The sequence below is a fragment of the Neolamprologus multifasciatus genome, chromosome 6 (assembly GCF_963576455.1).
Source record: "Neolamprologus multifasciatus chromosome 6, fNeoMul1.2, whole genome shotgun sequence".
NCBI classification, from domain to species: Eukaryota; Metazoa; Chordata; class Actinopteri; order Cichliformes; family Cichlidae; genus Neolamprologus; species Neolamprologus multifasciatus.
Window position 1 is genome coordinate 32,179,069 of NC_140444.1, and position 144,179 is coordinate 32,323,247.

Below are 144,179 nucleotides of genomic sequence, written 5' to 3' on the forward strand. Positions count from 1 at the left end.
CAGTAGTTTTCCACTAATTCTATTGTTCTGTCCTCCCCAGACTCGTAACTGTGGCTAAGGCAGCTCTTACTCCTCATTTTATGACAGGCAGACACTCACTGTTAATAGATTCCTCACCCTATACAGTTACAAAGTTTATAGCTAAACCAACTCATTTGGCACTTCAGAGGACGGGTTCAGCAACTTAGGCTACGTCCACACGTGCATGGGTATTTTTGAAAACGGAGATTTTCCGTTTCAGTTTTAAAAAATAATCCCGTCCACACGTAAAGGCAGAAATGAAGGAAAACGCTGCTAGGAACATGCCAAAGCAACAGGTGGCGCTATATTCCTAACCCTGTAGAAATGTTGGCCAATCAGAAGTCTAGAAGCCTCGGTGGGAAATAGTAAACAAGGATGGGGCATAGAAGCAGAACCGAGTCGTATGTGTGGAGGGACAGTAACTGTGTGTGTATATGTAAGCATTTAAACACTGCAGAGTACAATTAACAGTAACAGTGTTGTAGAAATTCATTTCACCAAAACAATAACGTGGCGCACAGTGTGACGTCAAAAAAGGCGCACACCTTTGACGCTGCGTTTTCTCCGTTTTTCTCGTCCACACGTAAATGCAAAAACCGAGTTTTCAAAAATATCCACCCTGGCCGGAGTTTTTAAAAATCTCAGTTTTCAGTGACCGAAAACGCCGTTTACGTGTGGACGAAAGGTGCAAACGCATAGAAAAATCTGCGTTTTCAAAAATACCTGGTTACGTGTGGACGTAGCCTTAATTTCATTCTTGAGAACTTTAAGGCCACATGAAATGCTTTGAGAATAAATGTCCACAATTGTCCTTTAAACAGGGGTTGACAACATCATCCTAACAAAATACACTCTAACAAATCATTTCCTGTTCTTCTGATCTCCAGCCACTCTCTATTATCTAAGCAAACCTAAACACATTCTATTCTAATCGCTGGTTTATTCTACTCACAATGGATGAATAAAATTTGCAGAAGAGCACCACTGCACACAAAATCCACTGTAAGCTAACATACAGCTAGCATCTAAACTCTCTGAGTTTAAGCCTAGTGCTCGCCTCACTTTGGCTGTCCAGGGGTGAATTCAACTAAACCCTCCTGTTATGTTGTTGAACAACGTTCCTGGGTCAGTATGACCTGGGGCATGTTTACTCATCCAAAAGTGTCAGAAACACTGGCATTGATTATTTTACAGTTTTCTTGTATAATTTTGATTTTTTTTCATTTTCTGTAGTGATGCAGATGACATGTGACATCTCTTTTGTTCTGGGTCAATCTGTCCCACAACATAACACAAGGGTTAAGGCAAAAAAAAAAAAAAGTAGTTTACACCAAGATTACCTGGTTCTTTGGCTTACACACAAATGCCTGTAAACTCGGTGAGACTTTCCAGTTAGCCTCAGCTATGGGCTACCTCTTTACTGATTAGCTAATAGCATAATAATAACGCCTATGTTAAATTCCTCATTTCAGCACAGTTGTTGCATTTACTTACAAAAGCTCCCCTTTCCTTGATTGCAGAAGAGCTCTGTAGGTGATAAACGTTCACCCGTACCTTTTCACTGTTTGGACATTGTCTCCTTTTTTCTCATCCATCCAGTAATGAAAACGAGACTTAAAATAATCCTTTACCTTTGGGTATTCATTTTTCAGAGACACATGCAAAAATATTTTTGAATTCCTCCAGTCTCCAACAGCTTTCAGCCCCACTGTGGGTTTTATAATGTGTACTTCTGTTTCTTCATTTGCATTTAGTTCATGTTGTTATCCAAAACGTCAATGTTTTATAAATGATGATAAATAATTAAAAGAAAACAATCACCTCTGAGAATAGAGGAAAATCCTCAAAGTAAATCTATTTGAATTATTCTATTAAGATGATATAGATGAGTCACGATGTCAACACATACCATATAGGTGGGTGCGACACGTGGATTTTGGGGAGTGCTCCCATATCGTTCACGTGGATCTCTCTACACCATCACACGCATACGCACACAGACTTTAAAAAGTCATGCTTCACAGAAACAGCGTATCCTGTGGGACTTTGAACGAGTCCTGAGATACTTGAATCAAAGTCTCAGCAGTAACGCACATGCAGAATATGAAACATCTGTCTCGCCCACTGCCTGATTAAGAAGTCTGCTGCGGTGATGCTTCCAACAGACTGATAAACCGATATGTATCTGGCACATTTCCACAAAATTTAGGACACTGTGTAAAATGTGAATTCAATGATTTCTAATAACTTAAAGCCTGCAGGCATCCCTCTGTGTAATCAGATTTCATTATAAAGACATCTACAGAAAACGGTACTGAATATTAGTGATATTGCATTTAAAAAAAAAAAAACAGGAATCACTGCATGAATTTAAGAACACTTCCAAAAATTAACTCTACCATGCCAAGAAATACCAAGAAGATCCAGCCTGCTGCAGACAGACTTCTGACCTTCATTTCAGGAGAAATGAACAGTTAAGAAACAGACAAGCATACATACACTATGATCATTTCAACAACAAGATATATGAAGGAAGCCACGTAAAACACGTTGGAGGCTCTGCCATGGTTTCGGCTGCATTTCAGCCAGTGCCATTGGATATCTTGTCTAAACTGATGGAATTGTGCACGCAGAAAAATACCATCAGATTTGAATCTACCATGCAATACCATCTGGAAAGCATCTGATTGGCTACACACTCATTTTTTAGCATGACAATGATCCCAAGCACATTGTCAAAGCAATACAAGTGAACATGGATAGAAAAATACGCAATAGAACATTATCAATCATGCACAGGTCTCAACAGAATCTCAACATCTCAGCGTTTTTGAAGCAGTGTGGGACCATCTTGACAGATCAGCACAAAAGGCAGCCAACATCCAAAGAAGAATGTCTTTCCAGAAGCCTGGAGAACTACTCCTGAAGATTTCTCAAGGAAAGCTTTCTTACCTCCCTAAGGTAAGAAAGCTTACCTTAGGGAGTTCATGCTATGTTGAAGAATAAAGATGGTCATACCAAATATTGACTTTCAAACTCATTAGAATTATATTAACTATTTTTAACCTTAAATATTGTATATGAGTATGTTTGCATGTTTCAATGCATTGCTGCACTTATTTTCCATTTTCCTAGCAAAATGCAGGTGTTGGAGCAACATATAGTGCAGTTCAGACGACAGAAAAAACTTGGCCAGTGCCAAAGCACATTCCTACAGAGTGTGGTGAAAAGAAGAGGTGATGCAACGTAGTGGTAAACACGCTCTTGTCCCAGGGATTTAAAAAAATCATGTCATTGCTATCAAGCTCAGAATGAAAACATGTTTTTTCTCCGTATCAACATTAATATTTTGTCATAGTACTTTTCACAGAAAATATTGTGTTTACATGATTTGCAAAGACAGCACAGTGGTGCAGTAGTGCAAAAGGTTTGTCTGCCTTTTGTGTTGTGTCACATTAAATTGGATAAGCAGTTAAGATAATGGATGAACGGAGAGTTTAATTCTCGCTTTCTGGCCTTTTTCTTTTGCAAGCTTCCCAAAATAATGAACATTTAAGTAATTTAAGTAACATTTTGAATCACTCTGATTCTGAAAACACTGAAAACACCTTGAGCCTAGCCCCCTGAATAGGTTACAAAATTTCAATAAGATGCACAAATAACAGTTAATCTAATACTCTTTAGTAAAGGGTTCTGCAAGAGAATATATTCTGTCACTTGACTCTGCTCTGCTCTAGCATTTTGTGCGTTTGTATGGTTTAGAAAGATGTGTCTTTCTCATGAGTAACTGTGTGTGAACTAAATGTTCCCCATGGAATAAAGTTCATCTTGTTATCTGAAAGTGTGAATAAGGTGTTCTTCAAATAGTTTTCATCTCTATATTGTCATTGGATCTGAGACAGGCCCGAAGCTTTCAGCTGAAAGCTAGAAGTTTCCTGCAAACAGACAGAAAAGCAAAACCTGATTTGGAAAGTCCTGAAATGAAGGACAGAAGTCTTTCTGCAGCAGTAGCAATATAGCCGTGCTTATTGTAAGGACAGACAAAATCAGGCTTTAAAACTGAAAACTTATTTAAACTGTGTAAAGATTTAGTAGATTTAGGTGTATTTATTAGGGGTTTTTTTGCCATACGCTACATTGTTTTCTTTTACTCTTGTCAGAGAAAGATGACGTTATACAGGGCAAATGCTTTACCCCCCCAACCCCCTCTCCCCCAATCACTTGGGTTGAAAGAGATGAGTAAACACACTGATTTATTTCCAGATCACTTTAACCTGGCACCACTCCTGGTCGCATGTAGATAAAAAAGCCAAGGCTGACTGGATACTGAATCTCTTTATTATTCCTCTGGGAAACACACTAACAACAGCTGAGAGGTGTCAGGCAACATTTAAAGGTTTGTGTACATCACCCTTTACTCACATTTTCTCTTCATATGCAAGATGGAGACTCCTGTGATTCATGAATGCATTACAAGGTCAAATTAGAAGAAGAGCAGGTGAAGGAATGTGAGCCTTTATCAAGGCTATGTTCTACTTAATACCAGTATTTTGCTTTTTTGGTATGTTTTTGCTTTAAATTTTACACTTTGCTAATGTTTCATTAAAAATCTTCTTCCATTTTCTTTTCTCCCCCTCATGCATTCACCTCTCCTCATTCTTTATCACTCTCTTTTCAGTAGGATGATGTGGCGTATACGTCGGCGCTCCAGGACAATCTGTCTGTCCTTGGCCTTCGTCACCATTTTCATTCACCTCCTCCTGGCTCTTGTTTCATTTTCCATTTACCACCAGCCTTGTGACACCCCACTGCCACCCAGGACACACATTCCAAGAGACCTGGCACACACCAACTACACCTCTGTGGTGATCAGAGGTCCAGCTGAGCTACCAACTGATAATATACAAAGAGATTATTCCCATAAAGATGGAAAGAGGATGGTTAAGAGTCACGTACGACCACTTTCTGACAAAGGAGGCAAAAATGCCTCAATTGAGTCAGACTTGCTAAAGCTGGAGGTGTTGTTTGGTCACCCACTTTACAACATGCCCAGCCCTCCTGTCCCTGAAGAGGACTGGCTGCTGAGGGTGAAACCAAAAGTCAAGGCGAGTGAGAGGAGCTCCCAGAGGTGGTCAGTATGATGCAGTTAATATGCAAAGACCGTATGCTTGTGACTACGTGCTTCCTTTGACAGCATCACTCCTCAACACCACAATCAAAAAGTACTTTAGCTATCTAAAACCACTTTCCTTCACCAATCTTTGCTTTGGATATTTTGCTTTAGCACCTTTCAGTTCATATTCAGCTCAGTTTTTACTTTGTTACTGAAACGTCTCATACAGTTAAATTCATAATTTGCTGGATAAAGATGCAGTTTTTGTAGTTCTTGGTCTGTAGACCATCCCAGCGGAGTTTAAGTCAAACTAATACATGATTGAAGGGCAGAATTTCAGCTGTGTTTCCTTCCTTGAGTTACATGGGAATAATTCTGTCACCATGCAGGTCTTTTGGTCACAATGAACTAACCAAGGGATTCTTTTCTTTTTAAGAATGTGCCGGATTGTTTACTGACCCCTTAATTCTTTGATAGATGTATCTATTGTTTCAGCATAATGATAGCCTCCCTCACTTACACTCCTCCTTGGGCCTCATATTTGAACTAACTCCAAAAAGCTATGAATTGAATCAACCTCAGATGTTAATTCTACTCCATTTGTCATGAAATAATAAGAGAACAGGCCTCACCTGGCCATATATTGCTTTTCAGTCAATCGTATGCATAAAAATGGCCTTTGTATAAAAATCTGTCTGTAATTCTTAAAGAGTTCATGCACAGTTTAAAAAAAACAAAAGATAGAAAAAAAGAATTAAAGCAGAGAGTGTGCAGTTCAGTCAAATACTAAGTGTTTAATTGAAAATCCACTGGGGTGTATGGAGGCCGAAGTACAAAAAATGTATCTAAAAATTATGAGCCTAACTGTAAGTGCAACACTGTAAACTGTACAAACTGTTTCCACAGTAACTACAAGACATTAGATGAAGCAAGAAAAAGCTATAACCTAATCACAGTATTTCTAATTTCACAGTATTCCACAGTAACTCTGGTTTTATTGCACCTCTTTGTATATTCCTCTGAAAACATGGTCGGTCAAGATTTTCACCAGATGGGTGAGACTGCAGGGAGCACACACAGTATCTCGTTGCTGCTGACAGTGTTGCTCCATGTATTCAGCTACTGTGGCCCATGTTGATGTAGCCTAATCAAAACTAAACATATGGGCTACAGTTTTCACAGGCACAACAAGAAATGTGAAGATGCCGTGCTGGCTTTGTGAAACACACTGAATATGCTGCGGTTGCTGCTGATCAAAGCGCTCCCAGCTGGCTCCTTTTACATTTGGCCTCGCTTCTGCGTGCTCTGTTGACGTCTTTAAGCGTTCATTGCAACTATAGTAAAGCAACCAACGTGTCTAACAGCAGTTAATCTTCAAGTAATTCCTCTCCCCTTCGGTTGTCTTGTCCTGTGCATCTGTCTAACAGTGAGCAGACACACCCACACACACAGACAGTGAAACAGCGAGCAGAGGAGAGCAGTGACACAGCAGAGGCTCTCAGCTAGATTAAAACTAAAACCTTAAAAAGTGCTCATCAGTTAGGTAAATAACACTGACTGAATGCTCCGTGCTCCACTTGTCCCTCCACTTGTAATGTCGTGTGGGAGGTCGCTCTCTCAGCCTCTTTGTGAACAGTGGTATGGATTGCAGTTCTCTAGTCATGAATGGTCATGACTGGATGAATGTGTGTCTAATTTTAAAATGCTTGGTTAAAGTAGAAGAGTGCTTTGTAGGTGCATTTCATTCACCAAATGCAATCATTATTCAGGGTGAGTGCGAGCCAGGACGGCTATGAGGATGTTCACTGGAACAGCAGCAGTAGCAGCCACCCTCCATGGCTGCGCTTTCACCTGGGCATCTCCCGCTGGCAGCTCTACCCCCATTATGACCCCAACATGGAGCCCCTGACGCAGCAGCTCGCCACGCATCGCATCGTCAGCACAGGTGTGATATTCAGATTCCGAGTTTTATGTTTTTCTTTCGGGCGATCTAGTAAACGCCTCTTTATAATGCTTTCCTTTTGCTGTTATTCAACAGTATCAATGTATGGTTACAGCAGAGCCTGATGCTACTACTCCAACCACATGCTAATGATGATGCACCACAGCTGAGGTGTCAGACAACCATGGGTTGGGTGTTTTCAGAGTAGTAAACAGAAGCATATGAGTCAGTTTTTAGTTGAGATGTGTTAAAGACTGCAGCCTGCTTATGAAATGACTTGAAAAGAAGTAGCTCCAGGACAACCAACATTAAAATTACGCTCAACCTGTAAAGGTTTGTGGGCTACAGGGAAGGTAAGAGCAGAATAAAGAGCAGGCTTGCTGTGAGTGTGTGACACCTGAGGTTTAGGGCCTCAGCTTTCAATTTTAGATTCACTGTGAAGTTTCAGTGAAATGAAAGCCACTGTTAGGGACCTTGGGGGCTCGGCAGAGGATGAGAAGGAATACTTGAACTACTGACCATGTAGCAAACTTAAAAATACACGTTTCTTTATGTTTGAACTTCTACACTGATAATAAAGTTTGGGTGGGAGGGGACTATTTGGATGGTCCACAAACACGACTTACTTGTCAAAAAGTGTAACAGTATATACTATCAGTCATTATGTGCAGTGCCGTGAAAGTGTTTGCCCCTTCCTGATTTCCTGGGTTTTTGCACATTTGAGTGTTAGACAAAGATAACCTGAGTAAATATAAAACGCAGATGATCCTCTGGACTTTGGGAAAATAGTCTGTGGACTGAAGAGATAAAAGATTAACCTTTTAGAAGGTTTGGGCCTCGTAGCATCTCCTGTAAAAGTAACACAGCAATTCATGAAAAGAACATCATACCAACAGTCAGCATGGTGGTGGTGGTAGTGTGATGGTTTGTGGCTGCTTTGCTCCCTCAAAACAAGGACTATTTGCTGTAATAGATCTCAGAAAGCAGAAAATCCTGATAGAGAATGCCCGACTGTCAGTTCATGCCCTGATCTGAAACACACCAGCACGTCTACTTCTGAATGGTTAAAAAACAAAATGAAGGTTTTGGAGTGGCTCAGTCAAAGTCCAGACTCAAATCTGGCGGAGATGCTTTGACCTTAGGGGCTATGCATGCTTGAAAACCATCCAGTTTGGCTGAATCACAACAATTCTGCAAAGAAGAGTCAGAATTCCTACACAGTGATGTGAAAGACTCATTGTCAATGATCAGAAACACTTAATTGCTGTTCTTTCTGCCAGTGGTGGCACAGTCAGTTTTTGGGTTTAGGGGCAATTAGTTTTTCCCACAGGGCAAGCAAAGGGTTTGGAAAGCTTTTGTCCCTTAATAAATTAAACCATCATTTGAAAATTGCATTTTCTATTTATTTGGTTTGTCTCTGCATAATATTAAACATTTTTTTTGATGATCTGAAAAGCGTGACGATGTGCAAAAAACTAAGAAAGGGAAAATACTTTTTCACAGCACCATCTGTCCATTGGTGCCATGAAGTTGGGATAAAATGTCATATCAAAATATATTCTATAGCTTCCTGTTATGATAGGTGACAGTGGTGTCAGTGATGGTTTCAAATATTAATATTTTTCTTGAAAAATGGTCTTGCTGTAAATAGATCCCTGCGTAACCTTATTCACCAGTCAGGCCTTGATGACTCCTTTTACCAAAATAAACTGAAGGACACTTAACAAGAAGAAACTCACAAATAGCAGTGAACTGAATCACACGTACAGTACATGGCAAAATATATTGTAATACTAACACGTTAACATATTCAACGGTCCTCAAAGACAGTGAAGTGCAGTCTTGACCATCTCCAAGAAAACTACTACTCAGAGCTGCTCCAGTACATTCAGCAGCAATATCTCTCTAACATTTCCTAACATTACCCACCCAAAGCTAGAGGTCATACCAAACAGATATAGCGCAGGTAGAAAAACTCTGAGTGTTAACGTAAGATGTGTTTCACTGATTGGATTCAGCAATTAATTTGTAGTAGGAACAAAATGTTATTTCAGCTTTGAAAGACAATTTAGCCTTGGTTGAAATAGCAAGGCCATAAACACAGGCTGAGATGGGTTTTTTGTTACCTTGTGTGGCATGGCATGTCAATGAAACTTCAAACAACCTTGTTAAAAGAAACTGTTGTTGAAAAGCACAAGGCCGCACGCTCTATGTGTGTAAATAATTGTAGGAATCCAGAAGAGATTCACAGAGATTCACTAAAACTACAGTTGTTTGTATCGCAGCACAGTTGCAAGCATAACTGTGAAAAGTACATTTGTAAATTCAGTTCAGGATCACTTAAATTTAGATTTTTCAAAGTTCTTAGGATTGCTTTATAAAGTTTTTCCAGAGTAGCCTTCCAGAAAAAATGCAAGTAAAGGACAGATGTTCCTGTTAAAATGTTACTGCATTAACTGTGGAAAAATGAGAATACGATTTTATCCATCTATCCATCCATCCATCCATGCATTTTCTTCCATTTATCCAGTTTAGGGTTGTGGGTGATGGAGCCTCTCCCAGTTGTTACACGGTGAGAGTCAGGTGACTTCCTGGACAAGTTGCCTGTCTGTTTCTATAAAATGCAGTCTTGTGAAAAACTAAGAATGATTCAGTAGCTTGTAGAACCAATAACTTAAAGCAGCAATAACTTGAATAACTGAATTTAGTCAGTCAGGTGAAGGCCTGCACACTGACTGGGTCATAGCAGCACCTCTTTTTCAGTCACTCTGTTCTAGATTTGCTGCTGTGCTTGGGATCAAGATCTTGTTGCGTGACCCAGTTTTAGTTGTCAGAAACACAAATTTGACCCTAAAATAATTGTTATATATTGTTAGTTCATGATCAACACAATGATCTGGTGCTCCGAACTGTAACATTTAACCTGCTAACTGAGGCTTGTAGAGTCTGAGATGTAGCTCTTGGGTTTTTTTGCAGTTTTTCTGAGCATTACAGGGTCTCACCTGACCTGGGTTGAATTTTCTGGGACGTCCATTCCTGAGACGATTGTGTTAACACACACCTGAAAACTTCTGCTTTAACAGAGGCGGTCGCATTAATGCTGTGCATTTAATTATCAGTGCCTGGCTGCTACTTACCCTCTTAACTGTGGAAGCAGTAAGAGTGTGCTTAGGTTTTTACAGCACTGCATAGACACATGACCTTATAATGCTGTTTGTGGTAGATGTACATTGTCTTTGTGAAGTGTCAATATGTGTGAGAAACACGTTGTGTGGACATTTGTGTGTTTATCCTCAGATTGATAGAAATGTGCTATTTGCATGATGACACACATTTGCTCTTTTTCCAAAGTCTTTCTAGGAAATAAAGTCTCAGCTATCACAATTTATGTGTGTGTGTGTGTGTGTCTGTGCGCGTGCATGTGTGTATGTGCTTTTTCCTGAACAATGGCCAGTGTATTGTCACAGCGTAGCGTATTATTTGTCTGTATTTGTGTGTTTGTGAGTGTGTATGCACTTTGTTGCTATGGTAACACCCTCTGTATTGTATTACAGTGCAGAAATCTGGGGGTACTCAGTTGAAGCTGGTGATGTCATTTCCCAACTATGGACAAGCCATGTTCAAGCCCATGAAGTAAGCTGCTAATGGCAAACCCCTACACAGTCATCATAGCTCTCAGTGTGTATAAGACTCCTTTATGGCCTCTTGAAACAAGAACAATAAGTGGAGATGGGAAACATGGATGTCTAAGTCGTCAGACAGCTGTATTGTTTGAGTGAATAGTAGAAAAAAGGTGTCTTAACTCCTACTGTCTGTGTGCGCTTGTTCAAATCTAGTGAGTCAATAAATAGACTCTTTCTGATGTGCATTTTTATCTTTGCTGACAGGCAGGAGAGAGATGAAGAAACCAACTACAACCTGTACTATTTCTCTGACTTTGAGCGGCACAATGCAGAAATTGCAGCTTTTCATCTGGATAGGTATCAAGTCAAATTTCTCTTATCCGAAAGGGCACAGCAACACACTGTTACAGAGAGCACCACAAGGGAAACGGTGGACAAAATAGCCACATAAAAAAATGGAAGTTATGTAACACTATTATAGTTTCTTATCTCTTCTCTTCTCAGCCTTTTTTTGGGGGTCTTTTATCTTTGCACTTAATCCTGTCCTCATCTCACACTTTGTTTCACACTCTCTGCAGGATTTTGGGTTACAGGAGAATCCCCCCTGTGGCTGGGAGGCTGGTGAATGTGGTCAAGGAGATCAAAGACGTCACTACTGACCGCAAGCTGGCACGAACCTTTTTTGCCTCCCCTGGTAACACTCCAGTACACCCTTTATTAATTCAGCAGGCTTTAAACACCCTCATATGTCAACCTATTATAAATTCATTTCATTTTTCATATTTTTGCATCACCAAAAACATTTTTCTGTCATTTTTTCCTGTTCATTTGCTTGCTTTTCTCCTTCTCTGTGCACCTCTGGCTCCCCCTAGTGGGAAATGAGTGCTTCTACGGCCAGTGCTCCTACTACTGCTCAACAGAGCACGCTGTGTGCGGCCGCCCCAGGGACCTAGAGGGCTCCTTGGCTGTCATGCTACCAGATCTCTCCCTGGCAAGGCGCAGGACCTGGAGATCTCCGTGGAGACGTTCCTACAGCCGAAGCAAGCTGGCAAAGTTAGTGGACGCCCTGGGCTGTCCAGCCATACAGAAAACAAATGTGCTCAGTGATAAAGGAAAGCTTACACCCTGCACTATATTAGTACAACGTTATTAATATAGTGTTTACAAAAGTTTTAGCAGTGGCATAAATTTGATACACTTTGCCACCTAATTTGTTTTGTTTCTATGGTTTAGCAAATAGCAAACATAAGCATGTCATAACTCTAACTGTCATAACTGGCAAATAAATCAAAGATATGCAAAGAGTCAGCATTAAAGTGTCGACACTTGTGCTTCATGACTACTGCAGTTCCCCGTGGCAGGCTGGATATTAGCTCGTGAACCAAATCCTGTTTCCTTGGTGATTTTATTCCTGCCTGATCCGTGCACAGCAAAATCTCCAGTGTTAAATTAACACTAGTACTATACTAACACAGAGCAGTGCTGATTTTCTAACACTGGAAAATAACTCAAAATGTTAGAAATATTCCAGTGTTAGAAAATCAGTACTGCTCGGTGTTAGTCATTGTAAATCTTCAGAACTGACTAGGTTACTTTTAAAAATATAACACTGTCAAAAGTGTTCATTTAACACTCAACAGTGCTATATTTAACACTCAGATGAGTGGACACATTTAGACACTCTCTAGTGTTAATTTAACAGGAGAGATTTTGCTGTGTGCATGAAGCTGGTGACGGTTTGTTGGCTGATTGCTGACTATTTGCATTCATTTGGTTTATTCGCCAATCAAAGTCGTTGAAAAATACGAGAAGCCCATGAGTAACTATTTGTATTCGTTTTGTAAAATTCACAATACAAATCATAGCGTGTTTTTAGCACCTCCTGGCCAACACGCACAACTGCACACTGATCTGGCTTCTTTGCCAGCTGCTCTTCATACTCATCTTCCCACCCTCTGGTCCCACCGCACCGCACCACTGCATAAATAAGAGAGGCAAAATCAGAGGCTGTGAAACAGCTGTGCCAGCCAGCCTCTCCTGGCACTGCCCCCTGAAACCTCTGCTCCACCTCTCCCCCTGCAGCTGAGCTACAATCATACCCCATTACTGCAATGTTTACCAAGTGCTGCAGGATTTAGTATCCCAGCATCTTCTAAACTCCCACCCCATGTAGCCTGCTGTTCTTGTCATACTGTCTCCTGAAACAGAACTGCTAACCTGTAGGTTTACTTACCTAAAGTATAAGTTCCTTTCAAATATCTAACTGCTGTTTAGTCTTACGTATCCTGTAAAAACAGAATAGAAATCCTACATTTAGAAACTACCTGCAGTTCCCAGATAGCTGTCCTCATATTTCCTACACTTGACACTTCTGTATAAGTAGGCTGTGAACTTAATGTTCATTTCTTTAACAGAAACTCATAAAACTTTGATTAATTACGCTGTACATCATGGGATGTAGTTAACATGATTTAGTTTTCTGCTGGAGGTGATCATTCAATCCATTTGAATAATGAGCTATGGCTCATTTGAATGCTAATAAAAAGCTGGATGTTCCTGCTCTATTTTATCTTACAAAGAATGTGGTTTTCAGGTGGGAGACAGAACCCGAGTACTGCTCCACGGTGAAAAAGACGCCGCCATACGACAAAGGCACACGACTGGTGGACTTCATAGACATGGTCATACTGGACTTCTTGATGAGTATGTTTTTGTCTGTCGCATTGTCCAGATTGGATTTTTAAAGGATGAATTTCTGTTACAGATGACCCAGCAAACAAGGGAACCTTCAGGGAATGTTCCCTAAAGGTTCCCTGAGCAGGCAATTTGACATCTAATAGGAGAGGAAAAAAAACTTCTTGCCATGTGGTGGAAAAGTGAAGTCATCAGTAATATTTAAAATACGCTATATTCCACCTGTGATTTTATTTTCCCAAGTATAATAAAAATATCTATTAGAGATTGGGGTTTAGGCCTATTTTCTGAGTATGAAAAGATGCTGTTTATAACATTGATTATAATACATTAAATATAACTTTTATAAGACACTTAATAAACGCTCTGCCACCTAAAAACATCCAAAAAAAGTCACACATTGTTTCTTGCTGCTACATTATTCCGAAAAGCAGCGAGGTTAAAGGTCACCACGAACAGTTTAAACTCGGCGTGCTTGACTTTCTCAATCAGACCCAACTCTGCAGACCAGCGTAAGCGTCTGGGCGTCACCGTGGCAACGAGCCTTCGTAGTAACAACTTCACAGGTAAGACTCGCCGAAGTATTTGTTAGTTCTTAGTTTAATATTTGGTTTATTAAAAGTAGTTTTTTGAGCTTCGGAGCAAACGCCCGCTGCTTTCTAGTTGTGTAACCGCTGAGCTTCACTGTTAGTCCGTTAAACTTGGGTAAGGACTACGTCTTTAGTTTACTAAAGTATCTGTTAACTTTTTATAACAAGTTTAGCAACTTGCTAGCTTATTTGAGGCTCGTCTCCTTATGCTTATTTAAAAGGATAAAATGTCATTTTCAACTGCACGAGCTGACTAAGGCAGCGAAATATTTACTGTATCCAAGAGTCTCTTTGTGTGTTGTTTATTTGTGTTGGATGTACTTGCACTAGACAGTGGTTTTATTCGATTTAAATTTGAGAGACTTCCTCAATTTTATCAGAAAGTCCGACTTTTTAAACGTATTGTAGTGTCATCTCAATCATTCCCCTGCTATTGTGTACAGCATTCTTTTTTATTTAATCAATGAAAAGCTTTGAATGAACATCTGTGTGAATGTGGAACTGGTTTAACTAGCAAGACTTATAAGTACTAGTACTTCAAAGCTATTCACTACCTTAAATTGTGTTTGCTGCTTACAATCGGCATACAATTTCATATGCAGTACATCTGTCTACAGTTTTAAAGCTTAGTTAAAAATGCAGGGTTTATATATTGTGCCAGTATGGTTTGTGATTCAGGCTAAATTTACCTATTTGTCCCCCTCCCCAGAAATTCCAGAATAAGTCCAATTGCATGATTAACACCGGTTTGTGATACGAGATCTGCTGATGGTATTCCCTGGAGATCAGCATGTTTGCTGCCACCTCACAGGAAAGATCCCGTGATGGATCGTCTCAGAGCCGTGGTAAAGATGTTGCTAGGCCTGGTCACAAGGCGAAGAAAAAGACTCACTCTCCTAAAGTGACTTTACCACCTCTGTGCCCGGAGCCGTTTCATATCTTATCAGCTTCTGCAGCCAAGCCCCTGTTCAGTTGTTCCTCTCTCCTCAAAAATGTCCACTCCGATGGACATTTGTCATTGGCAGACTTGCCTCATATTATTGCTAAAGTAGGACCTGGGATAGCCATAGGCGACACAAAATGGAAAGAAGGACCTCAATTAATGGCTTCAACTCTAGGGACAGAAATCCCTGTTAGAATTACTCAGTCGACAACAGAAAGGTACATAATAATACTTACAGATAATTAGACTTTGGCTTTTGTGATACTTTTCAATACAGTATTTGTTGGGTGTAAGTGTCATTCCAGATAGCATTTATGTTAAAGATAGTTATAATTTATAGCATCAACAAATAAAATAGTTGTCACACTTCCTGTAAATGAGAGAAACTCCTAAATTAATTTCTTGTGTTTTATTTTTTCAGTATTCAGGAAAAAGGTGAATCAAAAACAGCCACAGCTTGCAAGTATAAAAAGATAGCAACCTTGAAACATGGGAGGGCTACCAAACCAAGTATATCTCCCCTCACTGGCGCAGAAGTTGTTCAAATTTTGTTTCAGAAAAGAGACCTGGGAGAATATGAGTTTTATTACCTCAAAACAGTAGATGGGGATGCTTACAGGTAAAGATGAGAAAGGATATTTAACACTTGAGTTGAGTTTCATGGTTTGGTAAATCTTCCCTTGTCAAACCATGAATTCACTGACGCATGTCCTCTTTGTTTTTAGACCCTATGACCTGCGAGTTGTCCATTCCAGTGAAGCTGGTCCTGAGCACTATGTCTTCACCCCTAAAACTGTCCTGCATGTTACCCAGACGGGTATTGGTGGAACTGTCAGTCTGACAGAGTGGTATAGACAGTATGTGCTGTGGACAGATTTGCAGAAAATTGCATTTTTCAGGGACTTTAGACTGCAGAAAGCTTTTTTCTGGTAATAAATGTTAATTTTATACATTTTGCATAACTCAGTGTATAAACTATTTCCTTTTGTCTTTACATTTATTATTTCCTTTGAATTGTATGTTTTTTTTCCCCAGGTGGCATCAAAACACGCGCAAGAGAATGTTTCAGCGCCGGAGAAGAAATCTGGAGGACATGCTGCTCATAGCTGTACCTCAGTTCAGAAATGCCCTGCATCTATTAAAAGGGTGAGTTAAAGCCAGCCACAGTCTAAAGTTTTCAACTTTGAGACAGGTTCAGATTTTCAACAATAAAATATCTTTGACAGAGTAATTGAAGAACTAAAAGAGACACACTGGATGCCTCTGGATGTCTGTGAATGCCACACATTGACGGAATTCAAGAACATACTGATAAGCAAGAATCAGGAGTGTCTGCAGATATTGGAGAAGTTATCACAGTATCACACTCTCATCCTAAATATGGTACTACACCACAGTCAACTTTTATGGTTTCATCATAAGAGACAACAAAGCCTTTTTTTAAATCAAATGATTTCTAAGGACAATTTTATATCCTCAGGTGAAAGAAGACAGCTATAAGAAACACCAGGAGCTGCAGCTACACTTAAAACTCGCTAACGATCCAAAGAGCTTCCACAAACCCATATATTTGCTCATGGCTCATCAGCGCAAGCTGAAGAAAGAGTTGGCCCAGTCTGAAAGCACCTTGAAGAAATTGGGAAATTTTGCAGCTCTTGTGCATCAGATGATTGTGCAGAGTCTCGTGACAGTCATACTAGAAGATGCTATTTCATTTCTCGATCTTTTAAAGGTTGAAAATGAACTCTTATTAACTGTTTGTGGTTGGAAAAAATGTTGATTTTAGCTGTACAAGTCTTTATTCTTCTCTTTCACCCAGTATTTGTATTGTTTACTGTTCTCAAACAATAACCAGAAGAATTACTGATATAAACCTACAATAACTGTGGAGCACCACTGCTGCATGAAGTAACAGATGATGTGTTAGATGAAGTAAAATGACAATGAAGTTATATTTAATGAAATTAACTTTATGTGTATTTTCATTTGTTAGAGGAAGGAACTGCCAAAGCGCTGTCTCTTCCACACCGAGCTGCGTTTCAGTGCTGATAATCGGCTGACGGTGGAGCCGCCAGTGCATCTGTTCAAAGAAGCAGTGAGCCAAGCACTTCTCACTGTAGGCGACTCTATTATTCAGGTAATTTACACGTTTCAGCAGATGCAAACACAGGAGCAGTTTCATTTCTGCAAGGCAATCATCATGTACAGAGGGGAAATAATTATTGGATGCTCTGCTGAATATGTAAGTTTGGTCACTTTCAAAGAAATGAACAGTTTCTAATTTTTATGGTTGTTTCATTTTAATGGAGAGAGACAGAATATTAACACAAAATCCAGACAAAAAGCATTACAGAAAAGTTATAAATTGATTTGCATGTCACTGAATAAAATAAACATTCGATCCTCAAGTAAAACGCAACTTAGTACTTGGTGAAGAAGAACAGCGATAACACGTTTCTTCTACTTGGTCACCCGGAGGGCTTTTGGCCCATTCCTCATTTCAGAAACTCTTTAAATCCTCTAGGTTTTTAAACCTGCTTGGTAACTCAAATATTCAGCTCCTCCAACAGATTTTCTACAAAATTGGGTCTGGAGACTAGCAAGGCCCCTCCATCATCTTAATGTACTTTTTGCTAGCCACTTCAGTGTTGCCTTGGTGGTATGTTTTCGAGTCATTGTTATGCTGAAATGACCCATCTTCAGTGTTTTGACTGCGGAAAAGAGGTTCTCAATCAAGATCTTACAGTACATAGCCCAATACGTTCTCCCCTCAATGTGGTGAAGTCATCTTGCTCCAAAGCAAGCAGCTCTTTGGCCTTGCCCATTGTGGTAGGGAAGGTGGATTTGTCATAACTAATGGACTGATTAGATTCGAGATGCAGACTCGGAGGAATTAAAGTGAGACAACAACAGAATGTGACAACAGAAGGATTTCCAGTTACTGATTCCTAAGCTCTGGTACAGACAGGTATGCAGAATATTTCTCCACAGGAATTCTGTCTCTCGCAGTAACTCACTCTGAAATTACGCAGAGAAGAACAAGCAGGTGAGCCAACTTCTCTGTTTCCAGTCTAATGAGCAGGCGACAAATGAAGGCTGCTAATCAATACTGATCACACGATTACCAACATGGGAATTAATCAACTAAGTTCAAAACAGTTCTCAGGGGAGAATCTTGCCACTGAAACACAAGGTGTGGTTAGTCATTCACACAGACACACACATGCACTCACACACAGAGAAAGGAGAGATAGAAATTGCAGAGAGGAGCAAGACGAAATGAATGAGCCAGCACAGGAGGACTGGAGGACCATGACAGGAATGTAAGTGGCGTGCTTTGATTGATTGGTTGTAATCTTTGTGCCATGAGGGCTGTGTTTTAAGGCAGAAAATAGTTATTTAGCTCAATAACATACCGATTACTTTAACATTTATAGAATTTGTTTTTTTTCTGGATTTTTTGAGGTTGATATAATGTCTCTCTCCATTAAAATAAAACTACCATAAAAATCACATACTGTTCATTTCTTTATGAATAAGCAAACTTCAATGTCAGCAGGGGGTCAAATAATTGTTTCTCTCGCTCTATGTTCTGTGAATAAACCTGCTTTAAATTTGGCCTTTGAGACTGTCTGCTTGTGTTTACTTCACATCAAACAATTATGCATAGTATAATCACATCAGTGTTTTCTTTATGTTTAGTCAAGCAGCAGCCATGAGTTTGTCTCACATCAGCTTTCATTACTTGTAGAAATGTGATGACTGCGGGTTTTTCCTAGAGGTCAGCAAAGATGTGTTAATCTCTGCTCAGGATTTAGATGATGACTTCAGCTGTATTAACCCTTCTGTAAATACAGGTATGACCTTTTGTATTGGAGTGTTACGGCTCCTGTTTCCTTTATATGAGCTCCTTCTGATATAAACCCTCAGTACTGATGTGAAAGTGTGCCTGGGCCTGGTCTAAATGTGTCACAGAATTTTTTTTTCTTTTTTTCGTTCCCAGTGGACAAAAACACTGATGGGAGCACTAGTCAGATTCTGAGAGACATGTCAGCTTGCTGGCAGACACAGCCTAAAGTTGCTTTTCCAGTGGTGCAAGGCAACATGGTGCATGGCTGCTACTCTCCTCTCTCCAAAAGCCAGCTAGAGTGGCACATCAGCATCAATGACATCACAAAAGAAGTTGAGAAGGAGCAGTCTAAGATCATGCAGGCAAGACTGTCACTTTCAAGTCCCGTAATAGCTGTATTAAAGGCATTAATCAAACAATCAAATTTATACAGGTGTTTTGTTTTTCTCTGGACAGGAAGCCGAACTAGAGATCCAACAGCTGTATGAGAGCTACGCATGGATGGTGCAGATCCATTTGTTTATTTCTCAGTGGAGTCGAGCCTCTTTGGAATCCATGAGGGGTCGGCCTGCGTCAGTGTACGAGGAGAACATTAGGAAGGTGCGCAACTGGGCTGAAAGAATCAGTGTAGCTGACTCGTCATTTTCTTCCTCCAATCAGCTGTTCGTCATCCACTGCACCCACACAAAGGAAGCTCTAGGTATGTCTTTATCGAATGAAATGGAAACTGTATTTTGAGTGTAGCTTGAAGATTCAAATACTTTCATATACAAAGACCTTTCTTTGGTCAATTCAGCATAGCTTCAAGAAGGAGGAACTAATTGTTCAGTGACTTTTTAAAATCGTGAAGTGCTTTAATGTCCTGGCCCTCGGTAGATAAATTCATTACTTACGGTTTGTTCTTCATGATAAATGCCCTCCTCGTCTCTCCCTGTGTTTCTCCAGGGCAACGGCTGAGGTTCATCGAAGAGGAGGTGCAAGAGCAACTAGTTGAGCAGATAAGGAAGGAGTCAGAGAGCCTCATATCATATTTGGAGGGAGCTACTGCTGAACTCAAGACAGCACCTCAAGACTTGCGTGACTTCTCAAAATATGCTCTTAGGGTACAGAAACTTTTTAAAATTACTTATTTGCAAAAAAGTGTAGAATGTGATAAAATATAGGAGGAACAGATAGATAGTCTTGTAAGGGAGGAGAAAAAAAAAGTCCTCGGTAAAGACTTTAGGCTACTTTTTTGTGATGTACCCAAAGAAGGAGGGTGGTCAGAACATTCACATCCTCTGGAGGCACCTCTTGTCTTCTCTCTTGACTTCAGCTAAATTATTTACATCAAAGACTGCTTTGTCAGGGTGAATGTGTTCTGAATTTAGATGCCTTTATCCAGGTGATGCTTACTGCATTAACATGTACATGCTGTTGTTTGAAGGCGCAGTAGTGAAGAACCCTAGTCTCTATCTATCTATCTATCTATCTATCTATCTATCTATCTATCTATCTATCTATCTATCTATCTATCTATCTATCTATCTATCTATCTATCTATCTATCTATCTATCTATCTATCTATCTATCTATCTGTGTGTATGTATGTATGTAGTTAAATTCTAAGCAATCTAAGCAAAATTTTAAATCAACATTTTTCCTTTGACAGGTGAGGGAATTTGTGAAGGTCTTGCCTGACAAACGGAAACATTTGGAGTACATTCAGTCTCTTCAAAACACGATTTGCATGAACTATAGGAATATGACAGAGGCGGAGCTGACTGTGGAAGAAAAGGTCTGAAAGCAAATGCAAAGAAATGGCAAATACGCTATAAATAACCACAATATTAATATTAATATATTAATATCAAAGCTTTACATGGGATGTGAGTGTGCTCAGGTAACGCCTCGTGCTTCTGTTTGTGTTTTATATTTAGATGCTCAACTTGTGGAATTGCTTTATTCCCCTGCTGAAGGAAGCAGGCGACCTTGTTTGCCGCCATAATCCTTCAATGGCTAAAGCACTGGACATGATGTTCTCATTTCTGTTCTGTGACCTTAAAAATATCGTCTCTGACTCTACATCTGAACCCTTCCTTGATCCTGGCCAAAATGCCAAAGAGATGATGTCCAAACTGAACTACATGTGCATGCATGTAAACACTCTCAGTGCAAAGCTGGAACTGCTTAGTAGGAGCAGTCAAGAGATGGGAGGTGAGTTGATGCTGTATTTTGAATATTTGAAGTGTTGAAAGTTTTGGTTTGGTGAAGATTAAACAAACAAGTGCTTACAAAAAGCATGTTTATTCTCTCTATTCTGCTTCCTATTAGAACATACAATAGATCTCACCGTATTGACCACAGATGTTCAGAAGGTCATAGCCCGCAAAGACTTGTGGGAACTGATAGCAGTCTATACTACATGGCTGGAAGAATGGAAGCTAATGGTTTTTAGTGAGGTAACATGAAATCAACCTTTTTCTCTGTTAAACATATTCAGAGTCAAGAACCGCCTCTCATGTTAATGAGATGACATATTTATTTCTTTGGACAAAAAAATTGCAATGGGGTATGTCAATCACAGGTTACCCCATGATACAGTCATGTAAGGCTATGCTAAATGTACATAATGGCTAAAATCATTTTTGATGCTTCTGTACTGGTTAATCCACCAGTATGTGCAAGCCCATTAATCAAAATGATACTTTTACTGCTAAAATATAATTAATGTTATATGTCAATTTTTTAATCTGCTGTTTTACAAAAAAACTGTAAAAAATAGTAAATCAAATTATTATTTTTGATCAAGCTGCCAAATTACGCTTATTTGCTAGCATTCCTGAACAGAAGAATTAGTGGTTGAATTTTATGCTTGATTAATTTCTTAATTAATTAAAACATTCCAGTGTGGTGCCACATTTCTAAAAGATTTGTTTTTCTGTTTTTATAATAGGTCATTAAATAAAGCATTGTACTTATATAAATTATATCTACTGTTATTTAAACTGTATAGATGTATAAATACTGTTTTGTTATTATAGCAAACCCTGCGGTATAAATATTGCCAACAGACAACTAACACATGCATTTTTCTGTCAGGTTGTGGTCTCTGAAGCCCAGGATAACATTACAGAGTGGAAGGAGCAGGCTCAATCTTTAACAACCACCATACCTGCCAGTGATGCAGTGCTGCAGGAGATTTTAGGATCTCTGGAAAACATAAGCCATCAGCTTTTAGTCCTGGCCAAGCTACAGAGCCCCACACTGAAAGGAAAACACTGGAGAGCCATTTTAGAAGGTCAGAGAGTGTGCCTATGCTATAGCACTTCCATACTTCTGAAATCACAGTAAATGTAATAGAACTGAAATATATGTTCTCTTGTGCAGACCTGGGCCTAAAATATAAATCAGAGAAGAATGTGACTGTTGCTGATCTCATGTCTCAACAACTTGAAAGTCATCAGAATCTGATTGACAAGGTAGAACACGAGAGAGGTTTTAACTAGAGCAGCTTCGGCAGTTCTGCTAAAGGGAAATAACAGGCAAACAGTCTGCTGAAATAGTTGCTTTTGAAAACACGCAATACGAATCTGACATAAGACGCTGCGTTTTTATTTTGTCAGATATGCAGATGTGCACACAGGGAGTGTGACATGAAGCAAACTTTCCAAAAGCTTTGTCACAGATGGGAAGGCAAACTCTTTCAGTTGGATGTATTTGCTCCCCTTTGTGTGGAAACACGGTGCAAACACACTGGGAAGACCACAGAAGGCGCCCTTCTCAATGTGCTAACTGACAGGAAACACCCCAGTGATCCTAGATTTACTATAGGTGAGGCTCAAGTCACTGTAAGCACCATTTTTGAATTACGTTCTAGCTGCCCTGCTTGGAGGAAATGTGTATTTGGTATATTCAGCTTACATGTTGCTTACATTTGCTTTGTGTTTCCTCACACAGATCTGGGAGTACACTTTGCTGAGATTGAGACCAGTTTGATGATGCTGTCCACAATGTTAAAGTCCCCATACAGTGTTGAGTTCAGGCTGCCACTGGAGGACTGGATTCAAACACTACAAGAACTTGGTAAAGCGGCAACTAATTTTATCTTTAAAAATTGAAAGACTAAGAGAGTAAAGAATTTATCTTAATGTCCATAAAAAGTTCAAACAGACTTGTAAGAATTATTTTCCTTTCAAATATTTGTAGAGAAGCTGCTTGCTTTACTTGAAAGATATCAGCAAATGTGGGCCTTCTTAACCAACGTGCTTGGTGGGACATTTTTCCGTACTCAAAGAATGGACCTGGTAGGTTCTTGTGCCTTAAACCTGTCATGAATGACAGTTGATGAAGTAAGTGTGTTTGATTAATGATGTTTTTTTTTTTTATCTTTGTTTTTTTTATAGCTGAAGCATTTTCAACCAGTTGATGAGACATTCGAGGAAATGATGGCCTCTATATCAAACAAACCCCGTGTGTTGAACTTAGTTTCCACTGAAACAAATGACAGATTTTGTGGTGATAGCCTTTGCCAGGTTCTTCTTAATGGTTTGTCTGCAATGGAAGTCATTTCAAAACAAATGTCAGATCTTCTTGATGACCTCTGTGAAGAGTGTCCCAGATTCTGGTTTTTGAGTGAAGGGGAAGTGATGCAGATACTCTCTTTGGACCCAACACCTTTTGAATTTCAACCCTTTGTCCAAAAAAGCTTTAAAGGGGTTCATTTGCTTGAAGTTGACTGTGAAATACAAAGAGATGGTGATTCTATATCTGAGTGCCAAAGGCAGATGAAAGTGCTGGGTATTTTTGGCAGCTTCCAAGAACACGTTGCCTTTCAGTCTCCTTTAGAACCAAATGCAGACGCTTTGAAGTGGTTTTGTAACTTTGAGAAAGAATTAAAGTTGACCATGGTACAGCTTCTGACACAGTGTGCTGCTGTGAGAAAACAGCTCGAACCATCCAGTCAAAATTTAGCAAGTGACACAAAAGCTAGAGACAACCAGCTCCCCAGTGCGGTAGCTGTGCTGGGCCTGCTTTCTGAATATCCTCTTGAGTGCCTTCTGGTGGTGGAGAAGGCAATGTGGTGCAGTGTTGTTCTACAAGCTTTCCAAGAATCGAGCTCAGTGAAGTTCAGCACCATAAAGGCACATATCGCCGCAAAGCTGAAAGACCTTAGCCATTATATAAGAGACGGAGTCACAGGATCTAAAACTGGAACTCAAGTTTCCAAGTACACAATGATGTGTCTGCGAGCTTTACTGCAGCTTACAATGAATCATGCAGAGCAACTACATCGACTGATGGATGTTCCGTGTGCGCGGGAGTCATCTTTTGAATGGCTGAGTTGTATGAAATATTATATTAACTCAGAAGAGAATAATGATCCAACATGTTTTGTGGATATTTTGGGCCATCAACTCCAGTACAGCTTTGAATACTCTGGCCCAGGAGAGTGGGAGATGGTGCATACCCCTTGCACAGACCGGGCAATACTAGGGATTCTTATTGCTCTGACAACCTACAGATGTTGTTCTGTGGGTGGCCCTTCCATGTCTGGAAAGAAAAATACTGTGATCCAGTTAGGAAAAGCGCTGGGGCGACAGGTTGTCCTTAAACAGTGTTATCCAAGCATGATGCCTCGTGTTATTCAGCGGATGTTGGTTGGGGCCCTTCAGGCAGGGGCATGGCTTGTGTTGAACTCTGTGGACTTGCTAACACACAGTGATCTGTCGATACTAGGACAGCATCTAGTTGACATACACCAGTCCTTCAACATGTTAAGAAGAAATAAAAAGGAGAGGCTAAATTGTGAGACAGAGATAAAAATTTCTGATGGGGTTGCGGGGTTCACAAATGCTGCTGAGTCAGAATGTCACATGACACTTGCAGGAAAACACATTTCTGCCAGCCTCAGCTATGGATGTGTTGCCATCTCATCAAAAAAAAATATATCTAGAGTTCCTGAAAGTCTGCGATTTGCTACAAGATCTGTTGCATTAACACGTCCAGATTACAGAATAATTGCAGAAGTAATGCTAACTTCCATTGGTTTTTCAGACGCCATGTCGTTAAGTCAACGTCTGGTGTCCCTCATTAGCCTGGCTCAAGAGTCCCATTGTCTACCTGATCTTTTCTCTGACAATGACAGCTGCTTTCTTGTTATCCTGCAAAAGATCATCTCAGCTTCTGAAAGACATTTGCAGCAGGTTGTAAGGAAACGAGAAAATTCAAAGGAGTCCAAAGATTCGCTCGACATTGATCTTATGTCGTCACAAAATGAGCCTATCAAACCTTTTGAGGAGGACGGAAGGAAAACTGAAAAGCCTCCAAAGTCACACCGTTGTTATTTGACGGTTGTACAAAGTTTAATGGAAGAGGAAGCGATTGTCAGAGCCATTCATTCTGTACTGCCGCCTGAGAAGAAAGCCACCTCACAGTTCTACATCCTTTTCAAAGACGCTTTTCCTATAGCATGCCAGTTTCCGCTTGTCCAACAATTTATTGAAGAAGCTGAAAAGAACCAACTTGAAGATGCACTTAGAGAAGAAATACAACAAAAACACTTCTGTTGTGACACAGACATCATTTGCAATGCTCTTACACTCTACCAGACCATGAAATTGTCTCAGGCAGTTTTGCTTATAGGGCCCCCCGGGAGCGGAAAGAGCACCTGTTACACTGCTCTGACTGGAGCACTGAATAGCCTGGCTGCTAAGACAGTGGAGTTGGTTTTTGACAAGGAAAATATGATTGATGCAGGCTCTCCACAGGCAGATCAAAAGATATCTCTTTCAAACTGGAGCTTTGTTGAAACTTTAGTCTTATTTCCTAACGCTATGTCCCATGATGAGATATTTGGCTGCTTCTGTGAAAAGAGAGGATGGATAGATGGAGCTTTGGCAAAGGTGCTGCGAGATGCAGGACGGCGTGAGCATGCAAGCTTTAAACTCTGTAACAATGAGAAGAAAACTGATGAGACAGTAGTAGTGAAGTGGCTGGTGATGGATGGGGAGCCTGTGGGGCAGCACGGCTGGTTAGATTACCTGACCACACTGTGCAGTTCTCAGGATGCCTTTCTGGGTCTGTCGTCAGGTGAGACATTGTTGTCTCAGTCGAAACTAAAGCTGCTTATGGAAGTCACTGACCTATGCAATGCAAGCCCCTCTGCAGTGACCCGCTGCAGCCTTGTTTATGTCACAGGAGATGATCTGTGGAAGTCTGTGTGGAAGAGTGAAATTGATGCTCTCTCCTTTAAATACAAACTAGATCACAGAATTGTGAAAATGTGGAATCACTTGGCTGAAGATCTTTTCTCTAACACCCTTCATATGCTTGGGCAAAGGAGTTTAACCTCTGCAATCCACACTGAAAGAAAATCTTGCAAAGCCCCCACATACGGACTGCAAGAAGTCATGTCATTTGTCAGGATCCTGCATGCCCTCCTACAACATTTTGGAAAGGAAGTAGAAAAACCTGAGTCAGTGGCACATATAGACACAACAGGTAAAATAACTTGTAACAAATGTAAAACCCTGTAAGCATGGCATAATTATGTTACCCTTACAAAGATGTCATGTCTTTCCCCTCTACCAGATATGCCTTTAGCAGCCACAGGTGCCCAAAGTAAGCAGGAGCAGCTCAGCAGAAACATTTTTCTCCTGGCTTATATCTGGGGATTTGGTGGTCGCCTTCATTCTCGGTAAGATTTTTTTTTATTAAACTTTTTTACTTGGTCACACATTATATATTTACACATATTGAATTCTACTACCGCCTGTCGATATTACTCTCTGTAACCAGTGTTCTTCATATATTTCTGTTTTTATTTAGCCACTGGCCACAGTTTGATTTATTAGCCCGCCAAGTGCTCCTAACTTGCAGATACAAAATTGTGGTCCCTGATGAAGTCAGTGTGTATGAACACTTCTTTAGTATCGACACTAAGATGTGCCCCAAGAATACGCTGTCGACAAGCTCTGTCATTCCAATGGTTTGTACTTAACATTGTACCTACTATACTTAGAATACATACAGTATTTGTCGCTGCTTCTGAATATTTACAGGTGTCTCAAATGTTTTTCATAGTACAGGAAATACACATATCTCCTGAACCTCATGCTCGAGGCAAAGCAGCCAGTTTTGGTTTCTGGAGAGCCTGGCTCTGGAAAAACCACACTGTGCCAAACTGTGCTGACTTTTAACAAGCCACACATTAACCTACCAGCCAGTCCACTTCTGAGCTCCAGAGACTTGCACATTATACTGAAAAGCATCAGATGCCAGAAGAACTGTAAACAGACTACTGGCTTCATGGCAAACCAGCCACGCTTGTTTTTGTTTGTTGATGATTTACATGAAGCCCCCTGTGGTGAGTAACAAAATTTATAACAGAATTTATGTGATTCAGTTTGAACCAGATTTAGTGCAGTGTTGAATCCTTATGTTGTCATTATGCCTGTCATTTTTGTTCATAGACGTCTTTGGAACGTCTGCAATGGCTCTAGAGACACTAAGACAGAGTATTTCAAAAGGAGAGATTCTAACATTTGACACCTGCAGCTCCAACTTGTTACAGTCGGGAACTATCAGCTACCTGGCTGCATGCTGTATATCTGGATTGGATCATTCCCACAGCGGTGTTATATCCCCACGGCTCTCACGCCTGTTTTCTATCTTTGTGCTTGATGGCGTATCCCCAGACATTTTAATGTCTATCTATTCTCCCTGGCTAAAAATCTGGCTCAGTGAAATGCCACTTAATAGGCACATTGGTGAGGATATGTCATCTTCCATTGTCACTGCTACTAATGAGCTGTATCATGCAGTAAGTGACAGATTTCAGCCCTCTGTGCAGAGGCCTCATTTCATATTTTCCCATCGTGATCTTCAGAAGGTGTTTCAGGGGATGTACCTATGGAGGTCTGTAATCTCAAACAAGGAGAACAAGGAGGTTTCACAACCAGGCTTTCCTCCAGCATCGGTTCTCAACATAGTACAGGTGTGGATGCATGAGTGCATGCGTACTTTCAGTGACAGGTTGTGCTCAGAGGATGATAGAAAAACTGTTGTGTCACTCATAGCCAAGACAGCAGCAACACACTATGGAATGAAACTGGCTAATGAAATCGATGGGGACAGTCAGCCAGCAGGTGAAAATACAGACCCTGTAGGTCTGCCTAAAGATCTAAACCAGCAAAGCCAATTGCACAGCGCATTAACTAAGCCTGAAAACATCCTTCAGCAACCACAGATTCTTCAGTATTTGGAAAACACGATGGCACAACTTGCGTTTGGTCCTGATCTCTCTGAGGCCCTTAAGTTGATAAAACAGCAACAATATTTTAAATTTAGCCCTTCTTATCAGGAGCAAGACCTTGATACGCTAGTGCAAAAGCTGTGTGTACTCACGGACGGAAAAGAAGAAGGTGAAGGACCTGACTGCAGCATCACAACCAAATACATTTTACACAGACAGAGGGTGAGTCAGTTGTTACACATTATCAGGGCTTTGCTGCTACCTCGAGGTCATGGAGTGCTGATTGGCTCAGATAGGGGCACAGGCCGCAAAACCACTGTCCGTTTAGCTGCCCACCTTACAGGCTATGAGTTATTGGAGATACATGCTGGTAATCAAAATAATCTTCATGAAATCCTGAAAGAAGCTGGGAATAAGACTAGGTCGGATGGAATCAGTGTCATCATACTGGTCCATGAGGAAATCAGCCAGTCTGTCAGAGAAGAATTACTGGTACCGATGGCTCACGGTGCCTGTCCAGCCCTCTTCACCGACGAAGAGCTGAGGGACCTTGTTTCCAGAATGACTGCAGCAAAATACTCACGAAGATATCTTATGGACAACTGGATGTTTGAGAAGTAAGAGGAAAAAGTAGCTGATCTAATGCTCATCATGTTAAGAGATAGATTATCACCACATAACTCTCCCAAAACAGACCTAAATACGTTTGGTATAGTCAGTGTCAATTTAAATGTACTTAAATACAGTATGTAAAGTGATGGTATATGTTTATGTAACATTCAGTTATACTGTAGATTTGGAAAATAACATTTATAAGAAGGGATATATTGGAAAAAATATTTTGCAGTCAGTTTTAAAGCCAGTGTGTGAAAACATTTAAACCAGATGTACTGTTTTTCTTTTTTAACAAAGGCGTTTGAGTCAAGTCCACAGAAATATCCACATATTCCTGCTAATGCCATACAGCATGTCAGAAAGCACTGACATACCTTTCAAAAATGAAGCCCAAAGCTGGGTTGTAAGTATTTTTATTGAAACCTATGCATTTATTTCATACCAAAAAAACAACTCAAATACTAAACTACTTTTGAAAGTCTGCAGTGTGGCCAAAAGAGCTAACAACTTTACAAATTGGCTCAGGGTTTATTCCTAATTTAATTTGCACATTATTTGTTGTACAGGGACAAATGGCCAAGGCCCTCAGGCACAGCTGTTGTGTTGAGGTGTACCAGCCGTGGTCTCACCAGTCTTTGGTGGAAGTTGCTGTTCAGTGCCTCAAAACAAACCCTTGTAAAAGTGAGACACAACATCAGGATTAATCTAAACCCCTTCTTTTTTGTTTTTCTCTCGACTGTAGCGAGACATTACCTTTGTCCTTTTCTTTTTATTAAGTGGTTCGAGAAAGCTCAGAGGCCAGCCTGTCTGTGGCTATGGCAGGGATCCATCGGTCTGCATTCCAGTATGCTTCTGTCCTTCTAAGAAATCAGCCTTTCAGTCCTCTGACTTATATGGAATTCATTGCCCACTTTGGTTACCTCTGCAGCCTCCTGCACAAGCAGTGCCAGGACAAAGCCAACAGGTTTCCCTCTTTTCCTTCCTTTATCTCCATTGTTTGATATCCTGCTGCACATACAGTATAACAACACATTTGTGAAAATATTTCTGTGAGCACTTTTTTTCCTGTTAAAGCCAAATTATAGTTGGTACAAAAAGCACAAATTTATAGCACAACTGTACCACAGACTACATCCTCTACAAAATGTCACACAGCTACATTAATCACAGTAACCAAAACCAGCAGGCTAACATCCTATTATGTTTTAAACAGAAATGACCATGTTAGTCCACAATAATATTTATATATATATATATTTTTAGAATTGCTGCTGCTGTGTCTCGTTTGGATGCAGTGAACAACATATCCATGCAGCGTAAAGAGCACGTAATAAGTGTGCAGAAGATGGTTTCTGAAACAGACCAGGTAAAGTGGAGAACTTTAGCATGTACTGTTTTAGTTGTTAGTCTGCCTGTCTACTACACAAGATTATTCACATTGAAAAGTTATTTAAAAGATATGTGTGTTCATCACACTTCAAATGCTTATGTAGAACATACTACACATCAGGGAAAAATGTCGTTTTAAAGAACACGTTATGCTAAAGTAGCCTCAGCTAATATTTCAGTTTAAATAAGCAGCATTCGGTTTATAGCACGTCTGCAGCAAAAAATGATTTGTTTAACTACATACATGCCACGCCTCTCTCCTTTCTGTCCTGCAGCGTGAGAAAGAGCTCCTTCAAGCTGTAGAAGATCATAAGAAACTGTTTGAGGAAGCCTGTGAGAAGTGCGCTGCAGAGGAAAACCAACTGTGTTACCTGAAAGAGCAGATTAATCAGGCTCAAAAACAGGTCAATAAGTAGCTCTAAATCCTTGAAATAACTGAAAGCATTTCTTCGCCCATTATAAAATACTTTTTTATTCATTTGAGGTAGTTTGACAGAAAAAAATGGGAACATTTAATAGTATTGTTACACAAAAATGAGCTTTAGGTTCACATGTAATTTTTTCCCCCAGATAAAACCTGCATTCTTGTCAGGCCTTCAGATTCTTAAGTGTTTGGATCCATCGGATGTGGAGGAGGTGCGCCACTACAGAGACCCACCTGTGGGAGTTGTGCAAGTCATGGATGCTATTTGTTTGCTGTTTAGTCATCCACCGGGCTGGGAAAGTGCTAAACAACTTCTTTCCCAAGCAGACTTTTTCCAGGTGGGAAAAAAATGTCTTGCTGCAAATTTGTTACAGATTCCATTGATTGCAGTGGTCAGTAAATTAAATAGCGTGTCATAAGTGGGTAAAGATAAATCTGAAGTTGTGCCATCATTTATCAGTTTGTGTAGTTATGTTCCAGTTTTTTTGTCAATGTAGCTTTGAGGTTTTAATCTTAGTGTCTTACTAACGTCTCCTTGTGCAGGAACTGGAATATTTTGACCGCTACAACCTGACGAATGAACAGCTGCAAAAGCTTGGGCAGATAGTTCACAGTCCCCAGTTTGTTCCTGAGGCTGTGCGAGAGGTCAGTAAGGCCTGCGAATCCCTCTGTCAATGGGTCCAGGCTGTGTATGAGTACTGCTGTGTTCAGCAGCAAGTGTTCCTAAAGCAGCAGTTGGAGGTTCAGGCTGCAGAGACGAGAAGTCGGTTGAATCGAGCCGAGCAGCGCAAGCAGGAGGTATACAGCTCACTGGAGGCCACTGAGCTTAATCTGCAGTGTGTTCAAAATGACCTAATGGAACAACTGATGCTGCTACACGAAGCTGAAAGTGCAGAGCAAGAAGCTTCTGCATGTGCTGGGCAGAGTGAGACGTATGGTGAAGTTTGGAGAGCTGTTGCTCAGGTAATTCGCAAACATTGTGCATCACTTTTAACATATCACATTTAACATACTTATTTTTGTGTGTTTCTTTATTGTAAATGATTTTTTTCTCCGTTTTCTGCCCAGGACACAGAGGTACGTAATCAAAACGTGCCAGGAGACGCCCTCCTCTTGGCTGCGACCGTCTCGTATTTAGGCCCTTTTGGACCTGATACACGCACAGAACTGCTGCGCAAGTGGCAGACTTTGTGCCAGACAGGAAGCATCGACATAAACCCCAACGACCCCAGAACCTCTCTGTTTACACTGTTAGACACTGTACCTGGTTCCTTATCTCTTGGTTTTCCCATCCCTGTAACTGAGAGATTGCAGTTGCCTTTGGGTCAGGCATTAGGGATGAATGAGTGGCAAACGGAAGACACTCTCTCTGCCAGGCTGGTGGTTAAGCTGTTGCTGTGTGGATACAGAAGTACCTACATCCAGCAATGGCCTCTACTAGTAGACAGCCAGCAACATCTGGAGATGAATTTTCCAAATAGTCTCATCCCAGGTATGTGCCTACATTTTCAAAATGATTAATTACACATGTAGCATTTACTTGGACCAGCCACAACATGAAACCATTAAAACCAACTATTATTTTGTAGGTTCCCCTTTGTCAGTTAAAACAGGACTGATTCATGTAGGCATGAACACCACAAAACCTCTGAAGTTGTGCTGTGCTATTATCGGTTAGCTTCTTTGCAGAAGACCATTAGATTGTGTAACGTGTGACCTCCATGAATTGCACTTGCTGTTCTAACAAATCCCACAGATGTTTGATCAGATTGGATGAGTCAAGACCTTGAACACTTTTGGGACATTCATCAAAGTTGAAGTTGTTGATGTGTAGCATTTTGTATGTGTATGCTGAAAGAGGCAATAGGAAAGACTGTCGCCATGAAAGGGTGTACATGGTGTAAACAGTGTTTATGTAGGTAGAATGTGCAAAAGTAGTATCTGCATGAATGCAATCTCTGTACAGTGCTCTTCCAGCACTGCACAGAGAAGGCAGAGACTCTACTGGCCTGCTACCTTCTTTTAGTTCAATATGCTGCCATCTCATCCCCAGATGGTAAATGGTATTCATCAGACCAGCCCTTCTGCTCTTGTTCTATTGTTTAGTTCCAACAATCATGTGTCTAGTGTAGATGCTTGTCTACAAGGATCAACATGGATACATTGATATGAAATAGCAAACAGGAAGTTGTGTGTAGAGTGAACATCCCACAAGACTTTTCTGGAGACTTTTATCTAGCCATCACAGTTTGTTTGTTACAATGTAACATGTGCATGTTTTTATACTTATGACACATCAGTTTTAAGAATTGACTGTTTACTTTCTGCCTAATATGCACCCTTCATAGGTGACACAAGATAAGCAAAGTTACTCACTTCACCTGTTAGTGGTTTGATTGCTGTGGCTGATTGTTTTATCCACCGCATGCTTCTTACCCTTTTTATTTCTATACAAAGACTGTTTTTTATGATTTTTAAATCACACAACTCCATGTAAGACTGAATTGTATTGGACCAGTGTATGATAAATATCTACTCAACAGGAAAGAACACAAAACTTGAGGAAGAAATAGATTTTGGGATGGTCATTTGTGGAGATGACGTGGAACTGGTGCACAAGCTGGACCAGGCTGCTGAGAGAGGTGACATAAGAAAAATACGAGTAAAGGTTGATAGTCTGTTTTTTTCACCATAATAATCATTTTTAATCTTTTGTTTTGTAGGTTTGAGAGTACTGGTTACTCATGTGGAGCGTGCAATCCCCAATCCTCAATTCCTGGCCAAGTTGTCACGTCCTGCTGGATGTTACTTTCCAGGATTAAATCAACCTATTCAGATGGTCCATCCTGAGTTTTGCCTCTTCCTCAGCACATGTCTGCCGACTAGACTACTTAACAGTGGTTAGTTTGATTAGTGGCGACAATTTAACTTTACACCAGATTTCATTCCTGATTTTATCTGTAGAGCAAGTAAAATAAATGACATTTGTCTTGGTTAACACCAAATGTTAATGTAGAGACTAGGTAAACTAGATCCTCTTCTGGAAATTCTCTGGAAAACATTTAGTTAGTAGTTGTCTTGTTCTTGTTCTGTAGGGATCCATCCATCTATCTTGGCTCAGGTACGTGTGGTTGACCTTTCTCTGAGCTCAGAAGACATCCCAGAGCTGATGCTGACACAGCTGCCGCAGCCTGAGTGTAAAGAGCTGCTGATTCAACACTTTCAATTCCAGAATTACAAACAGGAGCTGCGGGAGAAACTGGCCACAGAGGAGGTGACTAGGCCAGCCTTTTGCATCATACGGATGTCAAGTGACTTACCTTGTGTTAAACAAAACGGCACTAAATGTAAAGTAGTTTAAAACCCAATCCATCATGGTCATATAAGGAGCTTGCTTATGCTGTAGTTCTTCTGAAAATTGTGCATTTTATATCATGTCATGTTCATGATATAAGCTGAACACATTCATGCAGAATACTTAGTCCTGACTTTTATTGTCCATTTTATCAATGGTATTGTACTTTGTACCAGTTGTGTCCTGAATTTTTTAGGGTTGGTTGTATGTTTTTTCAGTCAAACTGCAGTGTCAGCTTTAAGTCTTACCTAAAAGTTTTATGTTAAATTTTAATAGTTATTTCTGATTCTCATCTTAGGATGCTCTAATGGGTTACATCCTGCAGTCTAACACTGTCCTGCTGCAAGACCCGGATTTTCTTCCCCGTGTAAAAGTTTGTCAAGAAGTGACAAAGAAGCTACAGGATGAGATGAAGCAGCTGAGGGAGCAGCTGGAGCACCATGAGTCCCTACTGACAGTGCCTCGCCACTTCGTGAGGCTGGGTGCCGCTCTCTACCAGACCCTGCAGGCTGTGTCCAGTCTTTCCCCTGCCTATTATTTCTCCCTACATGGCTTCATCACTGTGATGCAAGAAGCTTTCACTGGGAAGGACAGGATAATAGGGAAAGTTCCAGGGAGCATAATACAAGAGTTGATGAACACGATGGTAGTCAAAGTGCTAGTACAATACAGGCCTCGTCTTTTCAAGACCCATGCTGCTGTTCTGAAGCTGCTTGTGTCTTTGGCCCTGCTCCAGCACAACCAGCTGTGCTCTGAGGGTGAGAGGTTGGCCTTCCTCATAGGCCTTGGAGACACACAGCATCCTGGGACTGATTCATCATCCTCCATCGCTGATCTTCCCAGCTGGATTTCCCCACTTATCCACTCAGAGCTACTTCGCTTGGAAAAGATTCCTTCATTCAGAGGCCTAATTGCCTCACTCTGTGCTTCCCCGAAGCAATGGCAGGAGTACCTTCACTTTCCTTCCTCTACAGTGTTAGGGCCCGTTCCCTGTCGTTCTCACTGCCATCTCTCTTTGCTGCAGCGGGCTCTCCTCTGGAAGACCATGATCCCCGACTGCCTGGAGGGACTAGCAGATGCCATAAATGCCTGTCAACTCTGCCTGCCTCAAAAGAAAACAGAGACTGAAGCCCCTCTCATCGGGAACCCAGAGGCATTCTCACTATATTTGGTCAAACATAAGGAGCCCATCATTCTTACATTGCCCAATCCAAATAGAGATATGCAGATAAGCATCGAGCCTCTTTGTTTAATAAACCAGTTGGCCAAATGTGTACTAGGAAAAAAAGAGGTGACAGCACAGTTTTTTCTGCCATTATAGAGTTACTCCTGTAATACAGTGCTTGATGCATTTCTTCCTATGCTTTAGGTTCAGGTGAAAGTCCTTTCCTTTTGGGCTCTCTGTGACAGAAATCTCTTCCTTTCAATGCTGGACAAAGCTGCTAATGACGGCCACTGGTTGGTGTTTAACAACAGTCATCTGTTAGAACAACTGGATGATGACGTAGTGGCTAAACTCAGTCATTTAATCTCCTCAGTCAAAGGTAGGGGGTCAATCAAAATCAGTTTAAATTTATTTATAGAACTTGTCCAGTCTTTATGTTTGTGGATTCTTCTGCCTACTTATGTGCCTCATCCTATTATACAGAGAAGCCTTGTCTGATTCACCCCAGCTTCCGATTGTGGTTTATAACTCAAGAAAACACATCACACCTCATACCAGGTAGATCTATTATGTTGCTGCTTTTTCAAATATTCATTTCCATCTGTTCTATTTTACTCTAAATGTGACCCTAATTTATGAAATGAAGATCTTGTTGTACTGAAGCATACTTCTGTATAACTGTCGTCTTGACAGTGAACAACTGTTAAAAGTAGCATCACTGTTGGTCCATTCAGCTTGAAGATTCAAATGTAACTCTGTACTTTAGTACACTTCCAACCTTTTACAGTGTAAGGAGAGCTATTTTTCACAGGTATATGTGAAAGATTCCTAAAGTGAAGCTTTTGCATAGACCATGTTATGGTTTGTTTTTAGTGACAGAGTGTTTTATGTAGGTCAGCAGTGACCAAAGGTGCACTTACACATTTTGTTTCTCCTATGCTCCTGTGAGTAATATTGGCTGGCGTGCTGGAAATGTGTGTTATAAATGTGCTTTCAGAAAAACAGCTACTCCAGTTTTGCTCTTGTTGTAATAATCATAATGATTGAAATGACTGTCTTTATTTTTAAACAGCGTCAGTGCGAATGTGTGCTCTGCATCTGGTCTGTGACTCTTCCTGGGATGTGAAGGAGGAGCTGAGCTGTTCTTTGCGACAAGTGGCATCCGTCAGTCAGCCACAGTCGGGTGTCATGGCTGACAACAAGTCACTCCTCCGCTGCGCTATCTTTCACTCTGTCTTGGTGCAGCGACAGACCTACAAGTATTTAGGCCAGGGAAGAATCTATCACTGGTAAGGAAGTAAATATGCATTGTATAAATTGTTTATGATGGAGAGGTAGAGGTGTTGTATGATGTTTAAAGATTTATAATCTAAATAAATGTATACATTTTTTTCTTGCTTTTTTGAAGGAGTCAGGAGGACCTTCATGCTTTAGTGGATGCATATATTCATGCTGCCCATCTGTGCCATGACAAGACTAAGGTTTTGCAATATTTAGCAGGTGAAGCAATATGAAAATATAAAACACCCTAATTCAGTTACTGCTCGATTAATTAACTTTTGCTTTCCGTTCGTAGTCAGTCTAGTGTATGGTGGCCATGTGACAGACTCTGCAGATTTGGAGGTGTTGGAGGACATTGCCAAGACCTGCTTCACTACAGCTTCACGTCACTTGAACAGCGGACCGCACATCCTTTCGAAACTTGTCAGAAGTTCTGGTCACTCTGGTAACTGAACAGTTTTCTACCAATTTAACTAACATTCACTGTTGACGAGAAATGGTTCAATTTTTTCTTTAAAGCTCTCAGAGCACTGGTGCATCAATACTGCACCAAAATGAAACTGAATTCCAGACTTAGAGCTGGTGTGTGTGTGTGTTTTTGTGTGTGTGTGAGAATGCTTTTCTGTTGGCTGCTCTGTGTAAAATAGATTTGGGATGTTTTATGCCCTCAGATTTGTCTGGACAGCTGCAGGTTGTGGAGCAGGGTCTCTGGGAATCAGCAAACATCAGCGAGCCCGTGGTGCTGGGCTTTAATGCCGACATAACGACTGAGATAATCAAGATCAACAGCTACAACATGACCATGTTACTGCGCACCTCGCAAACTCCCCTTCGATCAGTAAGGCGTTTTAGCACCAAAGAAAAGCGTCTTGCTACGCTGCCAGCGTTCAATGATGCCAGAGTCAGACTGGAGGGTCTAAAGCGCTACCTCACAAGCAAGAATGAAAGTGCAGTAACAAATACAGGAGCTCTTCCTCGCGGGCCTGTGCGTGACTTCCTCCAGGCTGAGTGGGATGATCTCATTGACTCGGTGTCCTTGCTCCTCTCACAGCTGCAGCAGCCTGTTCAGTATTCGCTGACCTTCGCTTCCCTCCTCAAGCTCACTGACTTGTCTGGCTTGGAGAGGAGGGCAGAGTTGCTCAGTGCATATCTGTGGCACCATGATGCTTCAGATCCACCTGGTGCTTATCGACTATCTGCTTTTAAAAACGCCAGAGGCCTGCTGGTGGCAGTGATGAGAGAGGCTGCTCAAGTAAATCGTAAATATATCACTGATATAATTCTACAGTTCCAGGTAAAGCATTCAAATAAAATTATAGTAAACACTTATTTCCTTACCACTAAACATGTTAGTAAGGATAATAAGCTCTGATTTTCTTGTCCACACAGGTTCTGTCTTACAGCACATACCCCGTCTCACTTCCTGTGGATGCTGTGTATTTGTGTGGCCTGGAACTTAAAGGGGCATCATGGGATACACAACTGCAAGTCCTACAGGACACTGTCTCTCCTCAGTCTTGCTCAGTACCACTTCTTTGTGTTAAAGCTCAAGTCAGGAGCACGAACAGTTCCCATGATACAGCCCCCCGTAAAAGTTCATATTTAATGGATAACAGGAATGTTCACTGTGCAGCCGTCGTTCCCTTAACTACCCCTCAGGTACCAATCTACCTCTGCCCACTCTATCTGGACGAAGGGTTGGAGAGTGGAAGCTCAGGACTGGCTGATGTTAACATTATCACAAAAGTCCCCCTTCATACCAAGCTAGATCCTCTTCTGTGTAGTTTGAGAAGGGTGAGACTAGTGAGTAGACTCTGACTGTACTCAGCTGCCTTATCTGCTGTGATTGTTAAATGAACTGATGCAAAGATTGTAGTATACAGTACGTCATGAGGATTGATGCTCCTGTGATTTTATGTGAACCTTCAAATAAATTTATAAATCCACTTTCATGCCTCTTCATTCTTGTTCTGAAAAAAAGAAAGAATTTAACAAACTTCTATAAAGTGATTATTTCAGCTCCACACTGTCTTCTCTTCTTTTGGATGACATTCCCTAAAATAGTTGAAAGTACTTTTCTGAATAAAATGTGACTCAATCTGTAGGTGGCAGACTCACAAAAGTACACACAGTAGCCGTAAGCATAAAGATGTTTATGCCAGAATATTTATATTTATGCAGCATGTAAAATGTTTCAGGTTTGGTTACCGATTACTAAGCAAATCCTTTGTTTTACTTTGTCTCTTTAGGTAACATGGACAGGCACCACTATGAAACATTTGAGAAATTTGGCAATAATACTTTTCTGCTACACCTTGACAACGGGAGGGCGTGAGTATTTCTGTTCTGTATGTGTTGCTCATATACTGGGCAGAGGTGCTGGTCAGACTGTAACTTTGACATAGCTGACTCTGGATCTATCCTCTTTTGCAGATTTGGGCGTCACTCCAAAGATGAGCCTTCGATCTTAACTCCCTTAAAACAGTGCTGCAGGTACAAACCAGACCATCACCTACATGTAGTGAATTACTTACACATCAGGTAAATATTCAGTTCAGTTTTATCTACATAGCACCAAATCACGCCCGCATTCACCTCATGGTGCTTTATATTGTAAGGATAAAGACTCTAGATTTACAATCAAGACGACCCCTTATGAGCAAGCATTGGCAACAGTGGGGAGGAAAAACTCCCTTTTAACAGGAAGAAACCTCCAGCAGAACCAGGCTCAGGGATGGGCAGCCAGTTGTCGTGGATGGTTGGGGTTGAATGGAGGGAGACAGAACAAAGTTCCTTGGCTTAGTTCAGAAAGTGTGAGAGAACAATCACATTACACCTTAACCATCAGATGCTGTTCCTCTTTCTCTTTCTTCATCCTATTCTCTTACCCAGTCATTTGGCAATTTTGAAGCATCCCAAAGTAACTTCCTTTTTCCATTTATCTTCTTTTTTAAAAACTTTGCTGTCTCTCCAGAATCCGTCGCTCCACTTGGCTACGCCTGCGTCTCCTGACTTTGCCTCAGTATCGATTAAGCGATGTTATGAGAGCGTCACTTTCTCGTGATCCCCTTCACAAGGTGGCCCCACTTCTGGCAGAGCCCCACCTTACGGCTTTAGATCGACGTTTGAAAACTATCCTAGGAACTGTAAGTCGCTGTCAAAAGGAGCAGAAAAGAAATGACAACGGTGAAGACATCTTCTATGAGGACACGGCCTCTCTGAAAGACGTGGCCACTCCCTCTGGTTAGAGCAGTCTCACTTACCTGTCACATTATATCTGTTTATTTTCATACTTCTGCAACATGATGCAGGAGTTATAAAATATCATTTATAGGAGCTATATAATTTTAAAACTCACTTTGATTAATAACTGTCAGACACATGATGATAAACCATTAACACAATGTAATGCAGTAGTATTGTCATAAATAGGATAACATTTTTCGGGGGCTAGCTAGTCAGTTCCCTGCAATATTATGTGTCCTTCTGCTCTGTGGGCCTGCCTGGTACTGGCTCTTTTTGTATGTGTGTTTTCAACACTTTTGGTACAAAGCACCTAATGAAAAGACTTTCGTGTATTTGGTTTAGTGCAGCTATAGCATTAAATACACCAAACATTGACTCTGAGTGAATCTGAGCTTTAATTCAAGTTTTCGTCTACATTTAATGTTTTTTCTGTTTTTCTGGTTCTTAACTTGAAGGATCCTTGGTTTGTGTTAATAAAATGATTGCTAATAATTCCACTTGAAACTGTTCAAGCTTTATATAAAGAACTCACATGCACTGGCTGAAGATTCAGTGATGATTTAGTTTAGTTTTTTGAAAGGGAACTAACACGTTTCCTGGAATTCAGCAGACAAAGTCAAAACAGAAGAACTTAAAGAAAGTTCAGCTTATCAGATTGCATCCAAATGCAGACAAAATACACAACAGAAGAATGTAAAGGTCATTTCATGAAGTAAAAAGTCACGTGGGGCTGTGAAGAGTAGAGGGGAATGACCGGAAAACATAGCAGACATAAACAGCAAACAGAAGCCAGGACAGAATAATTGAAATACTTTTTTCTCTCTCAAGATTCAAGATTCTTTATTTGTCACGTGCATGGTTATACAGGTATAACACCCAGTGAAATGTGACCTGATACGCTCCTCGACTGTGCATAGAAAAAAAAGAGAGACAGGCAGAACTTTATATACAGTGAATGAGTATATACAAGGAGGACATTATATGCAGCAATTGGGTGAGTTATGTACATTATATAAATAGAAATAAAATAAGATAAAACAATCTGGAAATTTACAGCTTGTGTACATTGCGTTAGGAGGGTGTTAAAGTGTCTTGTGCTATAGCGAGGCCAGAAGGATTCAGGATGATGAGAATGAGGTAATGAGTCCTGTCTCGGTCACTTAAGGATGATTCAACACACGAATGGCCTGAGGATAAAAACTCCTCTTGAGCCTCTCTGTTCTTGTTCGGATGGTGCGGAACCTTCTGCTTGATTTCAGAAGCTGGAACAGTTCGTTGCTGCTCACTCTCTTCTACTCTTCTACTTCCACACATAAATGTCCCCATAGCACGAAAAATGTTTGCATTAAAACTTTGACTTCATTTTGTGAGCTAACTATATTTAAGTAATTTGTTCCTTTTTAACACGGACGTTTGTTTCTCGTCAGTCAAACAAACTGTGGCAGGATTTTCCCTCAGGTGTGAGGATACGTCACGGATGGTTAGGCAGCTGGCTGTCCTCCTTCTCCTTTCCTTTCAGGGCTCCAATCAATAATTTACCTTGCTCAGCCGTATCGATGTCAGCTACTCCCTTACCTCTTCTCTTACCCTTGCTCACTTGCTCTTTCCAGAAAAACTGCTGATGACATAAGGGTAAAAGAGCTCATTAACGAATGACTGAAAAAAGGGAGAGGGAACTGTCAGATAGGTGTTATTGGTCTTTGGGAAAACAGCAGAAGCAGTGGGAGGATAGGTGAAGGTGACTTTCACCGCCTTAAGACGCTGATATACACGGGACAGAGAGAGAGAGGCCTGAGTAAACTTCTGGGAATACAGACTTTTTACAGAAGTTTAGTTTTTTTCTGACCAGCTTTTTCTCATTTTATCATTAAACCTGAAATCGATCAATATGTCTGGAGTCAGTAGTGATCAGCTGCACAAATCAACTTTAACTGTCTATTCGGTGAGTTTACATCATGTTTCTTTTGTTTTTGTTCATTGTGTTGAAACCTGGGGACCGGTATAGTATTCATTATTTAAAGAAGGATTTTGTATATTTAAACTAGGCCGGGGCACACTTGGAGGTGAGTATAAAAATACATTTTAGCGTTACGCTTCAAGTCACTGCTGAGTTCACCTGGTGTGTTGCTCAGTTTGTATTTCGTGTGTTTCTGCAGAACTTGATGGAGCACTTCAACCCAGGCCTTCAGAAGCTCGTTGCTCTTGGAAACAGCTACATCAAGGCCTTTCACGGTGAGCGAGGTTGTGAATGACTGAAAGGAGCAGTTACACTGTGGAGAATGTGGATTTTGTTGTTAGCACTAGTGTAGATGTTGGATCAGGATTGTACAGAGATGATTGAAGTAAAGTCTGCCCATGGAGACCCTAAGAAGGAGGCCATAAGCTGCAATTAAAATCCAAAAAATGTCACAGGATTGTAAATGTCTATCAAGGACCTACTCATTTGTAGAAATTATTTGGTTAGGAAAAGAAATAAAGAGATGTGAATATGAAAATATGATTTGATAAAAATAATCTCTATTTGATTGCTGACATTAAGCAGAATTTAAACATTTTTTCTCCAGAGATGAGAGGTTTTTTTTGTGTGCATCACCTTTTATTTGCTTGTCTGAGTTGTCCGACTTTTCCATTGTACATTTTTCCAATCTTAATCACGTGTGTCACATTGTTAGTGCAAGCAGCATGCATCATTTATGCATCTCTGTGCCTGATAAAACAATTCAGGCTATCAGCCACAGGGCAGTGGGGTAAAACTATACCAAGTGGCACGAGGCTATTCTTAGACCAGAATCACATATCAAATAACACTGCCAGTCTTTTAAAAGTAATGAATAAAAGCAGAACTGTTCGACACAATAAGAAGCAGTTTAAGTGGTTGTGATGTTACTGTAGAGTTTATAGATTTGTCAGTTTGATTTGTCTAAATGTGAAAAGCTACATTTGTCTCTCGATGTCTGTATGTTGCAGCCTTAGGCGTTTGCAGTGAGGCCTATTTCAGCGCTGTGGCTAAGATGGGCGACCAGGCACTTCACACACTTTCATCTCGCTCCCTTGGTACGAGTGTGTGTATTTGTGACTCATTACTAAACAGGTTTCACCCTTGATTTATTGCTTTCATTAGAGAAGCATCGTTATCAGAGTGCTCTACTGAGACACTGCACTTGCACAAACACAGTCTAGATTTTAAACCACACAAAGTAAATTTAAATTGTGCTCTTCTTCTTTTCATACATATACATATACGTGTGTGTGTGTGTGTGTGTGTGTGTGTGTATTTACATATTTTCTTTTGCTAGTGTGTGTGCACTATATTTTATGGAAGCGTTCCCTTTGTCATTAGAGATGTGTGTTATCATTCTTCAGTGGTAATTAGCTTTATGCTACTATTAAGACAGTGTTGGCTAGCATACATGTGGTTTTAGTAAGTTGGCTAACTGTGAAGGTCAGGGAACCACAGCGTGACCAGGAGCCCTATTGAGTGGCAGCCACTGAATTATAGATGAGGGCAGTCTTTCAGCTCCACTCAGTTTATTAGCTCAACCGCAATCCATGACAATAGACAAGGCGCCCACAGTATATAGGCATGGCTAACTTTCCACCATTGTAGCTGCCGGACTCATTCATGGCTCAAGTAGTTTTACACTGTGTTAAAGTTTTAGATCAAATTACTGACATTCCCAATAAGATTTCGCTTTCTTCAAATATTTTTCCGTACAGAATTGTTTTTTTTTTTTCTTTGAACAGGGGATGTCCTGATCCAGATTTCAGAAACACAGAGGAGGCTCACTGCAGAAATGGAGGGAGTGGTTGGTACATTTCCTCAGTAAATGCTGATCCCTGCAGTGTTTAAAATACTACATAACACATTTCTACTTCTGTGAATTTAATTTTGTTTGTTTGAAAGTTTTTACCAAACTGAAAATCCCTGAAATAATGCTTGGTGGGTTTTAAGCTATATTTGACAGTATAATAACCGCTATACATTATTTGTCAAATGATGAGTAAAAACAGCTACAATTAGTATTTTACTTCAATGTAACTTCCCCAGTTTGTCCTCAGATCTTTGAATTTGTGAGTTCAGCATCTATCGGATGCTGGTAAAAGCAGATTTCACTTCTTACAAACTTCTTCATCAAAGTTAGCTACATAAAGCCTCGAGGACACTAGTTTGTCCCTGTATGTTATTTTTCTTTTGACACTAAAACCCCTGTGCCTAATTGTGGTGTGAATAATCAAAGCATGGCCTCTGATTACAAAGTTAGCCTGAGGAAGGAGCACATTTGCATTTAGATTTAGTCAAACAGCACAATGAACCTGATAATTAAAGCCTGTGTTTAAACAAGAGGACAGATGGTTCATCACTGTTCCAGTTGATTTCTTTCTTTCTGCTGCAGTTTCGATGGTTCCAGATAGAAGTGTTGCAAGCAATGGAGAAGAATATCAAGTTGGACGAGGAGTATATTGATGTGAGTGTAATGCATTGGAAAAGCTTACGTTTTTCTGCCTGTGAAATTAAGAAAACCTACTGGACTATTTTAGGTTTTTGGGTTTATGGTAAATAAACCAAACTTTAACAATCCTACAGTGCGACTATAATAGTTTCAAAATACTATTGCAATCATTCATTTATTTTTTATTTTATAATTAACAAAGTACATTTTAAGCTTCCAAGCTTTGTTTCGAGTCAGATCAGCTTGAAATCATCAATAATTAGTAGTTACCCTAAAACTGTCTTAAAGTTGGAACGGGTTAAAAACACAGATGAATAAAGTTTTAAACAAACCCTGTAATCTGTGACAGGAACAGGCCATATTCTTCTCAAGATTTACTTTTAACAAATTTCCTATGTGTGGGACTAATAAGGTTCTCTTATCTTATCTTTAAAAATCACTCCACGTAATTTTTTTTTGAGTGAAAATGGAGCTTCTGGTTCTTTTGTCAGCAATTTCGTCTTTGGACTTAATTAGAATAAGAAACAGAGGGGTGCTGCATCGCCAGCAGCACAAGCAGGTGAGAGAACAAAGATGGAGAGCGGTTGACCAGCACTAGGATAAACATGACCTGCTAAGCCTCTTACAATTTTAGTATAGTTTGCAAATATACTTTCTTTGTGCTGCAGGGCAGTCGCAGAGTGTATGAGCTGGAAGTAAGAAACCAAGCGGAGGCTTTGGAGAAGCAGCTCAGACGGGGAACCTACAGAGACTCTCTGGTAGTTACACAAACATACATAGAAAAATATTATGTGTTGACATTATGCACATTCATATTAATGCACACACACACACACACACACACACACACACACACACACACACACACACACACACACACACACACACACACACACACAGTGAGTGTATCATTGTAGGTGCATGCTCTCATGTTCATTGTTCCCTGTGCGTGCGGTTTTAGGAGAACAGTGAATACATGCTGTACCTGCGGCAGAGCCATCAGGAGATCTTAAAGGAGGAGGAGAGGAGGTATCGCTTCTTGGCAGAGAAACACTGTGGCCTCACTCAGTCACTGCTGTTCCTAATTAACAAGGTATTCATACACACTGGCCATCCTACACAGTAGAGTTGATTAACCCTGAGCAGCATCTGTGTGAGATTGAGGTAAAATGGTATTATTTTACTTTTGTCATAATTTATTCAGTACTAGTGCGCTCTTTGAGCTACAAGTGCACTTGTTGCTAAATGTAATGGTATAACTGGTCAGATCTGTTGATTCAAATGCAATGAAATCAGAAAAATTGAGTTTAGGCAGGAAAAATAAATGTTGTAAATCTGTCCTGGGAGATTACGCTGTCGGTGTGAAAAGCTCCATTAATAGGTGGGTCCCAAAAAAAATGTTTAACATATGAAATATTTTCACAAATTTTACATGTTCAGTATGTAAAGGCCATAAATCTTTTATTTTTAGGTGACATGATGATGGGTCAGTTTAGTCACCAGTAACCTTGTAACCTGCTGAAAGGCTAACTATTTCACATTACATAATTTTTAAAGAAATACTCACTACAATCTGCTCTGCAAAACAAGGAACAAAAAACATGTTAGATATAATACAGAAATGCAAAATTTTGCTTAATTTATATTTTCTTTAACATTCATCAGAAAAAAGCTGATGAATGTATTATTATGTAATACAAGTTTCCTTTGAAAGAAAACTTTTGCAGCCTTCAATATAGCCGGTACACTGAATAATAACTAGTTTTTGTAACATTATGAATATATAATTACTGTCCTGACTGATAAGCTGCATTTCCCACTTCATGGTAGTAGATAGAGCTTAGTATTCTGTGTATGAGCTACATCAGCTGCAATCCATCATGTTGTGAAGGGAAGGCCGACTGCAGCCATCAGCCATGAGCTTGGAGTGCTTTTGCCACCAAGACACTGAACTGCCCAGCCTTTTTATCCCAGTCATGTGGGACCTTGCCAATATCTTGTTCATCTGATGAAACTCACTTCTCAGTGTCATGTGTCTTATTTACTGAAGCAATATGTCTTAGTCATGTTGCTGAATGATCAAATTGAGATGGAATGAGGCGCTCACCTCTCATGTGTTTTCAGACTGGTGCATCTCTCCAGCAGAAGGCAGACGGATGGAAGGAGAAAGTGAACGACACCAGAGTCTCCAGATCTCGAACACCCACCCATTCAGACCAAGAGGCACAGGTACCAGCACTTTATCAGGTTTACTCATTTTTTTTTTAGCCAGTAGGAACATTACACATGAGTACGGCATGCACTATAAAACAAGGTACAGTGGCTGTGGTTTCTCAGCGAAATACTGCACACTCTGCTGCGTTCGAATTTGTGGAAACATAGGAACAGAAACCAAGTCTCACCATCTTATTTTGCCTATAGTTCAATAAATAAACCAAAGTCTATTTAAAATAATTTATTTTAAATTCACTTAATAAGTGGCATCTGTTATGTTTAATAGCATCCCCAGTCTAGTTCAGCAGCTGTATTTGTATTCTCATGTGTCTGTTCACTGCTAATAATGTACTATTTGTGCTGTAAAGGTTGCTTAATCCATCATCTACAGCTGAAGTGCTTCACGGCGAGTGTAAGCACATATTTGCTTGGTTTATTTGTACAACATGGTGTTTAGTTTTTCCAGCATTAGTCTCTGTGGTTCTTTAGAAATCTTGACACTAAATCGAGCACCAGCACCAGATTGTTTATTTATAATCGTAATATTCCTGCTGAAAGCAAACCTTGCTCTGCCAGACTTCAAATAAAAAAATCCGATCAGTGGGATCTGTATTCTGTGTCTGCTCAGCTGCGAGGTTCAGTGAGCTCCCTGCTGCAGACGGTAGCCAGAGATGAGGATATGTCCTGGGCCAGGCGGGAGCAGCAGGCACTGGGCAGAGTCCCTTCTAGAGGTGGGAGGTGTGCTGTTCTAATTATAAGAGCTGTATATTAATATGTGATTATTTGATAACTTTTGATGCCAGAGAAGATTAGAAGTATTCATTTTTGCATGTTTATATGCATTCATTCATGCATGCCTAAAATATTCCTATTAATATTCTTTTAATCTTTTTCCCTCTCTGTTTCTCCTTCATCTTTCCTCTCCCTCCAGCACCGTCTCCCCTCCCCAGCCGCTCTCGCTCCAGTTCAGTGGGGGAATCTTTAGGCCTGGGAGGAGGGAGAGTCATGAGAGCGCTCGTTTCTCATCCCTCCTCATCCAACCCAAAGCTCCTGCCTTTCAACAGGGGCGAGACTGTCATCGTCCTGGTCCAGGAGCCACGCAACGGGTGGCTGTACGGGCGCACTGACAGCAGCCTGCGGTGGGAAATAAACATTTACGTGCATGCACCGTTTTTGAAATGCTCCATCTTTACAGTGTTCAGTTATCATCTGCACCCAATCTTAAAATTGATGGCCTTATAAAAAGTCTACCTTTTACCACTTTGAGCTCCTAGATCAAGTCACAAATTTGTTTTGCTCATGATACTATTTCAAAAAAAATACAAGTATTACTGTAAAACTAAATAATAGTAACTCAAAAGACCAGGAACCAGTAAAACAAACAGAAACTCCGATGTGATTGTGGCACATCACATCCGTCTCTCATGAAATCTCCCTCAGGGTTCCTCAGATTATCAACTTTGGGTTAGTTCGCATCGTCGTGCAATGCTAAGCCCGAACCATCTAAAAATCAGTGTTAGGATTATGAGGGAAAAGATTATTATGTGGGAAAAGGTTGAGAACCTGTGATTTAAAGGATTGCTCTTGTGTTTGGTTGACAGACTACACGAGCGCTGAAAAAAACAAGACTGAGAATTACAGAGTCTGTTGCTGGAATTAGTTTTTTGCTTTATGTAAAGACAGGAAGACACATGATGTTTAATTGTCTGTCTTATCTCCTCCAGTCAGGGCTGGTTCCCTGCTGCGTACGTGGCCCCTATTGAGGATTTCTCCAATAATTTAGCAACAAGGTAGGCGACAGATACTAATCTCAAATCTGTATGCCAAAATGTTCTTTCTCTGGCATGACACTGGACACCAAGAAAAAAGGATATTGAGGCAAACCACAGGATCGAATCTGTATGATATGTGAATATTTAGGTTGCTGCTCTGGGAGAAGATGTTATTATTTTGTTATCCAAATATTCCAGATATTTGTCCCACTATGAATCACTTAAAAGATTCTGCTACTTTTGCCCCAACAGTGGCAGTTCTCTAAGAAGTCACAGTATGAACAATCTGAATGACAGTGACACCTACACCGACCAGTCAGAGAGCAAGAGTTTCGGAGACGTCCCACCCCCGGCCACACCCAATCGTAGAGCCTCCGTGGACTTCAGGCCTATCTCTCCACTCCCTGAGAAGAAGGGAGAAGAGGCGTTGGAGACGAAGCCGAGTCAAACAAGGAGCTACAATGAACATCCACTTCCTCCCCCACCGCCTCCCCCTCCACCAATTCAGAGTGCAAGGAGGAGTTCAGGAGATTTTCGGCCCATCTCTCCCCTACCTGACAGAAAGGGTGGATCAGCATCTGACGTCCAGGTGCTACATGTTTAACTTTAATGAAAATTGTCTCTTTAACACAGAAAAATATGTGACACTTCAGTGCTAAGTGTGGATTTGTATTCATTTATTTATTTATTTGTATTTTTTGTAGGCATTATCACCACATGGACCCCCTGAAAACCCACTGTTTCCCAGGTAATTAGACATGAATTATGTATGCATTTATGGATTATTGTTATGTACTGTTCTGGAAAAAAAATGCCAGTGCAGCACTGCTTTGCCAATATACCATGATCCAATATATTTGAATCCTATGAATTGTCTTCCCAGAAAACTAGATTACACTTGAGAATCTGCAAGGAACATCTTTTTGAATCCCAATTCCCACTGCAAACAATAAACCCCGATCAAAGTTTACTTGAAACAAAGACCTCCACAGAGTGCTTATTGCACACTGTCAAAATGTACCAACCTCAGGTGTGATGTTAGTGTCTAAACCCAGAGTGTGTGCACCTCTGTCCGAGTGGTTTATTGGTATTGGCAGAAAGCAGTTGAGTGCATGTGGTGTTGTATATCATTTTCCATCATCCTCTCATTTCAGAGGCACAAACCCATTCGCCACGGTAAAGCTTCGTCCCACGACGACCAATGACAGATCTGCTCCTCAGATCCATTAATCCATCGGCACTCGTGCATGCAGGGTTTGTTACTGATGCTGTGAGATCAGGTTGTGGAGGCAGGACATACATTTTTGTTAGTGAATGACGTGACATGTCTGAAATGTGAATGCTCTGAGCGAAATGGCCAGAAGGTTTGTACCGTTTTAAGATAACGTATCTCCCATACCAAAGAAGATACTGTAATACACATCGATTAATCAAATATTAAAACCATTAAGTTGATCATAGCATTAATTCAGACAGGCCACAAAGACAAGCTGAGCTGAGCAGTCTCAGCCCACATTAGCTCATTGACATCTCTTTCATAATTTTATATAAGGAACACTGATTAACCTTTGAGTGACTAATTTTTAGTTGTAAAAACTTCCTACTATGAACTTATCAATCCACAGTTATGGTAAATTGTAAGATTTTATATATCAGGACAGAGTAAAACTAATCTGGACCTTTCTAGGTTTTAAAACTAGCTAAATACAGCCCAGTTGAACTACAAAACATGACATATTACACTGTGTCATAATTTCTTTAACAAAAATTAAGCAAAGCTACAGAAAAATTTGAAAAAATAAGCACACAGGTACTTTAATTAAGAGAGTATGTAGCAGCTAGTCGCTGTTGGTCAGATTGACTTGATTAACTAATCATCAGCTGGTGTGACCACCACTATATAAGCAGAACACGATGCCACAAACCTCTTAGGAGGGGATGCCCCAGGAAATTTACCCCAAAGTCAGACTTTGCAGAGCTCACACAATTAACAAAAAGCACAGAGCTACATCTACAAGCCTCAGTTAGCATGCTAAATTGTAAAGTTCTTGACAGTACAATCAGAAAAACACTGGACAGATATGGCTTATATAGAAGGGTTGCCAGAAGAAAGCCTCTTCTCTCTAAAAATAAAATATTGCAGCAGAGCTTAGATATGCAAAGTTACATCTGCACAAGACTCAAGACTTTGGGAACAACGAGTGGAGGTGGTTGACCATAATGCACAGCAGCAGGTTTGGAGAAAACCAAACAGCATATCGACACAAAACCCTCCTACCAACGGCACAGTGGCGACGGAGTGATGCTTTGGGCTTGTTTTGCAGCCACAGGACCTGGAAACCTTACAGTCAACCTTGAACTCCTCAGTCAAAGCACAGACCTTAACCCAAAATTCTGCGATCGGACCTTCAGAGAACTATGCATAAATGAAAGCTCACAAATCTCAATAAACTCAGGCAGCGTTACAAAGAAGAGTGGATCAAAGTTCCTCCACAACAATGTTGGCTGATAATGTCGCACAATTACTTCACGATATTGCTGCTAAAGGTGGTTCTATGGAATCATGTGATGTGCTTTGTTTTCAGACATTGCTTCAGTATTTTGGTTTAGTTTTTGTCACATAAATAATAGAAAGGTGTAATATGTCATGTTTTGTTACACACGACGAACTGTATTTATCTTATGTTAAAACCTACAAAGGACCAGAAAAGTTTTGCTGCAGGCTTGCAAGCCACTTTGCAACCCGCCTCCACCCCATGGCCTTCTTTCTGTCTGTATCTCTTGTTATTAATGTTCACTCTGTTCTGTACCAGGATCCTGTTGCTCCATAGTGATGTGACGCCAAATATAAATTGCTACAATGTCCAAATCAGCCATCCTCCCCTGACTGAGCTAAACTAAAATGGTTATTTTAACAAAACTTTGTACAGCAATTTGAGTTTGTATGTTAATATTTGTTTGAGTCTGTTGGTAAAAATATTCAGAGAATATTTAAACATTTTTGGAAGTATGCTTGTTGCCAGAAATTTGAAGAACACACTGATGCTGTGCTGTTTTCTACAGCTACAGCAGCTGTTTGCTTAGCATCTTATTCATGTGTCAGCACCACGTTTTCAGTCTCTTTAGTATGAAACCTGGCTGTTGGCAAAATATTTATATGTGTGTGTGAGCAAGCAACCTGAGAAAGAAGGCATGTTTCCCAAAATGTTAAGCTGAAGCTCTCTCCACCATCCCAGTGATTGACCTGTTTTGCGATGTTCAGTGTGTTGCATTTGTGTGAGTTCAATGTTGTGTGTTCACTGCGAGTAACAATAAGTAAAGAGACACCTCACGTCAAGTTTTCTTTTTTATTATCATTTCATACTGAGATCTTTTCTCTCTTCACAGCTCTCCTTATATGATTTTATTTACTACATGATCTGATCAGAGGCAGGGGGTGGTGGAGGAGGACGAGGTGGAGAAGGAGGAGGTGGTTGAGGTGAGGGAGGTGAATGAAGGTGGATAAAGAGGTGGAGTGGGAGGAAAGTGCACTGACATGTGAACATCTAGAAATAAAACCAGTCAAGACACAATGCAGGAAGGAAATTAAGATTTAAGGAGTCTTGAGAACATCTACACCATCTACAACACTAGTACCACCTTTTTTGACCACAGACTATCCTCGCGAAATCATTAAGAATGCTTCTGAAATCCATACAGCATGTGTGGTTAAATATATATATATATCTATCTATATATATAAAAAGAAAAATGAAAAGTGAAACTGGTGCCTGTTATGCCTGTATGTTCCTCCTCAGGTGGACTCCCTGTTGGCCTGTTTTTGGTAGTGTTTTGCAGAGAGCAGGCCTGGTTTGACTCCGTGTGAGGGGTCCAGAGCGAGGAAAGGGAGGAAGAGTTTGAAGGTCGCAGTTACAAAATGTGGATGCAGGGACAAAAAGGAGCAGGAAGAACAAGAGGGGAGTTCAGCTTTCCCCTACTCATGCACTAAGGCTTCAAACTCTGAAAAGAAAGAGAGCAAAACAAAAAATGTAAATGCGCACAAATGAGTGAAACATTGTCAGCATATTCAGTTAAACACCAACAAGAAACTGATCCAAGTATTTCATGGTGTCTGGAACCTTGAACTGCGTTTTTCCTCTGGACCAAAGCTTCTATATCATAAAACAAATCTTTCACCTTTAATACATCAACAGGCCACACTGTTGCTCCAGTTTTCTGCAAAGCAAGTTATCCAACATTTCTCACTCACCCACTCATTCTTGCACTTTTTTTTATGCCCAATTCCTTTCTATTTAACATTCACACGCCAATGTACACATCAGGAGGTTCACTATCTGGTCCAGCCACACTTTGGTATATTTTATGGGATTCCTTATACACCAAGCACAAGCATTCATTCCACCTGTCATCCCTTGAAGTCACTGAATGGTGTTACCATAGCTAACATTTCAGATATTGTGTTTTTATGATTATGTTAAAAAAAACAACCAAAGATTAATTGGCAGATTTAGTTTATGACATGTTTATTCCAGTAAACAAATTAGATATTTAAAAGTTGGTGTTAGCTTGCACAGGTGACATTACATGTTTTTCTGAGCGTGTCTTTTCTTGCAAACTTGCAAATTTGCAAATTTGCTTCAGTCATATTCAGTTTTTCACTGGATGTGAACAATAAGAATCAAGTATTAGAAACATTTTGGTAAAATCTGAAAAATCCCACCCAACATACAGCATTTGTGGAAGTGCAGAAAACTTATTTTAGCCTACTTGCTAACTCTCCTCCCACCCCGTCCTCATCCTACTCTCATCGCCTCTTTGTATCTTTTTGAAGAATAAACTGAAAACATTTTGACACCTTTAACTTACCATCAATGCCGATCTTGCCATCTCCATCTTTGTCTGCAGCTGTGAGAAATGCTTTAGTCTCAGCGTCAGTCAGATCTCTGCCATCCTTGGAAAAGCCCTTCAGTACAAACCTGAGAAAAGTGCAGGTTGATGCAGAAAGTGGGTCACTGTAGGGCAGCTTTAAGGAACATGTGACATCAGCGTTATATAGCAGAGCTGTATCTTTCATCATGTCTGCTTTTAGTGTGTTTTTGCATCTGTTTGAGTTTCTTACTTTAGCTCTTCTTCTTCTATAAATCCGCTACCATCCACATCCAGAACCTGAAAGACCTTCTTGACATTTTCAGCCGACATGGCCTTCATTCCCACCATTTCAAAGAACTTTTTAGGGTCAAATGTTTCTGCTACAAAAGACAAGGCAAAGATAAAAGATTTTATCACATCAACTCCATGTGCACAGATTTTTTTTAAATAGATTTTTTATGGGTCAGCAAAAACTTTAAGGCTAACTTTTGGCACTTCGCAGCGCTGCTGAGAATAACACAGAGCCTCTACAACAGTTACTGACCTGCGAAGGCATCAAGAGCTTTCTTGATCTCCTCAGGTTTTAGCAGATCTGTCATAACCATTTTGTTTCCTGGAGATAGAGACAGAGAGGACATGAAAGGCGCAAAGTTTGGTATTGCATTTCAAAGAGGTGAGTGAGCAGCAGCTCTGCAGCTGAGCTGATGTGATACGAAAGCTGAAAGTAAAATCTAACTCGTTATGTGCACATGTGTTTGGAAATGTATTTTTAGTTAGACAGATGCTGCATTTTACAGAACAGTAAATTAAGAGAAGATGATCCATGCCAACAAACCCAAGGAGAATTTCAACCCTGACTGGCCTGGTAGGAATATCTTTAAGGCATTCGAGAGATGGCCTCTGTGGAACTTGGCACAACGAGAGGTTAATTGAAGGACATACGTTAGAATTTAAGACAGAGACATAAATACAGTCGCCCATGGAGAGAGACAAGCTTTGTACACTGAAATAAGCACCCAGAATTGCTCTGGATTCTCCGTTATCTTAAAAGTATCACTCTGTCGGAGAGATTTAAGCACTTCTGAGGAGAGACTTTCCTGCAGTTTTTCTCTTTGACTACAATTTTGACAAATAGAACGTGTGAAACAGCGAAGCTGAGTTTGTCAAACAGTACTTTGACATCAGTTAAAGGACATGGTATATTTTACAGTTAAAGTAGTCATTGCATGATAAACTCTGATGGAATTTATGGTGTGAAAAGAGCCTTTTTTAATTCAGAATTAGGCATTAAATTGTATGTTATTAATTGAAATGTCTTCTGTTCTCTGTGTCATGTGTCACAGAGTCACAGTGCAACTAGTTACCCTCAGTTGATGCAGATGTTTTCCACACTTTAATCCAGCAGTGTCAAACATAAGGCCCAGGGACCAGAAGTGGCCTGCCAGTGACTCCAATCTCTGTCTTCTAATTACATGACAGTCGATAATTTTAAAACATTTAGTTCTTACATTTTAAGCCCAGCAGCTTATCATGAAATTGCACTTATTTATATTTAGTTAAAATTATTTATACTGACTAAAAGGGGAGTTTAAGATCCAATATGTGGCCCACAATGTGAAATGATTTTGATTCCTTGCTTTAACATATAAAGAAAATTCCATTCGTTTGTAAAATAACTTTATTAAACCTATGAAACCTGTCCAGTCATTGTGAAATACACACCGCTTTATAGCTGAATAACACAACGTGTGCTGTAGAGCTGCGTGTGCTCAGTACAAATGTGTAACCTGTTGTGTTTCATGTCTCATCCGCTTGCTCGGTTCTATTTTGTGATCAGTGTCCTCTTAGTTGCAGTACATGGCTTTAGCCTGTAGGTGTCACACCTGAGCTGATCCCAGAGTCCTGTCATTTCAGAGCTCTGGGATCAAGTGCTGAGTTGTCAAGATAGATGTTTGATGAGTGGGTTTTGTGTCTTTAAGAGATGTGAGCTCCTGAGTATGTAAGAGTATATGTCTCACAGTCAGGATACGTGTGCTGAGAGACTTGCAAAGCCCCACCGGGGTCATGTCAGTAGTCCCTGTGCAGATTGCACTATCCTGACCCCTGGAAAATCCCAGGCCTTCCTGTCCAAAGGACAGAATGATAAAAGTAAAAATTCATTGTCATCCTCTTGCTTTCCGTCCAATCAGCTTCTCAACTGTCACCACACCTGTTATGTGTCTGTTTTTGGCAGCAAAAATTAGTGAGCATCTGTTTGTGGTTTGTGAAATGTCTGGAGATGTGCAGATTTTTTTCCTGTCAATAAGATGATGCAAATAGAAAGCGTTGATGAAATGAAGCCATCTCAGGGATAACATTTTTTTGCTTTTGGGAACGTGCTACAGTTGTTTTTAGTCATACGGTTCCAGTTAGTTGTTGTTCTGGATCTTGTCAGATTTTGTGTTTTGTATTTTGTAAAACACAAAACTAAACATTCAGATGACATAACCGACGTTCTTTCAGCCCATTGTAAAATTCACAGGTTTTGTCCCACTGTTCATGAACTTTGCAACAAGTGTTCACGAGCATGTGCGCTTTCTTTTTCCATGACTGTGCCCTCAAACGTAATGTCACTTGTAATGCAGACAAACTGGGCCTCAGTCGCATAAATCTGTGTTTAAACCACATGTATGGACTGTTTCACATTCAAATCCGACACAAAGAGACAAACGAAGAAGGCCTGGCTATCTTTTAAAGTTTAAACACACATTTTTCATCAATAATAATAGTTGTAGTAGTTGTGATAATCATAATAATTTCATTTCAGATATTATGTGTATGTCTCTAAAAGAACAAGAACAAAAATGCTCAAAATAACATGAAGGATAACATATATGTATAATATATTGGATAACATAACAAAAAAGTACACATACACGGCAGAGCCTGAGGTAACTGGGTTTCCTTATGGGGTGGGTAATTGTGTGTGCCCACTTACTTCAGTGCGCAGAGTGACAACGTTTCTGCTCACATATTATGAATGACACTCTGTGACTTTATTTAACTTGCAGTGAAGGATGTGCCTGCTGTGATGGATATGCGGGGTTATATTTTAGTATCATAACATAACAGACCTTCACTGAGGATTGAAAGCCACTCTTGCCTGCGAGTGTGCTATAAATAAGTCGTGTTTCTTTAGAAAAGTAGATACAGTTCTAAACAGCAACTTAACTTTTTTATTTTAATTTTTTTCTAGTGGCGTTAATGATTTGAAAAGCAGATCAGCATAATACCCTAAAGCACATATAAATATCTACCAGTTAAAGTTCTGAGTCATGGCACAATCAAGTATTGTTCAGTGAAGCGCGTCTTATTTAAGTCCTCTTTTCAAAATACCAACAACACCTAAAATCATCTACAGCAGACATTAGCTACTGCAGCACAGCTGCTGTGCCACTGACACCTGTTCTTGGTGAAACCTGAGCAAGGAAGCACCCACGAGACCGACACGTGCTGCTAACATTACCTTTTATTTAAAACAAGCTACTGCAGAGGAGCGAAAACCAAACATCCCCATATTTAACAATTTGTGAATTGATTTCAAAAAGATATATTTACATAGCTTGCTATTCTTCTTTGGCACTCTAATACTGTATCAATAATATTCATGCCAGTGTTTTATCGACTGGACATTTTAACTTCATCAAGTTGTGTTTCATAGGCCTCGCAAATCCTGAATCAATGGTGCTCCTGATTGATTTTCTTAGTCAAATTTCTAGCAGAGCGTTCACCCCCAGGCTTACACAAACACACCCCTGATGCACATCCTGCAGCTGCAAACAGTTTATCCCCATGTGTCATCCATATCTTGGTAATTTACAACTATTTCACTTAGCTGAAGTCTCTCTGCTTGTCACAGATAATCCCCGAAAAAAAATTGCAGTTAAATCTTCAGCTTCCAGTGTCCTATGTGTGGCCTCTTGCACCTGTAAATGTTGTGTGTGTGTTTATTTATTTTCTGTCTTACCTGAATAAAGGGGTGGATGATTGCAGCTGAGAAATAAGGCAAAACAAAAGGTGATGGAGAGGAATTGGAGCAGAGAGAAGACAGAAGGACAGGAGATGGAGGTAAGATGAGCAAGATGAAGGGGGGGACGACACAATATGACTTTTATAGCTGCTTCCAAACACATACACACTTACATGTCCACCTCTCATTATACTCTATTTTCAGAGGGGAGGAGGGAGGGGGGGGGGGGGGGGGGTCAAGATATGACGCAAGCACTGTTGGCCTGAGAGTGTGATCGTTTTCTGTGCAGCACTACCATATCACACATGGGACTGGTAATAATACCACTTTATCTGTCTTCTTTGGACCTTACCCACATCTTCTGTCTTGATCTGTGCGTCTGTCAATACATTTGGTCCTGTCTCTCACACTCAGTATAACTAATAGCACTGGCTTGGCCATGTTAATGTATGTGAATGTAGTGAATGTAGATAAGATGTCCAAGCTGTTGTATGGTATTCTGAGTCTGGCTGCCCGTAAGACTATTACCAAGAAATGGCTTAGTGTGAAAAGTCCATCACTAAATGACTGGTATAAGATTGTTTATGGGATGTTTAAAATGGAAAGAATTACCTTCATTAATAGACTCCAATATGACATATTTAGTGATATTTGGGATAAATGGAAACATTACATTTTATACCCATTTGTTTATTTTTGATTATTTGTTTATTTTGGTTTATTTGTGTTCTTATAGGTTGTTAATAAAAAAATAAAATATATAAAAAAATAAAAAAGACAGTATTTCATGGGGGATCCAACTCAGAAAATACTTTTCTGTGTTCATCATTACACGCAGTGTTGATAAGATGTCCAACGCTCAACCCAAAACCAAAACCACCGTGTTTTACAGATAGCTGCACATGGTCTCTGTTGTACCTCACTTCTTACCTCACATCTTCATATGCATATTAATAAAGATTTGAACCAGAAAGGTCAAATTCAGATGCAGTGGTCCATCAGACCTGCTGGCACTGATTTTCAGTTTGGCATACCTCAGCCCTTTCTCCCTGTTCCCTTTCTTGAGAACGACTTCTTGACCCTTCGACTGAGAGCATTTATGATTACGTTTCAGTGAACTGCAGATGGATCTGCTTAAAAGACAGATTTCTGGATTGGATTTTTACCTTTTTCTTAAGGACATGACTTTCAGATGGTGTTTATCTGCAGTAGATTATTTTTTAAGACAGACACGTCTTCTTTGTCCATCACTTGTTCAATTCTTGGCTTTTTGGTATATTCAGAAAAAAACAGAAGAGAGCATAATTTGAGAGCAAATTATGTACTTTTGGAACATGCTACCAATAACAGAGAGCCTTAAGACAGCAGTCCCCAACCCCTGGACCGGTCCGTGAGTCGTTTGGTACCGGGCCACGAGAGTTGAGGTTCGGGCATGACATTTATAGTTTTCAGGGTTTTTATCGTTTTTTATTGTTATTTTGCATTGTTTTTGTCGTTAACTCAGTTTCCCTGGGTCTTTTCCTGTGTGTTATGAATAAATCTTCTTTTTTTGGTACTGGTCAGGTTTTATTTTGTTGTATTTATCCTGTGTCTGTGAAAATATTGTCAGACATAAAACAGTCCGTGGCGCAAAAAAGGTTGGGGACCGCTGCCTTAAGATACACTTTCTTTAACTGTCTTTTGCTAAGTTCTCTGTTATCTGTAGATGCAACTCTGAGTCTGGCTCTTTGGAAGGAAAATATAAAGGATAGATTGGTGGCTCAAGATTTTTAAATAGCACAGTATAAGTTTAGTGTACAAGATACCTTTGTTATACGGAGCTTTGCAGTACTCACTGTCTAATGTAATTTAGAGTGATTAAGAGCAGACACTAAAATTCAGTTTTTATAAGTAAAAGCTACTCAAAATAATGATCAACACCAAGGAACACTATGGCTGTGCTGGCAGCACGAGGTGTCCCAACACCTTCCTAAAATGCTTTATATTGGATTCATAACTTATTCTTGCATTTCATGAATGCATTCAAATGAATTCCACTGTATGAATTGTGTCAAAGAAATGCATTTAACTTTTTTTGATTTGCTAGGATTTCTAACTCCTCCAAGGCAAAGTTATGCTGAAGAAGTCTGTTCTTTCCATCTTCCATCTCTTCCATCCAAGAGAAACTTTCCCCTCAACTTTTCTCCCTATCTGTCCTTTCATCTTAACATCGTCCTATTTCTTATATCTAATTTCTCTGTCCATATCTTCCTACACCCTACATCTGTGCTTATCAGTCTCCGTCTGTATAGGTTGTTAACTTTGTGCCTTTTTTGTTCTCCCTTTTTCTCCCTTTGGTTCGCTTATCTTTTGCTGAGTGATTTAGTAGGCCACCTTGCACCCAGTTAGTCAAGGCCAACAGAGAAATTTATTTGTAGTAGTGCATCTATGAAAGAAAAGAAAAGTCAGTAAGATACTTTAGTTGTAACAAAACGGCAGCCAGTTAAAGATACGAAGGGTTTTTTTGGCTTTGTTTTTTACTGCAGAGATTTTCATTATGAGCATTAAATGAGATTTCATCCCTGGGAGTTCATGGTTGATTATACCACACTGCCAAGGTATTAGGCTTTCAACATCAAATATTCATTCTCTGCAAATTTTGTGTGGAAGAGAAAGCTGGAAATTACAGCACATTTTAAGCCTTAATAATGACTTGCTAATTACAGGTTTTAATAATCGAACACCTCCATGGTTAGATTTTACTGTTGCTGTTAGTAATAGTAATGTCTGCCATGGTTTCCAGTGTAAAATTCAGGCACAATATGTAGTAATATTATGATATATTCAACTGCGGCTGACACTGTGACTCATAGTATTGTTAAAAAATCCGTTACAAATTAAAGAACAAAAATAGCAACAAAAAATGTAAACATTTTAAATTTAAAAGACTACCAAACATAAAAAGGGAAAATAAAATGCGACTCTCTGTTCCTTCATGTCCTGCGCTGACCCTCTGTTCTGTCCTGAGACACTCTTAGATTTCGCCTCTCTATTGAGTTACCCTCTCGTCAGCACTTTCCAGCATTGTAGAAGAATGGGAAAGGGAGGAGTGAGTTGGTGAGGACAACATGCTGGAAGGATTTGTAGTTGGTGGGGGTGGAGAACGGTCAGGAAGGGAGGATAGAGAAAGACACTGAGATACACAAAGAAGAATTTGCAGCTTGTTCATGAGATCTCTACAGTCTTGGTTTATTATTAGACTTGTCAAAGGTTTCTGACAGTGTCAACCAAAACATCCTTGATAGAAATATGGCTTCACAGTGTTTACAACTTAGTAAAGAAAAGTCTGTAGCTAATAACAAAGATGATTAAAATAGCATTAACCTACTTTTTGGACTACAGTGGTCCCTTGTTTATCATGGGAGTTACATTCTAAAAATAACCCACGATAGGTGAAATCCACGAAGTAGCCAACTTTATTTTTTACAATTAGTATAGATGTTTTAAGGCTGTAAAACCCCTCACTACACACTTTACACACTTTTCTCAGACAGGCATGAACATTTCCACTCTTTTCTTTCTTGTTTAAACAAGTTGCCCGCGGTTGCCTTTGACGGTGTAAAATGTTTCGTCAAAATTGTTGTGTTTTGTTGGGGTGAAAACCTACAAACATACAGTACAGCACTTCGGAGTCACACTGCTAGCGATTGAAGATTCATGTAAATTTGAAAAGCTGAAGAATTCTGTACTGTACAGGAGACACGGCACGAGATCGATTGACAATGGTCTACAGCCAGTCAGGACGCAGAACACAATGCGCTGTAAAAGACAACAAAACTCCAAACAAACAAACAAAAAAACATGCAAAATTGCACAAAAAAATCAGTGAAACAGACAAGCTGCAAAAGTTGAACCACGTTATAGCGAGTGACCACTGTACATGAGTCCAACTACTTCTGCTGCTCTCTTTGAATGGCCTACAGGGGTCTGCAAAAATATGCTTTTTTTTTTTTTTTTTTTTGCTGATGATACGGCTTTTTATTTCACATCCATACCTAATTTGAATTTGGCTGACTTTCCTCAGTAGGTAGTCTCTTTATGGACCCACTTTTCCAATCAGTTCAATTCATTTTTATTTACAGTTGTGGTCAGAAATTTACATACAGTATGGGCATGAATGTTGACTCTGTAATGACTTAAAAAACATGAACTAGGTGCACAAGTTTGAATTTATTTTGGGTTTTCTGTAATACACAGGGTCAAAAGATTCTACAATGTCTTTAAACTGGGCAAGACAAAGGCTTAGTAACTTCTCATTAGTGATGATGATTGAATACAACTGGTACTTTCTCTTTGTCAGCATAAAAATGATTTGTTTGAGAGCACTCATTGGATTGACCAGTACACAGAACAATGGGAAAGTCCAAGGATCTAAGATCCAAGAAGGAGAACTGTAGATTTTCACATGTTGGCGAAGTCTCTTGGAACCGTTTCTTTACAACTCCAGATTCCTGGATCATCAGTTCATCAGTTCAAACAAGTTGATTCAGATTCAGGAACAACCCTTTAACCACTAAGGCTCAGGCCTGTCATGCACTAGAAACTGCTGCCACACCAGCATTACTGTTGACATTAAAGTAAGTTTCACATCAGCATAGACTGAAAGGTTGCCCACCAAGAAAAAAGCCCCGGCTCCAAAATGGACAGTTTCACGCTCAACTGAAATTTGAGGCTGACCACATGGACAAGTCAGATGCCTTCTAGAGAAAGGTTGAAAGAGAGACTGAACTATTCTGTCATGATGATAAAAGATATGTTTGGAGGAGTAAAGCTGAAGCTTTCAAAACTAATAACATTGTACTAGCTGTCAAGCATGCTGGTAGTAGCGTCATGCTCTAGGACTGTTTTGCTGCCAGTACTGGTACATTGCATAAAGTGGATGGAGTAATGAAGAAGGAGAAGTATCTCCAAATGTTTCAACTTCACCTCAAATCGGCAGTTAGACGGTTGAAACGTGGACACAATTGGGTGTTTCAACAGGCCAATGATCCCAAATATGCACCATATTTTTCATTTGTGATGTCCATGTCTCGCTCTGAACTGGAGATTGCTATACATGCATTTATTTCCTCATGCTTGGACTATTGTAACTCACTGGTTATGTGTCTAAGCAAAAGGTTCTCTGGATCGTCTGCAGGTTGTGCAAAACGCTGCAGCTCGGCTTTTGACAAAATCCTCTAAGTATTCACATGTGACACCGTTGCTATCTCGGCTACACTGGCTTCCTGTTGAATTCAGAGTCCATTTTAAGATCCTGGTCTTGACTAATAGAGCTTTGCATAGACTGGCACGAGCCTACATCTCTGATATGCTACAGCCCTATGTCCCTAGCAGGTCCCTGAGGTCATCTGATCAGGGCTTACTTATTATAAAACAGACTAAGATGAGAACTGGTGATAGAGCTTTTGCCACTGTGGCCCCGAGACTGTGGAACTCTTTCCCCCAAACCGTAAGACTGTGGACTCAGTAGTTGTTTCAAAAACAACTAAAAACTCACCTTTTTAAACTGCTTCTGGTTCATTTTTGCCTGTTTTATATTGTCTGTTTTACCTTTTTGTGGCTTTTTATCTTATGTACAGCACTTTGTGACTCTGTCTAGAAAGGGGCTATATAAATAAAATGCTATTTATTTTATTTATTTATGTGTAATTATGTGTTATATGTACGCTAACTGATGACTTCTTTATTGTGTTTGGTATTTTAGATTATCCCCAAATGAAATGAAAGTGCAATAAATGAAGATCAAGAGTTTGAAGGCACAAATTGGGGTTATAATGGAGTGTGATTACTGCCAGAGAGAGTTACATAAATACAGTGTAGGCTGAAGAGACACTCGTGATTATAAACTGTTTAATTGGCCAAGACAGCTTAAGACAGAAGTGAAAATAGGCAATGGAAAAAAAAAAAACAGGGTGACTGCTATACAAGAAAGTAGATTCAGAAATAGATAAATGATGTACACACACATCAAACTGAAAATAGAGAGAATGTGAGAAAGACAGTGACAGACAGACAGAGGGAGTAAGAGGAATTAAATTTGTTTTTAATCACCAACTTGCTATTCAGCAACAGGTGGCATATGAAATCATGGCAGGGGTAGCTACAAGCCACAGCTGTCTATGTGAATAAGTGTGTATGAGTGGTATTGATATCAGTGGGGCATCCCTTGTCTACTTAACCAAAGATTAGCAGATATTGGCCCTAAAAATAAACACAGGGGAACCCGGTGTGCTTACTGATCAGGGGTGGAGCTGGAGAATATCGGACGTTTCACTTGTACAGTTGGGACTCAAAGGCCTCGTTCGCTCAAGAAGAAATAGCATCTTACTCGCATGTCTTTTAACACAACTGCTAGAAGAACAGATGCGTTTGGGGGTGATCTGTTCATTTACTCCCTGGATTCACAAATGAAACCCCAACAAAATTAAAGCTGCTGTGCAGAGTAACTCCGCATTAATGGATCAGATAATTTCATCCATGTAAGAATCACAAGAAATAACAGATAACGAATACCTGACTCTGCAGTTCCTCTCAGCAGAACAGAGCACCATTGAATCTGTTTCTTCTCTCTCATCACTCTCATTAAGCAGCACCGGTAGTTTTAGTGAACTGCTACACTGCTTTCACAAGAATATTGCAGGCAAAATAAGTGACTAACCAATGAACTTACTGAACAATCGAGTTGGTTAGTACTGCACTGTAATACATTTTCTTGAGAGGAGCAAATCACTAATGTTTAGTTAATGTTAGTGTTCCTCTGTGTCGGCATGGGGCATCATATCACTGTTTTGTGTTTAATTGGAGATTAAGTATTGGAATTTCAGGAGCAGGACCACGCCTCCAAACACGCTCCTTCCCGTTCTCATCTTTATAGGTTCCCCCAGTTCTCCACCCTTCCTCCCCTTTTCTGTTCTTTAACGTCTTCACTTCTATTTAGTTCATGGGGATCTGCCAGGCCCGGGAGCCATCGCCAGTCGCCTTCGAGGCCTTCCCCAAACCGCAGCTCATTTCATGTCCAAGCATTCACCTTTACCTACTAAAACGCTGTCAAACCTAAAATGAGGATGTGGGCCCAGCTAGTGAATAGCAACTCTTGGGTTATAGATAACGGTATCACAGCTTATCTGCTTCACCCGCTGAGTGTCCATCAGGTTGATAACATTGATTATATGAAACTGCTTTTAATGTGATGTAAACTGCTTCAAGCTCAAGCAGATTTCTTAGACTCTGTCTCAAATATATAACACTTGACATGGAAACTGACTCATTTTTGACCTGTGAGGTTTGCAGATCTTCGTGTCCACTTGTTTGCGCTTAACTGCAGCGATGCTCGAAACCTTGTCAGTTCAGCTCAGGCCAAAATGCACAGTAGAGTGGGAGAAGGAAGGCCCGCAGTTTTCCAAATGTGCACCACAGGCACCGGTTTTTGTGGTATATTTAGTTCTAATATTAGGGCCGGCGTGTGTGGGAGTGTGTGGGAGATGGTGAGTTTTTAAAGGAATGCACCAAGTTCTTGGGAGGTTAGCCTGTTACTCAGCCAACCTGTTAAATAATGAGAAACCAAATTTTTCCATTATCTGAAAGATTCCAGTTAGTCATGCTTGTTGCTTATTACGTGCTATGTTTAGGGACGGTGGGTGACTAGCTTTGTGTCTATAATTACAACACTGGAACTCTAAAAAAGAGCTAAACCTAATCCTCACATCTCCTTTTTTTAATACTTACTGTTGCTGAAAACTGTGTCTTACTAATCTGACATTAACTGAGTACAGTAATTACAAATATGCTCACTGTCATTTTACGTTATTCAAAACAAGTGTTAACAAGTGGCCATTAAATTAGATCTGAAGTGAAAAACATTCATCATCCTGTTATCATGCAGTGCACCACTGAGAAAACTTTGATCCTGGCATTCGTGCAGACATTGCGTTCACACCACCCACCTAACATCACTGCAGAGCCTGTGTCTGTGTCGGTTCTCGGTCATCCAGGTCATGTTAATCTAAGGAACTAGTCGGTTAAGGACAACCCCCTCTAGGGTTTAAATACCTGGGACTCTCCACCTTTAGGTTTTAAATCTGAAGAAGCCTCTTGGATGAGAGGTAAAACATCTTCATGAAACTTAGAGAAGTCCAGTCACCTTCTTTTCCAGCTTCTGCAGACCATTTGCACTCCCTGTGGCACCGGCACTCACCAACAGCAGCAGCCTCCCCGAGCAGACAATGACCCCTGCAATGTCGCAGAACCTGCTCAGAGCTGCCTCAAAAACACAAAACAAACATGAGCCTATGATGTCGTCTTGACTGAAGTCCCCACATACAACATGAGCAACATACATAAGCATACACAAGCCTGCTCCACTGAGGCTGTACTGGTCTACATACTGGTGCCACCAGAGGTCTTGTGTTCATGCACCGACAGGTCTGTTCTGGCAACGTGGTGGAGATCTGCAGATTATTAGGAAGGTCGTTTCAGTGTTGCTGCTGGTGGTGTCGATATCCAATATTTAGAATGTACACCTAGCATCAGAATGGGGAAGAAAGGTGATTTGAGTGATTTGAAACTTGGTGTGGTTGTTGTCTGAGTATTTGAGAAATTGCTGGTGCACTGGTATTTTCCCAACACAACCATCTGAGGTTTATAGCGTGCCACCATCGTGCTGTGTGGCATCCCAGAGGTAGATTTTAGATTTCGGCTCAGAGTTTTCATCACACAAAACAAAGACTCAACATTTAGGTTACTGCCCAGCTTCACCTCTTCCTCTTTCTGCTTTCCTAATGATGTTACCACGGCAACCAGCTGTCGACATGTCAAACACAATCTGGGTGCTGAGACTTTCTGTCAGTCCCCCTTCTTCTGTTTCTCTGTGTGTATACGTGTGCACTGGTACCTGTCAACTTAATGTCTTATTAGATTTCATCAACACTTTTTACAGCGTGCTTGTGTTTCAAAGATATATTCCAAGGCCAGCGTGCAATAAACTATATACAAACACTGTTACAGTACCCTCTTTTACAAGCGCACACACACATAGGGACACTCCTCCACTGACATGCATAAGCATTCCCAACAGCAAATTCACCCGGACACACGTACACTCAAATGCGCAGAACAGACTCCAGCAGCTGGCCTGACCTTGAAGATAAATACACCCTTAGAAAAATGCTTCTGCAATTCATGGCTGGCGGTGGTGTGTTATACGAGCAGCGTTTCAAAGGGTCCATCTCGGGCTGCGTGAAAATAGATATGGAGTCAATATGTGATGCACTCACACACACACACACACACATGCACACACACATCCATCTGTGCACCACTGTGTTTCCATCTTTTTCTCTCATGCGCACAAGCTCACTGTATTACACGCGATTTCTTGATCATCATTTTTTTCCATTTTCTCTTACTCTCCTGATCATTCTTTCTTGTAGTTGAGTATTTTGCTGTTTGCACACTAATAATCTGAGTGTAACTGAATCACATGACTGCTGTCAACCATTAATGCAAACACTTTAGTCTCTGTGAAAACACTACCTCAACGCAAAAACCCTCAGCACACACTGTTTGATTTACTAAAGCATGCAACTGCTCCAATCTCTTTTGTCAATCTCAGCATGTAGATCTGCTGATTTAGGTGTAGTTACAATTCTTGTGATTCACTGTGCTGGCTTAAAGCAGATGTTGTTTCTTTGTGTGCAGCTGTCCAGCTATAAACAAGTGCTGAGCTTGGCTATAACTGTAAAAAAAGTAACGAGTATGTGAAAGTCATCAGTTAGTCAATAACTTTCGTGGCATCTTGAGCACTTAGAAAACCATTTTAGACTGGACGGCAAATCAGTTCGTTTTTTGTTTCTATCCAACTCCCACACATTAGCAACTGCACTGACATCTAGTGTTTGAAGCTTTAATAACCCCATATTTAATGTTTGAACTGTTCAAAACATTTTTATTGCACAATTATGTCCCCTCATTGGAATGTCAGCGTCACTAGCTGCTGCCTTTATTGACTTATGAATGTCAGTAACGAGAGACACCCGACAGGTGAGCGCTGAATGAAGGCAGGCTAGTGTCAAAGTGTGTGTGCATGAGATAAGATGTGAGAGAAAAACTGAATAAATAGGTGGTGGAGAAAGCTTGTGTCCTGAACACGCCTTAAAGAACAATGACTGTTCTGATGTCACCATTATGCTTCTCAGTCAAAAGCCAATAAGAGCCTTTGTAAGAGGCTGTGTACACATGCACAGTGTACACATGCACAGTGTACACATGCACAGTGTACACATGCAGTCGTTATTACTGTAAATAGCTCTTTCTGGTAGGCATTTGTTCTCAGTTAACACACTTTACTGTACATGTAAAAATCTCTGTTTGACATCCTAATTTATTATCTGATGGCAAAATGCGGTCAGCACAAATGACCAGTCATGCACGTCACTTAAAGATTTTTCAATTTTTCTTTTTTTTCTGTCTAATTTATGTCAGCTAAATTTTAACGGTGTCTCTCAAAAATCAAAGTTCCCTGTATCAGGGTTTTACACAGTATGAAAGGCCGGATAAATGACTCTGTTATTTGAAAGGTGCTGCTCTGAGAAAAGAAAGCAGTTGGAGCAATTTGGCATTTTTCAGCTCGTTGTTTTGGTTTTTCTCCTTTTGTTTTGGCGCCATAATGCAATGGTTACAACAGTAATTGATGAAACACAGAGACATGCTACTTCAGCTTTCTCCTACAGTCCAACATCCCTGGTTAACCTGTTGGAGTATAAATGAGGTGTGCATGTGAGCATGAATGGTTGCCCGTCTCTCTGTGTTAGCTTGTTGATAGTCTGACGACCTGCTCGGGGTTTATCCCACCTCTCGTCCTCTGACAGCAGCTGGCTCTCCTTTCCGGCACCCTGAACTGAAGCGGCAGAAGAAAATGAATAAATGGTTGGATGGATGGAGATTTCTCAGGTTTTTATTTCACGTTTTCAGTCATTACGTAGTTTTATTTTCACTTGCTTTTTAGACTTTGGATTCACTGGCTAGGTTTAAGAAAAGATTGTGCCTTCTTTCAACATTTTATCTTAAAAAAGTGATGCTTAAGGCTACTCAGTGTATTTAAATGTGGAACTAAGTAGTCCTTTACTTGCATTTGTATAATAATAATGATGACAAGTTGGAAGTGAGATCATCGCACATCTAAAGATATCTTCTGCGTATCTGTGAGACGCCATTATGATGTAGTTCTTTTAGTAGCTAAAGAGCCAGATATTTCTCTCCGAGGTAAAATGGGAATGGCTATTCAGCTTTATTGAGTCTGTTCCATTTGAAAATAGCTAATTACCACATTATGACAGCTTTATGGAGTTATAATATGCCAGTGCTGGGTTTACAGATTGTTCTACAGAACCATCAAGCATGAAAATGCCATCTAATACACACTGACACCAGTGGCAGTTGTAATTTCCTCCTTGTGCCTCTGCAGGTATATTATTCTGAGCTAAATGACAAAAGTGAGAGGGGTCCTGCTCGGAGACCATCTGTGTACCCTGTAATCTGCCTTCTGTGTACCTCGGGTATTAAATGTTAACCCACGTTTGGCCTTTGCCTCAAAACTTCCTGTTTTTTTATTTTAAATAACAGAGAAAATAATATGTGTGGTTACAGTTAAACATGCTGGCAGTTCAATGATTATTGATCACTTGTACTTAACTGTGACGCTGGGTTTAAACTGAGATATAGCAGATGCAAAGGTCTGGTGGAGCAGACTTGACAGGGCAGGTAAACTTATGGCATGTTCACTGAGTATCAGAGTGCATTCACAAGTTTTCAGATGTCTTATTCAGCTTAGGTTATATAGAGATGTGTGCTGTTTATTTCTATTTCAACACTGATTGAAAGAGTGTTGAACTACAGGAATATTTGTAAACAAATCCTTTATCCATTATATTATCAATAAATTGAAGGTCAAAAATATGTTTACTCGATGTTTCATGGTTAAACACAACTGAAAATTGTATTCAGTGGTCAGCATTTGCAGTTAACTATAGACATACAGGATGGCAGCAGAAATCTGACCTATTTAGTTTGCACAGATGCAGTGCAGTGTGTCCAACAAGGCTATCACTACTGAAGAGGCCTCTTACTTGGTCACAGGAATCCTGCTAATCAGTTCAAGTTATTTATTGTTATTTTAACTTCCTGGTGGTGGATGTGGCTGGTTGTACATAAACTCTGAGGAAGTGTTTCAAAAATAAACCATGAAAGGGACAAAATCCTGAGAAATGCTTGGGGAGTCCCAGTGCTTCATGTAAACCACACAGTTCTATTTTAAAATCTGCCACCGAAACTGGTTTACAGAAGGGGAGCGGCACCTTAAAACTCAAACACACACACAAAATGAAACTTGCTGAAAATATATATACATAACATATGTATTATGTATATATATGAGTGAGAGTATTTTGAGGGGTGCTCAAGGACGCAAATTTCGTTCAGCTAGTAGCAATCATATTGCATTTTAGTATGATTTTCTGAGCATTGTAACGTCACAACATCAAGAAAGCTTCAACTGTCTCCAGGATGTTACAGTGCGCACGCACACACACACACACACACACACACACACACACACACACACACACACACATTACATAGCATCAAAAACATAATTTGGGAGTGTCGATGCATTGCCAGCTGCCAGCCAAGGATCTGATGTCCTTTGTTATTTTAGTCGTTGTCCTCAACCTCCACCTTATCCTTGGCGGCTTTGAAAGAAAAACCGTTTCCTTGAGGTTTGAGCCATGAAGCAAAAAACATTTGCAAACAGCATATTGCACTGTATACTGTTTATACCCCCCCCCCCCCCCCCCCCCCCCCCCAAGGATTGGATCCTAGAATCGCCCCTGGCGCTCATTCAGAAACTATAGAAATTCGAAACCTGCTGTTTTGATGATTGATCATTCTGCTTCCAATTTACAACTTATATTGAAAAAGAAAGAAAGTAAAAAAGAAACCGAGATCAGCTCTCGCAACGTGCGCGATGCCCTGCCAGAGCAAAGAAGCGTGAAGTGTGTCACACATGCTGGGTTCATGGAGTACTTGCTTGTAAAGTGTGTAAACACAGGCACAGTGCGATCAAACAGATGGAGCACATTTACGATGGCTTTGAAGTACCGAAAAATCAAGTACGAAAGGCTGTACGCCACAGATATCTAAACGCTCACTAAATCACATCTAAGTCCGCATACGGTTATTTTCTGCTTGTGTGTTTGAGTTTTCGTCCTTATGCGTTTTTGTTTCCAGTGAAATTTACGCTTTGACCACATGCCCGCCCGCACTACCTGTTGCTGGTGGATTGTCAGCTGATGACGCCTGTGCGTGTGTGTGTCTGTGTGTGTGCAGTGAGACTTCCCCACACATCTGTGTGGCCAAACGCGCGCACCCGTCTGCTGATCTTTTTTTAAGGAACTTTCGCTTCCTGTTGCTTTTCTCCGCACTATTGCGCTTGTCAGTTTGAAAGTCAGTCAGCCTGTGGTGTGTGTGAAAAGTACTTTGTTCACTAGCAGCTTTAAAGTTTCTTCTGCGTTCATCATCATGTCTCTGCCGCAGCAGTTACGCGACCAAAGGTGAGTCTGTCTACAGGTGACAGGTTAGAGTCGGTGAGCCGATGTTTTGCGCACAGACTGGCTGCGAAGTTCATTTCTGATTGCTGGTGAATAATTTTAACAAATCTAATTTGATCTAAAAAGACCAAACTAAATGAAGATCAGCGTGTTTTATGGTTGTTTTACTCATACAGCACAGCTGTTATCATGTTAAAAACAAAACCTTTTTAATTGTAGATTATGTTTTTAATTGTTTGCTTGTGTGTGTGTGTGTGTGTGTGTGTGTGTGTGTGTGGTTACTGTAAATCTATGCTAAGCTGTCATGAGTGTTCATCTCGGGCCTGATGAAACATTTCTGTTGTGATGGAAATAGTCTCTTCTAGCATCACAGCCTTCGTCCATAGTGCACTCAGTTGTTTCTCAAGAATGAAAATAATGGGATTCAGTTTTTCTTTGTGTCATTTTTGTCTTAAATGATCTGGTCTTGTTGCTTTAGTGACTTTGATCAGCTCCCTCTCAACATCCCGATCAGCGCCACCATTGCTGATATCGAGGAGAATAAAGGCTTCATCGACTACTTTGTAAGCATTAAAAAAACTAAAGGGCTGAGATGTTTTTCACTGAGACTGGCTCAGAATACCAGGCTCAGCTGTTTCCTTTTCTCTTTCATTCATGCCTCCGTTTCTCTCTCAGAGGTTTGTGATTGAGGTGAAGACTAAAGGAGAGAGTAAGTACCTGATCTACAGGAGGTACCGGGAATTTTTCAACCTCCACCAGATCCTCGAGGCCAGGTACTCTCCAGAAAACCTGGCCAAACTGGGCCCAAACACCTGCATCTTGCCTCCTCTTCCAGGTGTGTGTGTGGGTGTGCACTGTTGATTGTCAGTGGCATGCACGGTGCAAGATTTCATGTTGCTCAAATATGCGCTTGTTAGTGTCCGGCTGCTGGCAGATTGGTTGTTATGCCCTCTGAAGCTTATCTAAATCTTTTCAGGCATGCCTCGTACTCGGACTATGTCAACAGTCACAGCTTCTGATTTTCAGTCTTGCTAAATTGCTTTTCTGAATTGCATGGTATGTGCTGTGATTTCCACCATGGCAGAAATGGCCCACATAAGAGCTGGTGGGTTCACCTAACTCAAAGCAAACAGACTGAATTTGAATATGTTCCCTAAAAGTCAAACAGTAGTTTGGTCTAGTGTGAAATATTGTAATGAGTGTGGGAAAATGGTATCTACTGTAATGGTTAGTTTCACTTTAGCTGTGTCAAAGTTACACAAAGGGAACTCCTACTGGATCCTTCCTGTATTGTCGCTCCATAACCTTACATGCTTGCATGCTTATTCTCCTCCATGCATAGGAGAGGAGGTTCACAGAGACACCTGACTGAATTTCCTCTCTGTCTCCGGAAGAACTGAAACCCCTCTGAATACTCTTTACTATACATACGGCTGCTGTGTTTGTTGCTGTGCTTACATTTTGTTGTTTTTTTCTCATGTATTCAGGGGGAGATTGAGACATAATTGGATGCCTTTAGTGAATTAATATTGATATTATAAAGAATAAAAACTGTTGCGTCCCTTAAAGATTTGATTAAGTTTGGTGGGAGCTCACTTCTATTCAAATCCAATTCTATTTAAGCCACAAGAGCTTAGTTATAGCACACTTTAGGCACCCATTGCTGCATAATAATGTGAAGCATGAGTGCTCCAAATGCTGCATTTACAATCCTCTTTCTCCACCGAGACATCCGCAGAAAGAAGATTGAGATCTACTTTTGTTCAGCTGAAGTAAAATGGGTTTAGAATGAAGTTTATATTCTACCAAACCCAGTGAACCTTATTGTGCTTTTTCTTTTATTCGCGCTCGCATCTTTAGACACACTTGAAGCATTTACTGTCATGTTATGTGGTTAAATGTCAAAAATCCATCATTACAAGCCAGCAGGTATCATAGTGCCCCTACAAGGTCAGTTTAAACCAAACCATACATCAGAGGACAGTAATACCTTTAATCCACAACGATTGATATTCAGATTAGTCAGGAAAGAGCATATGGAAAGAAGGACAGATGAATGCCACAGGCAAAATACAGAGACTAACTTGAAGAGAGAAGGGAAAGAAGAGCAAAATTGAAGGGGAAGATTTTGAGAGGCAGTAGGAAGAGGGTGATTTATTCATTCATCCATTTCCAGGGGCTTCAGGTATGTAGCAGCCGACGGAGCAGAGAAACCCAAGCACCCTTTTTGTAGTAATCAGTGACTTGTATGCTGAAGCACCAGCTGGGGGATACAATTGCTCCATCGTGACCACTTTTGTCCCTGGATTATCTGTGTAAATCGTGCCGGGAACAAATCTAAACTCAGCAGAGCAGGACGTTGACTCACTTTAGCATGCTAGTTAGCCGCAGGTTGATACCGAGGTTTTTCTTACTGATGGAATATACTGACTTGACTGATTTTATCATGATTTGGTGACTTTAAAACAGCCATTTTAAACAAGCATTGCATCCCTACCATTACTGAAATTAAAAGTACAGCCAAACATTCTGCTAGCTTGTGCTTAAACTATACATGCTAGTTTGTACTCAAGGTTAATGGGCTCTTTGCTATGATGGCTAAGATGGTGCATTTCTTATGTTATCACTGAAGTTCTTGAAAACTGCTATCATGGCTTCACTTAATTGGAGTATTATCACTGTTACTTCACTTCTTAAATGCTGTCAAAATGAAAACTACTATCTTAAAGAGACCTTATAAAGACTACAACTGTAAAAGTATTTTGAAACATCCATACCTTATCCCTAGAGTTTTATATTGAGTCGCTTCTTGCTGGGTACTTAAGTGTCTGTGAACAGAACTTTACTTTTGAAGGGAGGCTGAATCATTTAAGTAGAAATAAGAAAGAAGTTCAACCAACAGAGTGCATGTAGACAGTTAACAATCTGGAAGAAAAGTCACTTTCCACTGCAAATGAGCTGCTGTCGAAGATTAAGCTCTGGATGAAATGCCTGTACTGGCCACAATGAAACAAAAACTTTAAATTAGGAAAAGTTGGTAAGTGTGATAATGAGTCAACTTGCTTTTTAGAGCTCAGTGACAGGCAGAGAAGACGGAGGTATGTGAATCCCGTTTCTAACCCACCTAGTTTTTAATATACAGTAGTTAATGAAGGTTTTAATTTGATCAATTTTGACAACACTGATGAAAAGACAGGGTTATACTAGCAGGGCACGCAGATCTATACTAAAACCCAACAGTCTGATAGTCATTTATTAAAAAATAATGTAAAAGATTGGTTAATTAAGTTCCTACTCTATCGTTCACCTGCCCATATTTATATAATTCCGTAAATACATCATCTAGTGGTCCGAACACAAGAATTATTGAGCAGTAAGCTAACAGGCTTCAGAGTTCCCACTGTGGTGTAATTTTTTTCTTTACATGAGAGCACACCCATCGCCTCCAACTCATGTAGCTGCTGCTGCTGGCAGGCGCTGGAGCCGGCTGTAGCTGTGGCTGGAATCCAGGGCCTCAAGCCTTTATCACAAGCACTGTTTGATCGTTCTAACACCAAGTAAGCCTGCCATTTTTGGATGATATCTGTTAGCTGCCAAGTTTACATTTGACTCTTTGGTCCAAAATGCAGCAACACAGATGGTTCTTTAGCATAGTGTCAGTTACACTGCTGCCAGCTCCAAGTTAACATTTAGTCAACAAAAACATTTAGTTAGACCTAGCTAACCTTGTTACAATAGTCCCAAAAGGTTGATCTGTTTATCTGGATGTAGCGTTTTCAGTGGGAGGAGTGTTTCATCACTGATCCAAATTACTTCCTCCGTATCAGCTGACTGCAGGTTTCCCCAACCAATGACTGGAACTAGCCCACTAGTTCCAGTCATTGGTTGCCCATAATGAACATTGGGCTATGAGATCAGTTCCTTGATGTCACAGCCCAATGTTCACTGAGAGAAACATTTCGGCACGTTTCGTCACGTTTCGTCACGTTTCGTCACGTTTCGTCACGTTTCGTCACGTTTCGTCACGTTTCGTCACTCATCCTTCATGACTGAAGAAGTCACTTGGATGAGCGACGAAACGTTTCTCCCACTTTTGGGATTTACTTACCTAGATGATTGAGCATGCATCAAGGCCAGTTACAGGAGATCTGGTGATTCTTTGGTAACGTTAAAACACCCATTTTGAACAAGTAGTCTTCCAAAATTGCCAATATTAATGGATTAGTCCAGAAAGGTTATAAATGTTGCGCTTTAGGGAGAATTTGATCAGATAAAAGCATACCGACCAATCAAAAGACTAGCTGACATGGGGACTGCAGCCCTGCAGATGTAATTTCAAATTGTCTCTGAGAAGAGCTGGGAGCCCATCTTGTTCAATCTGGTGTGACTGTATCATAAAGAAATATCCAGAATCCAGCCCTTTATCAGGATCTACACCAAAATTAGAATTAATAGGTTCTTCTTTCCAATCCCACCTAACAAATTTCATTGAAAAACTGGCTCAGTAGTTTTTCTGTAGTCCTGCTAAGAGACAGACAAACATGCCAAAGCAATCACACTCTGCACTGCTATTCACCTTGATGATGGATGTAAGATAAAATAATCATAAGCACAGAGACTTGAGATAAAATATTGTAATGTGAAAGCCAAAGTATATTCAGGCCTCAGTCACTGTTTGTGCTGCTGTGTCTGTCCTCATCTGCTCTGTGGCTTTGGCTTTATTCAGCTCATTGTTTCCCCATAAGCCTGTCTGTCTGGGAGGCGGCGTCAGTGTCTGTATTGATTATCAGTGGCTGGAAACCAACATGTGCACCAATAAAAGCCTGAGGGCTTTGAATGGGCGGCTCGGAGCATTGATTTAAGAAGGATGAGGACAAACAGAGGTGATTGTTTTGTGTGTAGATTACAAATTGATTACAGATTTATTTCGGTGGATTCACAGGCTTTAGCTTGGTTATTAACTTGTCATTGTCATTATTAAACATTATATTTACTTGGCAAAATGGCTCTGTCTCATCATTAGAACTACTAGTCACATTATAGTTGCAGTTTTCCTTTGATTCAATTTAAAATACAAAACTAAAGTAAAAATGCATTTAAACTAGCCTATAAAAGTGAGCCATTGAGGACCTGCACAAAAACTAAAAGGTCTGCATGTAGGGAAACACAAGTTGAGATGGGTACTGGACAGCTGGTTAATGGCACTAAAAAAAACAACCCAAAATTAATACCGTACATGGTGGTGGGATGTTGTTGGTATTGAAGTGGGACACTACAGTAAATTAAAGTCAGGGGAAAAAGTTGATCAAATACAGTTTGGTGGCCATTTGCCTCAGGTTGAGACATAGTGGGGGTGTCCAAATTCATGGGCTGCATCCTCCTTAGGCCGCATTTGTAGGCTGATTACGTCACAGCGACGTGACGAAGGCTGTCCAAATTCGTAAACTCCTCTGAATGCAGCCGACAAATGCATCCTCCTTTTCCCCAAATTTGAAGGATGGGTCAGGTGTATCCTTCGTGGCCCACTATATCCCAGAATTCATAGCGCAGCCCAGCCAATTCCGGTTTTCAACAATGGCAGCCGCTACTAAGTTTTAATATTACTCTTATTACTCTTTCTGGGTCCCAAAATACACTTTTAACATAAAAACATGTGTAAACTTTAAATATCTGCTCAGTTTATCAAGATATCACATATTTGCAAAAGTGCTCCGACGTTTTCGGAGACGTCTGTTACCCACCAGCTTGATAGCTAGCCGGGAAACTCCCAGCAAATAATTGTCAGATCACTGCGGTTGTTTGCTACTCAGGTTAAACGTGATATATAAGTCACTTAGATAACCTAAAATGTTATTGTTTGGCTTTTTTCAGTGTTTTATTTGTTTGTGAATAAATCAGTCTGGCAGAGATTAAAGTTATTAGATTAGATTGGATAAAATAAAACTTCCCTCGGGTGGGTTCCTCCTTGGTTTTCGGGTCCTCAGGAGGATGCAGCCTATAAATTTGGACACCCCTACTGTCACTTCAGCTCTTCTTTGATTCTGTGTTTAGCTATGTACAAAGCACTAATGTTGCCATGCTAGCATGCTAACATACTCATAGTTGCAATGCCAAAATGTTCATGTTCAGCGAGTGCAGTGTTTTCCATCATTATCATTTTAGCTATTTTTGTGTTATTTTGCTAGCTTTGCTGATTACTACAAAACTGAAAGCATATTTCATGTTGATGGGGATGCCATTAATGTTTCTAAAATGTCCCCATAAACTACTGAAGTATCACTGAAACTGCATCATATCCTTTATAGGCCAGATTCACCACTCAAATGCCCCAGACAATTATTTAACAGGACAAAAAAAGAGGGCTGAAGGAGCCATAACTACACTTTCAGTATTTACTGGAACATAAAAAAACTGCCTATGTAGAGCCTACGATCAAATCTAAATAAACCACTTAAAAGTTTACTGAGCTTGACCCCTCATGATGTGAGGAAAACATTTTTTTTCCTCCAACACAAGCCATCTTTAAAAGGGGTATAAGCTGTGTCTACTGCAGGATTTTAGCTGGTTTGTAAAATTATTATTATTTAATTTATTATTTAAAAATATTTTTAAAGTGTAACTTTACTGGCTTTTAAATATTAGAGGAAAAAACGCCTTCATTAGCTACACATTAGGAACCAGTGGAAACTTTTACTGATCTTGTGTATTTTAGATGTGCTGTCTTATAACTAGAGCCAAATCCTAGGCAATCCATTAAAACCAGGCTCTTACTCTCTGATTTCTTAATTCTCCTGTGTGTCCTGCTTAAAGGGTTTCTTTCTTGTTCTTTCTTAACCTTTTTGGGCATCGTTCAGAATGCTTTCCTGTTCCCTCAGCTAATGTCAAAGTCATTATAAATCATTATAAATCACTATGATCAACCTACCAAATTACAGCTGCTTAAGTCATATGTTTGATTTCTTATTAAAAAGCGAGAAGGCTTTTACTAAAAAACACTCTATAGTAAAGATTTTACGATTTTACAATTTGTTGTAACATGTACAGCCATATCTCGCAATGCCAGCTGCTATATCGGGAAAGTTCTACTTTTCTACAAACTCTGATTTAACATCTGCCACTGAGGAGTCTGTTGGATAATATTAGATCTGATGGGTTTAATTGCAGTGCCAGATCTCATCAGGATGGAAAGGGAATAAGAAAGACAGGGGAGAGAGTGAAGAGAGACAGGCGAGGATGGGTGATGATTTTGAGGGCAGAAAAAAAAAAGACAGCAGAAAAGGATCGAGGTCTGTCTTTTCAAATAAAGCTATTCTTATTAATGAGACGTAAATAATGTTTCAGTATCATGTGTGCGTTTCTTTGTTTCTTTCTTGTGAGCTTGATGCTATGTTATGCTTTTCTATCTTAAATGTTGATTTCTGAGTCATACGTGAAGCTATAAATTCAAGGTCAAAGGAGCATTTAAGTGAGTGGATGGGTGACTGATTCATCAGTGAGTGAGTAAATGAATGAACTTGTGTCTGCGAGTGATTGAGTGAGTTATCGTGCTCCACAGTGAATGAGACAAGGGAAATTGAGTGAAGAGAGAGGGCTGAGGGTCATTAAGACTGTGCTAAATTTGATTTAACAGCAGGGTTAGATGGCCTTGGATGAATTGGTGGGGCCCGATTTAGACTGTTAGGAGTCTGAGCTGTGCCTCATAATTTTTTTGACTGGACGTAATGTGATATTAGGAAGAGTAATATGCTATTTCCATAATCTTTTGAAGTAAGGAGCATTTGCCTTGTTTAGGACAGGATAAATGTGTTAGCTGTCTAACACATTGACATATGAGTTGGGCTACACCCTTAATCGTTGAATTAAGGTGTTTTTAGTTCCACAGATAAAAGAAGTATAAAATCAAGCGCCTAGCGATGCAGTCTGCCTGCATGAACATTTGCCCAGCTGTACGTAGTGTTATTGCTAAATGAATGAGTTTGGGAATTACGGCAACTCGGCAATGAAGCGCCAGGTCACCTAAAGTTTTACTAGCAATTTGCTAACACGCTACTTTAAAACTGTGTTTAGCATCAAAAAGGTACTGCCGGTTTTTACAGAGTGACAAGATTATATGTAATAGGTGGGAACAGAGTGCAACTGATCCTGTTACATATGTATTTCTGGGAGTTCCTTTCTTAAAGTGCGGAATGTAATTAGGAGAATATTTAAATCATATACGCAAAAGGATTTACTAACATCCGCAATGCGCAGTTTGCTGCTAATTGCAATGGTATTTAAAGCCAATAAAAGCATGCCTGATAATGAAATGAACTGACTGCGCCTGTGTTTAAGAAACAGCGCATCCTTTGTAGAACTAACCACATTGTTGAGCGCTATTTGGTACTACTTTGCTCTGTTTTGTAAATCTGGCCTATGGTGTGTAAAAGTCACAGATGCTCTGCTGACACAATAACTACAGATTTCCAAACCTCCTCTGGCTGCATGAATTGCCATGAAACTTAAGGACATTTTCTCCCAAATACATTAGCTTAACTTAACTTGAAGTTATGTTTGTGATTGCAAAAATTTACCATTGCTAGCATGCTAACACGCTAAACCAAGTTCTGTAACATAAAAAAACCCTGAACTTAAAACTTAGACACGTGCATCTAAACACTTTCAGTCTGTGTGAGTTCGAGCAAGTAAGGAGCTAATGTTACCACATAATCTTCATATATGTACCTTATCACCTTGTCAGTCGGTTGGCCTATCTGAATGAAACTTTGCACAAACATTGTCACACAATCAGCATTTATAAACCGTATATGTTTATAGAAATGATTTATTTTGAATCCCAATCCTTTTTTGTGTTTTTTGAGTGTTTGCACTCACTGCTAAGGACATAAGCAGAAAGGCACAACAATATATGCTAGTAAATATAAATTACCTAGATTATACTTACCTGGGTTGTATATAGTACCTTCACGCATTTCCCTGGTTTTTGGTGTTAAAAACTGAACACAATCATCAAGCTAAAATTAATAATTGACATTTACAGGCTCTTGGTGTTTAAGTGCACTAGAGCATCAACAGTATTGGAGCATGTTTACATGCTGGCTTTGTTTACAAAAAACAGCTGTATTGTAAACATACGTATGCATGTCCTCTATGTGAATGCATTTTTATGGCCCCTGTTCTAGAGTGTAATCTCACGTGTGCAGTCACTTTTTAAATGTGTTTTCTTTAGGAAAAATCTACCTCGGAAACAAAAAGGAGATTGCAGAGAGCAGAATCCCTGAACTCAACACGTACATGAAGGTAATCACATTTCATTTTTATGCACGGTGCCGTCTCTTTTTAAAAATTTCCAACAGAGGAAAGAATTGTTGCCATGTTTGCCATCTTCTGCAGCGTGCAGTGCGGTAGCCTACAACGCAGTGGGCTGAACGATGCTGTAGGTGGATAAGCACTGACTCGGATATTTCAGCAGTAGTTTGCAGATCGAGCTCAACATGTAGGCGTTGCTGCTCTCTTCTCTTTGCTCTGCCCTGTGCCCACATCACGTCTGACTGACTGTAGTTGTGGGACTTTTGACATGTTTCAGTGTTGCACCATCGCTAAAAACACGATCAGGTTCTCTTTCTCCTACTCACTCACTTCTCTTTTCTGCTCTACTCTCTTTTTTCCCGCAACCTACGTCGCTCCCTCTTTGCCACACTCTCTCGCCTTCACTCGCCTTACACTTCTCGCTTCATCTCCACTCCTTCTCTCCCACCACCCTGCATCTCCTTCTCCTCTTCCATCAAACTCCCGCTCTCTTTACACCCCTTTTGTCTCTGTTGACGTTTCAATTCATCCACCCTGATTTCCCTCTTTTTACACAAGTCCTCATCTCCATCTTTCTTGCATGTCCTTATCGTTCATCCATTTTTTTTTTACTTCACTCTTCCCTCACTCCATGTCTCTCTCTCTCTCTCATATATCAAGAGGTTGCTGGGTTTGCCAACATGGGTGTTGCTAGACGAAGATCTCAGGATGTTTTTCTACCAGACGGAACAGGACTCTGAGCATCAGCCGCGAGCCCTGAGGCGTCTCCGCCCGAATACCCGCAAAGTGTAAGTCCCACAGTTCCCCATGGTAACAAGCCAAAACACAGATTGACTCCTTTAACACCAAGTCAGACGTCACTATAAAGAAATTAGTTTTATATCAAAGGAGACACCAGTTACAAACTGTACGTTTTTACTAGTATTTTGCTAGGTAAATGGGAAAGAAGTTCAGTGACTTAAACACACAAAGTCAGTACTTTGTTCGACCAACTTTATTCTTCAACACAGCCTGAGCTCTCTTAGGCAACCTTTCTTGTCATTTCTTTAAGCAATCTTCAGGAATAGTTCTCCGGGCTTCTTAAAGAACATTCAAAGCTCTCCTTTGGATTTTGGCTGCCTTTTTCTTTTTCTTTCTTTTGTGTTTCTGTGTGCTTTTTTTCGTGTTTCTGATCCCACACTGCTTCAGTAATGTTGAGGTCCTGGCTCTGGGGAGGCCAGCCTATGACTGATGGTGTTCCAGTGTGAGTTTTCCAGGTATGCTTTTACTGCACAGGCATTGTGTTTGGGATAACGCTAAGAAATGAAGCTGCTGCCAATTAAATGCTTTCCCGATGGTATTGCATGGTGGATCAAGCAATACCATCTATTCGTTTTGATAGGATCCCCAACACTACTCCGTGAAATGCAGCCCCAAACAATGAGAGAGCCTTCATCCTGTTTTAGAGATGGCTGTTTGACACTCACTGTTGTACCCCTGTCTGGACCTTTTACATTCATATTGACAGCAATTTGAACAACAATTTTCAAATCTGGATTCATGACTCCATAAGACTTGTTGACCATCGATTTTCAATCCACTTCTTGTGTAATTTGGATTACTTTGGTCTTTCCTTCCCATTTCCCTTTCTTAGAAATGAATTCTTGACGGCCTCTTGTCCACTGAGACCATTTCTGATGAGGCTTTGGGGAACAGCAACTGCTCAACTGGGTGATCAAGATGGGTCATTGCTTGATTTGACTTTCAGATAAATGGTCTTGATTGACCAAAGAAAATAACAATTTCGAAGAACGTTAAGGTCTTGCAGTCTCACTCAAGCGTTCTCCTGTCAAAATATAAAGAAATGTGGGGCAGCCTGAGACTTTTGAACATTTCTCTAAGTACAAAGTATTTAACTGTGCAAAAGGTGTAGCCAGAGTGAATCAGGTTTAAAGTTGACGCATCTGCAAATAATGACAAAGGAGGGTAATTGCTGGCTTTGAAGGGCTTGCTTTCAAGGCATAAATACCTCTGAAAAAACTGCAAGGTTAAAATGTGGCTTGAATCTGTGAAATTTCAGAAGCATTTTGACTCTTCGAAAAAAGAAAAATGCCTCATTTAGCTTTGAAAAAAATCTCTTTAGATGAATATAATTAAGATCAATCTAGTGCAATTTGTTCTCTTAAGGAACATGTTTCCTCATCTCAAATAACTGTGCTTTGAAATAAAAATAATTACAGCAGACTGGATGCAGGTCTTATATGAATTAAATGAGCAGGCAAGATGAAGCTCCAGCAACATCATTTACCTCTCTGAAGATGGAGAGAGAAGAGAATACATTTCCCCCAAAAGCGTAAACCCAGGAGTGCAGATTTCCATAAATATTTAAACTGGTTTTTCTTGCTTGAAGCTATTAGCACTTCAGTGTCAATTCCCCCCAGATGAGATGCACAGGTTCAGGCAAACCTAGGTTCATTTTATGATACAACTAATTTCATAAACTTGTGTTCTACTTTATGAGTAACTCCTGCAATCTTTGAATGTCTCATGGTCCTTAGACTTGACTTATGTAACTCCTCGTGGAGGATGAAAGGGAAAACATTTTCATGAATGTTCATCACAAAACCTTTTGAATTCGATAGCTTTGATAACTTTGAGTACTCAGTCAATACTGAAGGTCATTTAGACTGCAAATTTAATAGCACAGAAATGAAAGCAGAGAGAGATGAAATTTTGTATTTCAATTTAAGTCTTGCAGGTTGGCTTTTGGTGATGTACACAAGGAGATAACAATGCCGGCAGTGAATCAGTGCTAAAAACATGTGATGCTGCTCTTCACCTGAAACTTTGCTCAAGCGCTCCACTTTTAATTTAAAGGTATAAACATTTTGTGCATCTATGAATTCAGGGTCAGTTGACCACATATACCCACAACATGTGTTTGGCTTATATAAGCTTTTACTTAATCCATAACAATACATTAATAGGCATTTCGCCCACACACAAATTCAAAATGAATTCACTGAGGGTTGAATAACAGCTTAGATCTCACTGAGCATACAGAGAAAAACTGAAATGCTGCTGCATTCAACACCCAGTTGTCTTGGTTATCATAAATCACATGGAAACTCTTCAAGCTTCCACACGAGGCTTAGTCTTGGGTTGGTCATATGGGGAAGGTCTGCATCATCTTAATGCATAATGGACCTTTTTTTTCAGGTCATGACTAAGAGTGCATTCAAAATCCTTTGTATTTATTGCTTTACTATGCTCTTATCAGGAAATATGAAGCAAAAAGCCTCCCAGAGGATGAATTAACTTAATACTTTATGTAATGGCTATCCATTTAGATGTGGAATTAAAAGGCTTGGCTCCCAGCTGCAAGGAGTCTGCTTTTAAAATGAATTTCTTCTCATAACTGCAAATTATATTGTCATAAATAACATGGCTAAGGTCAGGATGATGGCGAGCGCTTCTGCAAAAAACTGCAGGTATGAAGTAAATCAGTTGAGCAATAAGCTTAGAGAGTTCACTTGTGATGGCCACCATGCAGCTTTGCATGAATATAATTGGATACCTAGGAGTCAGCTGGTAGCCAAACAGCTGATGAGTGATTCACTCCTGTGCTTCTAACTTCAGTCATTTTTTGCAAGAACAACTTCAGCTCCCTGCCTGAACTATTTCCCCCAACGCAACGTGAGTCTTTTATCGCACACAATGTCCGTTTGCTTTTATAGTGTAGATATATTTATAGTATATGATTCTTAAAACTACTGTACACATATGAGAAATGACAGCATCAGTGGCTGAGAGACAGGCTGATGTGACCAATCATGTAGACGTAGTAAAAACTTGATCTGCTCAATAAATCTGTATCGATTTACTGAAGATTTGTAAAATACAGTATTGTTTTTATTATTCAAAGACTCAAGGAGTCCTTAAAAAGTAGGGGTCAGTTTGTTATGGATGAGTTTGAGTGTAAGAAACAGCAGTGTATTGATATTGTTAATCAGAGGACAGGTGCTGTCGCTCAAAAAAACCCGTAAATATTTGATGTCAAATCAAAGAAGGGTGTCCTGACCTGATGACGTCTCAGCTGAGGCAAGGGCACCTTGATTTGGCATTAACCTCCTGAGACCTGAACTCTTTCATGGCATGCATTTTCAGTTTTTCTTTGCTATTTAGACTGATTGGGACCTGATGAATGTAAAAACAAAGGATGACCCGATTTTTTTTTTTTTTTACTTGATTTTTGTTTCGGAGAAAAAAGAGATCCACATAACAGGACAGATGCTTTAAATTTTGATAGAACAGTGGCAGGATAATGTCCTCGTAAGTGGATATCAGGCCCCTGTAGAGCAAAATTCAGTATTTTGGTCTAGACAACCCAAAATGTGATGTCCACATATGTGGACGCCAGTCCTAGGAGGTTAAGAATATCTCTATCTATAAAGGCTTTTTATCCTTTTCATGTTCTACTTCCTCATTTATAATGGCCATTTAGACTTTTGATTGGTCCCTTTCCCTGTGGCTGGATTACATCAACAGAAGATGTGGTAAAAGCAGAGTCTCTCAACAGGAACCTTATGCAAAAGCAGACTTTCATTGCCTCTTCTGCTCTTAGATCGCCTGTCTCGGTTTGTATGGCCTTTTGGTTGATTTGTCTGTTGGAACATTTGAAGAAACTGTTACTTCCTTCCTGAAGAATTGCCACATATTTGATTTTCACATGGTCTTTCACTGCCAGTACCTATGTTGTTTCAGTATTCTGCAGTAAATACAGTACCTTTCTGAAAGGATTACAAGAAGATTGACATTTTCTTGTAATTTTGTAAAGGGTTTTTAACCAGTAGGGTTTCAAAGTTGTTGGGGTTTTTTTTTTGGACTTCTTTCTTTTTACTTCCAGTCAAGTCCTTGTACATGACCATTTTTAAAATAATGTTTGATTTTTCTTTTGGTTCTTTAGCCACTTGACAAATCAGTAGCCTATGAATCATTCAAGTGTAAAAAAGAAGCCTAACTCAAAGGATGAATTAGTGTTGTGTCTACAAATAACAGAAAACTTCAGCGCTTTGCTATTAGGAGCCCAAAATTCGTTCCCATTTCTTTAGTTTAATCTATAAGAAATGTCACGGGTAATACAGTTTGACCGACATAGAAATTGTACTTTTGCACTCTCAAAGAGTTATGAGCTTTAGTGTGCAGTGTGTCCTTAACAATATTGAGGAAGTAGAAAGAAGAAGTGGCAGGCCTCAAAAACTGCACTGAAAATCACAGGCCTTATGGAGCGATGGATCCAATGTCATGTTATTGGTTTAAATCATCATTAATATGTACATAAGAGGTCAGGAGAGAGGCACAGTAGTTATTTACAGCCATCTGTGAAACACGGTGGAGGCTCAGTCATGGTTTGGGCTGCATGTGACTCGGTGGTGATGGAAATCTTGTCAAAATTGATGCAATACTGAACGCAGAAAAATACCATCAGATTTTGATCCAGCATGCAGTGCGACCTGGAAAGCATATTACTGACAACTCCCTCATTTTTATACATTATAATGATCCCAAACATACTATCAGTGCAGTAAAAGCATACCCGTACAGAAGCCTGGAGAACTATTCCTGAAATGACAAGAAAGAGACAGAGTTCAGGATCTGTTGACGAATAAAAGCTGTCAAACCAAATATTGACTAATAGACTCATTAGAATTTTTATAAGGCATTTCTGTTTGTTTGAATATTTCACTGCCACTAAATCCAAAATAAAAAAAAATGCTAGGTGTTTCAGGTATTTTATTTTCAGACATGTTTAATACAAAAGACTTTCTTTGTGCTTGTGCTTTGTAACTCTGTGAAGCAGTACAGCATAACAGTGCTTTGACCTAAATGTGACCATACCCACCACGCTCATAGTGACAATTTTAATATCCATTCTTAGTTTAGCATGATAGCATGGCAAATTTAATCAAGGAAACCAATTTGTCCAACAAGTGTTGGACAAATTGAAATTTTGAAAGTGCTGAATGAAAAGTTTAAGGGCTGCGTGAGTTAAAATGTATATTTGTTTAATAATGTCTAATATTAATACATTATTATTATTATTATTATTATTAATAGTGTCTGTTGACCACATATTAACCTTTTATGGTCCCTTTTATATTAACCTTTTATAAACCCTTTCACATCTGTGTGCTTAAATAATGTGAAAGGGTTTATGGCCCTGAAAATGACATAAGTGTTTTCCAGCATTTATTGACACATTGTTTCCCAGAGTGAGTGTTTTAAACATGCAGTCGCTCCAGTAAGACAAAGAGTCAAATTTAATTATTTCTTATTTAGATAGAAAAACAGTTATCATAACTGCAGCAGGCTTTTCTCTGTCTTGTCAATTACATTTAAGCTTACTCTAAAGCTCACTGTGCTTTATCATTCAGGCCTTGTGGAGCTGACCAGAGAGAGCAGACTGAGCTTTCGAAAAGGGAAACAACTTCCCGTTTCTTGATGTTACAGGAAATATCACTGAAATATGACTGCTGAAATATCTCTTGCGGATTCATCAGAGAGTTAAACTTTGAGGTCACTTTGAGGAATTACTTGTATGCAGACAGTGTTCCCTTATATGGCTTGTTTCTATCCATCTGTGTCTTCTAGGAAACAAGTGAAGTCACAAAAGATGGACCTCTTCTCCTCCCCCAGGGCTGAGGTTGGTGTAATTACTATTTTTTGTGCTGTTGCAACCCACGGAGTAACGACCTTTGTAGTCAAACAACCACGCAGAATGCACCGCATCACCCCGAGAAGCACAATGTGATCCTCTAAGCACCATCGGCATGACTGCTTTTCATGGCACACACACACAAACACACACGACTTTATACAGCCGTGGCCACAGAAACCAGTATTTGGTTAAAGTCACAAACTAAGTGCATAAATAAACCCTAAAAAACAGATGCCATACATAAGTGTGCCATCTGATGTGACAAATCAATAATTACGGCGTCTTTTGTCAAATGTTGTGCTGCGCCTTTTGTCCTTCCATCCTCCCTTGACGCTGTTGACCTCATCAATAGTTCCTGCTTCGCTTCACTTCCTTTTTTAATTTCTGTATCCGTTTCTCTTTTCGTATTAACCTCCTGTTCCCACACTCTCTTCTCCTCCCTTCCACACCTCTCCCCTTAAGCATCCCTTAACTTTTGTTCTTTTCCTCGCCCCTCCCTTTGTCTGTCTCTTTCCAAGGTTGCAACCATCTCTCGTCCCTCTCTCTCCCCCCTCCTCTCTTTCACATCCTCTCATTTCCATTCTATTCACACCTTCCTCCCTGATGCTGATGATGGAAAGAGAAACCCATTTATATTCTAAAGTCGTTTTTCTAGGAGCTGTGTGATTTGGAGGTTGTGGAGCGCTTGTGGTTCAGGTGCTGGTGTGCAGATTTGGGCATGAGGTCAGGTCAGAGGATGAAGCAGTTATGACCTGCCAATTAAACTCTCCATGAGGGTAAAAAAAAAGAGCTTTTATTCTTTATACGGTCAGCACAATCTTGGACTGAATTTTGAACGCACATGCAGGCTTCTATGCTAAGAGAGCTAAATCCCTTTAAGCAAGATCACCAGATCCCAAATCTAATCTTACTCCTACTGTGTTTTTTTAAAATAATATTTATCCCTCCAAACCATTAAAACCTTCAAAAAGTGACGAGAGGCCTCACTTTCAAGACTTACAATTCAGAATGATCCTCACAAAAATGTAGCAGGACACAGATATGCCAATGCTTAGCAGTGAGTCTAAATGGCTATTTAAAAAAATCAGTTAATCAGTTGAGCCCTAATATTGTTTGCGTGGGAATAGAAATGTTGATAGTACAGTCAGACTGATGGAGGACAGCCCTTCTGTCATCTGGTTGCATTACAGTGTGTAAAAATATCTCATCTCTTGTATTTGTATTGTTGGTTCGTGCAAATTTGCACAGCAGAAATGTTATTCTCATGAGGTAATTTTTGTTTGTCATCTAATCCTAAAAGTTACTTAATTTACCAGCATGTTAAAGGAGACCAGAACCAATAGTTATAATACATCTAAATAACAAAATTCTACTATTAGTAAAAATGCACAAGTACTCCTTTATTAGTGCAGTTTGAAGCCTACCACGGGCAGTAGATTTTGTCAAAAAACGTATACTCAAATACTAACCAGTACTAAAATTGATTAATGGATTAGGTAGTGATTTGCAACAGTATTGATAAAATTCCTTCTTTGCGTCCTACAGCTAGCACACAACTTCACACAGCATGCTGCAGACAGGCAGGTACACAGCCCCTCCCCTCACTACCAGCTGGACACGTGAACAGCTGCAGATCAAACCTGGAGAAGTATCTAAAATAATGTCAACCTAGTTTTTATGAGGAATTTCACAAAGTCATTAAAACACTGGTTTCAACAACATTAAAGTTTTAAAGAGTTATTATAAATGTGAACCTGACTGCACACGTTAATGTTAGCCATGTTAGTGGCTAGTGGCTGATTAATAAGTGACGATGTTTAGATTAGAGCTAGAAAGCTAATGGTATCAGTCCTTCCCGTCTATAACCCCAGTGTTAGTATAACAGGATAATACAATTATTTGTGTTTAAAACATGCTATAGTTTTCTTACAGTCACAAATTGAAGCTGGGAAAAGTCTATCAGAAGCTATACAGAAACAGCAGCATCTTAACAACTGATCAGGAACAAAAATATGGAGTCAAGTCACTAGGAGCAGGAAAACAGGAAATAAAAGGGGGTGTGGCTGAATACGTTTGCATTATCGCAGTATCTCATCAGTATTGTTTACATTTTTTATTAGCCTCATCATTTTTCCCTTTTTGCTCCACACTATTGAAAGGATCTTGAGAGACTCACATATTTTCCTCAAGTTTGGTCTCGGGTTTGAAAATAGTGACAACCCCAGTTTGCACAGAAGCATCAATCTCCTGCTTTTTTACTTCTGAGGGGCAAACAATCGGGAAAAAAAGTTGCCTTAAAGGGAAATGAGCTTTAAAGCTGTTTGTTTCAGAACTGTTGAGCTGTTAATAAGGTTGATTTACTTTAGTAGCGTCCAAGAAGAACAATGGAAATAAGCATTTTCAGAAAATGGTGGCCACACACTGAAGTGGAGCTTCATGAAAAAATAGTAATAAGACTATAATACATCAGTTACATCAGTTTGTAGCCCTGCGATAGACTGGTGACCTCTCCAGGGTGTACCCCGCCTCTCACCCTATGGGATAGGCTCCAGCCCCCCCACTGTGACCTTGATAAGTACAAGCAGAAGAGAATGGATGGATGGAAGAATTGTTGTCCAGAATACACATGTATTACACATGTAAAACAGATGTATATATCTGTTTTTTTTTTTTACTTTGTGTTTTGGACATGTATGCCAAGTAGTGGATTTTTAAGGAGATTATACTGCGATATTGAAGTATATTTTTATTGAAGTACCTCCAACTTTCACTACAAAATAAATGTCAGTATAATGTAATAATGTAGGAAATCAAATGGGGATGTTGCAAGTTAGTTAAAAAGTCAAAAATTAACATTTAAAAAAATGTTTTTTTTCAGCAAATATTGTTAAAGGCTTTTTTCTTCAAATCTGTTTCATCTCATACTCAGCAGCAGCATTTACAGCGAAATGAAAGATAATAAAAAACATTTTGGCTTAATTTTTGTGTTTGTTCACATTTCATTTACTTTCTAATTTACAGAGCAGATTTTTTTCTAAAATCATCGCCATAGAACGACCGTTTCCTTTTTCCATCTTGCGTCAGTATTTTGTGAAAATCACTGGTCACCTGTCCAGAGTGTGCCACACCTATAGGACCGGATAAGCAGTTAAGAAAACAGATCATGTGCGGCTTTATTTATTTATTTTTACCTGTGTCCACCTGAAGTGTCTCCCTTTGGCTATATCGCACCATTGTTCCATTAATTTCTCTGAAGCTGTTGAAGCAAGTTAAAGTTGTTTAGGGATAGACTGAAATATTCACAGCTGACATAATAGCAGCACTGACTAATAGCTGAATCGATCCACTGTCAGCTAATTTGATGAAGCAATCATTTGTAATACTTTGTAGAGAGAGACACCTTTGCTCGGTTGTGTAAGCGGCTATGTCTGCACAGTATGGAGTCTGTAATATGAGTACATGTCCTCAGGCAAAGTGTGTTTCAGTTCTTGAACTCTGTGTGCTATATCGCCTTTCAAAAGCATTTAACTTTACTAACCTTGCTCGACACAGAAAAAAGGATGCAGGCACACACATTGCATTTCTCTCTGCACACTCCAGTGGTCTTTTATTTCCAAACTAACAGAAGCAGCTCCATTTTACTCTCTCCTCTTCTCTCTCTCTCCCCTCTCTCCCACACAAAAGTAAAACACTGGTGTACTCTACTCATGAAGCTGCCAGCCTACTCAACATTTATTTTAGCTTTCTCTCCTTTTCTAGCTGAAAAGCTTATCCTTCCTCTGTGCGTTAGTGTGTGTTGGTGTGTGTCCTGCTGCGTGTTTCCCAGCACACCAAAGTGGCTGTCCAAACAATGATCAATGGCCAGCCTGAGCCTGATGGATAAGAGCAGAGCGCAGCATTTGTCACAGCAGAGCCGGTACAAGTGTTAGCGTTTACGCTGCAGCACTTCTTTCCACTCCACTTAGTATTAGCTCAGGCTTAGCCCCCAAACACTGCTATGAGTAATTGTCAGCTGTAGTACTATGAGCTTCAGACAAGGTCAACGGGACAGGCTGCTCGTGGTTAGGAGGACTTTAACGAGGCAGACGCTGGTGGCATGATTTGGCTGATCTGAAAATTGAGTTAGAGAAAGAAATAAAGATAGATAAACGATATAAAAAAGGCAAAAAGATATATTAAAGAATCACAAAGGGTGGGGAAAATATCAATAAAACTAGAAAATGAAAAATCAAAGAGGTCCTTATCGAGGGATAAGACGGTTAAGGCAGAAATTACGTCAGCAACGTTGTGTTTCTTCCTGTTAGATGTAGGCCATATTAGATACTGTAAACAATACGTTGAACAGTTACTTGACTGAGCCACATGTTAACGGTGAGTCACAAAAATCAAAGTTCTAGTGGTTCAGAAACCATTAACCATTGTCACCATCACTCGCATCAATCTAGTTTTGCATCAGTGGAAATCTGTTGAAAGTCGAAAAACAATCCACGCTTTGAGATTCAAGGTCTTGCTCTCTAGTAAGTGCAGTCATTGTCTTTAACTTATGAATGTGTTTATTATTTGAGAAACAGGAAAAAAATGACTAAAAACCGAGTTTGTGTATTACTAACGAGCTTAAAGGTCAATTTCTGGTGTGACCTCCTTTATTCTTTAATGCAGCCTGAACTCTCCTCAGCAAATGTTTTTATAATTTGTCCAAATAGGCTTCAAGAATAGTTCTCCAGAACATTTCAAATATGGATTTATCACTCCATAAGAGTGTTGTCCCACTCCTCCCTTTAGATATGCCAAGTTTAAGTATAGCTTCCACCTTATTAGTTCAAATACATTATTTTATGCCAGTCAGACTGTGCTGTCTTTAGCATTTTCCATAGAATCAACTTCAGAAATGGGGGAAAAATATTTGTGACTTCCTGCTAATAACAAAGTGCCTAAAGAATCAATTTCTAACTGGTTCTTTGCTAAGTTTGCTGTGAACAATGGTTCTTCTGTTGAGTTGCAGTGTTTTGTTATACTTAACAAAATAATAAAAAGGAGAACTTTCCTCTGAGAATAGTTAGGTACAAGAACTGGACTGAAACATGAATGAAAAAGCAGCCAATGTCCAAAGAGACACTTTGAAAGACCGTTAGAGACCCTTGAGAACTTTTGCTCAACACCAAAAACAAAGTCTGTCTCATTGGAAGCAAAATATAAAGAAATGAGGGGTGTTTTACAACTTTTGCACAGTACTATATACACACACACTCAACCTCTGCAACCTGTGTCCATTCTTATATGTATAAAAAGACATGTTTTCTACTATAATCCTTCACCCCAGGCCTTCTAGGAAATGGGGCATCCATTTAAAAAAGACACTTCCATTAAGCATCATCCTCCCTATTGCCACACTAACGAGCTGAGGGTTTAACAAGCTCATTAAGGCGGGGTCAGTGAAAGACTAATTGTACTGGATGATTGCCCCTGTGGCTTTCTGAACCCAAGGGCTGTGCGACTACATTTAGAGGCGTTTCGCTGTGCGGTGTACCAACACCAACCATCCGCGTACGATAATGAAAGTAGCGTGTGTGTAGACAAAGACGACATTCTACGGTCTTATAGTTTGCTTTGCATGGCTGTTGAACAACAAGAAATGACACAGAGGAGGACATCAGGAAGTTTTTTTTTCACCACTAATGTGTCTTGTGATACATTAGGAAAGACATATTTTAAGGGACGGATGCTTTGACTGCTTTCAGTTCTGCCTCTATTGATGTCACTGCTGGGGGGAGGAGCTGATTCCTTTTCTTTTTGTGAGGAATTTAAATGAATGCTGGAATAAGACAATGGGCTAATAGAAGAAAAAACGACATGTTTATAAATGTATGAAAGCTTACTTCCTTAAGGCTTACAGTCTTTCTAAAATTCACTGTACTGGCCAGATAAAGAGTCCGGTGGTCATTTTGCTACGGTGTTGTATGGCAGACACTCTTTTTGGGTCATTTGGCATCACATGATCATAGTGTCATCACATTGCTAAAATCACCTCAAAGCTCAGCTCTGCTAATGATTGCTGGGGGCTTGAACTGAACCCCTTTTGATTTCCTCCTGTGTGCCTCTCAGGATAACATTGAGGACAAATTCTTCCCACCCAGCTCCCATAAATGTTAACAACGACCAACATCACCATCATAACATTTATTGCATCAAACACTTAGTCATATGTCTATGTGCAGCCCAATCTTACCAACAACTCGTAGAACTCGTAGTTTACACTCATCAAGCTAACGACTTGATTAGAAGGCTAAATTATTAATGGAGACGCAGAGGGACATAGTTTAAAAACAAAAAGGAGTCTCTGGATGAAACAGGCTGAAACAGAGATAAAGGGAAAATGACAAGTAGAAGTAAAAGAATAAAGAGGCGGAATAAAGCTGGCGCTGCATTGGAGAGAGAGAAAAGAGGTGCAGAAAGATGGGGAATTGCTTTGTCACATCATATATTGTGTTTGTGCTACAGATACCAGCTTATCATCTCCAACACATTGTCCCATCATCTATAAATTACAGGCAGCGGCGGGTCAACGCTGTAATAAAAACAGCGTCTGGAATAATGCATTAAAAATAGCAGCCCCAAATTCAAAGCGCACGTGTCCTCAGGGTCAGGGTAATCTCAGTGGATTGTTAATCCAGCCAGCTCCCTCTCTCCCCAGCTTCATTAATCTGCCACCAGTCTGCGTCTCATTTTCTGTGGACACACATGCAGCACACACGTGCACTCACTCACACTCACACTCAGATTTGGACACAGACACAGAACTGAAAGTAAAATTCAGGATTTACACACCAAGTTTCTAATGCAGGCTATATCAGGTGTGACCAAAAGGCTGAGTGATTGTGTCTGTTAACACTTCAGTGTAGTCTACTTGTGGATAGCTCATAGCTTCTGGTGCTCGTACTGGTTTTTAGATCACTCCTGTTTTGTTCTGTTTCTCTATGGATTTGCACAGACAGGATTGAATGGTGACAAAAGTTAGATCTGTGGCTATTATTTACACACCCACATCACCCAAACCAGAAGGTGGTGCATCAGGTCAGCAGCGTGACCAAAAGCATGCACGGATATGCTTGCTGCGTTGTGGAACAGAACTTGCCCTGCCAGGTCAGACTGTTACGAGCGTGCTGTACTCTTACTCCCTGAGGTCGTGAGCTAGTACGTTCAGTGCAATTTGAGTTAAACGCTCACTTTTAATGTGGGTTAAGGAGATCCACTTTGCTCCGCAGATGTGCCTGCAAGTGGTCAAAATGGGATTTCCAAACATCGCAGGAGTGACATCCATGAAGGGAAATTACAAAAACACCACCTGAATTTAAATTTAGGTGGTGCACTCTGCACTTTCTGTTGTTTTTGATTACAGCTTACAGCATGTATTTATTTACAGTCATTATTCATATTACCATCTCTGTATGTGGTTAACTCAATTTGTATATGGCTGTTGATACGATACGATAAGTATACTATGTACTTACCACAGGAACCAGTTCAAAACGTCTTGAACCTGCAGTAATATTTTTGGCCACTTGGGGGAGTGCAACAACATGCATACTCCATACAGACCATAAAGAAGAAGCTAATTTCAGCTGCTCCCTTGTCACAAGGGTTCAACACAGCAGGTAGTTATTCCTGTTTGACCAGGGCTGTATCCCAATTCAGGGTCTGCAGCCTTAAAGGCCGCATTTTAAGGCCGATTACGTCACCGCGACGCGACGAAGGCTGTCCCAATTCGAAGGCTGCTCGAAATGCGGTCCTCAAATGCGTCCTTAATTTCCCAGAATTTTAAGGACGTGGCGGTGTAGACTTCGTGGCCCAACATATCCCAGAATGCATAGCGCGGAGGTGGGTGTGGATAATATGAATATGATTATGTACTGAATATGATGTCACTTATTTATGTGCAAATGCTTAATAATGAAGAACATTAAAACATTACTGTTGGCCACATGTCGGCAAAGTTATGTGACATTAGTGACGTTTGTACTAACTTGGTTTTAAAGCCTTTACTTTAAAATATACGCCGTTCAATAGCTGACCTTAATCTTACAGAGAATGATCAAAGCTCATGTAGAAACAAACAAACAAATGAACAAAAGATTTTCTCCTTCATTTCTGTCAAACAAAGCTGTATGAAACGTTTCCAGCTGTTAGTATCATGGTTGCTAGGCAACCTGGGCAGCGCAACGGAGGCTAGACCGTCCCATCTCACAAGCCTCGCACTTCCGGCCTTAGCGGTCTTTAAGTACGCGGCCCTTGAGGATCGTTGAGGCTGCGTACTTTAAGGCTGCAGACCCTGAATTGGGATACAGCCCAGGATGGCCCCAAAGGGGATTTGTGTCTCTGGCAGGAGCGTCGCGCACGCCATGCGAACATGTCAAAGCTAGCATGTTGGTAAACAGCTGCTTTTACACATCCAGTAGACAACATACCGTTAGCATTTATTGTGATTCTTGATTAAAGCTCCATTCACTCAGGTGTTTTTTAAAACGGGGATTTTCAGCTTTTGTTTGGAAAAAATGGCCTCGTGAAAATGCAAAAATGCAAAAACAAACAAACAATATTAAGAGCAGGCCAACAAATATAAATCTAACTGAACAGAAATCTTGGCCAATCATATGCTTCGAAACATAATGAACTGGTGTCAAAAAGAACATAAAGGCACCTTTGATGTTGCAAGACAAAAGTTTCTGTTTCCACTACATGAAAGGGATTTATAACATCTCCATTTTCAATGACCTAAATCATAGTTTACGTGCGGAGAAACGGCCAAAATGCCTAGAAAAAGATCACAGATTAGCTGGAATTGGTGATGTTACTTGCAAAGCACCAAATTTAAAAACAAAACATGACAGACATGAACCTCTCTCAGTGTGTCAGGAGGATCAGGTTGAACACATAACTGGAAATCCTCCATTCACTTATGTCAGAGAGCTGCACGGATGGTGTGCAGGAGGCAGCACATGTGACACATCACTGTGAATTTACAAGAGCGTTACCTCTGTTGTCCACACATGTGCTCAATCTTACATCCCTCAGCAGCCTAGTTCTCACGTGTTGCCAAATCATGAACTACGAAAAAACAGAGATTCCATACTCACTCGCTATCTCACTCCATCACTCACTCACTGCCTTCCCCAGCACCGTGCCTCTGCTTAACTTTAACTTTTCTTATCTCCTCCTCTTTTTCCACCTCTTCCTCCTCCTCATCTTCACCTCCCTCCCACTGATGTAACCGCTCTGCATTCTTTTTTCAGTCGCTCCCAACCTCTCTGATTCTCCAAATTGTATTTGTTATTTTTCACTCCCTCATGTAATGGCTTTCCTCCCATTGTCTCTCACTCTAACCCCACCACCACTCCAGCTCCCTCCCTCGTCCTCTTCCCCATTAGCATTCACGCCCCACACGGGCGTGAATGCTAATGTGAGTGCGCGGTACACCAACAAAAATGTTGTGTATTTGAGTGCGCACTCCAGATTAATACAGAACAAGTATTAGTAAAAGATTATTGTAGTTTGAGTGTGTTTGTCGTTGTGTACTACACAATGTGCGTGTGTGTAATAGGCTGTTTGTCATCTGTGTGTTTGAGGAGTCTCTTAGCAAAAGGATGTGAATAGGTGTAGAGCCCCGGTAATGACTCTACTGAGTTCTACTTAAAATGCAAATTCAACTTTGGGAGGCTTTTATTCCACACGCACTGATGCAGACTAGGACAGTCGAGTATCTAGCCACCCCTTCATACACACACATGCACACACACACACCTACACACACACACACACACACACACACACACACACACACACACACACACACCTTTACATTGCAGTGTGGCGCCTCCTCAGGCTGTATAACTTTTGAGTTTTCCAATGTCCTCGTACCAGCTTTTAACTTCATCCTACACACTCTCACGCTTGTAGAAGTGACTACAGACACTGTATATCATATGTTATGTAAACGGTGCCACATGCAGGTATAGTACATAAATGTTTTCTAGATTAGAAAAAAATAGGCATCTATAAAAATGGTTAAGCTTGGATGCAAGCGTTTGTCACACTTTTATTTCTGATTCTCAAAATTCCATAAATATATAATAGTTGTTACTGGAACTGATCCTCAGCTGCAGTGTTAGCTCGCACACACACACACATGTAGAGTTTGACAGGCTTACACATATTTACCAGTATCAGCAAGAACACTGCTACTTCGGCAGCCCTCCTTTCCTCATTCCTGTGCTTTATTTCTCTCTTACACAAACATACCTTAAAACTCTTCTTAGACTCACAACTTCACTTTCTTTCTATCACATATCTTTTCTGCTCAAAAATATTATCATCTTCAGGCTAATTTTTGTTCTAGCGTCCCTTCTTTCTCTCGCTCTCTCCTCTCTTAATTATACACATGCAAAAAGTGTCTTACCCGTCATTGTTCCTTCCTTGTGTTGAATCCGTATGCTCTTTTAAATCGCTCCTCTTTTCTTTCACTGACTTTGTGTGTGCGTGCGCGTGTGTGTACTCTCTCTTTTGTGGTGTGTATGTGTGCGTGCGTTTCTCAGGCGATGTTTGACTTTCGCGGCAACGGCAAGGCGGAGTTGAACCTGAAGAAGGGAGAGGTGATCTTCCTGCTGCGACGAGTCAATGTCGACTGGCTGGAGGTAAGAACGGAGAGAGAAAGAGGGCGAGAATATGAGAGGGATGAGAGAAAGAGAGAAAGGTGGAGAAGGAGAGAGGCAGCGAAAGAGTGGGAGAGTGGAAGCCTGAGAAAGCTGGATGGAGAGTGAGAGGGAGGGGTGGGAAAATAAAGAAGAGGTGGAGGTGGAGATGAGATGTAAGAAAAGAAGAGATTTTTTTTTACGTTGAAAGAGGTGGTGTCTTCATTGGGAGTATATTGGGAAAAGTGAGGAATAAAAATAGAAGAGCCAAAGATCAGAGTGGAGCAATGAAGAGAGATGGAATTAGGGAAACATCAAGAGAGGGAAAATGAGCAATGCAATTATGAAGAAGAGTGAAGAGGAGAAAGAAAGTAATGGTTAAGTGATGGTTGTCTGCTTTTAACTTAGTAGATAAAAAAATAGGCAGGAGAAGAAAGTAAGGAGAACAGAGAGAGACTGCAGTCTAAATAAATGCACACACATCCACTTTCCAGTTGTCCAGCACCTCTTCCAAAAGATGGACAAAACTGATGGACAAAAGACTGAGATATTTTAGTTTTACACACATCTGAGTCCCGCAGACTGTTCTAATGTTTGCCCGGACTGTGTGCACAGATATATTCCAGTAAATATACGAACATGTATATTTATATGGAATTATATTTTGGCACTTGTGCAGTCAAATTCCTCAAAATCAATAACCCGCGTGTAGAACTCAGCAGCTAGATGCACAAAGAAGCCATTGTAGATGCGAGTGTCTGCTTGGCGAGCGTTGCAGTAGATTCATGCGCTTACATGCAGCTCTGCTCTCAAAGCTGAGTTCACTCAAATCAAGCTGACTGAAAGTCAGGTTGATTTGTTTTGAGGGCAAAAAGGAATGTAATTGGTAATGTAATTGGTAAACAGGTTATGCAATGATGTCATTTAAGAGGTCTTAAACAACAAAAAGGAGCATCATACCAACAGTAAAATATGGTGCTGTGATGGTCTGGGGCTGTTTTGCTCCCTCAGGACCTGGAAGACTTGTAATAACTGAACCATGAATTCTGCTGTTTACAAACAGTCATCTGTTTGTGACCTCAAGCTGAAGTGTACTGGAGGATTCTGCAGCAGGACAATGATTTTGGAGTGGCTTGGTCAAAGTCCCGACCAGAATCTGATTGAGATGATGTTGCATGACCTTAAAAAGGTGGTTCATGCTCGAAAACCCTCAACTTTGGCTGAATTACAACAATTCTGCAAACATGAGTGGGCCAAAATTCCTCCACAGCACTGTAAAAGATTCATTGCCAGTTATTGCAAATACTTCATTGCTATGGATGGCCCAGTTATTAGGTTTAGGGGGCAATCACTTTTTAACGAAGGGTCACGTTTTCCCCTTATATAATTACAAGCACTTTCATTTATGAACTGGATTTAGTTTGACTTGTGTTATCTTTGACTAATATTTAAACTTATTTGATGATGTGAAACGTTAAATGTGTGACAAACATGCAAAAAAACAGGAAGGGGGCAAACACATTTTCAAACCACTGTACCTCCTTACAAACACTTCAGTAACAAATCGCTGCGGTCACCTGTAGTTTTTATGGAAGATGCAGCTGTGAGGAGTGTCACTGAAACTTCAACATTCACCTTCAGTGTAAAAGTAAAAGTGTCCTTTGAAACGTATTGGTTTAAGGCGGAAGGCACAACTTTTACTTTAAAGGCTGTTACAGTTTGCAGGTTGAGGACCCAAATGCAAACTCAGGAGGCAGGTGGAATAAACAAAAAGCACAACTTTATTGGTAATAAAAGTACAACATTGAAGTCCATAGATAAAGTAAGATAAATCCTGCAGTATGAGTGACACAAGGAAAAACACTCGAATAGTAAACAGTGTTTGCAGACAGCTCTGTGTTTTCCTTGTAAACGATAGGCAATCCCTGCCATCCGCTTGTGACCAAAGCAGTCGTGTGGATGTTTTTGGTGCAGAAGACTCCTTGCAGTGGATTTCATCTAACGACAGCCAGTAAGCTCTAGGACAGGTTTGGGCAACTCCAGGCCTTGAGGGCCGGTGTCCTGCAGGTCTTAGATGTTTCCTTGATCCAACACAGCTGATTCAAATGGCTAAATGACCTCCTCAACATGTCCTGAAGTTCTCCAGAGGCCTGGTAATGAACTAATTATGTGATTCAGGTGTGTTGACCCAGGGTAATATCAAAAGCCTGCAGGACACCGGCCCTCGAGGCCTGGAGTTACCCACCCCTGCTGTAGGAAGCAATCGTGAAACCGTCATGGGATTCACATTTTCTTCTGTCATACAGATACTGTTAGACCCTCGTACACTTTGGAAGTGATTTGCTGGTAACACATCGCTTTGAAGCTAACAGCTGTTTGCTTGCAGCTTTTCTGGGTTTTGGTTTCATAGGTGACCCTTTAACACAGGGGTGGGGGAACTCCAGGTCTCAAGGGCCGGTGTCCTGCAAGTTTTAGATGTGTCCCTGATCCAACACAGCTGATTTAAATGATTAAATGACCTCCTCCTCAACATGTCTTGAAGTTCTCCAGAAGCCTGGTAATGAACTAATCATTTGATTCATGTGTGGTTTCAGGGTGCTATCTAAAACCTGCAGGACATCAGCCTTTCATATGTCAATTAACAGTATTCTTCATTGTCATTGGTAGTTGCTTCAGTTATTCACCTGGAAGTTGCGAAGAGTTTATCGTGGGTCCCACCAACTTCTCCTCACCGGCACTTTTTCCACCTGCAGTCACTTAAATGATCAAATGTCACTCACTTTCTCTTGTCTCTTGTTGCCCCGTCGCTTCAAATTGCTTCGAGCGGGTACACAGTTTTGAGGATTGCCACTGGTCTCTAGACATGTGTGACAGGAAATGTGTAAATGTAAACAAAAAAACAGAAAACAAAGAAAAACCGTGAACATGGCAAGCCATGACAGTGTCCATGTTTGCAGACTGTCATGATTGAAAGACATGCACATCTGCCTATTTGTCAATTTATTTATTCCTTTATTATTTGGTCTGACTATGTCGAAATCTGAAATGAAAAAGAAATGATGTGCCAGGTTTGTAATATGACTAGTATCCACAAAGAGTTCAGCCCAATCTGAGATCTAGAATAACAACTATGAGCAACCCTTTGTATGGACCTGCTGCTTTATAATAATCTTTTGATTTGGTTTGATTTATTTGTCTTTTACATATTTTTAAAATGTTTTCACTAGGCCTTTTTTAACTGCAGAGGATAAAGAGCCAGCTCTGTGGCAAATCAGAGTCGAGTAGTCCAGTCAGTTAAACTATAATGAAAACAATCATTTAAAAAAAAGATTGACAACATCCTACTCGGAATCAGCCTACTACGGTGACCACAGAGTGCCTTCCCTGGTGTGATTGGAGAAGCTCTGCTCTAGTTTTCACTGTTTGTATGTATGAGTCGTGCACAAGTGGATATTTTTATCTAATACTCTGCATTTTTTTAAAAAATGCAATGCTGGAATATGGCCTCTGGCAGATAGATGTCATAGTAATTCTTCTTCATCACTCACTTAAAAAAAGGTCAAGAAAAAAAAGGTAAAGAAACATGCTTGATAAAACTGTGTGAGGTGTCGAGATGTGAGAACGACGCTGGGTGAGTGGGAGAGAGAAAGGAGGTGGAAGCTGCCCTGATGGGAGAGGGAAGAGAATCACCACAGAGGAGGAGGAGGATGAACTTAACCTGCCCCCGGCTTTCTAAAGAGAGAGAAAAAAAAAAGTAACAGAAAACATAATCTATTTGTCCTTATGCAACACTGCAAAATGCTGAGGCTTTGTTCTTTTTTGGCAACGCTGTTATCCACACTAGTAGTATGTCTTTTGTTTTTTGGGGTTTTTTTGATGGGGGGTGAGGTTAATGCAACACTTACAACTTGTGAAAAGTTGACTGAGTGCGTAGAGTTAGTCAGTGGACAGAGTGGATGTGGGTGGAAAACGTGACAAATCCAACTGGCATACTGGTGCGTCAAGGTAAACATTTCAAACACACCAGAGTGAAACCACAGTTTTGGAAACCGACAAATCCAGCGGATGCAAAGCTGCCAATGAGAAACAGACTTCATCACTAGCTGCTGCGACAGTGCTGCTCAGCGGCCAACTGAAAGGAGAGTGATAGAAGCGAGCAGCTGTGAAGTGTTGATGCAGAGAAAGAAGCCTGCAGGCTTGGACTGGTCGTCAGCTTTGACTTTAAGGAGAACTGGAAGTACGCTGGTAGTAGAACATACTCAGCCCATGGCTGCAGTGACCAGTGACTTCTATCGAGTGACTTACAACAGAGAGTACGTCTACAGAGTCTGTAGAAAATGACACAAAGCAGGATCCAGGTTTGTTTCAACATGATCTATTCTAGGGACAATATCAGCTTAGATGGGTTTGTAATCCAATTAGTGGTAATCAGATTTTTTTGATTAATCTTACCACTTTCAATGTATTGAAGAGCCAAGAATCCCTCAAAATTGAAGAATATTTTTGCTAAAGTAAAAAAAGAGCAAATCTTTGGGGGTTGTCCACCCTTGGGAAGATTGGCAGCTGTCCTGAATATTTTTAATTTGTGAAAAATCTTTCTCCCGGTAGATTTATAAACTTCAAATAATTTGTAAATGGCCTCATACAGTAATTCTTCCCAGACTGATGGGTCCCATAATTTCCTGCCTAAAGATGTTTTTCCTTCTTCACATTGAGTAAACACACATCTGACTGCTCAACAGCAGTAAAGTGCCAAACAACTGTGTGAACTTTCTTTTCACATGATTGCATATCAGTGACTTTTTGTCCATGTTTTTTAACCTTATTCCTGCTAACCAACTAACCAACCAGCCAACTAACCAACCAAGTAACCAACCAGTTCTGTCATTTTTTTCAATAAAGACTTCAAAAGGTCACAATAAAGTAAAAGTACAACTTGTAGTACTTCATAGTACTTAGAGAACTGTTACTACAATTTAAGAAAGACTAAGCTCAACTATTTAAGCACATTAACTTGCAATAAGATTATTAAGTGAGTATATAAGGATATATGTATTTCTTGAATGGTGTTCTGTTTTTACTGAACGTAGAAATAAAGCACAAATGCCGTTTTCCTTTCTAGCCTCTTTTAATCCTCATAAAAAACAATGGCTAATGATTACATAGATTCATTGCTCTGAATTGGAAGAGGCTGAAGCTCCATCCACACCCATAGTATAAAGATCAAATTAAAGGTACAGTCAGTATTTGGGGTGTATTAGAAAAAATGTTCTGCCCATAAATGTTCGTTGATTATTATGTAATCTCCTAAAATGAAGCCAGGGCATAAAGTTTTACAGCCTCCTCCAAAGTAATGATTTGGTAATCCAGGTGCAGGCTGCAGGATGAACCACAATGATCAAGCAGCAAAGTTGTTCTACAACTACAACCTCTTTCAAGCTCTCTAGACTTTTGCCCTTTTGCCCAAGTTGTGATAGAAACAAAATGATTATCTGGATGTGCTGTCTTCAGATCCTAATTTTTTTTAACTTAACTTTTATCAATTGCTTTAAAGTTGCAACACAAGATACTACAAATGCTCCATTTTTATTAAATTCACACCCATTAGATAACATACAAGTCAGCTGACTAAAGAGGTTTGAATATACAACTTTTCAGGACAGACTGGGTGTTATCATCATTGTACTTGATCCAAAGTTGTGATTTCGGCGCGTTACAATGAAAGGCTTTTTTTTCACATAATACTGCTTCCTTGTTCTACAATAAATGTGTGAAAGTGCTGGATGCTTTTTGAAACAGCTTCTGTATGTGTTTCTGCAGAGTAACACAGTGAGACACCAGGGGTGTAGTAAAAAGGCTGTATGATTGTGTTTAGTGCTTCCAACATCAGCAGCATATTATGAAAACGCTAATTAGTCTGGAAAACGTCTCTCCAGATGCACTTCCATGCTGCTTTCTTCTCTTTCTCTCCTTTAAATCATCACCTTGTCTAATCATCAGTCCCCTATCACTCCATCCTCTGAGACATAATTCATTTGTTCGCTCATCTTTTGATCATTTGCTTCCTCTTCTTTATGCACTTCTTCCTCTTGTTCTTTTTTTCTCTCCTTCAGGGTACAGTAAACAATCAGACCGGTATCTTCCCAGAAACCTTTGTGAAGATTATTAAACCCCTCCCTGAGAGTGACTCTGAAGGTGAAAGTGGAGGCCACACATACAGCTGTCTCCGCTGCTGCCTGCTCACCCCTTCTGGAGTCGACACCAGGTCTGTCTGACTTTAGCGAGCTAAGACGATATCGTGTGTGATTAGATTTCAGGTTTTAAACGCATTGTTTATTTATATGTTACTCTTGAAACAGTATCATGCCAGTGAGAAGAGATCCTTCATATGATCACCACAGATATATGCAAATTACGGTTCAAATGAATCACAAGAATATTGGCTTAAAGGTAGATAAGCAGCTTGTTTCAGACAGTGGATGAACTGAGGGATACACCGAGGCCCAAGATAAGATAAATAAGGATTATTTCAAACTGTGAATCATGCAAAGCTGCTTGAGTATAATCCTGAAAAAAAAAATTAAAAACATTAATAGGTCCCCTTTAATTTTATACTTTGAGGCTTTAATGGCTTCAGATGACTAACATCAAATGTTAGCCTCAGCCATCAGGTAATGAAAACATTACAGTTAGTCATTACAGGTGATCGTACACTAATATATAGCACTATCTTCTATTTGTACAATTACATCCCTTAAATCCTGCACATTTGTTCTTGAAGTTAAAAGAAAATGAATACTGCATTTCTCACTTCAGCTTTGTGGAGGGATTTGAATCCCCTTCAGTCAGATTTCAGATGTAACAAAATCCAACAAAAAACCTTGGATTGAATTTGTTACTGTGAATTTGTTGAATTTATTGTTGCAGGCAACATAATGTAAAAGTGAATCTCTCCTATTAGCATTGTGTATATTGATTTTTAGGCCTTCAGTTTTCTAAATGCTTTAATAAGAGAATTGTGTGTTCCTTCTTTAACAGAGATGTGTGTGTACAAGAGGAACTCAGCATCCAGCCATCATACAAGGACCTGCTGTCTCGCATGAGGTAAAACTATCCTCAGTTCCTCAGTAATCTGCTCTCAGTCTTGTAGTGGTGCTGGATTTTAGGTTATAAAAAAGCCACACCCTTATTGCATTTACACCTATATGGGAAAGATTAGCATCAGCGCTGAGGGAGAAATTACTGTGAGCGACTTCACACATGTAAGCAAATTACCACACCTTCTAAAATGTGATAATGATTTACTTGGTTAAAGCTTGTGAATTCTGTTAAAGGAGACGTTCATGCTGTTTTCAGCTGTTTACATTTGCACTGAGGTCGTACTGGTCTATTGGTGCATCATGTGCACATCTTATAACTCCTAAATACGTCTATATATTTATATTCAGTGTTGGTCTGGAATATTGCAGAAGCTAAGTTTGGTTCTGGTGGACGTCTCTTCCTGTTAAAAGGGAGTTCTTCTTCCCCAGTATCACCAAGTACTGACCAAGGATCTCTAACAAGATCTGATTGTTAGAGAAAAGTCTAAACAGATTTTTAGGAGCTTTACTTTACAATGTAATATACACACGCACGCACACACACACACACACACACACACACACACACACACACACACACACACACACACACACACACATATATAAAATTGAATTGAACTGGGAAATTTAATTCAGCTTTACTATTACTCCAGTGAAAATTGTGAAAGATGAAATTAAAGGGATTCAGCATCAATGACTGTAATCTGATTCTGTTTTTCTTCTGAGTTTATTGCATACCAGCGGCAAGAAATTGCAACAGAAACCATCCACAGCAGGAGGATTGCACTCCTTTACATACATGGCACAACAGCACCGACTTCATTAACTATGACAGACATTAGAAAATGATTGATTAGGATCTAACAGCAAATTACTTCTGGTTCTCTCTCACATAGTCATAGTTTATATGTTGCAGTTTATTAAATGTTTTCATGATGTTTACTAAAGATTGTATGAATGTGATCCCAGATCCAATTGCTTTTTATTCCATTAAAATTCTGGACTGCTTTAATTCATAAACAGTTTCAGTAAACTCTCTTTGCACAGAAACATGAACCATACTGTACATGCATTCACATAAATATTCTTATATCAAATATTCTTCCAAATTCTTTTCTGAATTAAAAACACCACTTGTTTTGGTTATTTCTACATGAGCAATTAGATGTTAAAAGGTTGCAATTTACATTACAAATCTAAGCTTTTGTCCATGCAAAATTGAGCAGATTTCCATATCTGATGTTTCTTCCAGCATGTACTGATGAACTATGCTGATTGCTGACCTTTGTGAGCACGCTTTCAGCATTTCATTTTTTGTGAGTTAAAATGAAATTCCACAACAAACAACGACGGGTATGAATCTATTAATTCACCGACCTGCCCTGAGGGTCAACATATTTAGTCATTGTGCACTGCAAACCTGCAAATTGCCAGTTGCCAATCCTCACCACTCATCAAATTAGTTCCTGTGGGACCTCCAAGTCCCCCCTCTTGCAATCTTTCCCTCAGCAACATCACCGGATGCATGTGCTCATTACGCTATCTGTCTTTTTCTCTTTCATTCTCCCTCTCCCTCTATTTCTCATTATCTGGTAATTTAGATATGTGAACGCTATGATTATTAGCCCTCCCCATTCATAATCAGTTCATTTCCGCCGCTTATCTGCTCATTATTGTTTTTTTGTGTTCAGGCCTATTGTGCCCTGGAGTAGGATGGATGAGACCCTGGTCTTGAGTTTTAATATGGCTTAGCACTGATAAAAGGAAGGGGGAGAATAAGGATAGGGAGGAAAGGGTGTTGGTTACATACAAGAAGACAGGAAGTAGGAAAAGAAAAGACAGATGCCAGCACTGTACAACAAGGAAGCTCAGAAAATGGGCCTCTTAAGGTATCTCAAGACTGTTTTATTCTGTTACATTCTAAATCTAGGCGTGCATTGAACGCAGCAAGAAATTGGCCCTCACTCATGCACCACCCAAGAACGAGCAAAAACAATAGTACCTTTTAAAGTGCTAAGCAGCTATTTATTTGCTTCAGCAGTGAGCAATGCCAAAATAATAAACAAAATTCCCTAAAAAGGTCCCTATGCTTCCCTATACAAAAGAAATCCAACCAAAAGACATTTCACTTATATTCTAAAAGAAAACCAGGAGAAAACTGAGTCAGCAAAAATGGCTTCTCACACCTCAGGCTGCTGCATGGAACAATATATACACAATATACAATATATACAAATCTATTTACAATGATTTACAAGATCAAGGCTCTAACGCCAGACACACAAATGATGTTAAACTTGCGAATCAATTTGCAAAGGCACTCTAAGTATCAACAACTGGAAAACACAGGCTGGTGGTGGAGGATGGTGGATTCTAGGAGGGAGGGGGCCAGGGGGCTGTCATCTGGTGGTTAATTACTGGGGGGGTGATCATCCAATTATCCAATCCTAGGACAGGAACAAACTCCACCCAACAACTCAGCAGCCACTCCCAGGTGTCCACCCCCTAAGAGAGAAAAGGAAAAACCCACAGCCATCCTCTGGTGGGAGGAGTCAAACACATAAAACACAAACACTGATAACACTGAATCATAACAAAATGTGGTTGTTAGTCCAACTGCAGTCATTTATATTTGGTGATATGACTCTGTTCTGGGATTTTTTTTTCACACTTCTATCCATATACATGGAATATGCAGTATAGCTGGGAGGAGCTAGGGTGGTTGTGGGTTGCAAAGTAGCTTGCAGATGAGTGATGACAATACAGGGTGCAGCTGCAGCTTGAATAGGATGGCCCTTATGAGATTTGCCAGTTGAATGTATAAAAGGTTATGAGCCAGGCAATTAACTGGCTTTGAGACAATCTCAATCGCTGATCTCTCAGAATTTCTGCCAACAAGAACTAACAACACCCACAAATAGTTTTTCGTTTTCTGTAGAATATGCTTAATATTTTTTATACTCTAAAAAAAAAACACTGATTATTGAAGTGTTCTCTCGTCTCTTCCAGGAATGTTTTCAAGGTGGATGATATTGCCTTGAACTACTGCGACCCTGATGGTGACCTTATTCGTATCCTGGACGATGAGGATGTCCAGCTGATGATCGAGGAGGGCAGACGTCAACAGGACAAAGTCAAGAGACCTGTTAATCAGTTTCCATGGGAACTGCATGTGACCATGACCTCTGACCTTTCTGTTTACAATACAGAGGCTTGAGAGAAGTTGAAGAGAAGAAAAAAACGAGTTGGGAGAGATATTTAAAATATTTAGTTGTGTCATATCAGAAAATGAATTTAACCAAGTGTATAGTTGCTGATTTGAGCTCTGTGTAGTTTGCCTTTTACATTCATTCTGAGTCTGTTTCAATAAATGTTCCAGTCATTTCACTTAATACCTTATTTACATTTTGCGTGCTTAAATTTTTTTCTGCTTGCTTAGAGGCTTTTCAACTGTTAGATGTGCTCTCTGACAGAGTTTTACAGTCTAGTTAGTAGTTCAGTAAGGAGAGATTAGAAGGAATTGAACAGGAGTTATTGATATACAGAATTCAGTTCTGCTATTTGACAATTAGACTCTGGTCCCCCATCACAGCAGAATGAAGTCCCAGCAGTGATGGGAATTAGGGCAGGGCATTTCCTCAAGCTTTTTTTTTTAATGCCTAATAGTAGGGTGTTGTTGTTGTTCATCCATCAGTATGTTGACAGAATCAAGAGCTGGACAGCAACAGGACCCAACATGAGCCATGCTTAATGGCTAAAGACGCAACAGCACTCCATGGACAGTTGGTCAGCCATCATAGTAGCAAAGCTAAGTGGGTTCAGTACATGACCACTGCCAATAAATGTTTTGGAAACTCCTGGTTGATCAAGCAGCACACCAGGACTCTTACGATCAGAGAAACCGCCTGGAGTACAAGAAAGCCTACAACCAGTGTTGGGCAGTAACACTGGTATTTAAAATACAAAATATGAGTAACTGTATTCTGTTACAGTTACTGTTTCAAAAGGTGGTATTCAGAATACAGTTACTTTGTTGAAATGAAGGGACTACACAGCAGTCTTCCTGTTTCATATGTTAGGCTGTTCCCTCTCTATTTTTTGTAATTCCACGCCGGAACAAAACACGCACTAATTTTTTGTAGTTCAGGCACTCTAATGCCTGCGTCTCAATCTCGTGGCCCATGTCACCTCTACTTGACGAAATATTTTAAAAATTATTGTTCAAATAATAATTTAATATGAAGGCAATAGGCAGAGTGTGACAGGCATAGCCCTAAAGAATGTAGCCTCATGGGCAGTGCAGCCGAGTTGTAAGTAAGCTATTAAGACTTACACTGTGTTCATAAAGTGTAAGTCATGTTTTCCCCCGAAACAATAAGTTCCGTTGGAGCAGCCTTTCAACTCCTCTCTCTGTCTCTCGCTACCAAAGTTGACCCAGACAACAAAGTAAAGCTAGTTTTCGGCTATGAGCCCAACAAGAACCCGACGTATTAGCCAGAGGTCCCTTTACTACGGTTCAGAGCCGCGGACCAGTTTTATATACGCGCGGAATAGTTTTCTATACGAGATCGCTGGAAAAAGTGCAGCCTTACCTAATGTTCAACCTACTGTTACTTATTTATATTAAGATTTTAAAATCTAGTTGGTATTGGTAAAGCGAGTAACCTTCAGTAACAGTAATAAATCACACAGCAATAGCACATTCATGTTGTTGTTAAAAAAAATTAATTTCACAGTACTCGATACAGTTATAGATCCAGAGGGCAGATTCTTAATCATTAAACTATCTATACTTGATAAAAAGCTATGTATTGTAAGTGTATATGGTCCAAATGTTGATGATCCCTCATTCTTTCACGGTTTTTTTCAGTGCACTCTCTGAACACTTAGATGGCACACTTGTGCTTGGAGGCGACCTCAACCTTGGACTGAATGAAGAAATGGATAGGCTCAATACAGCAGGAACTCAGCGTAATTGGCAGTCCACAAATATAATCAAACAGTATATGAGCGACTTTGGTCTTTGCGATGCATGGCGCTCCCTTCACCCCACCAGTAAGGAATATACTTTTTTTTCACATGTTTATCACTCCTACTCTCGTCTAGATTATTTTTTGGTCAGCAGCTCACTGCTGAGTGACGTTTCAGACACTGAGATTCACCCTATAGCTGTCAGCGATCATGCTCCTGTATCTTTAACACTAATGCACAAGAATAATACTATGCCAAGTAAAAACTGGAGATTTAATACATCACTGCTTAAAGATGAAGACTTTATTAAATATTTTAAAAAAGAGTGGACTTCATATTTAGACTTTAATGACACTCCCGGAACATCAGCTTCTGTTTTATGGGAAGCAGGGAAAGCTGTGATGAGAGGTAAAATAATTTCTTTCTCATCACATAAAAAGAAAAAAGAAAACAAAAATATTCAGGAATTAGAAAAAAACAGCAAATCACTAGAAGAAGCCTACGCGTCCCACCAAGATCAGGAAACATTGAACAAAATACGCAAAACAAAACTAGAATTAAATGAGATAATTGATAGAAAAACAAAATTCTTAGTACAAAGACTACGCTTACAAAATTATGAACATAGTAATAAATCCGGTCAATTTCTAGCAAACCAGCTAAAAATAAATAAAGAAAAAACAACTATATGTGCTGTTCAAGATTCATCTGGGAACACAATATATGAACCGAAACAAATAAACAACATTTTCAGGGATTTCTATAAAACGTTGTATTCACCACAAATAAACCCATCTAAAAAGGAAATTGATCAATTTTTAGACAACATAACTCTCCCAAAATTATTAGACTCTCAAGCAATGGCACTGGATTCGCCACTGACATCAGGTGAACTCCAGGAAGCCCTGATAAGTATGTCCAATAATAAGGCTCCAGGTCCAGACGGCTTTCCTGCAGAATTCTACAAAGAATTCTGGACGATTCTAGCACCAGTTTTTTACAGAACGTTGTTAGAAATCAAAGAAAAGGGCAGACTTCCATCAAATATGAATTCTGCAAACATTAATCTCCTGCTAAAACCAGGCAAAGACCCTGTATATCCCTCAAGCTATCGTCCAATATCCCTTATTAATGTAGACCTCAAAATAATCTGCAAAGCTCTCTCGAAGAGACTAGAGAAAATAACCCCCCTCTTAATTCATCCTGACCAAACTGGTTTCATAAAAGGTAGGCACTCATCAACAAATAAACGTAGATTACTTAATTTGATAGACTACTCATACAGTAAAAACCTTGAAACTACAATATTTTCCTTAGATGCAGAAAAAGCGTTTGACAGAGTTAACTGGAAATTTCTATTTGCAACTTTACACAAATTTGGTTTTGGATCTTCTTTCATCAACTGGTTAAAAATATTATATAATTCCCCAACAGCTTGTGTCAGAACAAATGACCAAACATCCTCCAGCTTATGTCTCCTGAGGGGCACCAGGCAGGGATGCCCACTCTCCCCTTCACTGTTTGCAATTTTTATCGAACCACTAGCAGCAGCAATTAGACAGAATTCAGCAATTAAGGGCATAAAATGCAAGAACGTGGAACATAAAATCAGCCTTTATGCTGATGATGTGTTACTCTTTCTCCAAAATTCACAAACCAATATCTCTGGGGTGATTGAATTGATAAACTCTTTTGCAAGAATATCAGATTACTCAATTAACTGGTCAAAATCTACAGTCCTTCCTATTAATTGCTGCTTCCATAATTCCTCTTCTACTCCACTGCAATCGGGAAATATAAAATATTTAGGTATTAATATTTCTCCCAAGCTTGCAGATCTAACTAAATTAAACCATACCCCACTTTTAAAGAAAGTAGAAGGTGATCTGGCTAGATGGAAATGTCTACCCATATCACTCATGGGAAGGGTTGCTGCTATAAAAATGATGGTATTACCAAAAATAAATTATTTATTCTCAATGATCCCAACTAAACCGCCGCAAGATTGGTTCAGATCTCTAGATTCATATATGTCCAAATTCCTTTGGAAAAATAAGCCCCCACATATAAGCTTAAAAACACTACAAAAGACCAAGGATAAAGGAGGATTAGAACTACCTAACTTTCAGCACTACTTCTTAGCCAACAGGCTTCAGTTTATCTCAGGATGGCTAAAACATACCCTTTTAGATGAACCTTGGCTAGATGTAGAACAAGCACTTTGCAATAATCTAGAGATTTCAGATCTACCATTTATGAGCTCAAACATCCAACGACATGAATGCTTCAAAAGCATCAACATCAGCTCTTCTCTGACAGCATGGTGGGAGTTTCTGAAGTTGACAGAGTCTTCATTAATCCCATGCAAACGTACACCTATCTGGAACAACCCTGACATATTACAAAACAATAATATGATAAACTTTTCAGATTGGAATGGTAAAGGAATCAAATATGTAGAACATATACTAGAAGGAACAGAATTTATTTCATTTGACAGACTAGTTACACAATATGGGATCAACAAGAAAAGATTTTTAGAATATCAACAAATTAAATCCATAATAAAAAAGAAATTTAAACCGGGTCAAGTTGAACTACAAACACCACCAAGTGTGGTTCAATTGTTTACTCTTAAAACCCCCAAAATTACTATCCAAAATATACAGAATGCTTTCTAAAACAGATGAATCAATATCACTTCCTATTGCAAAATGGGAAGCGGATTTATCAGTTAACTTAGACCAAAACTTCTGGTCTCAGATTTGCTTAAAAACCTTTCATCTAATCAGAAATCCCAGTCTTCAATTAATTCAATACAAAATACTACATAGAGTGCACTATACAGGTCATCGGATGTTCAAGATGGGCTTTGCATCTACCAACAACTGCTCACACTGCCAAACCAATTCACCGGACAATTATATCCATGCTCTTTGGTTCTGTCCACCAGTTCAGAAGTTTTGGCGCGAGATATGTGAAGACTTATCAAAGTGTCTGAAATGTAACATTCCAACTTCCCCCTTAGTGTGTTTGTTGGGCAGCTTAGATAATGTCACTTCAGAAAAGAATATAGCCCATATGGTTTTCACTGCCCTATGCATAGCCAAGAAAACAGTCCTCATGAACTGGAAAAATAAAAACAATCTTAATTCTAACCAATATATAAATTATCTATTAGATTACATTAGTCTTGATACAGCCTCTGCCACCACATCAGATCAATCGCTCTGGGCTCCTCTGATCAGCTCCATCACCTAGTGGGGGTGGGGGGTCATATTTTGGTCTCGCCTTCACTGTTGTGATTGGTGTGGGGGTAGGGTCAGGCTTAGGGCGTCGGGGGGTTCCCCGGGAGCATCTTCCTTGGGGGGCTCAACCCGGGGTAGCAGTCATGGCCAATTAGGGGCTCTGTTGGCTCTTAGGTGACGGTTTCCTCGTGGCTACGTGCAGCGGGGCTAGGGGAGGGTCTGTGCTGACGGACGGGGGTTACTGACCTGGTAGCCTGGCTGCCCCTGGGTGGGTCCGGGACGGGCGTGAGGTTCTGGGGGCGCTCCGGCTCTGGCCTGGGGCCCTGGCCGGGCCTCGGGGGCCTGGGTCCTGGTTGGTGTGTTGCCGGGGTTGTGGGCCGGTGGGTATATGGGGGCCCACCACTGGCGCAGGGTGCCGCCGGTGCGCCGAGCCACCTGGGGGGCTCTTCAACTGGTGGGGGGGGTTGTCACATCTTGCAGGAGCTTTCCTCTCTCAGGAACTCTCTCTGCAAGAGGGGGAGATACAGGAGAGGTGGAGGAAGATCTCAGCCTGGGCGTCTATTGTCTTATGTAGTCTGGAAGATGAGTGGATGATGGGGTGGGTGCAGTTTTCTCTGTGGTGGGGTTGGGCGGACTGCCCCGGGCACTGTGGGGCCGGGCGGCGCCGCTGCACTGGGCCCCGGTTCGGATGGGCCTGGGCCCCCCTTCCCTGGCGGGTCGCGGAGTATGGGGGTGCCTACTGGGGTCAGCGGGGGAGCTGGCCCCAGGGAGGGGTCACTTGCCCCTCCCTTCCTTCCCTCCCCATCTCCAGCTGCCTCCCTCTTCCCGCTTCACCACAACCACCCACACATGCAGGGCCTTGGAGTAGGGGTGTGTCATCAGGGTGCAGAGGAGGTAACCCCCCCCCCCCCCCCCCCCCCTGCCCCCTTCTGGCTGCCTCTGCCTCAATTTTATCCCGCAACTTAGACATTCACATTACTCACACTCTCATTACACATACATATAGGATCTTGGGGGTGGGCACGCTACACGGAATCCCAATTACCATCAGGGTGTACACCTCACCCCTGGCGTCGTTGCCCACCTCTCAATTTTAAATACACGTAGACATTGAGGGCTAGCAGGAGGGACTATGCGCTTACCTGCTGCTCTCTGGCAGGTAGCTCCATGCCCTCCTGGGTTTTAAATGCACCTTAGAACACACATACATCAACACTACAATGAGCGGGTAGAGGGAGGTTAGGAGTCTTCTCTCACCCTCGTTCTCTGCGGTCTGCTGGAGCAGGGGGGCTAGGAGGAGGAGTTGGCTGTCTGACTGGGGTCCGGAATGTGGGGCCTCCCTGCTGCTGCGGAGTCAGGGCGGTCTGCTTCTCCCCACCGCAGGGAAAAGGGTAACACAACCTGGGTCTGGGTGCAGTTCCCCCCTCCAGGGGCAAGGGTACCTAGACCCGGTTCGTAGAGTACGCTTGGGGAGTGTGATTGTGTGTACAGCGTCTCTTTATGACTGTCTCCACGTTGGTTGAGTGTGGAGTAAGTGCATATGAGAGCATGAGGGTGGGAATGGATGTTTGTATCTGTGTGTGCCTGTATGTCTGTGTCCATATGTCAGGTTGGGTATCAGACGCCACCTCTCTGAGGACAGCTCAGGCCCTCCAAGGTTTGGAGGCCTATCTCCCCCCACCACTTCCCCTGCCGGGGGCGGACTCCCTCAGACATCGGTGCATTGGTGGTTCTTTGTGTCCGGGGGTGGGCGTCCGGGTACACACCGGCTCACTCCTTGGCAGCTGCTTATCGGGGCCTGGGGCTCGCTTGGGCCATTTCGGAGGTGGTGTGCCCCCGGCCTCTCGGCCTGGGGCTCGGTCACTCAGGCACAGCTGGCTGCCGGCGGAGCTCACGGACACGTCACTGCAACCCCCCCTGGCTTCTGCTCCGTGGCTGCTGGGTGACCCCTCATCTGGGACTCTCCTCAGCTCTTTCTGGGACAGTGGCACGGCTGCCCCTCTGTTGGTCTTCCTTGGTCTCTTGTGTTCTGAGGGCCTCTGGATGTCTGGAGTTTTGATCTCCTCCATACCTGCTTCATGCCCTGGAGGACGGGGCAGTGGCCCCCCACACCCTCTAGCAGATCATTACATGAGGGAACCTTTTAAGAAAACAAGCGCGTCCATGCTCACAGGTGTACACACGGGTGATCACACACACAAACTACACCCTTTTTGGCTCCTACCTCAATGCACACTGTGCTGTTGATCTTACGTGCTGCACAATAATGTTTAATATTTAGTATTTACTGTCATATTCCCATATATCATTGTGATGTTGTTTATTGTATTACTCTCGTTTTCTTCTGCTTGTTTTCTTTTTTCTTTCTCAACAGGTGATCCAGGTGATCGATATATGTATTTTTTTTTTTTTTTTCTGCTTATTCTGTTGGTTTTTGTTTTTTGCCCTTCTCCCCCGTCCCTCTTCTCAACTGTTTTTCTTTCCCTCTTTCTTTCTCCCTTTTCTTTCCCCCAGTCAAGTCTGTCCCGTATTCAGCAAGTGAAAATAAAATAAAGAATAAAAGGTGAATCAAATGGACCATTACGGCAAAGCTGGGATGGTCAATTTGGTAAAGAAAATCCGTTGGGCATCTTTCTTCGCCTTTAGACAATAATTCTGATGGCAAAAGAGCCAAACGGGACAGGCAAAAAAAACAAAAAAAACAAAAAAAAACATTCATGTTGTTGTAAAAAAGCATGATAATATATTGGATAAAGTAATCCAAAATATTCAGAATATGTTACTCTCATTGAGTAACGTAATGGAATATGTTACAAAATACATTTTGGAGCATGTATTCTGTAATCTGTAGTGGAATACATTTTAAAAGTAACCTTCCCAACACTGCCTACAACACTTGAGTGCTTGGCACTGTAGAAGGCCACCAGCACATTAATAACATTCATGAGAAACTCAATGGTTCTGTGGAAGACAACAATGGAGGACAACTCCAAATTACACAAATTACCAAGTGCAGAATATACCAAGGTGTCCCCACTACAATAAGTTGTTATTTTCAAGCATGAAAGGTGGTTGGAAATAACGGAGCTATGCTCCTCTGGGACTTCAAGTTCCAGACATTTGTTGTTCAACCAACCAGACATAGTGGTGGTTGACAAGGGCAGAAGACTGCAGGCATGATAGATGTGTCGATCTCAGTGGACGACAACATGGGGAAGGAGGAGCACAGGAAAACAGAAAGACCAGGGGCTGAAGGAACAACGGGAGCAGATGTAGAAGATAAATTTCAAATTTGTTTACACTGGTAATAGGAGAATTAGGATCTATAACCCCAAAACCTGAAGATTCCAGGTAGAGAGGAGTCCAGGAACAGCTAAGATACTGGGAAGAACCCTCAAACTTACAGGCCTCTGGCAGAGGACCTGAGCTTGTTTTGAGCTAATTTCAAAAGTGCAACAAAAACTTTGTGTTATTGTAATGCAAAGTACCAAATAGCAATGGATTCATTATAAAGCTCCACAGGGATTTTTTTTCCCCCCTCAGTAGTAAAGGTTATCAACCTTTAGGAGAAAGCTGTTGAAATAACTTTAAATTTATATTGAGTTTAATACAAATCCCAAACATATCTGCCCCCAGGGTTACGGATCAATACTGTTACTCAAACTTTTAGTCTTGTGAAACCCAAAAGCTTCTCCTCATCTTTGCATAGAGTTTAAATAACATCTTTAAGAGTAAGCCGGTTTTTTCAATTTATGTACTTTTTGATGTGGATGATAGCCTATATATTAAACAAAAATAACAAAACCATTCATTACTAAGCCTGCAAGTTATTACAAGACATTTAATGCCACTGGTACAGAAAATCTTTATTTAGATACTTCAGCTGCACTTTAGCTTTTATAAAAACATTGTGTCCCTTATTGTGTTCTTATCAAATCTATATTATTAAATCTTCATGAGGATTACGCACACAGTCTTTCTGCATTCAAACCCAAGACATGTTGTCTTTCTGATTATTTTGTCTACATGCATGTTTCATAACATGTATCCATGTTCTGAATCTTTGCAAAGACTTGACTATTCACTGCATTTAAAACTTTAAAATCAAAACTTTTTATTTTGATGTTTTAGCTGCACCTTTATGTGGTAATGAAGGAGGATTTCAGGTTTTCACTTTTGTTTATGTTTGCTTCAAAAGGCACAACTTTATCTTCCACGGCTTTATTTCATTCACACCCAGCATTCATATTTCACTCATGTGTCTGCATTTCATTCATACTCGCCTCAGGAAATCCAGATATTGCCTTTGCTGGCAGAGGCACTTTTACCTCATCTTGAATGCAAAGTTATTCCCATCATATTCTTTTTAACAACCTCTTTCAGGCACTGTTAGAATTATTCATCTTTAAAAGTTGCTTATCACACTGGAGGCCACTGACACTTTCCCATTTTTAAGCATAAACACCCTTTTAACTATTCAGTAGTATACATTGTTATTTAGTTTCTTTCTTTGTTTTTCTACAAGAAACTCATTAGCATCATTAGGAAAATAATCAATTTATAGGGAAACATGCGTGCAGTTCAATTCTATGATAGTAAATTTGACTCTCTCTTCTTTTTTAATACTTAGAAAAGATTTTTTCATGGTGATAAATCCTGCTTACCAGATCTCCTCAGCTGGATGTGGGACATAAACATCTTTCAGTGTGGAGAAACAGCAAGTCTCCTCTGAGGCTCTCTCAGATGACCAAGTTCCTCATCCTACCTCTAAGGCTGAGCCTAGATACTCTTTGGAGGAAGCTCATTTCTGCTCGTGACCATTGGTACTGTAGGAGCCATATGAGTTGTTCCTTTTTTGACTAAGTGGGTTGGTTTAAATGGACTCACTGTATTGGTGCACGGGTGTGGGGCGTGTCTCATGGGTGTGGTAGATGATAAATGTGGTTGCACTCACCTGTTCACAGCACCTGATGTTGATGAGCAGAAAGGTAGGGTGAGCATGAGGCAAAACTTTCTGTTGACCGCAGCTTGAGCGCAGCTTGAATTATTTTGATGTATTTTGACTGGAACTTGATGGTTTATGTATATTTATGCACTAATTGATGCCATAGGCCAAGTTGTAGTTTGGCATTGTAGTTAGTGCAGTTCTTTGTGAGTAGCAGTTATTTGTTTGTGCAGTCTGTGCATTTGTTTAATAGTTAATCCCAGGTGCTGATTTGTATATTGGACAGTTGCATGTGGAATAAAAGGAGCAAATGGTACAGAAGTGTATTTTATGTGTTTATTGTTGCGCGTCATCTGTGTCCTCATGTTTAGCCTGCCGCGGCCGTTGGTTGGTTGAGCCGCAACAGGTACAGTAAGGGTAACAACATGGCTTTTTAACAGAGCTTTACAACATTGCTGCAAATGTTCTAGCAATCTGTCTATCAGTCTCCCACTTCACTTTTCCATCACTCATGAACAGCACCACAATACACTTAAACTCTTTGTGGAGCAAATGATCCCAAACTCAGAGTGGGCACTGCTTCCTTCTAATAACAATGGACTAGATTCTAATTCTCACATCAGGCTGCTGCTCAGTGTGGCCAGAAGAGCAGGAACGAGACTGTCTGAGAGCCCCTTTGGTTGCAGCTAAAACATTCAGTCCATAACAAATTTGTGTTCCCCAGGTCTTCTGTCTATAATCACTGTTTAGCAAATGGAGTCATTTCTTCATGTGTTATAAATACGGTCACGCAGCCGCTCCTAAAGAAACATAACCTTGAGTATGTCCTTATTAATGATACACCCCAAATTACCTTACCACTCTAAGATTTCTGAACAGTTCCTGGTTTTGTCCTATAGAGCATAAAGCTGGACTGCTGGGTCTAGTTTTGCTCCTGTTCTTCATGTCTGAAATATAGAAGCTGTCCACATAAGAAACTGTTTGTCATCCTCAGCTTACATTAACTGTGGCATCCCTAAAGGATTCAATTAGGTCCTCTTTTATTTCCATTATGTATGATAACCCACTGCTTTGTTCACTATCACTGATATGTGAATGACACTGAGATTAATCTACCTGTAACACAGGCAGACTTCTAACAGTGACTCAGAAACTCTTTGACTGAATGATCTGAAATTCTGGATTACATAAATTTCTTTGAACTAAATAATAGCAAAATGGAAGTGATTTTATTTGGCTGCCTACACTTAAAAATCTCCCCATTGAGGCACTTGGCCCTTTAACCACATACATCCAAACTGCAGTTAAAAATCTTTGGGTTTTTGTGGATAGTTTGTTTACTTTTAACAAACAAATCAGTGATGCTGTGAAGGGCCCCTTTTACCAACCGCTGCTCTTTTTGAGTAAGACCCCAACACTAGAGACAGTATATCATTCTTGTTATAGTTATACTGGCTGCCTGTGGAATTTAAAATTGATTTTAAAATGTTATTGCTTATTTTCAAGGCCTTCATTGATCAGTTTCACAATATATGGCAGATCTTTTAACCATGTATTTTGCTTCCAGGTCACTGATGTCGTGGTCTCAAGAACTTTCCTCCTGACTGAAAAACTCAGACATACCAATTCTCAATGCTTTTAATCAGATCTTAGTTGCCTCATAGTTTGGGCAAGTGCACAGTAAATGTGCTCTACCACTCCTTTTTTGGCCATTTTCACTTTTGATTTATTTTATTTATATATCTACTCTTTTTTTTTTTTAAAACTGCCTTTTCAGTTTTATACTCCTTTATTACTATTTTATTTATCACATTTTAACCACTTGACTTTGTCCACTGTTCCACAGCCAGGATGAAAATCACACTGTACCCCCTAAATCTGAGGTTGGGCTAATGGATGGATACTCCTAAGCAGAGATGCTTAGGACTGCTGCTCTCACACACAGGACCAGCATAAGTATTAGAAAATGGGTGGATGAATGGATTATTTTTTTATATACTACTATAAAAAACTAGGTCTTGTTATTTTTTTTATTTTTTTTACTTCTAAAATGCTGTTAACTCTCTATCCAAAAATACAGTTGTGATCTCTGGACACATGGAAGTGTAAATGGTGACTGTTCAAGTGTTAATGGGTGTTTTTGTGAGGATATGTTCCACTGAGGCACAGTACACTGACCTGCAAAGCTCTGATATAAATGCATAGGGCTCTAATTCACTCTCTTATGTTGATGAGTTGTGTGCAAAAAAAAAGATGTGTGTGCTTCTATTAATGTTACTGTGCTGAAAGCATTTAAAACTGACCAGGCAAAACAAACTGGGAGAGACACGAGCAAACCCTCTTGAAAAAAAAAATCTCTTTAATGTTTTTGGGTTTGTTTGGTTTTTTTTTAGTTGAAATCAAAGTACAGAACATGTCGTTGTGATGGCTGCACTTACAGCCACACAGTGGTAATACCCACCATGTTAGTGTAGAGGCTTATAAGTAACATTGCATTCACATGTCTTTCTTTAAATATAGGAATTAATTTACAGGACAATAAATAACTGGTTTTGGTTTAGAGTTAATTCACATATCCACATAACACTGCACTCTAAAATAAGTGCACACATTTTAGTTTACACTGTTATGTATGATTAATCTTTTGTTTTCTGAGTTACCTTAGTTGCAGCTGTTCCAGTCCCTTGATTAAGGAGCCAAGAGGTGGAAAAGGGGCGGAGCGAGCTTTAAAGGACGACTGGAAATTGGTTCATGCCATAACTCGGGACCATGGGGGGGGGATTGGAGTTCATTATGTTAGGTTTAGTTAGGTTTTGTGTGTTTTACCCTTTCTCCTGTTTTTGTGGGCTGATCAGCCACTATTTAAGTTTCCCCTTAGTCTTGTTAAGTTAGGTCAGTTTGAGTTATCAGTAGTGTTGTCAACTTTGAGTAGAGTTCTGTTATTTTGACCTCTTTTATGGGCCCAAGATTTTGATTCTTTTTGCATGATTTAACCAATTATGTTTTTTGGGTTAAATAAAAAATAATTTTTAACCTGTGCCTAAGTTTCCTTCACTGCTCGGTCCATCACAGTAGTCATTGAAGTTTATCTGTTTGTTTTGTGCTGTGTGCATCAGGCTCTTTTTGGATTATAATGGATTGCATTTATATAGCGCTTTTCGGGGCCCTCAAAGCGCTTTACAGTTCCACTGTTCATTCACTCTCACATTCACACACTGGTGGAGGCAGCTACAGTTGTAACCACAGCTGCCCTGGTGCAGACTGACAGAAGCGAGGCTGCCATATCGCGCCATCGGCCCCTCTGCTATAAAAATCTGTTTTTTCATTTCTAAAGTGATAGAACGTTTACCTCCTTTTCAGTGACTTAGAAGAACAATTTGACCTTGACAAAGCTGGACTGAAATAAACTTGTTACTACTGAGTAACGCAATTCAAAAGGGAGCAATAGCGTCTGGAGCAAAAACCCTTTGCGCTGCATCCTTGGTGACTACTTTCAGTCAGTGCCATGTTTTTAGTGTTTTAAGTGTTAAAGTGACAAACCCTCTGATGCCACTGTGGTCTTCAGCTTCGGCCGCTGCTCTCATCCTGGGCAACTTGACACAGAGTGGGTGGGTGTGGAGAAAGAGCTTTTCCAAGGACAGACAATCGAGCCGATCAGAGTTGTTATTTTCTCTGAAGTAGAAAAGACTTTCTTGTTTGAGTGAAACTTTCACAGTTGAGTGTTTTCAGACTAAAAGCGCTGGCTGGGGAGCTCCGCTACCAGTTGGAAAACACTTAAATTCAAGATCTCTTTATGTCAACATGAGCCTTTTGTTTGTACGACAGAAAGGGCGTACCCTGTCACGGCATATCATAATGTAGTTTTGCCAGAAAGTGGGTGACAGCAGCTAAGTAATATGATCTCCATCCAACCATAGACTAGAATTTAATTATCAGCTCTCTTTTATAATGCCATGCTAGTCTGCGGTACATCAAATTAAGCTTGTAATTAATGTCTTTTGGGCCTGTCAGCCTGCAAATTAGCCATAAACAGTCAATGTGGGGTTCATGTGGTGTACAGAAACACAAGGTTTCTCAGCAGATAGGGTGGACATGTGGACATCAGGTGAAAGGTGATGAGCTGCACTGGTGCTCAAGGTTTAATATTTGTTTATTGAAGCCTTGTCAAATTGAAACAAGAGATTAACATTGTGACACACAAAATGTCTTCACCCTGAGGCAATGTGGTTTGACAGTGAGCAATGAGATTTCCTCAAATGGAGAGCTGGAGGAAAAATGGGGAAGACAGAAGACCCGGGATGTTCAGTGGTCCGGCCACAGGTGAGCAGCTAAAATTACTGATTAATGGAACAACCTGAGACCTCAGTTTGGACGACACCAGCGGGACTGCCATGGCTCAAGCTGCCAAATGTTCTCTTGTACTAAATATAGACTTCCTCAGTGTAGGAGGTTAATTGAGTCACATCTTCTGTGGATGTATAGGGTAGCTGAATCTGTACCTGGTTGTACTGTACAGTCACAGCCTGTTCAGGGACAGGAGTCAAACAAATCCAAGGGGGCTAAGGCAGAAAGGCAGGGAATAAAAGGCTGAAAACCTTCGCGTACATTATAAGAGCACTCAGAGAGCACAAGTCCCCTGGGCTATTGTAAAACTTTGTTTTATGCTGATGTCAGCATTGTTAATATGGAAACCAGCTCTCTCCGTGACCTTTCATTTGATATATTACTCGATATGGTTTCTTGACATTTTCAAGGTTAACTTTGACCTTGTGTGTTAACAATGAAGGTCAAGGACAAATGCTTAGCCATCCTAAGTATTCATGAACCCCAAGACCTAGTACATTGTCAAGGGTGAAGATGATTTAGAAAAAAATTAAGTAATATAAATTTTTGCATTAATTTTCAAATGTGGTGTGACCTTGACCTGATTTTCACCAAAATTAAATCAGCTTATTATTATTATTATCTACCATCGCTGAAAGGTAAGGGATCGGATTGAATAGAAGTGAATTCAATTGAGTTTTTGCTTATAAAAATGACCCAAAAGTCTAATCTTCAATGAAACTCAGAATGTAAAATGTTCTGTAATATTCATTCATAACAGTTTGAATAGAAGCAGGAGAAATAAAGAATATGTTTAAATGCTAAGCTAAAAGGGAACAATGAATTTGAGCAGGGATATTAGACCTGAGGAGGAACTACAAGGCAAGTTCAGCAAGGACATGCTTTCTTGGCTCTCGTCAGACATAGCAGGATTATCTTTGTATTTTGCTAATCCAGTTTTTTTTAAATTAGGAATTAAGAATAATAACTGTGGTGATCCAACCAGAAAAAGAGAAACACCTTCATGAAACGATGAAAGTGTAAAGTCTGGCTTTTAGACTCAACATATTTGCCAACCATTCATCTCATTTTGCAGTGAAGCCTTGAGACAGACTTTACTTACAGTATTGTACAGCGTGATGTTTATTATCATCACTGCTTTATTATGTAGTGAACGGCGTAAAAGTTCAGATATTGGTGAATAAGTTAGCTTACTAACCTTTTCTAATGAGCACTGGATATAACTTGCTAATTATTATATGCCATTAGTTTGTTTAGTAGTAGTGGTAGAATGTTCATTTAATCTACTTTGACTGCTGGCGTGCAAAAAGTGATTTCCTGTATTTGCCAAAAAATGATGATCGGTATTTAAAAGATTCTAAATGAGCCTTATGTGAAACATGTCTCCCATGAATGACATCAAGTCATTTTGATGCAAAAAGCACTTTTATATCACAGCATAGATGCTGCGGTTAATATTTGACACAGGGACTTTCATACAGGCTGTCCTTTATTTATCAAGGTAAAAACTCTCATTGATGCTAAAAAAAAAGTCTGCTTCAAGAGAGATTGTGCAGGAGAAATTGCAACAGATTCAATATCACAGTTCTATCAGGATATTTTAAGTGACCAAAGAAGTTGATTAATGATAAAATAGAACATAACATAGAAACGATAACTCAAAGTCATTATGATTCTTGCAAAATAGTTAATTTCTTTATTCCATATATACCCCTTTGTAAATCCTGCTGCCTAAAACATATTTATCAATTGAAGCAAATATTAACAATCAAAAACCCCACAGAGAAACATCAGAAACTTCTTACCAGATGACTTTTTGGCTGAAATTTTGATGTGAAAGGAGGAAATGTTACAGAAAAGGTAATTGGAAAAGCATGCTTACATCAGCATTACAAATGACGAGATTTTGGCAGTGCAGAAAGCAGAAATGACAGTGGGCTACAATAACAAGACAAAAACAAGGCATAAGACAGAACATGGGGAAAGTTCAAAGAATGGGGATAATAAATATTTGATCTCCAGCTAAATTTGTAAGTTTGTTCAAAAAAATAAATACTGTCTATTTTTTTTTTATTGTAGTTTAATTTTAACAGAATATTTAAAAAGAAAAATTTGGGAAAAAAACACTTGGCATAAAAGTTTTAACTTGATTTTCATGGTATTTATTTGACTCCCAAGCAAAACATGACTTAACAATTGGTGGAGAAACATCTGTTGCCAAGCACAGCTTAACATGTATATTATATATATTATATATAGTTCATCATCAGGTTTGCACACATCTGCGGAGGGATTTTGACCAACTCCTTTTTATAGAAATTCACCAAATCCTTTAGGTTTTTTGAATGCTGCTTGGTAACTCAAACCTTCAGCACCCTCCACAGATTTTCTACAGCACTGAGGTCTGGAGACCGGCTACGCTCTTCCATCAACTTAATGCTTAGTGCTTCTTCTTTAGCCTCTCCATTGTTGTCTTTGTGATATGTTTTGGGTCACTGTCATGCTAGAAGATCCATCCCGATCCATCCATCTTCAGTATTCTGGTCGATGGAAGAAGGTTCTAGTCCAAGATTTTACGGGACATGACCGGTTCATTGCCCTCTCAATGCGCTGAAGTTGTCCTGTATCCTTAGCACGACAACATCCCAAAGTATAATCTTTCCACCTACATTCTTGACTGTGGAGATGGTTTTCTGTGGGTCATCCTCAGCATTTCTCTTCTTCCATACACGGTAGGTCAAGCTGATACCAAAAAGCTCGATTTTGGTTTCATTGGACCACGGCACTTTCCTCACTTTTCTTCTCTTTGGTCTTCTCTATCGTGACGGAGAGGTCTGATTCTGTGGACAGGTGTGCACAGACTTGAGATCACGACTATCTGTAATTGATTGATTGATATTAATCTGTGTCCCTCTTGGGTACTTACAAACTAACAAATTAGGCAGAGGATCAAGTGATTATTTCTCCCACTGTGCATTGCAAATGTAACGACGCTCCACTTGGCCATAAGCCGGATTATGAACATGCAACTAAGAGAGTGGGCTCTTTGAAAACAGCCACATGACGTAACTGTCAGGGTGCAGTGCAGACATTGGGATTCATGTCAGAGAATAAAGTTAGGGGGTGGCTGTTCACCTTCCTGAGTGCCCAGAGAAAACAGGCCAATATACGGGTCTTTGTCTAAATTTAACAACGTGTGGTTGGTGAAAGGTGTTAATTTTCATGAGCTCCGACACCACCGTTTCCTTCTTCTTTACCTTTGTGACCTTCCTTTTACTTTCTCTCTTGTCTGGTATTCTCGTATTTGGCAACACCAGTAATATAAACTTCTTGTAGTGGGGAAAAAAACTGTTTTCCATTTACTTTTGGTGCCCAGCACAAGGGTTAGTTAAATCAAATTGTAATGAGTTAGCACTCCTCCTGCAGCTTTTCTGTTTGAGATTGCTTTTTCCAAAATTGTATCATTCTACCAACTCAATTGCTTTTGGAAGAGCATTTTAATGAAAAAGACATTTATTTAAATGATGACAGACTGTTAGCTGCTAAAATTAGCTATATTTTGAGCTTTGCATTTATGCAAAATTATTCAAATTGTTCACAAATACCAGGCATATTTCATTTCGCTATTCATGTTTCTCAGCTATTTAAGATGATCAAACTTTCTGACCTCCATGTTTCCATATTTGATTGAAAAAAAAATATTGTGAGTTTTTTAATTAAAAGTACAATTATATCCAACTATATATATATATATATATATATATATATATATATAGATCTATCGATATATAGATCTATCGATCTATCGATATATAGATTATACTTTTAATTATGACCACTACAACAATGTGATGATCTGGGGGAAGGGCGTTGGTGTCCTCCAATGTAGGACGAAGAGAAGATGTGAAGTCTGAGAAATGACAAGGGGAGAGGTAAAGGGGGAGAAGTGAGGACTGCAACTGACAACTGAGGCTTGAGTGACCATGACAACAGCATTCATTTATGTTGAAGAGGGTTTGTAATGGCTCCTGCATAGTTTCGCAAATTCTTTTCACAAGGTAACAAATCGAAACCAAAGCCTACCTAACAGATACCCGTCAGCTGACAGTGTGCAGTCACAATTCTTGTTATTACTTAAAAATGTAGAGTTGTATAAATGTCATTTTGTGTATGCAGAGTGTGCAGCCTTGCATCGTGTGGGTGTATTCTTGCATAGTAACGCTGATTGCCACACAAAGTGATCTCACGTTACACAATGTAGTAACTTTTAGCAAGGCCAGCTGCAGGCATTTACTCATAGTGTGGGTCTAGGATCAAATTAAACTTACATGTGTGTTCCAATACTAGTCTTATACATAAGTTGAATATACCTTTAGGTCTGAGTACAATGAGGTTTTTATCTATTGTGAAAAAAAGATATGGGCAAATAAGGATCACAAAAATTGTGCTCTTAGTTATGTCTTAGGTTTGTTTCCTTCTTTCATTTCAGTACTTGGAAATCTGGACAATAGGGGCAAAGCTGTTAAAGCTCTTAGACAAGCTCTGCACACCCTAAATCACCACATCATTAACTGATGTGGATCCTCATGTGTATTTCCATGTAGACTTCCATCAACGAGAAAGTCCTGGCACCGAGAACCCAACTTTTTGGCTTTTGCTGAATGCAAATTAGAAGTTACTGCACAGTCAGCAGGCAGCACTAAATGTAATTGGTCCTATTAATTGCTCACTTAAAGGGTTCTGCTGTCTTCTTCTGGTGGTAAGAAAAAGTAATGACTGACTATGACTGGTAACAACGAGCCAGACAGAGACAGGTAAGGAAATGTTTCTACATGTTGATATCCAGACTATGAGCACATTGCCTCTCTCTCTCTCACACACACACACACATATGTGAGGTCATGCTTAGTGATCTAACACTAAACTTAAACCCTAAGAGTCTTTAGTGTAAATCATACAGCTTTTTCAGAAAGCTGATAGTTGACCCACTGTGCCTCTGCTTTGCTGCTTTAAGACCTAAACGTAATCAATATCCACTCAGCCACGTGATTCAGATGATATTTAATGTTTTTGTTTGCAGTAAAGGGATCAGGAATAAAAAGCATCAGTACATTGAATTGCACAGCAATTCACACTCTTGTAAAATCAATACTTACAGTTTTTCCTCCTACTTACAGTCTTCCATTCACCCCAAATAATCATGATGAAACCTTAACCGTAAATCATTAGCATGGCTCAAATTTGTGGGAATGCGTCCATGACACTAGAGGGCGCTGTTTTACTGCCTAAAAAAATGTGAAGCGGATTAAACTGATGCTGCAGGTGTAAAAGTCAGAACTGAGAGCAGACCATCATAACTGTACATGATCAGACTGTTTAAAAATGAAAATAAAACCTTTTAGTTTAACACCAGTTTGATTTAATTAAAGTTGATCTTTAAAGGTCATTTCAAAGTGGCTTTTAAAGAAATACTCGCTTTCAAAAAATGAAAGAAATGCAAGATTTTATACGGTTTACTGTTCCTAATAAGAAAAAGTTTTTAAAAAAAAGCATGAGGACACCCTTATGTGAATCTCTTTTATCAGCTTAAAAATTTTCAATCTTTGCCACAGAGGGGCGCTCTTGTTCTGCTCATTTCAGAGGTCAGATGACAGTGCTGCAGAGCCAGTATCCTCTTCATCAAAGTAATCATCATCATCATGATCAGGGCGGTCAGCATCAGGAGCACCCTGATCACTACCATTAGCAGCATCCTGCAGATTAGATTCTAAGCAAAGAAAACACAATTACCATTTACCGCTCTCCACACTGTTTTCTCTGGGAGCTGGAACACATCATGACAGTGCACTGACTCCTGCATGCTTCATTACTGCCTGTAAACTTGTCTTCTCCATTTAGATATTTGTGCTTTCCTAATGAGCTGTAGACACAAAGCCGAGGTGAAAAATATGCCCCGTGGTTACCACATTGCAGTCAGAACAGGAGCATGACTGGATAAATCTGTACCACACTGCAGTACATTTTCCATCAGACAAGAGAGGAGGAGGCGAAGGAGGAGGAGTTTTTATGGAGAAATTGATCAATACTGCCATTTCCACTTAGAGCTGCAGAGTTTGAGGGGATAGGCAGACAGTGAAGGAGAAAGAGGGGGCAAAGAAAATAAGCAGAGACAGCCCAGTGAGCAGTGCTCAAGGCGAAAATGTTCAAATGGGGCGACTGGAGTCACACAGATGGCTAGACACACACAGAAGGTCAATTATGAAGCTGTGGAGGAGGCAGAGACTGCTCGGAGTCTGTTGTCAAGAACTTGGCCTGAGATGTTGGTGTGAGGATGATGTGTGTGTGTGTGTGTGTGTGTGTGTGTGTGTGTGTGTGTGTGTGTGTGTGTGTGTGTGTGTGTGTGTGTGTGTGTGTGTGTGTGTGTACTTGTCAGTGTCAGAGGGTGTGTTTCTGTTTTCTGCATGAACTTTAAATCTGTGTCTCTTTGAGATATGAAAGTGGGTGGAGGGAAGTTAGGACGAGGCTGAGACAGGTTGGTGGAAGGTGAGAAATAAAACAAGACAGAAAAAAGTGATGGGTCGACAGGCGACTGAGGGGGCAACTGAGACTTATGATGCACATGACAGCAACAGACAAAAGAGGCTGTGCCAGAGATTTAAGTAACAAATCTGTTTGTCTGGATTACAGTAAGCTGGGCAAATTGTTTATTTCGTGTGTGTGTGTGTGTGTGTGTGTGTGTGTGTGTGTGTGTGTATGTGTGTGTGTGTGTGTGTGTGTGTGTGTGTTTGAGTGAGTGCGACAGTGAAGATGTGATTAATCAAACATCAACTGATGGGGAATGAAAATTTTTTTTTAAAAACCCAAACGTGGCAAAATCGAATCTAAAATTCATGAAAAAGTGCGTTCTAAACAAAAATATATCATCAAAGAGATCATCTTTCCTCCATCTGTAAAGGCAGAGGTCAGGAGGACATAAACACACTAGATTACTGCAACTTTCAAATAACAACCATGTAATTACATTTGATTGTTGGCAGCCTTTGTTTTAGGGTTAAGATCTGTCCTTATTTGTGATCAGTTTGTTAGTTATGGACAGATTTGCATGAAAACACTATGAGAGGTGGACCTCGGCCCATCTCTGGTTCGGAGGCACGCTTTCAGGCCCCTTTTGTATGGAACAAATTCTCAGTTTGAATTTAGTAGACTGACAGCCTCTCTGCCTTTAAGGTTGGGATTAAAACCTTTTTTTTGATAAAGCACATAGTTGGGGCTGGATCAGGTGACCCTGAATCCTCCCTTAGTGACACTGCAATAGGCCTAGGTGACAGGGAGTCCTTCTTCTTCAACACTTGTCTATGTGTTTATATGCCACTCTGCATGTAATCATTGGCTATTATATATAATCTCTCCTCCCTTCCACAAGAAGTCTTTCACTTTGTTTCCCTCCCATCATCCCCAACTGGTCACAGCAGATTGCCGCCCCTCCCTAAACCTGGATCTCCTGGAGGTTTCTTCCTGTTAAAAGGGAGTTTTTCCTTCCCACTTTTTTTCCTTCGCCAAGTGCTTGCTCAAAGGGGGTCGTCTGACTGTTGAGGTTTTCTCTCTATTATTATGAGGCCTTTATATTACAGTTGAATTGAATAGAATATAATTGAATCTTCTAAATGAGGCTAACTGAAGTCTGGTGTGGATCTTTGGAAAGTTTCTTTATCATTGTCGGATAGATATTTCACATCAGATCTTCAGAAATACAGATCCACCATCCACGCCATCTCTCGGCTCATGATAGGCTTTAACACCATCACAAACATGTGGTTGGATAAGCAGTGAATAAATTAGGATGGATAGATTAATAGATGGATGAAAGCTATCTTCTTGATGTTCTCAACAAAATGTCACAAATTAATCTGAACCCAGTGACTCAGTTCATTCAATAAGAAATGAAGATGAAGAAATGAAGAAAATAAACATACAAAGGCTGCTTACAGGATATTAAATCCCTGATTTCACATGTAATACAGCAAGAAAAATAAATAAATAAATGAAAGACAGCATTTCTGTCAAATCCAACCTAATGGTAGAAAACATAAAATACAGAAAGGCTCTAAAGATCTGGTCAATGTGCCGACAAAAATATCCAACAACTCCAGGGTGTCAGGGGCCAAACATGCAGAGTAGACCTCTGAGTGCTGCTGATGGTTACCTGATGAATGTTTGGCCGAATAACTTTCTAGATAACTTGATATAATAGTTATGGTTAATTGATTAATAACTGCAAAATTAGCCCATTTTACCAAAACCATTTATTTCTATGCAAGTCAATGGCTGTCACGTTTTAGGAAAATATATATTGTGCATTTTTTTTAACATTGGAGCCTATCCCAGCTGTCTTAGGGCAAGAGGCAGGTATACTCTTGATAGGTTCCCAGTGAGTCACAGGCCAGACGTATGTAATAACTGCAATCATTTAATGTATTTACCACATATGCACATTTGGCTTTCAATTTTTCTTTAAAAGGACAAGAAAAATATCAACCAAAGCTCAACAATGAGACAGACATCTGTCATAATTCTCTCATCCTTTAAATGTCCACTCCTAGAGTCAAAACAGCGGCAAATTTGGAGTCCAAGTACAAAGGCAGAAGCGGAAATGTACCATAAACACGCTGACATTTCTCTAAATAAACTCACACGCATCCTCACCTCCACAGGAACTGTCTGTCCAACCTACTGACAAACAGGAACAGACGTGGCAGATTTCGTTGTCGCACACATACACGTATAAGAATAAACTGTTATCACCATAACATACCATCCCCACTCATCAAAATAACCGTCTTAAAAATATCCCCCCCACACACATGCGTGCCCGTACACACCCGCGCATGGAACGTGTTCAGACATGGGTGTGGGTGAGCTGGCCTCCTGTCCAGTGCAACACAGAATAGACCATTGTTAACAGTAAGTGACAGAGAAAGGAAAACAATTAGGAAAAGTCCCCCCTGACACACACATGCACACACTTCTGATACGTCACTTTGGTGGAAAATGACACAACTCACTCATAAATGATGTGAAATAAGTTTCTGTGTTTTATTATTTTGGTCTTCTTTGTCTGGTCCACCAAACTTGCTCACATTTACGCTACGCTCCTCAGATACGTGTGCACACTCCACCACCCGTCCACCCTACATCCATCATTCTTATCAAGTTTCCATTTTTTGTTCATTCTTGTCTGTCTCCTTGTCTCGCTACGCCATTTTTGTCTCCGCTATTGTCTTCGTCCAATTCTTTTTTTTCTGCCAGCGCTTTCTAAATCCCGTTATCTCGCCGCCGTTTCCTCCTCAGCCTCACACTGCTCTCGCTGTGCTGGCATCTGAAACAAAGGGAAAAATGAAAGCCTTTGTACTCCAGTGACTTTGTATTTGATGTCAGAGCGGAAGCCTTTTCATGATGGTCCAAACTGTAATTAGGGTTTACCCGTACAAAGAGCTGCTGCCCTTGATGGGCCTTGTGTGGATATACAACTGACAAACTCACACCTTCAGTGTTGCTGCGGGTGGTTAAGTATCTGTGGCCCCTGACAGAGGTGTCTTTGAGCCGGTTTCTGTGGTTGCCTTGTTGTGGCACAGCTGAGTCTTCGGCTTCTAGCTCTTTAATATGTACACTGCTTTGTATCATGCTAAATGTTTTATGTGGTTAGTTATGTTTGCTATTTTTAAAGAGATTTTCAGATAATGAAAGTCAAATAAAAGGTACCCAAATTAATCAACATTCTTTTAAAAATCCGAAAATGAAGTGCAAGAAGTCATGTTCCCATATTCTATGTGTAAAAATGTCTAAATAGAAGCAATACATTTAGTCAACACTAATTAGATCATCATCAGCATGGCCCACCCATATATCCATCACCTGCCACATGCCCTGTTGTCTTGGTCTGGGTTACAGGGGTAACAGTCTCACAAAATATACCTGGATCTCCTTCTTCCAAGACACGTACTCCAACTCTTCTGAAGGGATACCAAGGCATTCCCATGACAGCTAAGAGATGTAATCTCTTGGCTTGATTGGGTCTGCCCTGCACCCGTATCCTAGTAGGAACACCTCACCTAGGAGGCAGCCGGGAGATGCCTGAATAACTATAACTGGGTCCTTTTAATGAATGACCGAGCTCCTCATCTGATTTCTCAGGGCGAACCCAGCTGCCCTTTGGAGAAAGCTAAAAAAAAACAAACTGCCACTTTTATCTGTAATCTCATTCTTTCAGTCACTACCGGTAGTTTGTGTCCAAACGTGAGGGTAGATCGACCTGTTAATCAACAGCTCTGCTTTCAGGCTCAGCTCTCTCTCTAGTCGTGTAGGGACTTGTTCATGAGTGAGGAGAAAGTTCAGCAGGAGAGTGACCCTCAAACAAACCATATGTTGATTGTGTTTCCCTGGAGTCAGGTTAAAATCAACATTCTGCCAATGAAAATCATCTGCATACGTAGTCATCAGAGAAAATGAGCTGAATGCTACTGCAGTAATGTAGGGCTTTACTATATAACCACCCAGGGAACTAATGACTAAATGAGTTTTCATAACTTGATTTACTTTTAGCAGGTTGTGGTTTTGCATTTAACACATTCTGATGCTCATAAATACCGATTTAGTGAATAAAGCATAGTTGGTTTAGCATCTCTGCAGTTTAACACTACTGAACACTGAAGTGAGAAAGCTGTCACAAGTCAAAGCTTGAACTAAGGTGTTGCAATTTTTTTACTCTTTTCCCCTGTCTTCATATATAAAATATAAGATTTTAAAAAGTAATGTAAAAGCATTTTTAACTCATACAGGGGAGGGGGTCAACATGGGGATGGACGATATACAAACTATTTATCTTTATTTCCCAATATACAACAGGTTAAATGTAATTGTGTTTTTTTAGTTTAGTTTTTTTAATGCTTCCCTAAATGTGTCTTTTGTGCTGCTAACATACTGCAGCCAGTCTTCAGCACTTGTCGAGTACATTTGATTCTGTAAATTCCTGCAGTCACAGCCATACTTTGCTGATCCTCTACTTGACCTTTAATTTAAACCCAACGTCTTCTCAGTCAAGCTGCATGAGTGGCTCATGGTGTAACTATATACTGTTTGTATGGCTGTGTTTAGACTGAGTCCTATTTCATTATGATCATGTTGCTGCAGCAAGGATTACTGATGAAAGAAAGGGTTGGTCACCCTCATGGTATGTTTCAGCGTTCATTGGTTGCTCTTATTTGAATTTTGTAGAAGAAGGAAAAATCTATTTCACATTGGTTATTTAAATTATTTTACACTGGGTTTACAGGCTGTTTCTGGGATTTGGATCTAAGGCATAGGTGTCAAACTCTGGCCTGCGAAGCCATACCAAATTACTATTAGAGCTGGCCTACTGGTATTATACAGCTAATATATATATATATTGTTTAGTATTAAGCTTTGCTTGTTCCATATTCAGTTTTTCAGCAAAACTTGTTTGAGTCCATAAGAAAAGATTCATTCTTATATCTAGAGGAAGATTTTTTTTCAATAAATATTAATGTTAGCCCACGACTTTGTTCCCGTTTTGAATTTTGGCCCACTGTGTATTTGAGTTTGACACCCCTGGTTTAAGGTGTTTAATAAAATACTATATATCCCCTTTGTGACATTAGAAATCTTGGAGATCTCTAAACAAATCAGTCCAATGGCATCTGTCAGACAGAGGTAAGTGGGAAATATGTCTTCTTTGTGAACAGAAACCAGCAACTGCATGAAAAACATATTCAACAGTCAGATGTCAATGCATACTTCTACAAGCTTTGATAGGGTATTCCCAAGGAACTAAACACAGGCCCTTAGTGCTATAAATATTGCTCTGTGGTTGTCACCAAAAAACAGTCAATTTTCTTCTCCTTATCTGGAAAGTGTAAAGCACTACAACCTCTTTAAAACTGTCAGTTGCGGTTCAAGGAAAGGAGTCTCTGCTCCTACTTTCATGTGTGTTTTGTGTTTTGTCTTTGCCTACATGCAGCATGCAGCTGTGCCTGCACCAATTGCACATTTACACTTTAAACAGCAACAGATGCAGGTTAGGATGCCGATGTGTTTGTGGGTATCAGTCTGAAAATGTACCCATACACACAAGAGCGAAGACAGAAAGGGATCGACTTTCACTTTCAAAACATCCTGAAGGGGGAAACACATGCACTAATTCTTTAGTGATGCCCTTAGAGAGTGCATGAAGGATAGAAGTGAGCCAAAGTGCATTTATCCCCTATCAACAACTTGACTTGATGGGAGGAGGATCCTCTTTCACTCACAAACCACTACCACCACAGCTTTCAACACACTGAATGGTAGACACTGGTATAAAGGCCCTGCATATACAACCCCAGGAATTACCAGCTCTTTTGCTTTATAGCAAATAAAAAAATCACATATTTGACATAGATTATTGTATCTATGTTAACATTTAGAAAAGGCTTGTGATTTGCATTTCTAAAACAAATACCAGCACAAATTGAATATATCTTAATAGTTTCCAGTTTAAAAAAAAAAGAAGAGTTTTTGCAGTCCTTAATGAGCTGTTTCACCTGGCTGATTGAAAGGAAGCACGGCTCCAACGGCAGAACTGTCAGGTGAAACAATGGAGGGGATTGTAAAGCTGCAGTGAGAAAGAAATCCAACACAGAAAATGACAGAACATGGTGGTTGTTATCAGTCAACTGTGTGCAAAATCTGGAACGAGCATAAAACATTCGAACGGTTGTGAAAGAAAAACATACGGGTAAGTGGAAGACAAAGTCAAGTGTCAGGACAGAAAACTAAAAGCAAGATGCCTTGAAAATAGGAGATGCAGAGCAAAAATTAACTTAAAAAAAGAGTCTGTATTTGTTATAGAGCTGTAAGAAATAGGCTGGGTGGAGCGGGATTTATGAGCCATAGAGGAAAGCTAAAAGTTAACCAGTATTAACTTCTAAATGGAAGAAAACAAGGTTTCACTGAGCTAAAGAAAGGCAGCCGTGGACTGTGCATTGGCCAAGAAGATAATGCTGAAACTTTAGTTTGATGCTGTTCAGTGATTTTTTTTTTAAAAAATGACTGATCAAAAACAAGAAAGATTAATTTCTGATACAAAGCTGCATGTCAGGTAAAGGACTAGATGTAGAGGTGTACTCAGATTTTGAACACTGTTCTCATTTTGCTGATACAAAGTTTGGTTATAATGATGCACCCTACCGCAGGCCAAACAGTCAAGCTCTCACCCGAATGTCTCAAAACATGACATTATGGGCTATAAGATGTTGTGGATGTGACGAGTGACTCCACACTTGAGATTTATTGAAATAAAATATATTTTATCAAACATAAATCCTCCTCCCCCCCAAAAAAACTATTACAAAAAACCCACAAACAGTAAAGAGGGTTGATCTCAGGTGGAGTGGAAGACAGAGTGAGGTGTTCATTTGGGTCAGCTTTTATAGCCTAAAGGTCCAGGTGAGCATCAGCTGACAACCCTCCAATGTCAACCAGTTATCAGCCAAGAGTAGGCCAGGACTCCCACAGGGACAGAGAAAGGGCGTGATGCTGAGATTGAGTTGAGCCAGCCAGGCTCACCCTAAATCAATTATGTCAGTCAAGACATCTGCAGATGTGGGCCACATATAGGCCAAGCACTGCTGTCTGGGTCCTGTGTATAGGTAAAGTCAATGTGGCGAGGATGGTGGACTTCTCATGGTATAGATTTGTATTTCATTGGCCTTATGATATGAGATACAATAGTGAAGTTTTTAGCATTCTTACCAGCCCCCTATGTGGAGTTTGTCCCTGTTGTACGGTTCAACAATGTCCTATATTCCTCCTACAGGTCAAACACATGCAAGTTAGGTTACCTGGCGATTCTAAAGTGGCAATAGGTGTGAATGTGAATATCAGAGGTTGTCTGTGCCTCTGTGTCAGCCCTGCAACTGGTGCCATGTGCAGAGGGTACACTCTGCGTCTCACCCTGTGGCAGCTGACATACACTGCAGCAGCCCCACAAAACTGAAGTGGATAAGCAGAAGAAAATGGGTGGCTGGTCTAATGAGACTATTACGGTCAAATCTTTTCAAAGCACAGTTTATTAAAACCCTTTTCTAGTGCACTAAATACATATCCTGTTTCAGTTCTCACAACTGGTTTTCTTTTCAAAGACAATGGCTTGCATGAAGTCACTTGGACGTCTGATGAGTTAGCCTGAAGTCGAAAGTTTTTAAAGTTTCCAGCTGTCAAGTAAAGCAACATACAACTCACTGCCTTTTTCTTCCAGCTCTGAATGTGAGCACATATTATAAAATCTTATCATAATAAACAGACTTAAATGCTCACTTCTTTCCTTGCATCGTGGCGATCGTGGCTCAAGAGTTTGGATTTAATCGGAAGGTTGCCGGTTCGAGCCCCGGCTTGGACGGTCTCGGTCGTTGTGTCCTTGGGCAAGACACTTCACCCGCTGCCTACTGGTGGTGGTCAGAGGGCCCGGTGGCGCCAGTATCCGGCAGCCTCGCCTCTGTCCGTGCGCCCCAGGGTGGCTGTGGCTACAACGTAGCTTGCGATCACCAGTGTGTGAATGTGTGTGTGAATGGGTGGATGACTGGATGTGTAAAGTGCTTTGGGGTCCTTAGGGACTAGTAAAGTGCTATACAAATACAGGCCATTTACCATATTGGCTTTGTTCCTGCTTAATTTTGACAAATTCCACTCTGGGATTTTAAACCTGCGTTTCAGACTGTGCAGTCATCTTATGAAACTGTGTTGACACATGGAGATAGGCAATCCTCATAAAAGCGCTCTTTCCAACACTTGAAAAATAATAACTGTGATGACATTTTGATTCACTTTTGCATGTGTACGTATCATTGTGTTTTCTATTGGATGAAAGATAACAGCACCTTAAAATAAATGGCAATCTGAGCTGCTGTTATAGAAGATGATAGTGGAAACAGAGCTATTACACCAGCTATCTGTGCCAATGCAATCATAAAGCACAACAGCTTCTTTATAAGAGGAGGTAAACATACCTTGTGCCGTTCAGCCCCAAGCAGAATGGCTTTTGTGGCAAGAACATTAGACTTATTTTTAATTTATTTAAATAAACTGAAAAACATAGTAGAGACAAGATATAGCATGCTATGAGCACTTAGATTACTACTAGAGTTCTTTGCTAGCGCATAACTGAAATGTTGTCTAATAACTTATCCATAGAGCGTACATGCTCAAACTTGAAGGGAAACACGTTCTCCTGAACTCTAAATCTCATCCGTGATTGTGCTCCATACGAATAAACAACTGCAACACCTGAGGGATAAACTATGAAGCAGGTTTAACGTAGGCCTTCCAGTTAACCCCCGCTTTCTGCTTCAGGCTCTGTGGATCCTCACATTAAAGTGACTATTTGACTTGTTTTCCACAATAAAATGGGTCAGTTGAGCACCGCCACACAATCAGAAACATTATCAAAAGAAAAGATGATAGAGAGCTATAAAGATTATTAAAAAATATAACAAGATATAACAAAATGGAGCCTTTGGGTGCGAATAAAACAAGACTAATGCTGTACAGAGTTGTTAATATTATGGTTTAATAGAGCGGAAAAAGGAAAGCTGTGTTGAGGTAATTATACTTATTTTGCTGCTCAGTGGGCTGCATGTTACAGTTACAAATTACTCTGACTGGCTCTGAAACTTTAAAGTGTGGACATTTCATGATAACTCAGTGTGTTTGTGTCTGACTGTCCCACAGTCTAATAAAGGAGGTGAAATCAAATGCACTGACTGAATATTATTGGTTATAATAATTACCCTACAAATGTAACTGGGAGATCAATACCCATAACTTACTCCAAATGAGGCACAGATGTTCCTGTATACTATCTCAGCCACTTAGTGTATCCCATCCCAGCTTGCTAATATATTTTGGATCATCCTGTCAGGTGTGTTTAAATGGACTGATTCTTATATAGCACTTTTCTACTCTCCTGGAGTACTCAAAGCACTCTATACAACGTGCCTCATTCACCCAATCACACCCATTCTCACAAGCACTTTATCTATACATAGTGCTTTCTAACGAGATTCATACACATTCATACTCCGATGGATGCATCGGAGAGCAAGTTTGGGTTAGTAGCTTGCCCAAGGAGGGGCCAGGGATCGAACCACCAACCTTCCGATAAGTAGGTGACCAGCTCTACCTCCTGAGCTACAGCCACCCGGTTGACTCCTGCTGTCCTTTAAGCCCGCCTTTTCTATCCACTGGTAGGATTTCTTGATGTTAGCCACTTCCTTTTTTATGTTGATGGCACTTGCTTATTCAAGCAGGGGCATGAAAGTTTCTTTTCCTCTTCCTCATCGTCGTCTGTCTCCAGTTGCCTGAGGCGTTCTTGGAGCGGCTCATCTCAGGGGGCCATCTTCATTATATCCAAATTGCTCATTATTGTCGCCACTGTGTAGTCTCTGGATCTACAGCTTTGATAGTAGCTGCCATCTATTGCACCGTTATAAGGTGCTTCTTAGTAAGTGTAGCTCAACACGTGGTGTCGAGGAACCTCGGTGGTATGGCTCTAGTTATGTATCTCTCACTCCTATTCAGAGGTAGGCTTGCCTTGGTTTTTTTAAAAAGGGTAATTGTAAATTACAAAATACAATAACCTTTAAAAAGAAGGGAAGAAAACATGGATGGAAAGACTTTCAGATTCCATGATTACACGGGCACATTTGTACTCCTGGCTGCTTTCTCCAAAAAACCCACAAAAACACAAAAGTGAGGAAGAAGAGCTCATTTACTCAGTTCAAAGCTTTTTATGATGCTTTCAATGAGTCCTAACACCATCTGCAGTGTGTACACCAGTGCGTGCTTGTGTATGCATGCGTGTTAGTGTACTGCCTTTGATGTGTACAGTAATGGGTCTGTGCATGTCTCCTGTTCTGTCTCTCCAATGACATCTGGATGGGTGTGAAACAGCTGTGCCTGCTGCAGTCCCTCTTGGGATTTATTGGTTATACACACACACAAATACTTCTTCACGTAACCCCTCATCCCTTATCTTTCCACAACATCCCACCTCACACCACTCCCCGCCCTAACCCAACCTCCAACTCTCTGAGCCTGTTTGAAGGAAAGTATTTGGGGATTTTAAGATGCCTCTGGATATGATATCGTGTTCTGTGTCGTCATGTGGATTGTTTGTCTCTGGGACTGAGTCCATGTCTCTGTATCGGTGCATTTAAACATTTCCACAGAGACACAAAACCCCTAAAACTCCTTCTGTATCTGTTTTAAATGTGTATATGTGCGAGCACATGCATGTGGACATGCACAGTTTCATGTGTTCAGCACTCATGCACCCCCATGGCGAACATTCCTCAGCCTCTGATCTTCCTCGCTTCTCCTCCTTTCATCCTTGCCTTTCCCTCCTCCTCTTCTCATTCTCCTCAGGGCAGCCATTCATAATCAAGATCATTTTGGAAGAAAAGAGGTCTGTTGGGGGGAAAAATACTATTCTTTCATCTTTTGCCCTTTTCTCTTTCTGCCATTTGGATTAAAATCAGATCCAATAATTTGCTACAGGATTTATGGGATGAAATTGGCATTATATCACGATCAATTTATTGTGTGCAATATCAGTATCTACAAAACAGAATAAGTCTGATTAAAGAAATAGGGAAAAGAATATTACAAAAGCCCAAAATGTGTATCTTGATTCAGTTGTGTTAGTCAGTAGCTGCATGGACCACGTGCACATGGATCTAAACTGTTCTGCCTCATTCAGCATTCACAGTACCATGAAACGATCTGGCAGAAACAACAATGACACAGCCACACCTCAACCACAGTCAGTCTGATTAGCACACGCTCTGTCTGTCCCTGACATCTCCTCCTTTACTTTGAAACTGTCCAGAACCAGCGAAACAAACCAAGCTTCCCCTTGGAAGGTTATCCCTTTCCCACTTTCCAAATCTGTCCTCTCTAACTTCTAATTCTTTTCATATGAGTGGACCAATAATGAGAAAATTTTATAGCATGGCTAATGCTATTCAAAGTTTTACTGCTTCATACAACAGATGCTTAATGGAGTTCAATTCCTGACCAATAAAAACTGTAATAAAAAAGAAGTGCAATAAACAGCAATAAAAACATTTTGATGTTCCTGGAACAATATAGAGATCAAACATCTCTTGAACTGATGTGGGATCGCTTCAAAAACACATTTATTATTACAACCCCAAATCACAGTGTTCTTTACAATCTGTAAAACATCATAAAAATGCATTCTGTAATATATGCACCACACCCTCAGATACAGAAATAACTTTCTGTGGTCCTGTGAAATAATTCTGGAGGCTTTCTGAAGGTCCTTCGAAGTTTTCGTTGGACATCGGCTGCTTTTTCACTCATTTATAGCGTTCAGTCCTTCTGCCTGAACATTTTCAGAGAAACACTAACCTGACTCACTGGATGAACCAACCAGTGTTGTGTCTACACAAAACAGATAACTTAGAAAATAATTTATTTTAAACTGTATCTTCAGTGACTGACGAGCAGATTTACCGTTACTAGCAGCCTGATACAAAAACACATTATTTGTTCTGATTTCTTTCTCTCTGAAAAATGTTACAGTTTGACAGGCATAACAGCGTGCCTGTACCAATTAGGTGATGAGTTGTCAGGCATATCTCAGCATGATGTGCAGTGTGTCTTTAATATATTTGAGGAAACTGGATGAATGGAGGACGAAAGAAGATGTGGCAAGCGTGAAAAACTATCAACAGCATCTGAAGCTCTTTTAAAAATAACAAATAAATCCAGAAAAGATCCAAGAGATGCATCTGGCCTCCATGGTTTATTTAAGGTTCACCAAAGCCACATCAGAAATGGTCTCAGTGTAAAGGTGGCTGTCAAGAAGCCATTCTTAAGGAAAAGAAAGAGGGAGAAAAGGCTGAAGTATGCAAATTTATACAAGAACTGGGTTGAAAATCAGTGGCAACACATCTCAGAGATAAATGAATCCAAAAACCCCAGCAGTGGTGTTGATGGTGTTATGAAGACAGAAAGGTACCATCAGGTTTGGATCCACCATCTAGAAAGCATCTGACTGACAACACTTTCATTTTTCAGAAAGCCAATGATCTAAAAAAAAACCTCTCAATGCAGTAAAAGCATACCTAGGTAGAAAAACACATGGACCGGCCTCCCCAGAGCCCGGACCTCAACATTACTGAAGCAGTGTAGGTGATTTTCAATTTCCTAATAAAAGAGATAGTTAGTTAGATATAGTTAATTGTTTAAATATAGTCTAATATATAGTTGCTTTACAGTAATTCTTGCTATTTAGTTGAACAAAAAGAAAAACATTTTAAATACGTCCAAATTTCTGACCTTTAGCGAAACACTGGACTTTAAGAAACCGACAACACATCACACTTTTAAAAGTTCACGCCAAACAAATAAAACTTTTTTGTCAAACCAGACTGAACCAAGACATGAGCCTGAAACTGTAATATTTGTTACCATGGTGTTTTTCTTTTAGCCATAAAATCTGAATAATCTAATGTGCCTAGCTGCGAGCGGACTACTTGAGTGAAACTTAGCGTCCTCGTGTGAACTCTAACCTAAGCAGAGTTTTTCTATAAGCTGACTCTGAGTAGTTAATAGTCACGTCCTTCTTAGTAAACACTTGATACTCTTAAAAGCTCGAGATGAGAGCCGTTTAGAAGATAATGGGGTCTCATTTTTCTCAAAGGTCACACTTTTTGTTTGTTTTATATTTTACCCATGAGTGCACATCTGCCTGACTTCCAGCACACACACCGTGATAATGTGATGCATGGCTCTTTGGGAGGAACATTTTATGTTAAAGGTGGGAGGTACCTGACAAACTGCACAGTCTCGTGTACCGCACTTTCTATGAAACAGCATTTCTGTACGAGCTAAACTTTTTATTATCTGATTCATGGGAACACAGTGTACCGAGGGAGAGAGGAAGTGAACGACTAATTAGAAGCGTGAGTGTGTGTGTGTGTGTGGTTTGTGTCTGATGGACTGCAGCTCCCGTTATAGCCCCAGTGCAGCGATTAGACTTGTCCGTGAGCTGATTAATATTCCCCAGAGACGTCGGGTGAGGTGAGGGAAATGATTATGGGATGGACAGATAATGGAAAGATAATGCCTCCATGGATCACACTGTCAGAGCAGAAAAAGAGTGAGGGAGGGCAAGGAGCAAAGGGATGCAGGTACAGCAGGCAAGCCAAATGGAGAAAAAAAAAGACTTTTCAAAAGATTTTTAAAGTCTCTGTGAGAGGCGGAGATGCTGAGGAGGGTGGAGAGGAAGCTGTGAGAAGATAAACAATGGTTTTTGGATGTTTTTACCCCATTTTCTCTGTTTGTTGCAGAAGAACTTGATCAGTCTGCATAGGGTCCTAACTTTACTTACCATTTGTAGGCTGAATGCAAGTGCCAAACAGAAACCAAGCCCTGTTGTCCATTGGTGGACAACTTAATCCATTCTGTTGTTATCAAAAAAGTGCCAAATTACTGTGACAAACCTTGTGCATGAGGCTCTAAATCAGATTGAGTCTAACTGTTTGTCTTTCAGTCTTAATTCTGGGCACCTGGATCAATGATATCTCTTTGCTTTTCACTTTATACAAGCCATTAAAAAAGAAAAGAAAGAAAGAAAAAGAAGAAATCCTATAAAGTAGACCAGGCTCCATCGAACACCTCTGGGCCTGATTAAAAAGACAGAATAAACAGTTTTGCAGAAATCTGCCAGCACGGCTGACACTATAAACAACACTAATGTAACACCTTTTATATTAGTAGCTGGTGTGATACACTAATATCTCTATTAAAAATGGCCATATGTTGTAAATATGCATTGACCAGTGTGTGGATATAATGCAGCAGATGTCAAAAATCCACACAAACACACTATTTCATATGTTCTATATGTATGTGCTGTGAGTGAGTGACACATGGACGGGGAAAAGAAGAACAGAAAGGGGGGAGAGGAAGCAGGAGGAGAAAAAAGGTGTTATAGCTGTCAAGGAAGATGAGGACAGGGAAAAAGTCGGCAGACTGGGAGGAACGAGGAGAAAACCTGGTGGAGATGAAGTCAAGCAGCGAGAAATGGAGCGTAAGATAATGGAAGAGAAGGGCCGCTGAAGAGACAGCGAAGGTGAAAGTGAGGGGGGGTTGGATGCAAGAGGAGGGTGGGAGAGGTACAAACACTGAGGTGGAGCAGCGAGAAGGGATGTGGAGAAACAAATGGGACTGCTCCGAAAGAGAGAGAGGAAAGATGGGAGGGGAGGAGGGCAGCTGCGAAGGAGTAAACCCAGCTGGTGTTTGGCCTGGCATAAACTATGCCAACATAATAACGTCAGCCGCAAGCCGGGCTGACAAACAACGGGGATGAGCGTGCAGAGAGGGGAGGAGAGAAAGGGCGGTGGAGTGAGAGATGGAAGACAAGAAAAAAGGGTGAGTGAGGTGATGCGAGGGCACACAGAGGAGGAGGAGGGAAGCTGTTTGATTAAAGCAGAGGGAGGTCAGAGCACAGCACCGAGGAACTGCAGAGGAACACAGCAGGTTTTGTGGTAAACGACATGTCATTAGATTTAAATGTTAGAAGAACTCAGTTGCTGTTAAGACCTGCTGGCAAAAAAATGTTTCCTCAGTGCACGCGCAGACATGTGGCTAAAAATATACAGGTGTACATGCATCAAAGAGAAACTGATCAGCCACAACACACATGGATGAGCTCAGAAATGCTCGTCACCACGGTGTGTGAGCACGGATGAGTCCAGCTGAAAGTGAATGAGCTTTTTTTGTTGATTGCACGCTGTCCACTGATGTAAAAGTAAGATGATTACAGTCATGTTTAATACTGAAAAAAACTTCATTTTCATAGCTCACGCTATAATATGCAGGATCCTTCTCTGAGAGCAGAGATGGAGTCGGATTAATGATTTGAAACGAGTCCGTATAACATATTGTGTTTTAACGGGGCAGCAAAATCCAATCACAAGTGGTCATGGGATATTGAGTTTGAGAAGATAGCTGATGCCAGGAGTAAATGCAGTTGATACTCAGTGAATACATTCATTAAAAGTTAGTTTCCTGCTTTTCTTAACACAAATGTGCCAGTCCTAATAAATACTATGAAGGTGACCATGCATGCTGATCTCATACTGGGATTAAAATTTCTACACTTTTGTCAACAGGTAAGTTCGATGCACTATATAAGTAAACCACATAGTTATGCCATTGTATACAGAAGTTGTATACATGGGGGGGGGGGGGGGGGGGATTAAATGTTTAATAAAAACTCAGAAAACTGATCTTTTTTGCTGTCATGTATGTTCAATGTAAAGTGAAATGCATAACCGGTTTGTAGCTACAGTAGTTTTATT

General features: G+C 40.2%; 5 protein-coding genes across 10 annotated transcripts; 4 read left to right on the forward strand and 1 right to left on the reverse strand.

Moving 5' to 3' along the window:
• Window positions 1–4,284: 4,284 nt before the first annotated feature.
• On the forward strand, window positions 4,285–39,978 carry LOC146517401 (extracellular serine/threonine protein kinase FAM20C-like). Of its 2 annotated transcripts, none has more exons than XM_085162233.1 (11): window positions 4,285–4,417; window positions 4,700–5,152; window positions 6,904–7,079; window positions 10,631–10,709; window positions 10,964–11,056; window positions 11,278–11,393; window positions 11,572–11,752; window positions 13,293–13,402; window positions 38,490–38,571; window positions 38,674–38,733; window positions 39,215–39,978. In XM_085162233.1, the coding sequence occupies exons 2-11, from the start codon at window positions 4,704–4,706 to the stop codon at window positions 39,486–39,488; spliced, it is 1,620 nt and encodes a 539-aa protein (XP_085018359.1). In that variant the 5' UTR covers window positions 4,285–4,417; window positions 4,700–4,703; the 3' UTR covers window positions 39,489–39,978. The 2 variants fall into 2 exon arrangements, with proteins under 2 accessions (XP_085018359.1, XP_085018358.1); XM_085162232.1 differs by having other exon boundaries at window positions 4,286–4,421; window positions 4,703–5,152.
• dnhd1 (dynein heavy chain domain 1) lies at window positions 13,886–38,186 on the forward strand. Of its 2 annotated transcripts, none has more exons than XM_085162229.1 (44): window positions 13,886–13,959; window positions 14,693–15,144; window positions 15,348–15,545; window positions 15,652–15,855; window positions 15,962–16,072; window positions 16,153–16,309; window positions 16,407–16,658; window positions 16,920–17,063; window positions 18,678–18,783; window positions 18,930–19,138; window positions 19,233–19,476; window positions 19,722–19,879; window positions 20,428–20,553; window positions 20,696–20,972; window positions 21,090–21,217; window positions 21,858–22,056; window positions 22,146–22,237; window positions 22,382–22,589; window positions 22,716–22,841; window positions 22,965–23,062; window positions 23,162–26,258; window positions 26,349–26,454; window positions 26,586–26,745; window positions 26,841–27,123; window positions 27,230–28,628; window positions 28,924–29,029; window positions 29,193–29,307; window positions 29,404–29,590; window positions 29,890–29,992; window positions 30,291–30,419; window positions 30,586–30,777; window positions 30,983–31,402; window positions 31,508–31,931; window positions 32,983–33,081; window positions 33,163–33,339; window positions 33,535–33,713; window positions 34,093–35,085; window positions 35,164–35,338; window positions 35,443–35,517; window positions 36,032–36,248; window positions 36,368–36,459; window positions 36,536–36,685; window positions 36,912–37,534; window positions 37,630–38,186. In XM_085162229.1, the coding sequence occupies exons 2-44, from the start codon at window positions 14,774–14,776 to the stop codon at window positions 38,056–38,058; spliced, it is 13,338 nt and encodes a 4,445-aa protein (XP_085018355.1). In that variant the 5' UTR covers window positions 13,886–13,959; window positions 14,693–14,773; the 3' UTR covers window positions 38,059–38,186. The 2 variants fall into 2 exon arrangements, with proteins under 2 accessions (XP_085018355.1, XP_085018356.1); XM_085162230.1 differs by having other exon boundaries at window positions 26,361–26,454.
• Window positions 39,979–40,097: 119 nt separating the features above from the next.
• On the forward strand, window positions 40,098–51,680 carry baiap2l2b (BAR/IMD domain containing adaptor protein 2 like 2b). 2 transcript variants are annotated; one of them, XM_085162235.1, is made up of 14 exons: window positions 40,098–41,428; window positions 41,643–41,718; window positions 42,454–42,540; window positions 43,231–43,292; window positions 43,881–43,952; window positions 44,606–44,695; window positions 44,899–45,030; window positions 46,062–46,166; window positions 46,780–46,882; window positions 47,083–47,290; window positions 47,876–47,941; window positions 48,176–48,512; window positions 48,628–48,671; window positions 49,078–51,680. In XM_085162235.1, the coding sequence occupies exons 1-14, from the start codon at window positions 41,375–41,377 to the stop codon at window positions 49,151–49,153; spliced, it is 1,512 nt and encodes a 503-aa protein (XP_085018361.1). In that variant the 5' UTR covers window positions 40,098–41,374; the 3' UTR covers window positions 49,154–51,680. The 2 variants fall into 2 exon arrangements, with proteins under 2 accessions (XP_085018361.1, XP_085018360.1); XM_085162234.1 differs by lacking the exon at window positions 40,098–41,428 and having other exon boundaries at window positions 41,489–41,718.
• LOC146517404 (parvalbumin-7-like) lies at window positions 51,257–97,032 on the reverse strand. Of its 2 annotated transcripts, none has more exons than XM_085162240.1 (5): window positions 96,895–97,032; window positions 53,337–53,405; window positions 53,043–53,172; window positions 52,790–52,899; window positions 51,257–51,922 (listed from the first exon to the last, which is right to left on the reverse strand). In XM_085162240.1, the coding sequence occupies exons 1-5, from the start codon at window positions 96,899–96,901 to the stop codon at window positions 51,897–51,899; spliced, it is 342 nt and encodes a 113-aa protein (XP_085018366.1). In that variant the 5' UTR covers window positions 96,902–97,032; the 3' UTR covers window positions 51,257–51,896. The 2 variants fall into 2 exon arrangements, with proteins under 2 accessions (XP_085018366.1, XP_085018365.1); XM_085162239.1 differs by lacking the exon at window positions 96,895–97,032 and adding an exon at window positions 56,799–56,942.
• Window positions 69,752–109,931, forward strand: ncf4 (neutrophil cytosolic factor 4). Of its 2 annotated transcripts, none has more exons than XM_085162236.1 (10): window positions 69,752–70,444; window positions 70,920–71,004; window positions 71,117–71,276; window positions 79,668–79,738; window positions 80,306–80,535; window positions 86,378–86,429; window positions 97,031–97,129; window positions 103,240–103,391; window positions 104,165–104,230; window positions 107,236–109,931. In XM_085162236.1, the coding sequence occupies exons 1-10, from the start codon at window positions 70,413–70,415 to the stop codon at window positions 107,441–107,443; spliced, it is 1,155 nt and encodes a 384-aa protein (XP_085018362.1). In that variant the 5' UTR covers window positions 69,752–70,412; the 3' UTR covers window positions 107,444–109,931. The 2 variants fall into 2 exon arrangements, with proteins under 2 accessions (XP_085018362.1, XP_085018363.1); XM_085162237.1 differs by having other exon boundaries at window positions 69,761–70,444; window positions 80,408–80,535.
• Window positions 109,932–144,179: the final 34,248 nt, after the last annotated feature.

Bases quoted from the DNA above. Each gene is read 5' to 3' on its own strand.
- LOC146517401 (XM_085162233.1), top strand. From the start codon at position 4,704: ATGATGTGGCGTATACGTCGGCGCTCCAGGACAATCTGTCTGTCCTTG. The intron at 11,753-13,292 runs GTTAGTGGACGC...TGTGGTTTTCAG, and splicing joins AGCCGAAGCAAGCTGGCAAA to GTGGGAGACAGAACCCGAGT. The intron at 13,403-38,489 runs GTATGTTTTTGT...TTGTCTCTTTAG, and splicing joins CATACTGGACTTCTTGATGA to GTAACATGGACAGGCACCAC.
- dnhd1 (XM_085162229.1), top strand. From the start codon at position 14,774: ATGTTTGCTGCCACCTCACAGGAAAGATCCCGTGATGGATCGTCTCAG. The intron at 19,139-19,232 runs GCAAGACTGTCA...TTCTCTGGACAG, and splicing joins AGCAGTCTAAGATCATGCAG to GAAGCCGAACTAGAGATCCA. The intron at 20,973-21,089 runs GTGAGTTGATGC...GCTTCCTATTAG, and splicing joins GAGCAGTCAAGAGATGGGAG to AACATACAATAGATCTCACC.
- baiap2l2b (XM_085162235.1), top strand. From the start codon at position 41,375: ATGTCTGGAGTCAGTAGTGATCAGCTGCACAAATCAACTTTAACTGTC. The intron at 45,031-46,061 runs GTATTCATACAC...ATGTGTTTTCAG, and splicing joins TGCTGTTCCTAATTAACAAG to ACTGGTGCATCTCTCCAGCA. The intron at 46,167-46,779 runs GTACCAGCACTT...GTGTCTGCTCAG, and splicing joins ATTCAGACCAAGAGGCACAG to CTGCGAGGTTCAGTGAGCTC.
- ncf4 (XM_085162236.1), top strand. From the start codon at position 70,413: ATGTCTCTGCCGCAGCAGTTACGCGACCAAAG. The intron at 80,536-86,377 runs GTAAGTCCCACA...TGTGTCTTCTAG, and splicing joins CGCCCGAATACCCGCAAAGT to GAAACAAGTGAAGTCACAAA. The intron at 97,130-103,239 runs GTAAGAACGGAG...TCTCTCCTTCAG, and splicing joins TCAATGTCGACTGGCTGGAG to GGTACAGTAAACAATCAGAC.
- LOC146517404 (XM_085162240.1), bottom strand. The intron at 53,173-53,336 runs GTCAGTAACTGT...TGTCTTTTGTAG, and splicing joins AGCTCTTGATGCCTTCGCAG to CAGAAACATTTGACCCTAAA. The intron at 51,923-52,789 runs GTAAGTTAAAGG...CTTTCTTTTCAG, and splicing joins TGGCAAGATCGGCATTGATG to AGTTTGAAGCCTTAGTGCAT.